Below are 142,355 nucleotides of genomic sequence, written 5' to 3'. Positions count from 1 at the left end.
GCTGTTATCCTGATCTGGGGACTTCACACAGATGCACTGGAGACTCTACAGAGAAGAATAAGTTCTAAACTGTGCAAAACGGGGCCACGTGTGGCCCAGGCATACGTTTTTCTGGATCTGATGTCCTACAATAAGAATGCTAAATAACATATCCTGTCAACACAATGACCCACGTTGGACCATGACCCTGGAATCAGGCCAAGATGATATTCTGGCTCCACCATCAATGATCCGATTGGCCTTGAGCAAGACAGTGACCTCTCTGAGCAGTGACAGTGACCTTTCAGTTTCCTCATCTGCAAATGACAGATGGCAATAGACCTTCCTGTGGTTGGGAAGACGCAGGGAGGCGGCAGTCATGCAGCGTGGTCAGTGCCCGGCACAGAGCGGGCCCCCCGTCGATGCCCACGTCCAGACGCCCAGGGAGGACTCTCCCAGAGCCTCCTGCCAGGTGCCCTTCCCGAGGAAAAGTCGCTCTGCCTTGGGAATTCGTGAGGAAAGGAGCCCTTCCTAGACAGTCCCCAAATTCCTCACTCCTCAAACGGGAGAGGATAAAAGGGCTCCTTAATTGGTACCACAAAGACTTTTCCACAGAGAAAGAAATAGAACTTCTAAATTAAAGGCAGATTTCTCTGCAGGAGGGGCAGCTGGCCCGGAGCCGGAGCCATTCTCCGGGAGGGAGGCCAGGGTGGCGGGAGGAGCGTCTGGGGAGTACACGCACCCCACCCAGACTTGCCCGAGTGTCCTCATATTCGTTATCTGATGGGCACCTCACAGGCGGGTGGCCGTGCCAGTGCTGCCCGGCCGAATCCGCAGCTGCAGGCTGGCCCAGCTGGTTCCCTGCGATGGGGCCCCGGGGAACAAGATAGGCTCTAGGGGAGTCTGATCCAGCGGGCGGACAGAGAGCTGCCACAGGAAGCTACAACCCCTGCAGAGCCCGGGCTGGCTGGGACCCTGGGCAGAAGAGGGGCGTCAGCATATCAAGGTAGGCTCCCCATGGGAGCAGGTACCAGTCGGAAAGCCACTGAGAGGTCCCTCGAAGCGTCTCTGGGCCTCCTGGATGGCCTCTGGTCAAGAAACAACTGGAGAACCGAAAGCCAGGTGCAGATTTCAGGAAGCTTGGGAGCCCCGTGTTCGGGCCAGATGAACATTCAAGAATGCACTTACCGTGCAATCATACGTTCATTTGTCGAGAAACCCTTGGGAGCTCCACAACACAGCCCAGGGCCTGGAGACTCAGCAGTGACACGGCCTGGCCCTCCTGGAGGCTTCAGTGAAGTGATGCACGGAGCCTGACTTGCATGCAGGCTGACATGGGACTCAGTCTCCCGACCCCTCCCACCTCAGGACACCTCTGCCCCTAGGCCTGGCAAGAGTCTACTCCAGATGGTCCCCGCCGAGGGGAGGTCAGGCCTCCAGGGGCCAAAGCCGGGTAGATTTCAGAACCAAACTGTAGCTTTGCAGAGCGGAAATGCTGGGTCAAAAGTCCACCTTCAGCCTCTAATGCAATCACTGATCCAGGCGAGAATTATCAACGAATGTGTTAAAACTACGCGGTGAATCGTCAGTGAACCACTGGACATTCACACTGCACAAAATAGACCCTACAGATTTCCTTGTGGCCCAAGAGGAAGAAATGGAACTGGAGAATTCAGGCTCTCCCTACCCCCTCCCAGAGTCAGTCTTTCACTAGTCACAGTGGGACAACCAGAAATCTTGTGTCTGCCCAGTGATACCGCTTGAAGCTGTCAACTATCTCATAGTATGCACCAGCCAGAAGATGTTTACTGGGTCCATCAAACTGCAGATTTGACTTCCAGTTCACAGGATGTAAAAAGGGATAAAGGAACAAGATAAATAGTAACAAAAGAGGGACACCTGGCTGGCTCAGTCAGTTGAGCGCCCGACTTCAGCTCAGGTCATAATCTTGGGTTTCGTGAGTTCGAGCCCCGCATCAGGCTCTGTACTAACAGCTCGGAGCCTGGAGCCTGCTTCAGATTCTGGGTCTGCCTCTCTCTCTGGCCCTCCCCGGCTTGTACTCTGTCTCTCTCGCTCTCAAAAATAAATAAACATTTAAAAATCGTAATAAAAAAAGAAAAAAATCCCACTGATCATCTGCCAGATGATGGACCCACTCTCTTCAACCAACCACAACAGAGAGCATTGTGCTAGACGGAAAGCAATCCGAGGCACAAGTGCCCACACGCACTGCAAGGTCCTGGACAATCTTCTGCTTCACGAACTGGCTGCGACACATTGCTAAGACAACTGATTCCCTCACTAAATACGGACCAGGTATAAGATGATATTCAGATGTGATTTACTTCGTCAAGTAGGATAACGTTATTTTAGCTCAATAGAAAATGCCCTCATCTTTTAAAGATGCACACTTGCGTAACATAAAAACTCTAGAATGTTCATAGTTCCTTGTGGTAGACACAGTTCCAAGATGGCCCCCAAGAGTCTCATCCCCTGGTGTACATGCCCTGAGTGTGAATATGATGGGATATCACTCCTGTGATTCGGTTACATTAGGTGAAAAAGGGGAAGGAATTTTTCAGATGTCCCTAATCAGCTGACTTTAATCAAAAGGGAGATTATCCTGGGTGGGCCTGACCTAATCAGTTGAGCCCTTTGAAAGAGAGCCTAGAGATCAGAGATAGAAGACGTCAGAGAGATCCGAAGCAACAGCAGATATGACACTGTTGGCCTTGAACAAGCAAACTGCCATGTTGTGGAGAAGGCCACACGTAGGGAACACAAGGTGGCCTCTGGTAGCTGAGGACTTCAGTCCTACAAACACAAGAAACTGAATTCCACCGACAATTCTCTAAACTCTGTAGAGGTCCCCAGGGTTCATAGGAGACCCAGCGCTGGCAGACACCTGGCTTTTAGCCTAGTGAGACCCTGAACAGAGGGCCCCCAGCCCATGCCTGGACACCTGACCCACAGAAACTGTACAATAATAGATGTGCATTGTTTTTAGCCATTCAATGCATAGTCATTTATGATGCTTCTTTACTCATAGTAGCCAAAAGCCAGAAATTACCCAAATACCCCTCAACCAGAGAATAAATAAACAAATTGCAATTCACCCCCACAGTTGGAATACTCAGCAATAAAAAGGAATGAACCTCTGGTACATGTCACGGCTTGGGTGAATCTCAAAAACATTACGTTGAGCAAAAGAAGCCAAACACAAAAAGACTGTAAGCCTATGTTTATATTCCATGATTCCATTTACATGATATTTAAGAGCAGGAAAAAAAAAAAACTGATCTGTTGTGTTAGAAATCAGGACTGTGGTTGCCTGTGCACGGGACAGAGGAGAATTCACTGGAAAGGAGCTTGAAGAACTTTCTGGGGTGATGAAAATGTTTTAGGTCTTCATCTTCGTTCGGGCATGGATTACACGAATTTTGCTCATTTGTGAAAGTTCATCAAACTGTGTACTTAAGATCCATACCTTTCATCGGATGTAAATTACTCCGCAACTTAAACATCACACTAATTCTACCCCCAGGTGTTTAGAGCTTGGCAGACGGCTCTTCCTGGACCTGGAGGCAAGAGAACAAGCAGTGGGTGGAGGGGATGATTCTTCAAGATGCTCATACTCACATGTTTGCACACGTGCCTGCGCACACACGTGAGTGTATGTGTGTGTGTGTGTGTGCGCACGCGCGCACACACACACACACACACACACACACACACACACACAGATGGCAGCATTCCAGGCCGACTCAGGCTCCCCTTTGGCCTTTGCCTCGTTTAATGTGGAAAAGGCAACTGCCTCCCAGCTCCCAGGTCACTGCCCTGTGTGTCCGCCTGTCAAGATAAGAAGTCGAAGGCAGATGCTGCTAATTACCTGGTCTGTCAAGGGCTCCCCTGGCCTCACATCTGGCGCCATCTCCAACATCCAGCTTGAGCCAATAAAAGCCAAATGAAATCACAAAGGGCTAATTTGGTGGTCAGAGCTCTGACAGGCTGCGCATGAGGAGGTGTGAGGGCAGGACGGGGACATGGCTGGGAGCGCAGGGCAGGAGAGACGTCTCGCTGACCGTGCCAGCAGGACGGAGAAGTGAGAAGGACACCCTTTCCCCATAGCAAACTGCTTCTGCTCCAGCCGGGCCCAGGGCAGGTCCTGGGAGAATATCGGCTGCTCGGACTCATTTTACTGAGCACCCAGGGAGGGAGGCCCTGCCTTCCAAGCCAGCCGGCGGCCGGACCCACCTTGGGAGTTTCGTGCTAGATCCGCAGGTGTGGAAACGCCAAACGGGAGCCCCGGCATTCCAGCGGTCCAGCCCCTCGTGGGCACCCCGCTTGTGCCTCCAGCGGGTGTGTCGGAGAGCAGGCATCTATGCCCAATATCGCCGGGGGGAGACCGGCCCCAGGAACCACCTGGGACAAGGCCAAATGGAAAATCACCCGGCAGCTGGGAGACTTTTGGAAAGCCCTCACCCCACTGCCCTGTCACTTTGTCTGAAATGCCACCATCGAAGAGAGGCATTTCTTTGAATTTAAAGGCTCTGCAAGTCCGGGGGAGATGTCACCGCCTCAAGACTCATATCTCGGGAACTAACATTCTTAAGTCTTGGAGGAGAGAGGCTGCAAGTAGAGGAAAAGATCAGTGCCATCTGTGTGATGGACCTCAGTTTCCTCATCTGTGGAACGAGGCCGTGGAGTTGGATGACCTCCCAGGTTAAAGCGAAAAGGGGAGGCTGCCCTCCCCGTTCCTTATCTCCGCCGCGTTCATCGAGAATCGCCAACGGGCGGCCCCTCGAGGCAGAGTCAGCCAGCAGACATGTTTGGTTTGGCCTGCAGAGTCTTTGAAGAGAATGTGGGCCAACAATTTAAAACCGGACAGATTTCACATTTTAAAAATGCCAAATGTCTTGCTTCTTTTGGAAAATGGGAAGCTCTGAGGGCACTGGGCCCACATTCCACAGGACAACAATTGTTCCGTGCTAGGGCCAGCCGCCCGGTGCAGAGAGGGCATGCAGCCTTCAGTTTGCTCCAGTCCCCACCATGCCTCAGTGTCCCCCACCCCCACTCCCACCCAGCTCACCTGGCCCTCTCCTTTATCTGCCGGACCCTTGCAGGCACCCGAGCTGGCGAGCGCGTTCTCGATGGTCCCGGCCAGCAGCCCCTCACAGCACGGCGGACGGGTGACCCCGGGCCCCACATCCTCACGGGCTCTGCGCACGGTTCGCCTCCCTCTTTGGGAAGCCAAAATAGAGCTGGAGAGAGCGGGACGCTGAGAACCCTTTGAAGGCCATGCCGTGGGATTATTTTGCTAAACATAAAAACCCAAAAGCAGCAGGGCCGCTAATGTGTTTTCGCAAATTCCGGCAAATTAAAAAAATGTGCGTGCAGCCTTCAATTGGGGGCCAGAGCCTGGCTTTCATGAAAGAATAAGTTGTTGGCCAAGACAAAGCAGCAGATTAGCTTTTATGGAATATGTTTCTCTCCAGGATGCGGCTCCCACAAGCAGGCTCCTCGTGTCTGTGACGAGAGATGCCGCTTCAACCTTTATCTGCGGCCAGTTGAGCCGCCGAGGCCAGCGGCAAGCCTGTAGTAGGACTTAAAATGGCTCGGCAGCAAATGTCAAAACTGTTTGATCTGCTTTTAGAAAATCACCTTTCAAGGCGCTGGAAGATACTTGACACTTTGCAAAGAGATTAGGAACTTTTCAGCTGACTTGGAAAAAGACACCAAGCAGGTTTGATTCCCGTGCAAGCAGGAGGGGGACCACAGCAGTGCCCAGGGCCAGTAAGTCTGAAGCCAGTGGCCTCGCTTTAAAGGAAAGAGCCAGCTCCCAGCAGGCCCCGGGCTGCCAGCTCCTGCCCTTGGCATGTGGGACGGTCCCAGGGAGTTTTCCTTCCTGGGCTCTCAGGGACAGGCGGTGGGTCCAGGCAGGGTTCGCGCGCAAAGTAGCAACCGGTAAGTTGTGGGCATCAGCACGCAGCCAGCTGAAAGCATCTGCCCCGCCATCGCAGCCCGCCAGCGGGTCCGGAGGCCCCGGAGAGATGTGCAGAACTCGGGGCAGGACCTGGGCTGGCTGGACCACAAGAGCACAGTCAGATCAGTCTGTACAGGTGACTTGAGGCCGAGAGCAGTGACAGCAACTATCATGGCTCCCCAGCTCCCCCTTCCCCAACTGCAGCCCAGAGCCTGGAGCCTGCTTCAGATTCCATGTCTCCCTCTCTCTCTGCCCCTCCCATGCTCATGCTCTGTCTCTCTCTGTGTCAAAAATAAATAAACATTAAAAAAAAATTTTTTAACTTTCTGTCTTTTCCCTGGTAATAGTGACCATTTTCTGCAGCTTATCACTCAGTTTCAGTCACGTGTTTCATATGGTTTAACTAGTTTCACACAACCTCTTTGTTATTGGCCTCGTCTGATATCTGAGAAAATTGAGGCTTGAAGAGATTGATTGGCTTTCCTCGGGTCACAGAGAGTGAGGGGGACTCGAACTTGGATCTCCTACCTCCAACCACGCACAGAACCTTCGGACCACACCCATGCTCCCTGTTCTCATGCAGCCTTGCCAGAAAAACCACATCGTCTAAAACCATGGCAAAGATCAGTGAGACCTCAAAAACAGGCCACACTCACTCCCACACCACCAACAGCCCATCTCCATTGTGGAAATGATGCTTTAAAAATGTAGGCTCATAGGATTTCAGGCACAGCAACCACGGAAGGAGAGATACTCTGAGAAAAAGGATCGCGCTGGCATCCCATGAGGACCCCACATCAAGTCGGCCCCTTTCAGAAAGCTACACATGCTGCTAAAAACCAGGAGGTAAGAATCCAGACAAGGGATTAGGGATGTGGGTCCCGTCCCTGTTCCTAAAAGTAAATTGGTTTTTGACGTCGGGCAAGCTGCCGGGGCTTAGTTTCCTTACGTAGAAAACAGGGATGATAGCACTGCCTGCCTTTACCAGTCAGGATAGGCTAGGTAATGCTTCACTGATAGACAAGCCCCCAGAGCTTGGCAGCCTGCCGCAGCAAAGGTGTATTGCTTGGGTACATGACATATACAGTGAAGGTTGACAAAGAACTGTGCTCTCTCATCATAGTTATTCCTCAAGGACCCAGGGTGACAGAGGCCCCTCAATCTGGAACCTGGAACCAGCATCTCAGAGCAAGCCTTCACAGTTCCCTGCAACAAGGGAAGAGAAGGCTGGAGGGCAAAACAGCAACAATTAAATGCGTCAGCCCAATAACGAATGACGCATGTCACTTCTGCCTACACTTCATTGAGCAGAACTTGCCACGGGACCCTGCCTAACTTCACAAAGCCTTAGAGTCACAGTCCCGCCTGCCACAAAGCAGGTTAAGCAGTGGATAGGAATGAACATCAGCCGTGTCCATCACACCTGCTCCTCAGGTTGCCGTGGGCACCCAACGGGCTTCCGAGGAAAAGCGATAGGGGAATCAGCTGAAGCCGTGATTCTGATCCCAGGTCAAGTCCTGCTTCAGGAAGTGATCTTGGGCAAATGCAGCCCCCCAGTTCCAATCTCATCTGTGATGTGGAGATATTAGCAACTACCTCATAGAGCTATTGTGGAAACAAGATAATGCATGCTGGACCCTGAGCGCGGTGCTAAGTCCTTGACCGATGGTTGGTGGCATGGATGAGACAAGATGGGCCATGAGTTGATAATTTTTAAAACGTTGATGAATTCATGGGAATTTATTAAAATACCCTCCCCACTATTGTGTATGCTTAAATTTCTCCATAATAAAAAAAATTTTTTTTTAACCTGGGAGAGGTTGAGTGATGGCACACAAAGGGAGGAGTAAGGAGTAAGGAGCTCCAAGAACTGATTCCTCCACAGAAGCAATAATTAAACTAGCAAAAACTAACAAAATCTATTCTTTTGGAACACTAGAATGTAAGAAGAAGAAGAAGAAGAAGAAGAAGAAGAAGAAGAAGAAGAAGAAGAAAGAAGAAGAAGAAAGAAGAGGAGGAGGAGGGGGAGGAGGGGAGGAGGAGGTGGAAAGGGGTCTCCTGCGTGGCTCAGTCAGGTGTCCGACTTCTGCTCAGGTCATGATCTCGCAGTCCATGAGTTCAAGCCCCGCATCAGGCTCCATGCTGACAGCTCAGAGCCTGGGGCCTGCTTCAGACTCTGTGTCTCCCTCTCTCTCTGCCCCTCCCCTGCTCGAACTCTCTCTCTCTCTTTCAAAAATAAACATTTAAAAAATGAGAGAAAAATAAAGAGAAAAAGAAAAAAATTACAGCAACCAGGGTGTAGCAGTTTTGCTTACCTGCCTATCATCCCCCATCCTCCAGCTCAGTGGCAACCACAGGGATGGCAGCCTGCATTCCTCGTGTGATTTGCTGAAGTTGAAGGGCAATGCAGGTCTTGCTCTCAAAAATTTGTGGTCGTGCATTTTGATTTGCCTGGCAGTTCCCTGAGAGACCAGCATGAGGCTGACCTTTGCTTTGTGCCCCTACGGCTGGAATGTCTTTCTAGGGTGAATCTGCAGAAAGCACGATCTGTAGCCGCTTGCCTGCCACTACCTGGGTAGGACAGACAAGGCAAGCATAAGTCTGGGAAGGAAGAGACTAGAGAGTAAGATCCTTGGGGCACTGAGGCCTTCAAAGAACTCCTATGTATAACAGGAAAACTGGAGTACAATGTGCATTCCCAGGGCTGGACGTCTGCCCAGGAAAGATCTGATAGGACCGTATGCCTCTCCCTTAGGCTGATCTTTGGGGCCTGCACAAGAAGGAGGTAAAAGCCCAGGCAGATGTGTATGGCCTGGTTCAGCACGGAAGGAGTGACCCGGCTTAGAGCCATTCTGCAAAGAGTAGGAAAGTATTTTTCTTCTTTTTGATTGCAGGCATTTAAGAGAATCTCTCAGGTCACTGGTTAACCTCTGAGGTAAAGGAAAAGCGACTTCAGTGACCATATACAACAAGGAATACAGTCTTGGCAAAGAAAAAAACCGTTGGGAAGAGTCATTAACAAACAAATGGCTGCGATGCTCAAAAATCAACAACAGCACACGGGGGGGGGGGGGCGCGGGGGGGATTTGACTTGGACAGTTCCCACATTACAACATTCAAAATGCCCACTTGTAACAACAAAAAAATTACAAGCCATCCAAAGAAACAGGAATGTATGGCCCACTCACAGGATAAAACAATATTGCCGGAAACTGTCCCCAAGGAAGCCCAGATATTAGACTTACTTCATAAAGACTTTAAATCAACTATCTTAAATATGCTCAAGGAGCTGAAGGAAACCACAGATGAAGAACTAAAGGAAACCAGAAGAACAAAGTATAAACAAAGAGAGAATATCAATAAAGAGAAAACATAAAAAAAAAAGGAGTCTAGATTAGGCAAATTCATTGAAACAAAAAGGAGGATGGAGATTACCAGGGACTGGGACAGGGGGAAGGGGAAGGAGGAAATGGAGAGTTATTGTTTAATAGGTACAGAGTTTCTATCTGGGATAATGAAAAAGTTCTGGAGTAGATAGTGGTGATGGTTACACAACACTGTGAATACAGTTAATGCCACTGACTTGTACACTTAAAATGGTTAGCATTGTAAATTTTTTTAAATTTCTTTTAAAGTTTATTCATTTTTTGAGAGACAGAAAGAGATAGAGTGTGAGCAGGATAGAGGCAGAGAGAGAGGGAGACACAGAAGCTGAAACAGGCTCCAGGCTCTGAGCTGTCAGCACAGAACCCGGCACAGGGCTCGAACCCACAAACCATGAGATCATGACCTGAGCCGAAGTCAGACGCTTAACCAACTGAGCGACCCAGGCACCCCTCATAAGTGTTATGTTATGTATATTTTACCATAATAAAAATAGTCAATCAAACCAAACAGAGAAAGAAAAATTAAGAGATTCCCAACCAAAAAAAAGCTGAGGGACAGTTCGTCACTAGGAGACCAGCCCCACAAGAAATGCTTAAAAGGAGTCCTTCAGGCTAAACAATAGGACAGTAGACAATAACTTGAATCTGTATGAAGAAATAAGGAATTTCAGTAAATATAACTACAAAAGTAAAATAAAAGCCAGCGTTATTATGGGGTTTTTTTTCTAACTCCTCTTTTCGTTTCCTACCTGATTTCAAAGACAAATGCATAAAACAATAATTAAAATTCTATGTTAATAGGCCCACATATATAAAGATGTAATTTGTGACAATAACAGCATAAGAGGGAGGGGACAGAGATGTATACGAACAGGGATTTTGCATGATATTGAAGCTAAGTTGGAATCAACTCAAACTAGATGGTTACAAATTTAGGATTTAATTATAATCCCCATGGTAAAAACAGGGGTAACCTTATATTTGGCAGTGGAGTCTTAGATATACCACAAAAAACCCAGGCAACAACAACAACGACAACAAAAACCCATAAATTGGATTTCACCAACTTTTAAAACTTTTGTGCAACAAAGGACATTATCAAGAGAGTGAAAAGACAACACACAAAATGGGACAAAATATTTGCAAATCCTATATCTGAGAAGGGATTAGTATCAACAATATATGAAGAACTCCAACAACTCAACAGTAAGAAAACATGTAACCCAATTCAAAAAGGTGCAAAGGGCTTGAGTTGACATTTCTCCAAAGAAGATCTACAAATAGTCAATAAGCCGATGAAAAGGTGTTCAATATCAGTGATCATTAGGAAAAGGCAAATCAAAATCACATTGAGATAACCGCTTCACACCCACTAGGTGGCTACATTTAAAAATAATAATAATTGGGGCACCTGGGTGGCTCAGTCGGTTAAGCGTCCGACTTCGGCTCAGGTCATGATCTTGCGGTGCGTGAGTTCGAGCCCCGCGTCGGGCTCTGTGCTGACAGCTCAGAGCCTGGAGCCTGCTTCAGATTCTGTGTCTCCCTCTCTCTCTGCCCCTCTCCTGTTCATGCTCTGTCTCTCTCTGTCTCAAATAAATAAATAAATAAATAAATAAATAAATAAATAAATAAAATGTTAAAAAATAATAATAATAAAAATTAAAATAAAAAATAAAATAATAATAATAATAATGTGTTAGCAAGGATGCAGAGAATTTGGAACCCTCAGATTTTGCTGGTAGGGATGTAAAATGGTTCAGCTGTTGTGGAAAACATTTTAGCAGCTCTTCAAAAAGTTAAACATAGGAGCACCAAATGACCCAGAAATTTCACTTCTAGCTAGATACTTAAAAGAATTGAAAACAAGAACTCAAATACTTATACATGCATGTTCACAGCAGCACTATTTTTTGATAGCCAAAGGGTGGAAACAACTCAAATGTCCATCAGTGGAGGAATGAATAAACAAATTGTGGTATATACATACAATAGCATTCAGCCATACAAAGTAAAGTACTGATACATGCTATGACATTATGAATTAAATATTATGTTAGATGCTAGAAGGTAGTCACAAAAGGTCACATATTATATGATTCCATTTATTTGAAATATCCACAATAGGTAAAGTCATAGAGGCAGAAAGGTGATTAGTGGTTTCCAAGGGTTGGGGGGAAGCGGGAATAGGGAGCTCTTGTTTAAGGGGTATAGCGTTTCCACTGGGAAGATGAAAAATTCTGCATTTGGATGGTGGTGACAGTTGTACAACATTACAGATGTACTCAGTGCTACTGAATTCTTCATTTTCAAACACAGTAAAACCTTGGTTTGCGAGCATAATTCGTTCCAGAAACATGCTTGACATCCAAAGCACTTGTATATCAAAGTGAATTTCAAGAACCATTGGCTCAGTTGTGATCATGTGACATTCGGCATCAGGTACTACTTGTATTGCGAGACATCTCTCGTTTATCAAGTTAAAATTTATTAGAAATGTTTATTTCATTTATTAGAAATGCTCCTCTTGTGGAACATTCGCAGAACAAGTTACTCACAATCCAAGGTTTTACTGTAATTTATGTGCTGTGAAGTTCACCTGAAGAAAAACAAGCCAAAAACAAAAAAAAAAAACCAAAAAACCTAGAAGACAGATTTCAGTATTCTTTATTTACTGATGAGAAATCTAATGTCCCAGGGGCCAAGTAACTTGTTCAAGGTCACCCACACCTTTGTTAGCAGCCAAGGTCAGGAATCACAGCTTCCGAATCTAAAGGCAAGCCGTGGTCTGCCTCAGCTGTGTAGGAGGTGACAGGAAAATCAAGAAGATGGGGGAGAGGTAAGACACAATTTGTAGACTCCATGTGGATTTTAATTTTTTTTTTCAACATTTATTTATTTTTTTTTTGGGACAGAGAGAGACAGAGCATGAACGGGGGAGGGGCAGAGAGAGAGGGAGACACAGAATCGGAAACAGGCTCCAGGCTCCGAGCCATCAGCCCAGAGCCTGACGCGGGGCTCGAACTCACGGACCGCGAGATCGTAACCTGGCTGAAGTCGGACGCTTAACCGACTGCGCCACCCAGGCGCCCCTGACTCCATGTGGATTTTATAGGTCTAGTGGGCTGTTTAGTTTTTCGTTTTTTTCTACAATTTTTCAAGGGCATACTCACCTTTCCAAGGGCGCACATATATTTCTTGCACAGGTGCCAGAGTGTTGAATGAACTACGTAAACCCAATCATAAACGCTGGCAATGACTTCCAGAGAAGCTGGCGAGCCACCATCGTGGGATATCTCATGCACTGTGGCAAAGTCACCACCTACCACATCCAGACTCTACCACCCACGTCTCCCTCAAGTTACTGTTGCTGAGGGAGCCACAAAGCCAGTATTTTATGGATTAGGCTTTTCTTTTTTTCCTGAATCAGTCACCGCCCCTCTATTTTCACTGTTTGCGACCATACTATTAAGAGTTTTAAAGGTTTTCACATGCACTGGAGGGGCACCTGGGTGGCTCAGTCAGCTAAGCCGAAGTGCAACTTCAGCTCAGGTCGCGATCTCATGGTTGGTAAGTTTGAGCCCCACATCCGGCTCTGCACTGACAGTTCAAAGCCTGGAGCCTGCTTCAGATTCCATGTCTCCCTCTCTCTCTGCCCCTCCCCTGCTGTGCTCTCTCTCTCTCTCTCTCTCTCTCTCAATAAATAAATAAATAAGAAAAAGAAAAAGAAACATAAATAAATAAATAAATAAATAAATAAATAAATCATCAATAAATCAATAAATGGTTTTCATATGCACTGGAATATTGTTGTTTTCCAGTTTTTTGAAGATATGTTTGAATAAACTGGAAAGTGTAGAAGAATGGACATCCATAAACCTCCTTCTGACTTTAACACATTTGTTTCTCTGTATTTTTTATTAAATTGCAGACATTATGACAGTAGTACTTCAGCATGTGTTGTTGAAAAGTAAGGATACTAATCAACAAAACTAAAAGGCAACTGACGGAATAAGAAAAGATATTTGCAAATGGCATATAGGATAAAGGGTCAGTATCCAAAATCTATAAATAACTTACCAAACTCAACACCCAAAAAGCAAATAAACCAGTGAAGAAATGGGCAGAAGACATGAATAGACACTTTTCCAGAGAACACATCCAGATGGCTAACAGACAGATTAAAAGATGCTCAACATCACTCGTCATCAGGGAAACGCAAATCAAAACAATGAGATACCACCTCACACCTGTCCAAATGGCTAACATTAACAACTCAGGAAACAACAGATGTTGTCAAGGATGCAGAGAAAGGGGAATACTTTTGCACTGTTGGTGGGAATGCAAATGGTGCAACCATTCTGGAAAACAGTATGGAGCTTCCTCAAAAAGTTAAAAATAGAACTACCCTACGACCCACCAATTGCACTACTAGGTATTTATCCAAAGGATACAAAAATGCTAATTCGAAGGGATGCATGCACCCCAATGTTTATAGCAGCACTATCAACTATAGATAAATTATGGGAAGAGCCCAAATGTCCATCGACTGATGAATGACAAAGAAGATGTGGCATATATATACACCTATATACAGATACATGTACATATCTATATGTACACACACACACACACACACACACACACACACACCACAATGGAATACTACTCAGTGATCAAAAAGATCAAAAAGAATGAAATCTTGCAACATTTGCAACAATGTGGTTGGAACTAGAGTGTATTATGCTAAGCAAAATAAGGCAGAGAAAGACAAATATATGATTTCACTCATATGTGGAATTTAAGAAACAAAACAAATGAACACAGGGGAAGGAAAAGGAAACTAAAATAAGAAAAAAAACAGAGAGGGAAGCAAACCATAAGAAACTCTTGAAGTACAGAGAACAAACTGAGGATTGATTGGTGGCGGGTAGGGGTAGGGGAGAGAGGAAAATGGGTGATGGCCATTGAGGAGGGCACTTGTTGGATTGAGCACTGAGTGTTATATGTAAGTGATGAATCACTAAATTCTACTCCTGAAACCAATACTACATTATATGTTAACTAACCTGAATTTAAATTAAAAAAAGAAAAAGTAAGGCTACTTTCCCATTATATCATTATCTCGTCTAACAAAAACAACATTAATTCCCTAGTAGCATCTAATAATCGATCCATATTCAAATCCTCATTTGTTCCAAAAATATCTTTTCTGGTTGTTTAAACCAGAACCCAGTCAAAGACCCCCTCTTGCATTTGTTGCGTCTTGTAGGTCTTTTTGGTCTAGAACAATCTCCCCTCAGTCTTATTTTTCACCTCCCACGACATTGACTTTGTTAAAGATACTAGACCTTTTATCTTAAGGAATACTGCACAATCTATATTTGTCTTTCTTATTGTTTCCTTGTGACATCATTTACTTGGTCCCTTTGTCCTTTATATTTTCTATAATCCAGAATTGGGGCTAAAGGCTTGGTTAGGAGCAGGTTCAACATCTTTAGCAAGGATCTCTCAAAAGTGAAGCTATGGCTTCGTCATGATATCCCATCAGGAAGCCCAGAACAACCCCACATTAGTGACACTAGATAAATTTGATGCCTGGGTAGAGGGGCAGCAGCCAGACCTTGCCAATAGGCAATTACATATTTCCTTTTGCAGGTAGACTGTGAGGTCAGCAGCTCGACACTGTGCAAAAATCCAGTGCTTGGTCAACTTTCCAACTAATGCTTGCAACATCATTGATGACCCTTGCCTGAATCAATAAATTTTATTAATGGCTGCAAAATGGCCATGTCCTAACTGCCTCACTCCTTTACTTAGTAGCTAGTACTGTTGCATAAAGAGGTACTTTCCCTCCACAACTGGGGCTACTTGGCCACACGGAAACACGGCTCCTAAAGGAAAAAGCAGCATAAGCGTTCAAACATAGTAAGTCATCTTGACAGGAAATGCAGAACCAGAAATTGGACAGCAGTAGTGGCTCAGCAGGGAGAGCAAAGCCCAACACTGTGAGGGATGGGCGGTGTGAAGGCGCTGGGTGTCCCCAAGACCCACCAGCCTCTTCCCTCTGTTTGACAGATGACTACAACCCCAGGTGAGCTGGCAGATGGAACAACGGTCAAAGCAACAAATTGTCAGAATTGGTCCCTGGGTTTCCTTTCTTTTTTGTTTAATATCTCATGGATCCTTTTTTCCGCTCCTGGGTAATTTGGCCACACTTTAAACTATTTCTGCCAGTTTTTAGGATTTGGGGAAGCTCCTGATTTCTCTGGTTTCTGCTCTCATGCAACAACAACATTTTTTAAATGGACTTGTCACTCTTTTTTGTTCATATTGAAGTTTTTTTCATCCCAAAATCATTTTCAGGCGATCTTGGCTGCCACAGTGGCTTTCCAATGTTGTCATTATTGTAGATGCCCAAATGCTCAAAATGAGTTTGGCCAAAATGAACATTTTCATTGATCATTTCAGCAGCGCCCAATGGTGATTCTTTTTTTTTTTTTTTTACAATTTTCTAAAACGAATCTCGAATCTATTTTTGTGTATTTATTCGTTTATTTATTTATTTATTTATTTATTTGTAGAAAGCAGGGGAGGGGCAGAGAGAGAATCTCAACCAGGCTCTATGCCCAGCACAGAGCCTGATGCAGGGCTCGATTCCACGATTGCAAAATCATGACCTGAGCCGAAATCAAGAGTCAGATGCTTAGTCAACCAAACCACCCCTACTTTTGCATTTTTAGATTGTAAATACATTTAAGCCCAATACTGCTTGCTTTATATATTTGGCAATGCTCCTCCCTTTCTCTAACATGTTGAGTTTGTGTTTAAGTCGTTTTCCTAAAGAGAAACAAAACAGCCAACAGTGACAACGGCACGAACAATCTTTTCTTGGCTATTCCTGAAAACAACATTTAAAATTGTAAATGTTATCTTAAGACTGGAATGTGAACTAAAGAGGTGAGAAATTGTTGCATAAATTATTTCCAACTTCAGCATTCTGTTCATCGGAGTCGCGGCTATCACTCTCTCTCCCTGTGTGTGCTCCTCACTGTTAGATGGCACTATGACTTCGGTTGGACAGATCATTGTCAGAAAAGCACTGAGCCCTTCATTTGGCAGCAAAGTCACTACGATGAAAAAATAACTCAGGGCACCTGGGTGGCTCGGTCGGTTGAGCGTCTGACTTCGGCTCGGGTCATAATCTCACGGTTTGTGGATGAGAGCCCCGCGTCGGGCTCTGTGCTGACAGCTCAGAGCCTGGAGCCCGCTTCGGATTCTGTGTCTCCCTCTCTCTCTGCTCCTCCCCTGCTCATGCTCTGGCTCTCTCTCTCTCAAAAATAAATAAACATTAGAAAAAAATTTTAATAATAATTCAAGACGCAGACTTACTAAGGGCATCCTGCAGTGAGTTGGGGACGCCTGCACCAGGCTTCCTGGTCACCCTATTGGTGCCCACTAACTTACATGGGGTCAGGGTGGGGGCTGAAGGGCTTCCCAGGTGAGGGCCAGGATCCGGAAGATCCTCTCTCTCCTCTCTCTCTCTCTTTCTTTCTCTGTCTTGCCCTCCTCCCCAGGATCCAAACACCCTTTCTATTTTGGAGAAACGTCCCCCATGGAGTCTTGGGAGAGTCTGGGCTCCACTTCAAAGGACTCCAATCTTCTCTTGATTCTATGAGCTACCCAATACTCTTCTGTGCCATTCCTTTCATGCTTGTGTTTGCCAACGCCCGCTTCTACTGCATAAAACCAGAACCCAGACTGAACTGGGACCCCTAAAACATAAATCATCTTGAAGGAAAGAAAAGTCTGATGTTATGAGCCAGACTGCAAGTGGGGGAGGAAAAATAGTTCTTGCCCTGCTGGCTCTTATTCAAGCCCCTTGCAAACCAGGGATTGTGGCAGCAAGAGCTGAGACCCCCAGGGCCCAGGTAAGTCTGCCGTGGGATCCCGCTGACACAGTGTGGGGCCCATTCCCCTTACCCATTTCCCGTGGGACATGAGCAGTAGCTCCCAGATGACAGTCTAGGGAAGGCCAGGGGAGGGTGGCCCAGGCCAGCACCAGATGGTGGCCTGGACACCAGTGACACACTGCTGGCAGCTGCCTGAGCAGAACAATGAGACTGGGCCTTTCGTGGAGGACCCACGGGAGGAGGAAATGGTGGCCCAGAGACTAAGGTGCAGGAAGACTGAGCTACGAGGCACTGTGAGATCAAGCTTAAAGAGAGAGGCTCTGAAGCCAGATTTCATGGAGTTTAATAGTGGCACTGCCACTTACTGGTTGTGTGTCCTTGAACAAGTAACTTCCCCACTCTGTGTGTCAGCTTTCTCATCTGCAAAGTGGGCTGATTATTAAGTGTACCCATCTCAAAGTGTTGCTGTGGTCATTAAACAAATTCTTTTCTTTATTTTTTTAATGTTTATTTTTGAGAGAGAGAGAGACAGAGACAGAGTACAAGAGGGGGAGGGACAAAGAGAGAGGGAGACACAGAATCTGAAGCAGGCTCCAGGCTCTGAGCTCTCAGCACAGAGCCGGACACGGGGCTCAGACTCATAAAGCACAAGATCATGACCTGAGTCAAAGTCGGACGCTTAGGGACTGAACCACCGAGGCGCCCCTAAATCAACAGATTCTTGAACAGCACTTGTGCCACATACCTAGTAAGATCTCCATAAATGCCATCACTGTTAGTGATGGACAAGTACACTGTTTTAATACCTATAGCTCTGTGGAGGAAGGCAGGAAGAGGAGGGAGCTGTCTGATCAGGAAGCACCCACTGGATGTGTTAAGGGCCCTCATTTGAACCCACACTTCGGTGAAGCTTGAACACCTTCCGAATACCTATGAACTCAATAGCTGTTTGCAAGCCCTGATGTAATCATGGGTCTAGAGAAAACAAAACCCTCATGCACTGGGGTGAGACTATAACTTGTTCGGCAGTATCTAACCTGAGCTAAAGATTTGCTCCTCTAGGACCAAACTATTCTACTCCTACATATATACCCATTCGATAATCGTGCAAATGGCCACTAAAAGATACATATAAGAATGTCAACAGCAGAATTATGTGGAATAGTCAAAAAAGGGAAACTACCCAGATGCCCAACAACAGTAGAATGGATAAATCAATTGTGAGATAGATAGATAGATAGATAATAGATGATAGATAGATAGATAGATAGACTATATAGTCTCACGTATATAGTGAGAACTATATATATACAATGTATGCATCATGAAATACTTCTGCAGGAATGAGAACAAACGAAAATGACATTCAAACAATATGGATGAATCTCAAACATAATGTTGAGCAAAAGATGGCAAACAAAATAAGATAACCCATCGCTGATTCCATTTATATAAAGTTCAAGTTCACAACCGGGCAAAACTGCTTTATGCTGTCAGAAGCCAGAGGAGTGGTTGCCCGTGGGAGGTGAGATATCTGGCGGGGGTGTGAGAAAAGCTTCCGTGGTACTGGTGAAGCTCTGTTTCTTGATCTGCGGTCTGAGGGGTACGTTCACTTTGGAAAAATGCATCGTACTCAGGACTTGCATACTTTTCCATATGTGTGCTATATGTCAATGAAGACTGGCTGGAAAATATCACTTTTAATTCATTCATGTTCAAGCAGTATTTGCTTGGCCAAGTAAATGCCAGGCATAGCACTGACGACAGAGGGGCTCCAAGGTGGTCCAGACACGGCCCTCTCTCCCGCAGAGTTCAGGTCAAGCCTCACACTGGGCACATGTGACCGAGCCTGTGCCCTTTCTAGTCCTTCCCCGAGCCCAGACCTGGGTCCCAAGCTGCTGGCTCCACAGAGGAGTTTTCCACCGTGAACATGACCATCCAAACCGCCAGAGCAGGATCCTGAGCCAGAGCCGCCCCTACCCTCACCAGGCGTGTAAGAGTCAAGTTTGCCATCAGCTCCCTCCCTTTCTTTCCCTACGTGCCCCACCCCCACTTGAGCTTTCCAGACCTCTGCTGCCGGGCCCCGCCCTCTTCACAGATCCCCCATGAGAGAGGGACTGGGATGGAATTGGACTTGACATTAAACAGATGTGTTTTCATGTACTGGTTCCACCTCGTTCTTGTCGTGTGACCTCAGGTGAGTCATTCCACCTACCTGAGACTTAGTTTCCAAAATCTGGAAAAGGAAATTCTCCTCGTACCTACTTCACAGGGTTGTTGGGAGGAGGAAAGGGGCTGACACACGTGAAGGGCTTAGCACAGCACCTGGCACACAATAAATGGTAGTGACAACGGTCTGAACGTCCCAGGAACACATGAACTTAAATTTCATAGGGAAATGTCTCCTCCAAAAGATGCAGATGTCCCAACCTCGCAGTGAAAGGAAGTCGTGACCAGAGAGCGAGGGCAAGAAAGACAGTCAGAGGATGAGGGCGGGGGGACGGGCCCTCTTTCTTCTCTCTGCCCTCCAAATCCGTGACTTGGAGGATCACGTCATGGACTTATGTGAAGAATAGTCTGGGAGTAGCTAGCGGTATTCAGCAACAAGTGTACTTATGACCTAGTGTGGGGGTCTGCAAACTTGCAAGCCCAATCTGGCCCACCCCGGTTTTTGTAAATAAAGTTTTATGAGAACACAGCCACCCACACCCATTAACATACAGCCTATGGCTGCTTTAGTGCTACGACGGCAAAGCTGAGTAATTGCAACAGAAATCGTATGGCCCACGAAGCCAAAAGTATTTACTGTCTCACCGTTTATGAAAAATTTGTGACCTCCGATCGGGGACCCAGTGACCCCTCTCGTGCGGGCAGAAATCTCCCTACTGGTCTGCAAGGGATAGAGCTCATGGCCGCATTGCCAGTTAGGGGTCCACCTCTGAGGAATCAAAAAATAAAATGTGGGCAATGCTCCCTGTGGACTACAGCCTAAAGCAAAGAACCAGAAGCACAAGTAGCAGCATGGGTGATTCTCACAAACACTGGGCTAAGTGAGAGAAAAGAAAAAGTGAAAAACAGAATAATAAAAAAGAGCTGACATTTTTCGAGCATTTCGCATATGCCAGGCAGCGCTCTGAGTGTTTCACAAGTGTGAGCTCACTTAATCCTCTGGACAGCTCCGCAAAGCAGGAACGAGTATACCGTCGCATTTCGCAGATGGAGACACCGAGGCGCCCAGTGGCTAAGGAGCCACTAGCAAGTGGCAGAGCTGGGATTTTGAACTCGGGCAGATTGAGCCCAGAGCCTAGACTCTTGGCCGCTAAGCTACACCGTAAGGAACGCAGTATCTCTCTGTTCACTAATATCACGTAGAGTACAAAGGTAAGTTTTGTGTTAGGCGTTTTTACCGTAATAAAAAAAAGAAACGCATATCCACATACAAAGCAACAATATGTATTCAAGGGTATTTACCCAACACGTGGGGAGGCTGCCTCCATGCTGGCGGAATGGGGGCAGGGATGAGGGCAGGGAGGTGTAAGATACATACAAATGGCCTCGGCCCCCTGTGAACTGGGCAGGGTGATAAAGTCCATTCCGTGCACCTATGATCCAGAATGTTTCCAGCTTTCAAGTTTTTAGAATTCTTGCACTCCCAGTCCAGCACGGGGGTCCGGTTGGAGGCTGTGGCCGGCACTGCTCATCCCCCACCCTCCTCGGCCTGCTCCTGCGGCCCAGCGGCTCAGCGGGCTGTCCCGGCAGCCGCTGGCGGTGCGGGAACCGGGGTTGGCACAGTGGGCATGACAGGGTGCCGCAGGCTGGCTGCCTTATCGCGCCGGACAGAACAAACAGCGTGAGGCCTGACACGGGCCCTCCCCGTGGCCGCAGCGGGCAGCCGGCTTTTTCTCCTGACCATCTTTGAGCTCGAGATCAGACACAGGGAAAGATTAAAACAAATATGAATTTAATCAAGGGATTCTGCTATCCTGGGGTGGAAACAGGAGCCTGCTGACATATAGAGGCTGGAGCGCTGGGGAGCCAGAGTCGAATCAAAGCCGCTTGCTTACCACTAACCGCTCAGATGATCCATATCATAACAACAAAAAAGAAAAACAATTATTTATTCTTTTTGATGTTGCAGCTCAGCAGCAACTTGCTTTTTGAAGAGAGCAAGGTCAAAACCAAGTTATTGTTTTTGCCTGAAACTTTGACAGGGACTCCGAGTTCTTCCGTGTGACCTACTTAGATGAGAGATGTAGCAAGGTTGGAAATGTTCATTCCTTCTGGGCCACGGATTAGGGCTTCCTTTCTTCTCCTGCCCTGCCTCCTTCTCTCCACCTCTCTCCCCTCTCTTCCCATTAAGGACCTGAAGAAGACGTCGTGGGGAACACAGAGGCCACCAAGCAAAAGTTCTGTCTCCTCCCGGAGAGCTGGGAGTCAAGGTCTCCGGCTGCACTCTTCCGGGGCAGGCCGGAGAAAAGTCACTCTTTGACTCCCTGCTCCACTGGCCAGGCGTTCGCAGGGCAGCTTCAGCCTGAAGTGCCAAAGATACGCCCGGGAACAAATCAGACGGGGCCTGTTAGGGGAGAGTCCGCCTTTCCCAGGAGAGAGGGGATTAAGTAACTGAATATAATTCAGGGGATCCACGTGACCACCGGGGTTCATGAAAATAATGGGCTCTCGTCCCCCAGGCCCAGGATTCAGAGGTTTCCACGGAGTGGAAGTGGCATTTAGGCTGAATCTAAAAGGATGAGTCTGGGCTGGCCAGAGGGAGAGGGAGGAAGAAAGTTGCAGCAGAGAGAATAGCTTTCGCTCAGGCCTGCAGGTGAGAGCATGCGGATTCCAGGAATGGAAGGCAGTTCTGCTCCAAGGGCAGAGCCCAGACACCACAGACTGGGCAGGGAGCAGCTCCCGTGGGGCCTTGTGATGCCCCGGCCAGGAGTTTGGGTTTCCTCTTTATGGGGATGGGGAGCCACGGCAAAGGACTCTTCAGTAGGGAGCAATGTGGCCAAGGTTGCTTCAGAAGGACGGGCGGCAGGGAGGCAAGACCGGGGTGAGGGATGACAGGAGAGGAGGCAGACTGGGTACGGAGGGTTGGGAAGGACTCATAAGTTACATTTTGAGCTTGAGGGGTCCAGCCGGAGCCATCCAGTCAGATGCACGGTCTAGGGCTCAGGAGACAGGGGGCCGGACACAGAGACTTGGGAGGACACAGCACATATAGATTTGAATTTTCACATTCTTTGACTCTTTGACCAGATGTTGGAACCCTGCTGGGCCCCTTTGGGAAACCAAAAAGCACCATGAGACACCACTTCAACCCTATCAGGCAGCCTCGTTCAGAAGCCAAGAGGGGTGCCCCAGTCTGAGTTCCCCCAAAGCAGAGCGTGAGACACGGATGTTAAGTACAAGCAGCTTAGCAGGGAAATGGCCCCAGGAAGCATCTGTAGGGGTGTGGGGAGCTGAGGGAGGGTGGGGAAGGTGGCCAGTATAGGATGGGTTACTGAGCAGGTTAACTGCTGTGGGCAAAAGGCATTCAGTCCCAACCAGACCACGGGGACGTGCCTGAGTGTCCCGCACAAGGGATAATAAAGCCGAAGGATTCGTCCACCATTTCCCAGTGGTCGTCCACTAAGGGCTGCTCCTGGGATATGTGCGGCCTGCCCCACGTGGTGCTGGTCACCCTTGTGCATCCAGAGAATGAGTCCAGGTAGGTGTAGTTCTTTGCCGGGAGAAGTCAGAGGTGGGAACTGTGAGCGGCAAAGGCATCGGCATGGAGCACCCACCGTGCCTGCTCCGTGAGGCAAATCATCAAAACGAGTAGTTTCCAACGAATGAATGGATTTTAGCTATTAACAACAACAACAACACAACAGAGAGAACTTTCTCCAGGCTTCCCAACCCCAAGAAAGAGACACCAGAGGGTCTAAGAAAAAGCAAGAAATAGACATAAGGTGACCCCATTCCTACCCCCAACGAAGACAGATCTGAAAACATTTCAGAGAAACACCTCCACATCCAGAGAACATCAAAATGGTATATCACTGGAAATGTTAAAGGATGTTTACTCCATTTCCCGTAGGGAAGCAGGTAATGTTTCTTTCCTTTTGTTTTTTTAATTTGTTTTCATGTTTATTTTTGAGACAGAGCATGAGTGGGGGAAGGGCAGAGAGAGAGGAAGAGAGAGTATCTGAAGCGGGCTGGATGCTGTCAGCACAAAGCCCGACGATGATGCGGAGGCTGGATCTCACGAGCGGAGCCGTGAACTCCTGACCTGAGCTGAAGCCAGATGTTCAACCACCACCCAGGTGGCCCGGTAAATGTTTCTTTCCACGAGGGGGTAGTACGCTAAGGGAGAATGGCCCTGAAGCTGGTGAGGGACGCTGAAGACTGGCCTGTTGGAGGCCGCTGTAAGGGATTCAGTGGGATGACCTCATTCTCTGCTGGGAACTCTCCCCGGGCTCCCGCGGTGGACCTTACCGCCTCTGCACACACTGGCCCGGCTTGCAACATCCAGCCCCACGGGTCTTGTACAGAAGTACCAGTAATTTACCATCCCCTGAGGGATAACTGGAACTGATGGCAGATGGAGAGCCGGTGAAGGAGCACCCCAGCCCCTTGCCCTTGAAGGGGTAACGTGAGGGCATATGGCACTCACCACTGCCAGCACCCAGTGGCACTGAGCGCTAGGGGCTTACGGTGACGACCGGCTTGGTTATGCTCCCTTTGCCAGCCCACCCCCCATCTCGGTCTCGCTCGCCATGGCCACCGTATGCCACAGCCCATTCTACCCACCTCTCCCCCGCTCCTCATTCACATGTGTCATGTCAGCCCCTGGAAATCAACCACGGTGGGAATTTACACTGTGAAATTGGCAGACGCTACAGATCGGGGTGTTGCTTTTTGGGTTTGGGTGGGGTGTTTTGTTTTTTTTTTGTTTTTCCCTAGAGAACCAGTTTACCCGCATGCTATGGGCTCATTTTCCCACTTTCTTATTGTTGATTCTTGGCACCACCTCCCAAATAAACTTATACTCAAACCCTTTCTCAGGGTCTGCTCCTGGGGAAACAAAAATGAAGACAGCTCTGAGCCTGCAGACCAAGGCAGTTAGTTATCTGTCTCACACAAGTGCTGTCACAGAGGCAGTCATGTCCTTACCTTATACTCTAGCCTCTTCTCCCCCCTGCCCTCCCTCTCACCCTCTCCCTTCCCCCTACACACACAGCACAGCCCAAGCCATCCCCACCCTCCCCAACACCCTCAGTGCACATTCATTGTTTATACCCACCCGGCATCCATTCCCTTTTTGCTATCGACAGCACCCTGGTTTCCTCCAGGGACGGTGCTAAGTTGCTTCAATGGTGCCAGTCCTTCTCCCCTCTCCACATCTAAACCTTCCACCGTCAGACTTTATGGTTTATCTCACTAAAGAAGCCAAGTTTACATCCCCGCCCCTTGGGTCTGGGCCCAGTCCCATGGCTTGGGGAAAAGAATGAGGCAGAAGTGATGGTGTGCCCAGTCTGGGCCTCAGCCTTGCAAGAGCATCACTGTTTCTTGTCTTGTGGCTTTGCCATCAACCCAAGGAGGACATTCGGGGATGATCAACTGGTCCCAGGAGGAGAAGATGAGAGGAGTGGCGGGGAAAGCGGTCCCAGCTAACTGCCTCAGACAAGCTCAGCCTGGCCAGACACTCCAGCCAAACCACAGATGTGCACGCAATAAACACTTCCTGTTCCAGGCAGCCAGGTTCTGTGGTTGTTTGTTACAATAAAGGGAACCATCCTCACCCACTCAATCCATACGGTTCAGGTGGAGCTGACCCCCATCTCCCAGCTCCAGAGAAGACATGTGCCAGTCAGTATAATCTGCACCCTGGTACCCTGGCCACAGTCACTATTTCATAAATGGGACTGTGGTCCAAGCCAGGCCAACGAGACCCAACCCTGGGACATTTCCTGGAATTCCTAGGGAAGAAGTACTCGCTTCCCATTTGGGTTGCATAGATGGTGGGAGGTCAGCCAGCTGCTGCAAGCAGCCATCTTGCTACTGCAACGGTAAATGCCTTCTGGAGAATGGGGCCGTCACGTGCCAGCGAACTGGCTCTCCTCCCACAGAAAATAAAAATTTAAAAGGCCCTGGGGAGCCTGGGTGGTTCAGTCAGTTGAGCATCCGACTTCGGCTTGGGTCATGATCTGGCCGCTTGTGGGTTCGAGCCCCGCGTCGGGCTTTGTGCTGACAGCTTGGAGCCTGTGGCCTGCCTCAGATTCTGTGTCTCCCTATCACTCTGCCCCTAACCCGCTCGCATTTTGTCTCTGTCTCTCTCAAAAATAAACATTTTTTTAAAAATTTTTAATTAAAAAAAAAGAAAGGCCCTGATTTGTAGTGTTTGCCAATTTCCATGATATAAATACTCCTACCACAGACAATTTCATGCTACCAATGACTTAACTGTTCAAGATTCCAGAAAGTCTTACCATTGGCTCCGGCACACCCCTGAAGTGGAACGTATACCGTGGAAAACAGAAGCAAAAGATGAAGAGATAGACAGTGTTCTGGTGATGTTATGTGAGCCCCTACACCTAGCCATGCCTGAAATCCATTAGTCCCTTGGACTGTGCTCATATATGAGCCAACAATTTCTTTCTGTTTTTTCTTAAGGCGGTCTGATTTGGGTTTCTTTTACTTGCAACTGAAAGATGACTAATACACACGCACACACACACACACATACACACACACACCCCATGAACCTCCCATGCCTTGAAAAGTAATAATACATCATTAAAAAAATAACAGTAGTGGGGCACCTGGATGGCTCTCAGTCGGTTAAGGGTCCAACTCTTGATTTCAGCTTGGTTCATGATCTCAGGGTCGTGACATTGAGCCCCACGTCAGCCTCTGCACTGGGCATGGAGCCTGCTTAAGATTCTCCCTCTCCCTCTCCCTCTGCCCCTCCCCCTCCTCATAGGCTCTCTCTCTCTCCCCCTCTCTAATAAATAAACTAATTAATTAATAATAAATAAATAACAGCAGCAAGGCAAGTATTTAAGCACCAACTATGTGCCAGGCACCTTGGAGACACATCCTGCTAATAATTTCCATACCGCCCTTACAAGGTAGACGTCACTGGGTTTACTTTTCAGATGAGCAAACTCGCAGAGAAATTAAAGGACTTGCCAGTTGACATCAGAGCCTGTGACTCCACCCACCTCCCTCTGGGGCCCCTCTTACTTTAGCCGCCAGCCAGTTCTTCTGCCAAGAATGTTTCCCGACTCTTCTCTACCTGTTGCTCCCTGACTCATCTTTTAAACAACTAAGTAACTTGGGTCAGGGCTTGGTCTCACTTTCTCCATACGTCACTCTGCTTTCTTCCATGTGACTCCATTCTGCCTCCTGGAAGCCTCTAAAGCTCCAGACCCATTGCCTCTCTGTCACAAGTCCACTAGAAAAATAGAATTCCTTTTCCCAAACTCATCCTCTGAAAATAGTGGGCCTGGGGGCTCCTGGGTGGCTCAGTCGGTTGAGCATACAACTTTGGCTCAGGTCATGATCTCACAGTTCGTGGGTTTGAGCCCCGCATCAGGCTCTGTGCTGAGTGCTCAGAGCCTGAAGCCTGCTTTGGATTCTGCGTCCCCCCTCTCTCTACCCCTCCCCCTCCCCCACTCATGCTCTGTCTCTCTCTGTCTCTCAAAAGTGAATAAACATTAAAAAAAAATTTTTTTTTTAATAGTGGGCCTGACTCTCATTGAGACCCATCCTTGAGCCATTTAGTGTGGTGGAGGGATGGATATATGAGTTGGCTTAGGCCAAGTTCACATGCCATGCCCTAGTTTGTCACATGCGTGCCCAGACCACACAGACTGAGGCCAAGGTCAGATGCCATGCCTTAGGACTAGGTGGTGTGGGCTGAGTCTCACCCAGACCATATAGACTGAGTTTGAGGGAGTAGTGGTTTCTCCAAGGAAAATGAAGAAGTTCTTAGCAGAAGTGAGAGTGGATGCAGAACATAAAAACAACAAATTCCCAACATACACATCTCCATTCTAGACCACCACCCAAAGCCAGGCGACCATTATTTCTCATCTGGTTTCTAACTAATGCCCTGACTTCAGCCTCCATATCTTAACCATCCTCTGCACAGCTCTGAATCTTTCAACTTCCACTCAAAAACAAAACAAAAAACTTCAATGACTCCCTACTGTCCAGTCCATAAAATCCAAGCTCCTAGACCTGAAACTCAACACATGCCCTGCTCTGACTCTGATGGAACTTTCCAGTCTCCTTGCCTCCAGTTTCCCTTTTCCCACTTACCTGACATTTCAGCCAAACCTATCTCATGTTTTCTCTCCTCTGAGCCTTTAGCTCACCTGGAATGCTTACTGCTCCCCTCTCCCTTTCTCCAAGACCCCAAAATCAAGCCCAGCTCCATGGCCATCACCACCAGGAAGGCACGTATTCTGCTGAATCCACACTGACTCCAATTCTCCAACCCAGCCACCCCCTGCCTCTGCCCCTCAACTCATCAGCGGGTCCTCCTCAGCACCCTTCTCATGGTGTGGCTTCTGTTGGGGAGAGTTTGAGCTCCTGCCAGCGGGCCTCCCAGGTAGTCAAGCCAGCCCCACCATTGATCAGGACTCTTTCAATTGTGAGAAACCCACGTTGAATCTCTTTAAGTGCAAAAGGTCACTGCTCAGCAGTAAACACACACAGAACAGGGGAGCCAGCAGGCTGGGTTCAAGGCACTTTTCTTTCTCTCTCTCTTTCTCTCTCTCTCCACTCCTCCCTTTCTTTTCTTATTTCTACTTTTCTCGACGTGATGGTCTCATTTCCTACTGTAGCTGGAGAAGGGGGCTTCTGGTGATTCTAGCTTACATCAGCTTAGAACTTGGGATCTCAGAGAATGGAAGACCACCTTCCCTGACAGTTCTGGCGGCAAAATTCTGGGTACGACACTGGCCTGGCTTAGGTCATATGACCTTCCCAGAGCCAATCAGTCCGTGGCCTGAGGAATAGGGTTCTCTGATTGGCCAGGCCTGTGTCACGTGACCGTGGCAGGCTTTGCCCCACCTTTAGAGGTTCTACTCGGAATACGCCCCCCAGGAAAGAACGTCGGTTGCCAGAAGACAAGGCGGAAGAGAGACAGAGAGAGAGAGAGAGAGTCGCTAACCTCAGAACCCCCGCAACACCCAAGCGAGAGAGAGAGAGAGAGAGAGAGAGAGAGTCGCTAACCTCAGAACCCCCGCAACACCCAAGCGCGCGCGCGAGAGAGAGAGAGAGAGAGAGAGAGTCGCTAACCTCAGAACCCCCGCAACACCCAAGCGTGAAGACTGGTTCACATCGTGGATTCTCCACCTAGCTGTTACCCACAACGAGTGATGGCCGAAGAGCCGTGGATGGGGAGAACACCAGCTCACGTTTGGCCAGTACCAGTGTGCCGGGCACTATTCTAAGCACTTCCACGTGTTAACTCACTCATTTCTCATGACAACCCTAAGAGCTGAGGACAATTATTAGGTGAGAAAAGTGAGGCCCCAAAAGGTAAGCCACTTGCCTAAGGCCCTCCAGCTAAGAAGTGGGGGCCCAGGGGTGTGGTCCCAGAACCTATGCCCTCCCCACTGAAGGATACTTTGGACAAGGGGACCTTGGTGGTGGCCAGTGCGCCCACACACAGGAGAGCTAGAGAGTACACACATGTACAGGAGTACATTCCGGAGAGCCAGAGAAACCTGCCCCCACACGGTCATAACCTCCAACCTGCCCAGATTTTTCTTCATCAGAATAGCCCAGGAGCCTGGCTGGCGGTATCTGTCTGGCTCTGCTCCAAGAGAGGAGGCGTGATACGACACCCCAGCCCTCACCAGCTTGCCAGCCCCTCCCGCTCCAGCTAGTCTGGACTCCTCAGTCAGCTGGGGTTCTCCACCCCTGGACGCCCTGAGCTCCTCCCTCAGCGACAGGTGCGGCAGGGGGCAGGAGACAGGAGGCCGTGGAGGCCCCAGTGACAAGAACAGAAATCAGAGCCCCAGGCCAGGACAGCACTGGACAGGAATGGGGAGGAGACAGACAGAAGGAGACAGACAGAGGAGAAGACACACAGGAAGAGAGCAAAGGCAGAATGTAGGAGACAGAGATGGGGCTGCGTCCTCCCTCGCCCTTCCCACAGGCAACACATCTCTCTCTTGTCTCGGGGCTGAAAGCAAGAAGGGGAGAGGGAAGACCTTGTAAATGAAGCAGGTGAGAGTTCTGCAGCTACACGTCTCAGTTTCAATTCTCCTCGAGTCCCTGATGCAGAACGAGCACCTCCGGAGGGGAAGTGAGTGAAGACAGGTGCCCATGGGAGATACCCCTCACTCAACCGCACTTTGGGCAACAGGCCCGATGCTTAGAGGGCCCCAGAAACACCTTCCTGACAGGGCTCCAGAGACCAAAGCCCATGGCCACTGAGCCCTGCAAAGTGGCAAAAGGAGAAGGCAGAGGGACACATGCCAGACCCTGCCCATGTCTCCCCAGGGATCTGAATTCTCTTCCCACCCCACATCACACAAAACCCCCATTCTCTCAGAATATCTGATACCTCCCGTGGAACAGGAACTTGAGGTCTGGCTTTGTCCCCAACCAGCTGTGTGACCTTGGATAACCTCTTCCCTTCCGAAGACCTCAGTCTGCCATCTCCATAGTGAGCGGCCCTTTGGGGGCCGGTGCTCTGCGGTCCTGGGACTCTGTTGGCCCTCACCAGCCTTCAAAGCCACTGCTGTTCTCAGAAGGATGCTGGTCAGCCTCCCCCAGCTGTCCACCCTACCCGTCTCCCAGAAAGCCCCCTATCCTGTCCAAAGTCCCACCTCCTAGCAAACCGTAGCTGGCCCATGCCCTCCGGGCCTTGCAAGGAGCTGACCACCATCCACAGAAATAAGAGGACCCGACGTGAGACGGAAAGTGAGAGCGGCTGATTCCCCCCTACCGGAGAACACAGCGGCACCAGGCCGGCCTGGCCTTTCGCCTGACGGCCCGCGTTTAAGACAGTGCGTAATGCGGCCACAGCATAGGCTTCCGCACCCCTGACCCCCTAGAATAGGGCTGATTTGCAAAAGAGAGTAAGTGGAGGCCTAGAATGGCAGGTCAGAAACCCCTGCCCAGATGCCAAGAGACAGCCATGAAGGCAGGGGGCCGGGTGGGGAGGGAGGATGACCCGTGGGCACACTGGCCTCCTTCTCACGGATGCCCCGAGGAGGGCGCTGGGAGCAAGGCGCGTCCCGTAACCGCAGCCTGCGCCTGGTGTCAGCCGCGTGGCGCTGCGCAACCCCCCCCCCCCACCCGCCCGTCCCCGAAAACCAAAGGCGCCCCTTCCAGAGAAGAAAAAGGAGGGAGCCTCATCATTAATAGCGCTGGCGGCAAGGTAAAGCCACCCGCCCGCTCCGGCGCACCCTCGCCCATAATTATGCCAGCGAGGCTTTCATCCCCACGCGCGCACGCCGAAAGTTTATTGTTGTATTTCGGCCTTTTGTTCAGTCTCCTGTGCCTTTTATGCAAGGGGAAGGGTGCTGAGGGGTCAAAGCATCCTCCCCCGGCTCCTCTCTCTGTCAGTCCTTTTAGAAAAACACCCAAAGCCATAATTTGTCTTAGAATTTCTTTTGAAACAGCTACAAGAAAGACTCGCGACTGCTCTTTTCCCTCTGTTTCTGATTCCAGCCATCCCTTTATCTGGCTTTCATTAGAGCCTCGGCCGCGCCTCTTTTGTGGGAGAGACTTATGGGAACCCAGGCAGTTTCCCAGCCGCTGTGATGTTGCTAAAGATTAAAAAGGAGCTTTGAAGCTGTACCAGTTCTCTCTGCGCCCCCTCGGTACAGGGCCTCAGAAAGACCCAAGCCATCTGGCAAACCTGACATAAAGACAAAATAAAGTGATTGAGACTGGCTCTTCAAAGCCACAATGGCAGATTTGTTGATTTGGGCGTTATCTTTCATGCAAGGCCCTCAGAAGTCACCAGAACACCTAGGTAATCTCGGGCAGGCCTCACTGGACTGGACAGGCCGAGGCTCAGAGAGGGACCCGGCAGCTCCTGGTGGGGCTGAGGGATGGACCGAAGGCTGCTGGAGGTGGGCCCCGGGAAACTCAACAGTTGGAGCCGGAGCCGGGCCCTGGCCGTGGTTTACAGTGAGGACTGCCAACCTGGCCCCCGCCTCGTGTCCCATCTCAGGAGGGGTGCCTGACACCGGCCAGACGGAGTCAGAGCGAGAAGCTGATGTGAGGCTGTCCTGAGCAGGAGGGGAGCGGCAGGGAGATGAAAGGCCGCTGCCCTAATTGCAACCGACAGCCCGTTAGTAACGCCCTGGCAGCTTCCATATCGGAACCTGCTTCTCACGGCTTCCGGCTGGGCAAGGCCTGGGGCAGATGGCTGTCTGCCGGGGCCCGCGGGAGGATCTCCCTTCTGACTGATGCTGGGACGAGCCAAGATCCTGGAGGGAAAGAACCAAAAAGCAGCCCTGAGCCAGTCCTCCATTAACACCCCGCCTGACCCCCAAGTAACCTGGAGCCCGGCCCTTGCTGGACCTCAGTTTGCCCTCCTGCAAAAGAGACCTAGTGGACACTCATGGACAGAGTCTCTCCCATCCTGTTGGGGAGCAGTGTCCAGAGCCAAAGCCTTGGGTCATGGACACTCCTCTGGCCTGGATGGGAGCCTGGAGGAGATGATGCCAGAGCCAGCACTACACATGAACAGACGCCCCCCCACAGACTGAGCTTCCGTGCAGGAATCTGGGGGACACCCACACACACACCTACTACTGATGTGACCTCACGCAACCCGCTCCCCTCTCAGTGCCTCGGTTGTCCTCGTGTTCAGGAGTTGGAAGTTCAGGAGTTGGAATACACTAGAGATATTCAGGTGCTGGGGAGAACTGGGGTTCCATGAACATTCCTGAGAGGGCCAAGGGGAGGTCAAGAGGGAGCTGAGCAGGTGCTACTCTGGGGTCCTCCAAATAGAGCGTTCATCTGTTATGCACACTGAGCTTCAATAAAATCTCCAGGATTTTTTTTTAAGGTTCCGCTGATTAAAACACACATACAACTTAAAAGCCACAAGTTGAGAGGGTCTGCTCCTTCTTTCTGACCGCCCTGAATCTGTGATTCACATCGGACCGCAGTGAGCTCAACCAAGAGCTAAACTTCATTCTATCCAGTTTTAACCAAATGATGAGCTCCCAAAGTCTGACCATGGATCAGCAACCAAGTATCTATTGAAAATCTACTCTGCACTCACACCGGGGAGAACGTAACACCTGCGTGTCCTCAAACACCAGACCCAGAAAAGATATCTAAGGGATGTTCACATTCACAGGGCACGGGATAGATCAGCATCTGCTTGCTAAACCAGAGAGAGGTGGCCACTGATCACAGGCCTGGGGGACAATTCATCTATCCCCATATTCTTGTGCCCCCTCCCTCTAGCCAGATGCAGGACTGGGGCCCCAGCTCTTTCTCCGCTGCCCTGCCCCTTTCAGAGAGTCCAAAGAGGAAACGTCTCAGTTTCCTTTCCATCACAGCTGGCCCCAACCACCCTTCCTTCCTGTGAAGAGCACAGCTGGTGCCAGGGTGGGAGGTCCACAGCAGAGACTTCCTGGCACCTTGGCAGTGACGTGCCAACATGAGATTAGGCTTCATCTGTATGTCCTTCCAAAGAGAGAGAGGAAGCCCAGCTCCTGGAGAGGTAGGGCCACAAATGAGCACATGTGGGAGGGGGCATCCTGCCCACCAAACCCTAAAGGGAGTCTTCCAGAGTAGTCCCTCCTTTTCTAATCATGCCTCCCCAGCAGCTGGTGAACTCCTACTCATGCTTCAAAACCCATCCTCAATGTCACTCCTGCCTTGAAGCCCTTCTGAGCTTCCCTCTCCCTCGGCTCATATGCTGCTTCATCCACATCTGTCTTGGGTAACTCTGAAATTAAATGGCAATAGTTTTTTCAGGAAGCAGGCACACATCTGGAAATCAAAGGATCTCGGTTCAAATCCCAGCTGTCTTATTCACCAGCTGTGGGACCTTGAAGAGGTCCATTTTCCCCTCTGAGCCCCAGTTTCTGCATTCATAAAGTGGAGAACACAGAACTTATCCTCTAGGGTTGTGTTGAGGGTTAAAGAAAGCAATATATGTGAAAGAGTTGAAAATCCTGTCCAACACAGAGAGGCACTCAAAACCAGTGAGCTCCATTCCTTCCTTTGTAGAAAGTGACCTTCTCAAGGGCAGGAACCAGGTCTTCATTCACCTTCTCATTCACTCATTCATTCATTCACCCACTCATTCACTCGTTCATTCAGCCATCATCACCGAGCTCCTGTAGAGGAGCAAGCCCTGAGCCAGAAGCTGGGTTCTACAGCAAGTCACAAGACAGACACTTTCCAGGTGTCCATAAATCTCCCAGTTGGTCGTCCTTACCCGTGTGTCATAGAACCCGCTTTGGCTGACACTGACTCCACCCTTCCCAGGCGGCTGGACCAAGGGCAGGTCTGCCGGGTCCAGGCTGGAAGTTGCCGGCCCCACCCCAGGATCATCAGCAGACCTCTCTCCTGCAGTAGGTGTCTTCTGGAGGCAGAGCCTTGTCTAACACTCGGGGAGTAGAGAAATGAAGACACGCCATGCTTCCACTCTCAGGGAGCTCCTGGTCTGGTGGGGAAGACACCCGTTTCATCCCTGGGGAGTTGTCAGCCTGATGGAAGAGACTGACATCGTTCTCAACCTTGGAAACTCCCAATCTGATGGGAGAGTCCTAATTTCCTGATTTGGAGAACTTCCAGTCTGAGGACAGAGAGCAGAGTCACATTTTCCCTGATACTGGTGGCTCTTAGTTTGATGGGGGAGACACATTTATCTCTGATTGTAGAATTCCCAGTCTGATGGAGGAGACACATGGCTCTTGATCTTGGACCAGTCTATCACCGATGGAGGAGTGTGGAAGGGAGGGGTTGTTCCCGTCCCAGGAGGGCACCTCCTCTGATGGGAGAGGCAGTCTGTGCCCATAGATAGCTTGAGAGGCAGATAAAACAACATATATGGAAAAAAGAGATCAATCTAGAGTCCCTTTGAAAAGCTAGCTGTGCAGTATCTCTATCTGTTTGTAGACTCAGAAGTGATATTCCTGGCTCTGCTGACACACCATCCTAATCCACAGGGCAGGACACAAATGACAGAATCATTGCCTCACAAGCATCCAGCCAAGCCCCCTCACCAGAGAATCCAAGCCAGAGCTGGCCTGAGGCCCCAGTCGCTGGCATCTTGTGCCAGTCTTTGCCAGGGGAGGGCTTTCTCACGATCAGGGACATCTGGGCTGGCCCAGCTCCCAGAGGCCACCGACATAAAAAGCGAGGGGCTCAGCGGAAACACCATCTGCACATCATAAAGCCGCGTGGTGGTTCCCAGAGGCTGCCTCCAGCTGCGTCCGTGCTGCCCGGGAAAAGCAGAGGAAGGCACCAAGTGACCAGGAGGGGCAGGGGGAAGGATGGCCAAGAGGAGAGAGCCAGGCTGTAACTCCTCTCCCTAGCACCCTGAGCCCTTTGGAAGTTAACGTCACCTGGTTGGTCTCCCTGTCGCTGCCCGGGATCACAGGTTCTAACCATCCCTGAAGGTGACCTGTGACGCGAGCAGTATGCAGTGGCGGTGATGCCCTCAGATCTGAGGGTTGAACTGCCTGGATTTGAACCCTAGGTTTACTCATTAGGGCAGGAGATAGACTTTCCTGAGCCTCTTTTCGGGCCGGTGCCTTGGAGAGGACAGTAACCACACCCGTGTCCGGAGGTTGCTGCGAGAACTACAAGAAGTAATAATACACGTATTGAGCTGTACCCTTAAGATGTGTGCACTCGTTACACTTTAATAAAATTTTATTACAACAGAGGTAATAGGTGTCCCGTGTCTGCTTTGCCCGATTTCAAGAAATCTCTGTCACTGTTGGCTCTTACTATTATCATTGTTACCTTCCCTCCCACACACTAGCCTCAGGCTTCTGCAGGAGCAGGCACCTGTAAGGGGCAGAGGCGTTGAGGATATTTCATTGGCCACTGTCTCCAAGGCCCCGCCCCCAGCACCACGGCCACAGCTGATTGGACAAGGGGTAGGACCTGGCGTAAGGGAAGTTTACCTATTGGCAGTTGCGCAGAGCCTGTCAGGTTCTCTGGGGAATTTGAACTCGGGATCAGGCTGTCAGGTGTAGCGGATGGAGGATCACATTGGGCCGCGAAGAGCTGAGGAAGGAGAAAGAGACGAGTGACTGAGAACAGCAGAGATGAGAGAGACACAAGGTTCCCGAAAGACAGAAAGAGATGACAGGCGGGGGGGGGGGGGGGGGGGAGGGCTCCAGTGCCCGGGTTTGGGTGCGCACGTGATTTCCCAGGAGACAAGGCTGTACTGCGTCTCCTGACTTTGGAGCCTAGGAGATGAGTTTGGCCAAGAAGCACAAACACACCTACACACACACACACACACACACACAGGCCAGACATGCACACCACATCCCACCCTACCAACATGCACGCACCGCTTTCGACATTTTCTTTACAATTCCCTGCCCATGCCTGAACGACTTCCAGAATGGTGACTCCCAAAGGAGATTAATTCTGTCGTGTGGCTCTAGGAGAAAAAATACTGTTGCACGGAGAGACCTAATGGGGCGTTTCATAAAGTGTCTAAACTGTGGTGTAGGAGCCTTTGCGTAAAACTTCATTAAAATCACATTACCTGCCGTCTCTCGGTCCTGCTCTCCTCCATGCCAGCTCGGAGGGTTTGACCCTCGTGGCTAGCGAGACGGCTGCTGGCAGCTCCTAGAGCTGAGCCCTCCCTTAAACACAGCCAGCGGGAGGGGTCCTTGGGTCTTGGTTTGGGCTCCCCTGAAGGGAACACTGAGATAAAGATTTGAGGACGAGTGGTTTACTGGGACGCGATCACAGGAAACACTGGTAGGGAATGGGGAAGCGAGCCAGGGAAGGGAATGAAGCCAATAAAGGATGTGTTCTGAAGCCAGTTATCTCTGTGGGCGGCCGGAGCCTGATCTCACCGGGGAGCTGTGAGAGACAGGGTCAAGCATGCACTCGGAGGGGGATCGGGTCGTTCATCCACCAGCCTCCATCAGCCCCTGGTTGAGGGCTGCATCAGGATGGGGTCTAGAACTCCTCACATCCCGCACACTAGGCACCTCACTCGCCTCGCCGTGGTCCCAGCCCTGGCTGCTCCTTGGTGGCACTGATTCCCTGACACCCTGGCCCGCCGCCTGCATGAACACGGAGGGCTCAAGCAGCCTGAGAGAGCCCTCCGGAAGAGTCCCAAGGACTGGCAGTTGGAATCTCAGCCAGTGTTCATGGAAAGAGCAAATGCCAAGAGCACTAAGGTCGGGGCACAGACAGAGGCTGTCACATCGGCAAAAATCTCATTGTATCTCCAAGGTTCTGACTGGATTGTGTTTGTCCCTGGACCTATCACTGACACCAGAGGGATGTCCTGTGCCAACTGAATCGGTCTGGAGTGGTGAGATGGTGGGGCAGGGGCATGAGGGGGTGGTGAGGAGGCGTTCCCTTGTACTACATCCAAATGAATGGGAGTGGACCACAGCAGCTCTCGGAAATCAGGGAAATGGGTGCTGGGCTGCAACACGAACATGACACACAAGTGACCACCCCTCATGCCCAAGCCGCCAAATTAAGTGGAAGGTGACAAGGTCAAAGGTTCTTCCAGCCAAACCTTAAGCTGGCCACCTGCGCTTATTAGAGTACGAAGCGTTAATGGATCAGTGACTTGTGCCAGACATCGTCCAGGCTCCGGGGAGGCACCCGCGAAAAGGTGGCGCTTCTGTTCCCTGAGCGTTCACGGGCAAGGGTAGCCGCAGGGGAGGAAAGGACAGCAATTACGATTTCAACTACGATTGCATCAAATCCACTCACGAGATGCCGCTGGTTGCAACACACAATTATTTGGTGGACCACCAAGAAAAACGAAAAGCCACCAATTAAATGATGTTATCCCGTGGATGGCAATTCATCCCAATTTCAGAAATATGAAATGTAAAAAAAAAAAAAAATGCCCATCTTAGAATTGATGGTCTTGTGGTTATATTTTTATCAGTTTCGTTTGCAAAGGGTGTTTTCACAGACACTGTCTCGCTCTCTGCTCACCACAAACCTACTGAGGGTAATATCACTACTATTTTCCACTCCATGAAACTGTACTCAGAGAGGGCAAGTGACTTGCCCGAGGTCACTGAGCTACTGACTGGTCAAAGTGGAAGTCAACCGCAGGTCTTTCTGGTTGCAGAGCCAGGACACCACCAAACCTCCTGACGAGCTTCTTGGACTCTTGATTCTTCTTTTTACAAAATGTGGGCCCCTATCTCCCCTTCCCTCCTCCTCGGGACTGACAGGGAGCCCCACAAGCACCTCTTCTCTCTGCTCCCAGCAACACACAGGCCCACACTTGAGATATTTGCAGTCCCAGGAACTCTCTTCCTTCCAGGCAAAGGACCACGGGCACACAGTACTATCTTCCACTCACCACCAGCTCCCTTCAAGGGTCTTGCCATGGTGAGCACTCTTCAAACCTGGGTCCCTGCTGGAGATTCTATTTCTTTTTTTTTTTTTAATTTTTTTTAATGTTTATTTCTGAGACAGAGAGAGACAGAGCATGAGTGGGGGGGGGGGGGGTTGCAGAAAGAGAGGGAGACACAGAATCTGAAGCAGGCTCCAGGCTCTGAGCTGTCAGCACAGAGCCCGACGCGGGGCTCGAACTCACAAACCGTGAGATCATGACCTGAGCCGAAGTCGGTGGCTCAACCAATTCTATTTCTATTTCTATTCTATTTCTAAGGAGCCAGGCCCTTGCCCCTTGGAACAGCTTACACTACAATGATTTCCTAGTGGCTTCCGTGGAAGTTTCGTCATATAAAGGCCTAAATGGCTACAGGCTGAGAACCAGGGCTGGCTTTATAGAGCAAGCCACCTAGGCAGTTACATGGGAGTTCACACTTAGCTTAATGCTCTGGACCCCACAGATTACATAGCAGATCCTGCTCCTGCTTAAAAGCATCTGAGCAAGGAGCCTACCTTGTTACTCCCCATCCCTGAGACTCCTGAGGGGAGTCCAGGTCACCTCTGTGTGCTCTGGGAACAGGCAGTGCTCTGTTCCCAGAGCAGAGGGAGTGCTCCATTAGTACTGAATACTGAAAGAAGTGTGTGTGTGTGCGTGTGTGTGTGTGTGTGTGTGTGTGTGTGTGTTGTGCACTCTGAGGTGCAAGTAACAGAAATCCAGTTCAAAGTAGACAAACTCAAAGAGGGAGTTTATTTTCCCACTGGATTGAAAAGCGTAAGAGGCTGATGATCCAGAAACTCCCGTACTGTCAGTCACCAGGATATTTGCTCTAGGCCCTGCTTTTTCCACGCTGCCTTTATTCTCAGGCCTCGACAGCTCTAGGCAGACATACTACAGCTTAGCAACCTCGGGAGAAACCTCACCAAAACTTCCCATCAAAATCAAGCCTCAGTCACCCGCCCACCCCTTGCCAGTCGTTAAACCAGGGGCTGTGATATTCTCATTGGCCAGGCCCCAGTCACATGCCTACCCCTGAGCCAATCACTGGCCCTAGAAGCTGTGATACTGCCATTGGCCGGTGTAGGTCACATGACCACTCCTGAACTAGTCACCGGCCCTGGCAGGTGAGATGCCCTCATTGGCAGGCTTGGGTCACGTCAGGGAGAGGAGGCTCTCCAGATGGAACTCAGGATACTGTTCTCAGGGAAAAAAAGGAACTTGGTGCCAGACGGTCTTGTACAACCACTGAACCCTGAGGCTTCTGTCTTTGTCCTCGCTTGTCTCAACTGTGGGCAACCTGAGACCCCTGTTGACTAGGAAGGGTGGCCTTGGGAGCCTGGCAAAAGAGGAAGGTCTGGGAAATATCACACACCAGACAAGCAAAAAGCCAAAACTGGGCAGAACAGGCAGGGGCTGAGGCCAGGTGGTCATTCTGCACAATTACCACCAGAGGGCAGGCTTGCCTAGAGATGATGGAAAACAGGACGTGGTCAGAGGGCAGCCGTTAGGTGAGTCCTGTCCCAACCCTCTGATCATAGCAGGTGCCTACTGCTATACTTACTGCCAAGCCTTATGAAGCCCAACCCTGTCCTAAGCACTTTCCATGCATCAACTCACTGAATTATCAGCAATGACGTTGGCACTTTTTTTTTTTTTACCCCATTTTATAGATGAGGAAACCAAAGCTTTGGAGAAGTTTGAAGCAATGGGTCCAAGGCCACACAGCCAGAAAGGGGAAAGTTATGCAACTGTTCTACTAAACCCTGAGCTTCCTGAGGGCAGGGGTTGTGTCTTGCTCTTGTCTGAGGCCCCCACAGACCCAAACACAATCACTATTTGTTGAATGAATATCTCTTAAAGTGAGAATGTGGGCTCAAGGGCTGTCCAGATGTGCTGCGTCTTGGAAGATGAGTCTCAGAGGCTGTCAGGGACCAGAGGGACCACAGCACACCAACAGAAGAGACAGTTGTAGATTGGCAGCGGCTTGGCAACTCTGAAGTCTCATTGTAGGTCACTATTTACGCCTCTTCCAGGGGTGGCTGGCTGTGCAGATAGGAGAGGAAGAGCACGGGGCCCCCCACTGTGGGCTAAACACTATGCTAAGTGCTTCGAGGGAGACAGAGGTAAGTGTGACACAAACCCCTACCTCTGCTCCCCTCTTGGGAGAAGAAATCAGTCTTGGCCGGAAAGAAGAACCCAGAAGTAAGGTCCCGACTCCCATAAGAGCGAACTTCAACCCTCTAATCAAAACTGTGTTATGTACATGCTAAGTGCCAGGTGCAGCAGATACAGCAGTGAACACAGCTGAAAGATAGACACAGCTCAGGGCACCCAGGTGGCTCAGTCGGTTAAGCATCTGATTTTTGATTTTGGCTCAGGTCATGATCTTAAGGTTCATGGGCTTGAGCCCCACATCAGGCTCTGCACTGATAGCACAGTGTCTGCTTGGGATTCTCTCTCTCTCTCTCTCTCTCTCTCTCTCTCTCTCTCTCTCTCTGCCCCTCTTGCGCTTGCACTCTATCTCTCTCTTAAAATAAATTTAAAAAAATAGACAGATCTTGCCTTCATGAAACTCAGTCTAAGGGGGAGACTGATAATAAACAGATATGTAATTGCAAATGTGACGTTTAAAGGAAACAGGAAGGGGTGCCTGGATGGTTCAGTCTGTTAAGCGTCTGACTTTGGCTCTGGTCATGATCTCACAGTTTGTGACTTTGAGCCCTGTGTCGAGCTCTGTGCTGACAGCTCAGAAACTGGAGCCTGCCTCAGATTCTGTCTCCCTCTCTCTCTGCCTCTCCCCCACTCGTGCTCTCTCTCTCTCTCTCACACACACACACACACAAACAAATAAATTTTTTAAAAAAGGTTAAAGGAAATGGGGAAAGTACAAAGCGCTATGAAAGAAACTAAAAGGAGACTCATTTAAGCAGGGTTTGGGGAGTTACCTTTCTGAGGTGACAAAAGATGAAAAGGAGCCAGCCATATGAAAAGTGTGGGAATGGCATATCTGGCAAAGGGAACAGCCTGTAGGGAGGTCCTGCATGGTAGGAAAATGTGGCATGTTCAAGGGACTAACATTAAGAAAATTATTTCTGGAGTGTAATGAATCAAAGTGGGTCACGGTGCAAGATGAATCAGAGAGGAGGGCCAGGACAGAACAAAAGCTCAGGTTTTATCTGAGTGTAAAGGGAGACCACCAAAGGGTTGTGAACAGGGCACTGGTTCAGTCTAAGCTGATCTATGTTTGTAAAGGTCACTCTGGCTTTCATGGGGAGAGTGGTTTGAGAGTGGGGCAGATTGGAAGCTGGAAGACATGGCAGCTCTTACTAAGTCAATGCCAAGGGCACACAGACGGGTGGCTATTTCCTCCTAAGGCGGGCATCTAGAAAGGCTTTGAGGAGGGGTCTTTACCCCAACTGAAAACTCAACAGGCGAGGATGAAGGAGAAGGCTGCATCCCCCACTCCAATCTTTTCCCTTCTGAATAAAGAAGAAACTTCTGTTTTTCCTTTCCTGCCGCAGAAACCAGAAAGAGATGGCCATTCAGCAATCAGCGCCTTCCAAATTACCTACACGTAGGGCTAAACAATAATTACAACAAACCATCAGCAGTTCCAAGTGTGAATGGCTCAATGACATTGTAAAATTTGGCATAAATAGATCTGGCTGAGCCTCACACATTTTCTCATGGGGTTAACGATGTCAGCAGTTCTGAGTCTGATCCCTACTGGCCTCTGAAAGACAAGATCACAGAAGAGAAAGAGGCAGAAAGAGCTTCCCTGGTGGCATTTCCCCAAGCAAATGGGCACATTTGCCTCTCGGATGAGCAGGGCAAGAGTCAACCAGGCCAACCAGAATGTGATTAGTCAGAAAGAGTCTCTCTGTCAGCTCTTTATCGGTGACCAGTCTCACAAGGGGCAAGAGTTCACGTTTTGTGAAGCCTGTTGTGTTTGTTAAATACCGTGTGTTTTTATTCAACCAGGTACTGCCTGCCAGCCAAGTTTATACGGCAATGTGCCTCCGGGCTCCGTCCATCTCAGACCAGTTACTGGTCCTCCCTGTTGTACACATCCTCCTCTTATCAGGTCCTCATAGCTGAAGTCCCCTCAAAGCAGATAGAGAACTGAGTTTAGAAACTGTTTTTACTTCTACTGAATTGCTTTGCCTATCCACCATTCATTCACCAATCCTGTGGTAACAGCATCTTAATTTTTCTTGGGGACCTCAACTTAGGCCACATGGTTTGGTGGCACAAGCCTCCCACCAAGGCTCCAGGACTAGACAAGATTTGGCTTGTCATTGAATTCTACCACCAGCATGACCACCAGCATGGCCCCACCCCCACCCTTTCATGCTAATTGGTTCAGAGTCGGCACAAGATCTAAATTGGCTCGGTCAGATAACTCATGAGTTTTTGCTGGACCACTAGGGAAAGAAACATTCTCTTTTCTCTGAACTGGGATTTATGAGGATGGCAGCCTGGAGCCATGATAGCCTGTCTGAAAATAGGACAAGTGCAGAGGAAGCAGAGCCCAAAGACAGAGGAAAGCATGAATCTTGTGGCATCATTTGAGCTCCTGGAGGTAGCATTACCTGAAGCTCTGCCTCATTAGGGGTGGGTTTTAGATACCACCAAAAAAAAGCATTCTGGTGATCACACGGACCCTGAACAATGCAAGGGCGAGAACCAGACATCCTGAATTCCCGTGCTGTGTTCTTACCCTGCATTGTATTCCAGACGACTGTATCCAACCACATGCCCAAACTTGACAAACCTGCATGACTTTATGGTTTGCTAAAAGATGGATATTTTTTTTAAACATCTGATTACAACAGTGTTTCATCTAACTGAATCACAGAGTCGTGGAAGGGCCCCTAGAGATCATATCATTGAGCGGTTTTCAAAGATTTTTAACAACTTCTCATTTCAAACAAAGTCATAAGCAGAGCTCCTGTATATAAGAAACAAAAGCAGTGTCTTGTTAGTGCAAATGTGTTTTATCTTTTCGGTTACAAGTTTTAACATTTACTTTTAGAATCAATGAAAACTCAAATTTTGATTTATTTGTTTCCAAGGTATAAAAATTGGTATATAGGAAATCAATAAAGAAAATCAATGAGGGGTGCCTGGGTGGCTCAATCAGTTGAGTGCCTGACTCTTCATCTTGGCTCAGGTCATGATCTTACAGTTTGTGAGTTCGAGACCCGCATTGGGTTCTGTGCTGATGGTGTGGAGCCTGCTTGGGATTCTGTCTCTCCTTCTCTCTGCCCCTCCTCCATTTGTTCTCCCTCTCTCTCAAAAAAAAAAAAAGAAAGAAAAAAGAAAATCAATGAAAACAAAATTGGTTCTTTGAAAAGATCAATAAAATCAATGAGCCTCCAGCCAGCCTAAGGAAAAAAGAGCAAGGACAGAAATTACTAATGTCAGAAATGAAAAAGAGGACATCACTACAGATCCTATGGACATTAAGATGATAACAAAGAAATACTGTGAACAACTCTATGCCCATAAATTTGATAATCTGGATGAAATGGACAAATTCCTTGAAAGACACAATTTGCCAAACTTACACAAGAAGAAATAGATGATATGAATAGGACTTTATCTATTAAAGAAATTAAACAAATAAACAAATAAAACCTTCCAAAAGAGAAAGCACCATTCCCAGGTGGGTTCACTGGTGAAATCCATACAACATTTAAGAAAGAAATTATATGGGGGCACCTGGGTGGCTCAGTCGGTTAGGCGTCCGACTTCGGCTCAGTTCGTGATATCGTAGTTTGTGAGTTTGAGCCCTGCGTCGGGCTCTGTGCTGACAGCTCAGAGCCTGGAGCCTGCTTCGGATTCTGTGTCTCCCTCTCTCTGCCCCTTCTCCGCTCATGCTCTGTCTCTCTCTGTCTCTCAAAAATGAATAAACATTAAAAAAATTTTTTTAATTAAAAAAAAATTTTTTTAAAGAAATTATATGAACTCTCTATAATCTCTTTCAGAGATAGAAGCAGAGGGACTACTTCCCAACTCATTCTATGAGGCCAGCGTTACCCTAGTACCAAAACTAGACCAAAGACATTACATGAAAACTAAACACCAATATTTCTCATGAACATAGATACAAGAATTCTCAACAAAATATTATCAAACCCATAATGTATAAAAGAATTATATCCTATAATTGGGTGAGATTTATCCAAGGTTACAAGGCTAGTTAACAATCAAAAATCACTTAATGTAATTCATTGTATCATCAGGCTAAAGAAGAAAAATAACATGATCATATCAGTAGAAGTAGAAAAAGCATTTGACAAAATCCAACACCGATTCATGATTTTAAAAAAAACTTTCAGGGGGGCGCCTGGGTGGCGCAGTCGGTTAAGCGTCCGATTTCAGCCAGGTCACGATCTCGCGGTCTGGGAGTTCGAGCCCCGCGTCAGGCTCTGGGCTGATGGCTCGGAGCCTGGAGCCTGTTTCCGATTCTGTGTCTCCCTCTCTCTCTGCCCCTCCCCCGTTCATGCTCTGTCTCTCTCTGTCCCAAAAATAAATAAACGTTGAAAAAAAAATTAAAAAAAAAAAAACTTTCAGGAAAGTAGGAATAGAAGGGAACTTCTTTAACTTGATAAAGAAACCTATAAACCCAAAATAGATGAAAGACATGGACATAAGACAGGAAGCCATCAAAATCCTAGAGGAGAAAGCAGGCAAAAACTTCTTTGACCTCAGCCGCAGCAACTTCTTACTCAACACGTCGCCAGAGGCAAGTGAAACAAAAGCAAAAATGAACTATTGGGACCTCATCAAAATAAAAACCTTCTGCACAGCGAAGGAAACAATCAGCAAAACTAAAAGGCAACCAACGGAATGGGAGAAAATATTTGCAAATGACATATCAGATAAAGGGTTAGTACCAAAATCTATAAAGAACTTATCAAAGTCAACACCCAAAAAACAAATAATCCAGTGAAGAAAAGGGCAAAAGACATGAATAGACATTTCTCCAAAGAAGACATCCAGATGGCCAACAGACACATGAAACAATACACAACATCACTCATCATCAGGGAAATACAAATTAAAACCACAATGAGATATCACCTCACCTCAGTCAGAATGGCTAACATTAACAACTCAGGCAACAACAGATGCTGGCAAGGATGCAGAGAATGAGGATCTCTTTTGCACTGCTGGTGGGAATGGAAACTGGTGCAGCCACTCTGGAAAGCAGTGTGGAGTTTCCTCAAAAAATTAAAAATAGAACTACCCTACAACCCAGTAATTGCACTACTAGGTATTTATCCAAGGGATACAGGTGTGCTGTTTCGCAGGGGCACATGCACCCCAATGTTTATAGCAGCACTATCAACAATAACCAAAGTATGGAAAGAGCCCAAATGTCCATCAATGGATGAATGGATAAAGAAGATGTGGTATATGCACATATATACAATGGAGTGTTACTCAGCAATCAAAAAGAGTGAAATCTTGCCATTTGCAGCTATGTGGATGAAACTAGAGGGTATTATGCTAAGTGAAATTAGTCAGAAAAAGACAAATATCATATGATTTCACTCATATGAGGAATTTAAGTTACAAAACAGATGAACATAAGGGAAAGGAAGCAAAAATAATATAAATACAGGGTGGGGGACAAAACATAAGAGACTCTGAAATATAGAGAACAAACAGAGGGTTTCTGGAGGGTTTGTGGGAGGGACGATGGGCTAAATGGGTATGGGCATCAAGGAAGACACTTGTTGGGATGAGCACTGGATATTCTACATAAAGGATGAATCGCTGGAATCTACTTCTGAAATTATTGTTGCACTATATGCTAACTAACTTGTATGTAAATTTAAAAATTAACTAATTAATTAATTAATTTAACAACAAAAAAAGAATACCTAACAAAAACCCTACAGCTAGTTAACAGCATTCTTAATAGTAAGAAAATCAAAGCATTCCTTCTGAGACCAGGTACAAGACAAGGATGTCCCTTCTCACCACTCCTTTTCAACATCATACTGGAAGTTCTAGCCAATGCAATAAGACAAGAAAAGAAGATACAGCTTGGGAAGGAAGAAATTGTCTTTGTTTGCAGATCATCTATGTAGAAAATCTGAAAGAATCAACAACTAAAAAAATGAATAATAAATGATTATAGCAAGGTTTCAGGATACAAGGTTAATATATAAAAGTCAATTATTTTCGTATAAGCCATCAATGAACAAGTGGAATTTGAAACTAAAAACATAATACCATTTATATTCTCACGCAAAAAAAATTAAATACTTATGTATAAGTCTAACAAATCTACATGAGGTAAGCTATAAAACTCTGATGAAAGGAATCAAAGAACTAAATAAACAGAGATATTCCATAGTCACTGGCAGGAAGATTCAATATTGTCATGATATCAGTTCTTCCCAACACAATCTACCTATTAAGTGCAATCCACATCAAAATTCCAGAAAGTTATTTTGTGGATATAGACAAATTGATTCTAAAGCTTACATAAGAGAGGCCAAAGACCCAGAATAGCCAACACAATACTGAAGGAGAACGAATTTGGAGGACTGACACTACTAAACTTCAAAACTTACTATAAAGCTAGGGTAATTAATACAGTGTGCTTAGGATGCCTGAGTGGCTCTGGGTGGTTCAGTCAGTTAAGCATTTGACTTAGGCTCAGGTCACAATCTCGCGATTTGTGCGTTCAGGCTCCGCGTTGAGCTCTGCACTGACAGCTAGAGCCTGGAGCCTGCTTTGGATTCTGTGTCTCCCTCTCTTTCTCTCTGCCCCTGCCTCGCTTTCACTCTGTCTCTCTCTCTCTCTCTCTTTCTCTCTCTCTCTCAAAAATAAACAAATAAACTGAAAAAAAAAGACAGTGTGGTATTGGCAAAAGAATAGACAAATAGATCAATGGAGCAGAACAGACAACCCAGAAATGGATCCACATAAATATAGTCAACTGATCTTTGACAAAGGAATAAAAGCAAGATAATGGAACAAAGATAGTCTTTTCAACAAATGGTGCTGGAACTGCTGAACATCTTCACATAAAAAAAAAATGAATCAGGACACAGGCTTTACACTCTTCCCAAAAATTAACTCACAGTGGATCACAGACCTAAATGTAAAAATGCAAAAGTATAAAACTGGAAGATGATATGGGAGAAAATCTAGGTAACCTTGGGTATGGCAATGACCTTTTTGATACAACACAAAAGCACACAAATTCATGAGAGAAATAATTGATAAGCTGGACTTCATTAAAATTAAAAACCTCTGATCTGTGAATCACAATAAAGTCAATGAAAAGACAAGCTACCAACTGGGAGAAAATATTGGCTGAAGGCTCATCTGATAAAGGACTGTTATTCAAAATATACGAAGAACCCATAAAACTTCACAATAAGAAAACAAACAACCGGATTTAAAAATGGAGGGCCTTAGCAGGCACTTCACCAAAGAAGACACACAGATGGCAGATAAACCTATGAAAAGATGCTCCGTATCATATGTCCTCAGGGAAATGCAAACAGTAGTCAGGTACCACTACACCTGCACCACTACACCACTACACCTACCACTGGCCACCTATTAAAGTGGCCAGAATCCGGAACACTGACAACATCAAATGCTGGTGAGGGCATGGAGCCACAGAAACTCTCATTCAGTGCAGGTGAACCTTCTTACAAAACTAAACATACCCTCACCATCCAATCCAGTGATCGTGTTCCTTGGTATTTATCCAAAGGAGTTGAAAACTTACGTTCACACGAGAACTTGCACATGGGTGTTCATACTAATTTTGTACATATCTACCTAACCTTGGAAGCAACAAAGATGTTGCTTCAGTTCAGTAGGGGAATGGGTAATCCAGACAATGTGGTGATCCAGAAAATGGAATATTATTCAGTGCTAAAAAGACATAAGCTACCAGGCCATGAAAAGATGTGAAAGAATCTTAAATGCGTGTTATTAACTGAAAGAAGCCAACCTGAAAAGGCTATATCCTACATGACTCCAACCAACCATATGACATTTTGGAAAAGGCAAAACTATGGAGACAGCAAAAAGATTACTGGATGCCAGGGGTTGGGGGGTAGGGGGGAGACACCTGACTAGATGGAGCTCAGAGAATTCTTAGGGCATACTCTGTACATCATACTCTGTATGATAATGCCATAATGGATATACATCATTATATTTATCTAAACCCATAGAATACACAACACCAAGAGTGAACTCTAATGGGAACTACGAACTTCAGGTAATTATGATGTGTCAATGCAGGTTCATCAATTGTAACAGATGTACACTTCCGTCGGGGATATCAATAATGGAGGAAGCTATATTTGTGTGGGAGCATGGGGTATATGGGAAGTCTATGTATCTTTCCCTCATTTTTCTGTGAACCTAATACTTCCCTAAAAATTTATCTTTTGGGGTGCCTGGGTGGCTCAGCCGGTTAAGCATCCAATTCCAACTCAGGTCATGATCTCATAGTTCGTGGGTTCCAGCCCCACGTTGGTCTCTATGCTGATAGCTCAGAACCTGCAGCCTGTTTCAGATTCTCTCTCTCTCTCTCTCTCTCTCTCTCTCTCTCTCTCTCTCTCTCAAATATAAATAAATAAACATTTAAAAAAAATACCAGGCCCTCAAGAAAATAGGATGAAGTGAGGCAGGGAGGCTGGGAAGGAGGGTTTGGGAGGGAGGCAAGGAGGGAGAAAGGGTGTGGGAGGGAGGGAGAAGGTGCTTGATCAGGGGCTCCAAGTTGCTCTCTGTCTGGTAGAATCTGAGTCCAAATGACTTTTGTGGCTGTCAGCAATGGACACCATGGCTTGGACTCACTGCCCTCCAGCAAACAGCTCTGAGGCCATGAGAGCAGGGGAGGCACAGGGATCACCACATGGACAGATGCCATCTGTTGCCTTTCTTTTGTTCACTCAGAGGCAGACAGCTGGGGCGGCACCACCTGTGATCGTGAGCAACCCTGGAAGCTGCACTGTCAACAGCCTGTCACAGGGAATCACCTCAGGCCACTGCCTCCCCAAAGAGCTGCCCAATGAACCAGCCTCTGCCCCTCGGGGTCTCTCTGCACAGCACTAACAGGCTGGGGCCCGGCCATCCTGCCCGCGCCGCCAGACTCGGGCACCCGCTGCAGCTGCTGGGGGCCTGGGCTCAGGGGATGCCTCCTCTCTCCCTTCCCCCTGGGACAGAGGGCAGGGCTCCCCCAGAGTATCCAGGAGAGCCAGCTCTTTCCCTCCCCCTTTCTGACCTTTCACACTTGGGGAGGCCTTCACTGTGCAAGAAGCCCTTGTCCCCCTCCCTTTCCCCGACCCTCATGCCAACCACACCGGTGCCCACAGCTGGTTCTGCCCACTCCTCAGAGAAGGCAGAGGGGTTCACACAAAAGAAGACGAGAGAAGCAAGTAGCCCACAGACAACCGGCCTTGGGAGTTCCTGGCCCCACCTCACAGCGGCATGAGGGGGCTTTGAGGAACACCACGGGGCAGCGGTGGGGGTCTCCAAAGTCCCTGAGGTTCAGGGCTTTCAGCATGACGGGAGCATGGGGTCAGTTCCCAGTAAGCCCCTTTCATCTGTCAGACCTGTGAAGAGTCTCCACTGGGTCTCCCAGAACTGCCCAACCAAGGGAAGCCACGCTTTACTCCAGGATCAGGTGCCCAGGCCATCAGCTGTGTCCCAGAGCTCTCTCTCTCCATAGGCGCACCAAGTTCCGAAGGCCCAGCTGTGGTAGGTGCCTGGCATGCTTTCGGGTCCTGGAGCTGCTGAGGGCCCAGCTTGCCACAGCCTCACACCCCCCTGGGCAACAAGTCCTCTGCAGACGGGCCTGACCCTGAGAGAGCTGAGCAGAGGCCATTTCCTGGGAAAGCCACCCCCCCCAGTGGCCAGCCTTCCTCACTGCCTCTCTCCTCCTCCTCCTCCTCAGGCTCTAGGAGGCCACCAGTTACCTCCTGTCCTCAACCAAAAGACCCTCAGGGGAAGAAAGTGGGAGGGCATCATCATCATCATCATAAAACAGTATAAGTATTCATTCACTCACTCATTCATTCATTCATTCATTCATCCAAAAATTATTTTTTGAGGGCCTGTGCCAAGCCTGGCTCCGTGCTAGGCACAGGGGACACAACTGTGAGTGATACAGGCCCCAATCATGTCCTTGGGGAGCCGGGAGTCCCATGGGGGGAGACAGTTGGCAAACACGCACACAGACATGTAACAGATACGTAACATTATGTCGGTGGCCACATGTGCTATTAAGAGAAGCAAAGTCGCTCGAGGATGTGCTACTGTAGATCTCTGGTCTGGAAGCTTCTCTGAAGCAGTCACCCAGGAGACCAGAAGCTGGGACCCAGGAGCTGGGCCAGGAGCTGAGGGGACAGTGCTCTAGGCAGGGGAAAGAGCACAGGCAAAGGTCCTGGGGCACAGGCAGGCTTGTGGATCAGAAGCAAGTGAGGAGGACAGTGTGGCCAGCCTCAGTGACAGGGGTAGGAAGTGGGTCTGGAGAGATGACGGGGCCAGATCAGGTCTGGAAGCCAAGGTAAGGATTCGGCTTTGATTCTGAGACAGTTTTTACCAGGGAAACAACATTACCTCAAGTGTGTTTTCAAAGAATCACAAAATACAAAAATTTTTTTCTGATGTTTTATTTAGTTTTAAGAGAGAGAGAGAGAGAGAGAGTAAAAGCTGGAGAGAGGCAGAGAGAGAGGGAGACACAGAATCCGAAGCAGGCTCCAGGCTCTGAGCTGTCAGCACAGAGCCCGAAGCGGGGCTCGAACTCGTGAACCGCGAGATCATGACCTGTCCTGTGCCGAAGTCATGCACTTAACAGACTGAGTCACCCAGGCGTCCCAAGAATCACAAAGTTTTTAAAAACTAATATCAGTATCTGGCATTTATCGAGCCCTTACTCTCCATGTGGTCTTACGCTTGGCATTTTGACCACATTGTCTTCTTTCGTCCTTACAACCACCTTATGAAGTGGTCGGCCTGATTCCCTTGCCTTGTTTCAAGAGAGGTGACTGAGGTGCAGAGGGGTGAAGTGATACGCCCAAGGTCACACAGCTAGAAAGCATGAGCTCAAGACGAGCCAGGCCGGCCCCCTCCAGAGCCGTTGGGTTACTCTGGTCCTGGTGTTAGGCCGCCTGGCTTCCAATTTTGACTCCCAGCCACCAGCTGCGTAACATAGCCGGCTCCTGTCTGGTCCTGACATTGCCACAGCTCCAGCCTCTGTAAGACGGACACACTGCATCCTCCTCTGGGGGCTGCAGAGAGGACACTGAGCAAGGGTGCGGGCTGGCGGTGGGTGGGAGGCAGATGGTCAACAGGTGTGATGGCAGTTACTCACCCCCAAAGCTTTGGGGGCTGTGGTTCTAGGGACCTGGTGAAACATATGAGGTCAATCCACCTTGGAAAGAGGAGACAGCCGTTCGGCCTCCACTACAGCTACAGCAAAACAGACTGTGAGGGACGTGACGGAGGCCTGCAGACAGAGGAAGGTACTGGGTGGGACTAAGCAAGGCACAGAGTCAGCCTTGTCCTCTCCGAAGACTGTCCTCTTCCTCTACAGCCAATCGGGATGCACGAGAGAGAAGTCTCCATCGCCTTATGGGGGACAGCTAGCTTCTGCCACGAAGCCTCCCCACACTGCCCAGGTCAGAGGCAGCGGTGCCCAGGTATCACAAAACCAGAAGTTTCTCCATTAAAGCACTGCTCCATTCGGCACAGCAGTCACCTTTCATTGTTTGGGCTCCCTTTGTTCATTTAGCCTCATGGGATCCCAGAAATCCATAAACAGCAAACAACAACGATCTCCACTCTTTAACTTCTCTTCCGATCCTTTCGATGCACAAACATCCCTTCCTACGTGTTCGTGTGAGCGTGTGAATCCTCTTGTGGAATTTATCTCTATCTGACACTATTCTAAACATGCAGGAAGAAACCTGGAAGGTTTCTGGCCCTCTTTTAGAAGAGCAGTGTGGCCTCATGGTTAGAATGTAGGGTTTGGAGGTAGACCGGCATGGATTCAGATTCCGGAGAGGCATGCTGTGTGACCTTGGATAAGCCACTTCGGGCCCCAGTTTCCTCACTGGGACAGGGATAAGAGTGTTCCTCTCACCGGGCTAGGAAAAGGAGAAAAGGGAAGAGAGAGTGTGTGCAACACTCTAGCCAAGTACCCTGCACAGGCAAGTTGTTCCTTTACTCTCACTTTAGTCCTTCTTATCGAGATATGCAGCAGGCTCAGAAAGTTCCCTCTTTGGGATAATATTTGTATATGCTATCAATTGCTGTGTAACAAATCCCCCTAAAACTTAGTGGTTTAAGTAAGCACACATTTATTATCTCACAGTTGTTTCTGTGGGCCAGCAGTCTGCCCATCACTTACCTGGGTCTCCTGCTTCAGGGTCTCTTGAATGCTGCAGTCAAGGTATGAGGCAGGGCTGAGGTCTCATCTGAGTGCCCCATGGAGGAAGGATTCAATCTGAAGTTCAGGTGGTTGTTGGCAAGGTCAATGGCTCAAGAGCTGCTGGGCTGGAGGTCGCCCTCAATTCCTTGCACATGAGCCTCTCCAACATGGCAGCCTCCTTCCTCGAAACATGCAGGCCAAGATGGCAGTGCAGTTGGCTAGCAAGACAGAAATCACAATCTTAAGTAACTGAATCCCAGAAGAGACATCTCATCACCTTTGCCATATCCTAATGGCTAGATATAAGTCTCTAGGCCTGTCCACACACAATTGGAGAACATAAATACCAGGAGGCAGGAGTCTTCAGGGGTCACCTTGGAGTTTGCACTACACAGCAAGGTTCAGTTCAGCTAGCATTTTCTGGGGCCTTTTATGTACCAGGCACTGTCCTGGAGCTGGGAACTTACAAAGTGGGGAAGCCAGGGTGTCCATCTCCCAGGAACTTCTGTGAGATGTTTTCTGCTTCAGGCTCCTGTTTTTCACTGCTGTGAACACTTTGGGAACCTGCGTACAATCTCTGTTGAGGGGAGGAGGACAATTACTCACTCCATAGTGTGAATGAGTTAACTAGGCCCTTTTCCCTCCATCCCAGGCTGGTCAGGGAAAAGAAACACACACACACACACACACACACACACACACACACACACACACAGTGAGCTAGCTCTTAGGGGTATTTGCAAAGTAGTGGTCACTGTGCTGGCTGCTATGGAAACAAAGAGAATGAGACCAGACCCTTCCCTGGGGAAGCACACTGGGAGATGGGGAGCAAAGAGGGAAACTCACAGGTTCGGCCTGGAGTGAGGCATGCCACACTGGAAGCCAGATCCGCATGGGAGTTAAAGCAAAAAGATTATAGCCAACAGCTGAAAAGTTGAACCAAGCTTTGCCCTATACTTAGTGGACAATGGTGGCTTGATCTCAGAGCAACCAAGTTCCCTTCCCCAGCACAACCCCCTTCCCCCACTCTGACTCCACCTCGCAGATGCCAGGGGGGCTTGCTACAGGGAGGCAACAGACACAAACTTCCTTTGTTCGAGGAACCTCATCTTCCCTGGCTAACCATGGTGGTCTGGTGGGGCCTGATGGTCACAGACTAACTCCTCTTGGCCATGGGGGTGGACTGGATACCCAAGCTGGATCAATCTTCCATTCCCTGGCCCATAAGACACATAACCCAACCTAAGCCAATCAGAGCCTTTCTCTGGCATTTCTTCCTGGGTGAAGCTGTCAGAGAAGAGACTATCTTCCTAGTTATGCAGGAAGCAGCTGCTAGTAACCATATTTTTAGCCATATAGAGAGGGAAAAAGGTGGAGCCCTACATACACAGAAACAAGACAGAGAGAGAGAGAGAGAGAGAGAGAGAGAGAGAGAGAGAGAGATACACCAGACAGTATCAAATTCCTGGTGCCTGTCTTCAAGCTTTACTTGAAAATCTTTTTACTTGAAAATCTTTTTACTTGAAATCTTTTTATTTACTTAAAATAATTCAGACTGGGTATCTGTCACACTCCAACCATAGGGTCCTGAACTAGAAGTATAACATTTTACGGTTGGGAGTTCAAGCTAAAGCTACAAATCTTCCTGGGAGATGTGATCCAGAGGTCCAAATTCTTACTAAAGTATAAATGACTAAGATCCTTTCTTGAGAGAAGGCTGTGATGTGGGTTTATCTGAAAATACACAGGGCATCATAAGGTTAAAAGTAGAGGCTGTCAAGACATCCTTCACCTTATTCATGTGTAAAAAGAGCTTGTGATTCAAATCAGAAAAACTTGAATTTGAGTGCAGGCTTTGCCACTAACTGGCAAACCTACTTCACTTCTCTGGGCGCCCATTTCCCCATCTTTAAAATGGGAATAATAATGTTTCTGCACTTCCTGTCTTACAATGCTGTCATATAGAAAAATATCAACATTATTTCGTTTCCCTGCAGCCAATGTCCCTAGATGTGCTATATTAAATACATCTTAATACTATATTTGGGTAAATGCCAATGAACAGAAAGAAATGTGAACAACATCTCTCCAGTAGGACTCAGCACCTGAGGATAAGAGTGAGTGAGAAAGTCTTAAAACAGCCTCAAGGGGTAGACGTCCATCTACAGAGCAATGGTGTTAGTCTGGGCCCCGACTTGGTAAAGTCTGACATACTTTCATCGGTGTGTGTGTGTGTGTGTGTGTGTGTGTGTGTGTGTGTGCAAATTTATACTTTTCTAAATCGTCTCTTTCTTTTCATTTTTTAAAAATTTCACAGGCATGTGATGGGGCGCTTGGGTGGCTCAGTCGGTTAAGGGTCATGATCTCACGGTTTGTGAGTTCGAGCCCTGCGTTGGGCTCTGTGCTGACAGCTCAGAGCCTGGAGCCTGCTTCTGATTCTGTGTCTCCCTCTCTCTCTGTCCCTCCCCCACTTGGGTTCTGTCTCTCTCTGTCTCTCAAAAATAAGTAAATGTGAAAAAAAAATTTAACATGCACGCGAGAAAAAATGTCAAACAAAGAGAGAAGCATAAAACTAAAACAATCCACTTCAGCACCACTGGAGCCTTTTCATCCAGATCTTAACTTTTATTTCTATATATGGATCTTACCAAACACACTCGGCTTCATACTTCGTTGGTGGTGTTTTTGTTACAGTTTGGGAGGCCTTTACATATCAGCACATAAGTTTGGTGGGTTTTGGGGAATTTTGTCTGTTTTGTTTTGTTTTGTTTTGTTTTGTTTTGTTTTGTTTTGTTTTAAAGATTAGAATCCTTCAGTTACCAGCATCCTGGGTTTGCTAGATCTGGCATCCAGTACACGGTTCAATACATATTGTTAAAAGGAAGACATAAACAAGGGGAAGAGGGAAAGAAGAGAGAAGTCAGGGGAGTGGGAAGGGTGATAAAAAGAAAAGAAAAGGAAGGGGAAAAAAGGAAAAGAGGTAGGCGGATGGAGGGAAGGGAGAAAGAGGGGGAGAAGAGGGAAAGAGAGGAGGGAGGAAGGGAAGGAAGAAAGGGAAGGGACACAAAGAGAGGAAAGGAGGGAGAGAGCGAAAACAAAGGCAGATAGAAGCAGAGGAAGAGAGGGAGAGAGAGACAGAGACAGTGAGACAGAAAACAGCGAGAGAGCAAGGGAAAGAGGGACAGAGAGGGAGGGAGGGAGAGGCGACAATCAGACAGAGTCTCCATCTCAGAGAGACAGAGAGAGAAAGGAGAGAAGGGAGGAAGGGAAGAGACACAGAGGGAAGGGAGGAAGAGAGGCGAGAAGAGGGAAAGAGAGAGGAAGCGAGAGAGAAGAAGAGAGAGAGAAGTGGAGAGAGAAACAGAGATAAAGGAGGGAGGGAAGAAAGACAGAGATGGAAGGAAGAGGGGAAAAGAGGGAAAAAGAGAAAGGACAGGAAGGGAGGGAGACCAGAGAGCAGAGGGCAGGGGGACTCTGAGCCGTGGACGCCGCCCCGCCCCCAGCCCCGCCCCCAGCCCCGCCCCCGGGGCGCGGGCTGCGGCGCCACCTCCAGCCGCCAGGAGCCGCCACGGGCAGCCAGCAGCACCCTGCGCGCTCCGCGGACCCTCTCTCCTGCCTCAACGCCGGCCGCTCGCCGCCTCGCCGCCGCTCTCGGGCTCCGGCCGGGTCTCGCGCGCAGTCTTCTCGTGAGGGGCCTCGCGCCGCCCGGCGCACGCCGCCCCCCTGCCTCGGGGCGCGGGGTCTCGCGGGCCCCGCTCCCGCCCTCCGCTCGCCTGGCCCGGACCGGAAGCGGCGCCGCACGGCCTGGGCCTGGCGCGGGGGGCGGGCACCGGGGCCCGGTCCGACATGGGCAAGAAGCACAAGAAGCACAAGTCGGACAAACACCTCTACGAGGGTGAGGAGCTGGCCGCGGTGGGGGGCGGCGGCTCTGGGGAGTGTGTATGTGGCGGGGGGGGGGGGTGGGAGGGTTCTCGCTCCTTCGAGACCACCCTCGAGCTCCCGAGGCGGGCCGGGGGCCGCACCTCCCACGGGCAGGCCGGGGACCCGCGAAGGGGGCGCGGCCCGCGGGAGGCCGCGCAGACCCCTCCCAGGCGGGGGCGGCATTCGAACCCGGGACCCCTGACCCCACCCCCCCGGCGGGGCTCTTGTTGGGAGGTGTGAGACGGCCCCCAGAGGCCCGCAGCGTTCGGGGCACACATTCGGTGAGTGTCCGTCAGTCAACAGGTGCTTCGCGGGGCGCCCACTGCGCGCCCAAAGCCGCCCCGGCAGTGGCTCCCCCTTCTCCCCCTGCCCGTCCCCCTGCCCGCGGTGCCTCTGCATCGTGGATGCTGGCCGGCGCGACCCGCCCGTAATCGAGGCTCTGTCCTTTTGTTTAAGAGTATGTAGAGAAGCCCTTGAAGCTGGTCCTCAAAGTGGGAGGGAACGAAGTCACCGAGCTCTCCACGGGCAGCTCGGGGCACGACTCAAGCCTCTTCGAGGACAAAAACGATCATGACAAACACAAGGACAGAAAGCGGAAAAAGAGGAAGAAAGGAGAGAAGCAGGTTCCAGGAGAAGAAAAGGGGAGAAAACGGAGACGAGTAAAGGTAAACGTGGCTGTGGTGCTTCGGCTCTGCTGGTGGTGCCACTTTTTAAGAGTTCCCGCCTCCCGCTGCCAACCTAACTTGATTCTCTCTGTGTCTGGCGAGACGCTGAAACGCCTTTACGGCTGTCTTGTTTTGAGGAAGAGCAGGGCAGCCTAGAAACATGAATCAGTTGGGAGTTTCAGCAACTCTTGATTTATTTATACTTAGTTACACTCACAGCTGAGTCCTGATTTTCAAGAGCCGCGTCAAAGAGCGTTTGCCCATCTAGGAAAAGTGGAAGTCGTGCTCGAATCAGCCTCAGGTTTGTCAACAACAATAGTCGTTTCAAAAGTGAACGGGATTTTGCTCCGAAGTAAATACTGTAATGCCAGATATATAATGAGCAGCTTTCATCTTAAAACGTGAATCCGTTGAAGAGGAAATCTGATCAGAGACCTTTAAAGGACATGACACCAGTGGTAAAAATTGGCATTTTCCTAACCATCTGCAGTTCACAGAAAAGCGGGGGGAAAGTAGCCGCTGTCTTGCTTCACGGGCTCGGCAAACATGCCCGGAATTAGCCTAGACTTCTGCACTTCCCAGATTTAACTGGTCACTGAGTGGTTTATTAAATCAGTTACTGTACCTTGAAGATAGATTTCCATAAATTAGTTTTATAACTTTTATGTGTATATACATAACAGAAGTGTTCTATTCCACGTGATTAAATACCTTGATAAGTCACTAAATTTTAGAGACGCTCTGTTTAGAATTTCCTAAATCCATTATTTTCTGCCTCAGTTTTTAATTGCCTTTGGCTGGATTGTGACAGTATATAGAACTATATAATGTTTTCTCTTCTTTTTTTTTTTTTTTTTAATTTTTTTTTCAACGTTTATTTATTTTTGGGACAGAGAGAGACAGAGCATGAACGGGGGAGGGGCAGAGAGAGAGGGAGACACAGAATTGGAAACAGGCTCCAGGCTCTGAGCCATCAGCCCAGAGCCCGATGCGGGGCTCGAACTCCCGGACTGCGAGATCGTGACCTGGCTGAAGTCAGACGCTTAACCGACTGCGCCACCCAGGCGCCCCTATATAATGTTTTCTTTTGCTAAGTTATAAAAACTATTATGTGCATGTGATTTTTTTTTTTTTTTAAGAAATTCAAACAATACAGAGTGAACAAAAAGGAGGAAATTTTGGGGCCCCTGGGTGGCTCAGTCGGTTAAGCGTCTGACTTCGGCTCAGGTCACGATCTCGCAGTCCGCGAGTTCGAGCCCCGCGTCGGGTTCTGGGCTGATGGCTCAGAGCCTGGAGCCTGCTTCCAATTCTGTGTCTCCCTCTCTCTCTGCCCCTCCACCGTTCATGCTGTGTCTCTCTCTGTCTCAAAAATAAATAAATGTTAAAAAAAAAATAAAATAGGGGCGCCTGGGTGGCGCAGTCGGTTAAGCGTCCGACTTCAGCCAGGTCACGATCTCGCGGTCCGTGAGTTCGAGCCCCGCGTCGGGCTCTGGGCTGATGGCTCAGAGCCTGGAGCCTGTTTCCGATTCTGTGTCTCCCTCTCTCTCTGCCCCTCCCCCGTTCATGCTCTGTCTCTCTCTGTCCCAAAAATAAATAAACGTTGAAAAAAAAAAAAATTAAAAAAAAAAATAAATAAAAAAAATAAAATAAAATAAAAAGGAGGAAATTTTTCCTCACCCTGGTCCCTCATACAGTCCCTCCCACTAGAGATAACCAGTTGGAGGGCACCTGGGTGTCTCAGTCAGGCGTCTGACTCAGGCAGCAGCTCGTGAGTTCGAGCCCCACGTCGGGCTCAGAGCCTGGAGCCTGCTTCCAATTCTGTGTCTCCCTTGCTCTCTGCCCCTCCCCCGCTTGCACTCTGTCTCTGTCTCTCTCTCAAAAATAAACACTCAAAAAAATTACTTAAAAAAAAGGTAACAAGCTGGGTTTTTTTTCTTATTTGTAAAGTAGTTTATGAACATAGTTTTTAATTTTTCTTTTAATGTTCATTTATTTTTGAGAGAGAGAGGGAGACACAGAATCTGAAGCACGCTCCAGGCCCTGAGCTGTCAACACAGAGCCCGACGCCAGGCCTGAACCCACAGACCGTGAGATCGTGACCTGAGCCGAAGTCGACGCTTAATTGACTGAGCCCCCCAGGCGCCCCAGTGAACGTAGTTTTTAAAAGTCAAGAGTACTTCAGAGCTTTTACACAAAAGCAGTCTCCTGCTCCAGTGGAGAGTTTTACTTCCAAAATGTTTTAGTTTTTTTCCTTTGGGTATTTGTGTCCTTTTTTTTTTTTTTTTTTTTTTTTTAATTAAATTTTTTTTTTTTCAACGTTTATTTATTTTTGGGACAGAGAGAGACAGAGCACGAACGGGGGAGGGGCAGAGAGAGAGAGAGACACAGAATTGGAAACAGGCTCCAGGCTCCGAACCGTCAGCCCAGAGCCTGATGCGGGGCTCGAACTCATGGACCGCGAGATCGTGACCTGGCTGAAGTCGGACGTTTAACCGACTGCGCCACCCAGGCGCCCCTTGTGTCCTTTTTTAAATGTAGTTTATGTTATTTCCTGACTTATCAGTACATCTTTTACTGATAAGTTACAGAAGGTGAGAACTTAAGTCAGCAGTCCAATACCGCTTCACACCCCCGATTTCCCTTCCTCCATTCTTCCAGTGTGGATGTATCACAGTTGTTGGTTAAATCAGTATTCAGTGTTTAATTGTTTTTCACTGGTGACAAGTATAGCAAATATAGAGCCGAACTTGGTCTCTTGTTAATTGCTTCCATTTGTTTGGTTATTGTGTACCAAACCTTCCCAAACTGACAGATTTATGAAACCCGTCTGATTTCTGTTTTTCACGTGGTCAAACAGTTCTCCTTTTCTTGAGACATCTATCTTGGAGCCCTCTGTGCCCTCCTGCCCTGTCTAGTCTGGTTGAGTCCTCTAGGCCTTCTGGGATCCTCCTTTGCTTCTTTCCTGGATCCCATGTCTTCTTGGTTTGCTCCCTTATTCTGGTGGATTCTTAACTCTAGGAAGTTCCTAAGAAACCATTCATAGGAGGTAGGTTTTGGAAGTCCTTATGTGTTTGAATATCTTTATTCTGCCATCCTATAGTCTCACATAGATGGATGGTTTGACTCCGCATGGAATGCCAGATTGAGAATTATTGTGTCCTAGAATTTTAAAAGCATCTTGTTCTCTAATTGTCCTTTTTAAAAAAATAATACATGTTTATTCATTTTTGAGAGAGCAAGTGTGAGCGGAGGGAGGGGCAGAGAGAGAGGGGAACAGAGGATCTGAGGCGGGCTCTGCGCAGACAGCAGCAAGCCCCGTGTGGGGCTCGAACTCATGAACCGTGACATTATGACCTGAACTGAAGTCCCAACACTTAACCAACTGAGCCACGCCGGCACCCCTAGTTGTCCTTGTTTTTATAGCACCCTGTTCTTATTTTTCTATGCAGTATCTTCTTTTTTTTCTCTGAGGATATTTTTTTTTCCTTTTAAGTTTTCTTTTGCTCCTTGCTTTGTGTCTCCAGTTCTTCAGTTTATTTTCTTGGTCTCCTCCTTTTATGTTAACGGCATCCCTTAGATACCTGTTGCGCCTTCCTAGTCTGTATTTTAGTGTGAAGCACAAAAGGGCTGATTAATAAATACTTTAATTAAAGTACTTAATTAAAGTATGAATAAATACTTTGTATTTAGTTTTCTAGCTGTAGAGTCACTAAACAAAGACCTGATCATTTCATTGGGGAACCCCCAAATGTCTCTGTCTCCAGAGAAAAGTCCCTTCTTGGACAAGGATTTTACCTGGCTGCTGGTGTTTTGGGGGCCAGCCAGGGAAGGGGACTGAAGGTCCTACCACCCAGTGCTCTGCATTCAGTCCAGCATCTCCCCACTTCTGGCTGGTATGCTGTCTGGAGACTCTGGTTCCTTATGTCTCCAAGCGTGAGCTTTTCCAGGTTTCTCAGGTTTGAACTTTTCTCTAGCTGTCCACTTCTGCATGCAGGAGGTCTCTTGCTTTCTGTGATCTGCACGCTCCTACACTTGCCTTTCATCTCCCAAATGTGTGGGTATCTTTCATCCCCTGTCATCTCGTCTGTACTTTGTTCATCTCATTTAACTGGAAGTTGAGGTCACCCCTTTTAACCACTTCTGATTTTAGTTCTGGCACCATAATGCCAGCTGATACACTCGTGTTCTTCATTTCTTCTTTTATCAATTGTCTCATTCCTTTTATTAACTGCGTAGTATTTTGTTATATTGATGTACCATATTTTATTTGATACTGCATTTAAATGTTACAAATAAAGCTTCATTGAGCCTCGTGTACACAAATCTTTGTATACTTTTGTAAGGATATCTTCAGGATAAGTTCCTGGAATTCTCCCCCTGTGTTCCAGCCACTCTGCCCTTTCTTGACTGTGGCTCGAAATGTCATTAGCCTTCATTATATTTCGATTACCTTGTAAATTAAGATGCTTTTGCATCCATAGTCTTACTTGGATTAACACCCTGCAGAATAGGACAAGTAGGTTGGTTTCCGTTTTATGAAAGGTAATGTGGAAACTCAGAAGTGAAGTGAATTTGCCCAAGGTCCCGTTTCCCCAGGACTCAGAGACCATGGGACATTCCAGATTCTCTGGGGTGTCATTGGTTCTGTAGAGGCTGTTTGGGCCATCCCTTCTTTGCAGGTCAGACCAGGGATGGGGGAGGGGGTTCTTTTACTAGTGTTGTCTAGGAAGGGAGACTTCCGGACGCTCCTCTCTGAGCTACGTTCTGGATCTCTAGGGAATTTTAGGAACAGCAGTTGCCTCTGGTCTCGGGGAGAAGCAGCTGTGTAACAGACATGGGCCTGGAAGGGGCTGGGGTATGTGTGGTTCTAAGGGACTGGTGATTCTTCTGGCCATTCTATGTGGCAGGAAGAAGGAAGGATGCAGGGAAAGGATAAAACTTGCCATTTTAAAGCGTTTTTCTGAAAGGCATACATAACTTCTGCTTGTGTTTCATCAGCTACAACTTAACCACATGGCCACCCTAGCTGCTAGGGAGGCTGGGAAATGTCTTTTAGTTGGAGAAGGAGGTGGGGCTTTGTACCCTAATGAAGATCAGGAATCTGTTACTTAGGGAAGAAAAGGGAAAGGTAAAGTTTGGGGGAAGCACACACACTTACAACATAAAACCCTATAATTTTTCAAAAGTGTTGGAGTTAAATGAGTTTCTTCTCTTGAGTAGGAAAGGCCCTGGTTATATTAGTTTAAAATGGCCAAGCAGTTACGATCGATAGTATTTCTCTGTGTAGCACAGTGGCATTTAATACCAGCCAGAACGTTACGAGTACAACATCCCTTTGTTTTAATCAGGCCATGATCTAGATACCACCCCTCTGAAAGTGTGTTGGCTAGTTTTTCCCCCCTGAGCATTCGAATGCTGAGTGATTGGCAAAGAATTTGTGTGCTGGCATAACTCTTAATGTATTTCCTAAAGATTCAGCTTTACATCTGCAAGTCCTTTATTTCCAATTTCCACATCATATAAAAAATATATAAGGCACCTGGCTCAGTCAGTTAAGCATCTAACTCTTAATTTCAGCTCAGGTCATGATCTCCCAGTTTGTGAGTTCGAGCCCCTCACTGACAGTGTGGAATCTGCTTGGGATTCTCTTTCCTCCCTCTCTCTCTGCCTTTCCCCCTCTCATGCATACACACACTGTCTCTCCCTCTCTCAAGATAAATAAACTTTAAATAAATAAAATAACAGCTGATGAATAAATGCTCCTATCATTTGGTCTAGGAATATAAGCATGAGAGGACAATGAAGTAAAACTGAGGGGCAATAAGTAAAATTCTGTGGGATGCCTGGGTGGCTCAGTTGGTGGAGCATCTGACCCTTGATTTCAGCTCAGGTCTTGATCCCAGGGTCGTGGGGCTGAGCCCTGCGTGGGGCTCTGCACTGAGTGTGGAGCCTGCTTAAGATTCTCTTTCTCTCTCTCTCTCTCTCTCTCTCTCTCCCTCCCTCCCTCCCTCCCTCCCTCCCTCTCCCTCCCTCTCCCTCTCCCTCTCCTTCTCCCTCCCTCCCTCTCCCTCTCCCTCCCCTTCCCTCCCCTCCCTCTCCCTTCCCCCCCTCTCCCTTCCCCCCTCTCCCTTCTCCCTCTCCCTTCTCCCTCCCCCCTCTTCCCTCCCCCCTCCCTCTCCCTGTCTCCCCACCACCCCCGCTTGCGTGCTCTCTCTCTCTCAAATTAAAAATTTTTAAATGTCAGTGGATTTTTGGTTTGCTTCTATTTCTTGGCTATTATAAATAATGCTGTTGTTAACCCGAGTATGTAAGTATCTCTTTGAGAACTTGCTTTCAGTTCTTTTGGATATATATCCAAAAGTAGAAGTGCCAGATCATCCTGTCTTCTCTTTTACAGATGAGAAAACTTAAGGCTCAGAGAGCTTAGTCACTTGCTCAAAGTTGCATAATCAGTGCCAGAACAGGAACTCAAACCCTGCCCCTTAAATAGGTCTGTAGTGTGAAAGAGTTGTTAAAATGGACACTGACCTCCACACCCTTCACAGTACATGGAAAATTAAAATCAGTGCCCTTAACAGAGGGGGCGTTCTAGTTCTGAGTCTCTTGAGAGTCCCTGGGGCTGGGTGGGGGGAATCACAGAAGATTTTGCTTAGGCGGTTGCATTTGAGCTGGTCTTGAAAAATCAGAATATAATGATGTTACACTACATGTTCAAGCAATGGGATAAACTATGTACTCTGAGCTATTATTGTAATATAGGGATATTCTTTTCATCTTGTACGATTACAGGTAAGGAATCATGGGGCACATGGGGCACCTGTGTGGCTCAGTTGGTTAAGCATCCAGCCTCGGCTCAGGTCATGGTTTCACAGTCCATGAGTTCAAGCCCCACATTGGGCTCTGTGCTGACAGTGCAGAGTCCACTTGGGATTCTCAATCTCTTTCTCTCTTTCTTTCTCTCTCTCTGCCCTTCCCCTGCTTGCATGTGCACATGCCCTCTCTCTCTCTCTCTGTCTCAAAGTAAAAAAACAACCAAAAAAAAAAAATTAACATTCGAGCGTTTACTGTAATGCCAGGCACAGTTCTGAGTTCTTTACATTTACTATTTTAATTCTTACAAATAGCTCTGTGGAGTAGGTGCTGTTAGTATCTCATTTTATTGCTGAGTTAACTAAGGCATAGAGGATGAGGTAGCTCATAACTAGAGAGAAAAAATGGATGACTGTAATCATTAAGCAAAATGGAAATTCTGTCAAAACACAACTCATTGATTTGTTTGGTATGACATCTGCCAAAGCCAGGATCTCCCAGCAGAAAATCCACCCACTCTGGTTTCCTCTGGAGGTTGTCCTCTTTAAAAAAAAAAAAAAAAAAAAAAGTTTATTATTATTTATTTTATTTTATTTTTTTTTTAATTTTTTTTTTCAACGTTTATTTATTTTTGGGACAGAGAGAGACAGAGCATGAATGGGGGAGGGGCAGAGAGAGAGGGAGACACAGAATCAGAAACAGGCTCCAGGCTCTGAGCCATCAGCCCAGAGCCTGATGCGGGGCTCGAACTCACGCACCGCAAGATCGTGACCTGGCTGAAGTCGGACGCTTAACCGACTGCGCCACCCAGGCGCCCCTATTATTATTTATTTTTAGTAATTTCTGTACCCATTGTGGGGCTCAAACTTACAACTCCTATAACAAGAGTCACATGCTCTTCCAACTGAGCCAGCCTGGTGCCCCTAAAGTTTGTTTGTTTGTTTGTTTGTTTTTTTAAGTAGGCTCCACACCCAGCGTGGGGCTTGAACTCATGATCCTGAGATCCAGTCAAATGTGCTTCCAAATGAGCCACCTACATGCCCCTACTTATTTATAGTAATCCTGCACCCAAAATGGGGCACAAACCCACAACCCCAAGATCACGAGTCACACGCTCTTCCAGATGAGTCAGCCAGGCACCTCTAGAGAAAGAAAGACTGTTATGAGTGTAAGAGTAGTGTTGCTCCTCTGATGGAAAGGCTGTTTATTCATTTATTTACTCAACAGACATTTACCAGGCACCTCTTACATGCCAGACTCTGTTATTAGACTCAAATGATGAAGGTAAATAAAATACAGTTCCTGCCCTCCAGGAGGAGCTCAGAGTTGAGCTGGGGAATCAGATGTGAAAGGAGAGCTAAACTTCATGGCCTGGTAAATTCTAGTAGAGGTATGAATAAAGGTATGTTCTGGGAGTCCAGGGGAAATTGTTTCTTGTTTTCCCTTGGGGAGCCGGGGGAAGGCATCAGAGGTACAGACTAAATAGGCAGCACATGCTGTCTTCAATCTAAGGCCAAAACTGAGGTGTCACTTTGAGGTAGTAAGACTGATTTTTCAATTAAATTCAAAATCACCTGTTAAATTCTAAAATTGTTTTGCAGATTGGAAGCATTATTTGAGTATAGCTAGAAATCTCTGTATCTGTATCTGTATCCCTTCCAAAAGTAGCTGAAAGACAGTACTTACCACTGAGGACTTCAGCTGTTCATTTGTGTGCTTTCACATTCCCATTCCATGCTGCCTCCTGTAATTAATTAATTCTGCAAGTATTATGCATAAGGCATTGTTGAGCTTGGAGGTACAGCACTAAAAATGACATGGGACCCTGCCCACAAGGAACTCTAGTGAAGAGGCAGATGTGTTTATAGTGCAATGAGTGTTATAATATTAATAATATGAGCAAAGATTTGCTTCAGAAGTGTCATTCACAAATTAATAACTTGCCATTGAGTTGTGAATAAATTAGAGTCTGAAATTAAGTACAGTGTGTTTGTAGTTACAGAAATAGCCGCTGTTCCTCTCTCCTGCCTGGACCTTCTTGCGCACAGGATATTTCCTCTGCCTGGAATGCTGTTTCCACCCACCCACCTCCACCCCCAGCCTGGCTAAATTCTGTCCTTCAGATCTCAGCTCAGATGTTACTTCCTCGTAGAAGTCTTCCCACACTTGTCCAGTCTAAATTAGATTCACCCAACAGTTATTCTCTCCATGGATTCTGTTTGGGTCTTTTTAATGAGTTGTTTAATGTGTGTCTCTGCTGTTACACTGTCAGCTTCCTAAGGGCAGGGCTGTGTGTGTGTGTGTTATCCACCAGTGTTTATCTATACAGTAGAACCTTATTTTTTTATTGAATGCATGAATGAATGAGTGTACAATATGGGCAAGTGCTTCGCTGAAATTTCACATATACTGTCTTATTTCATCCTCAGAACAATCTTCTGAGGTATGTGTTGTATTGCAAAGATAAGAAAATTAGTCCCCTCCCCCAAATTATATAGTTTATCCATAATTTCATGGCAAATAAGTGGCAAAGCCAGAATCTGAGCCTATTTATAAACTATAACTGTAAACCCTTCTTCCTTGGCCACCTAAAGTTAAATGGCTCCAGTATCTTTGTGTCGTTTTCTATATGTAATTGGCAAAATGCGTTAACTATTAAGCATAACTGTATTAACTTTTGGTTTTACATATCTGTGTGACTTTAGTAAGGGACGTTCTCAGTGAGATTCTTTAACTATGTTCTGAATCATGAAGAAAATTAGAAGGTTGGAATCAGAATTTTAAGTGGAGAGAGAAGTGTAGAGGTCAAAGCCTCTTGTTTTGTGGGTGAAGCTGAGTGAGTGAGTGGGATAACTTGTTCAGGGTCACATTCTGGTAAACTAGAAGGCAGGTCTCCTAATTCCTAGTCTGGCAGTAACATGTTACTGAATATCCATGCAGTTTAGGGTGCTTTCCAAGTATAGGTTTTTGTATTCTTTTTCTCTTTGGGACTGTAGCCCAGAAGGTTATATTCTCTTGCCATTCTGAATATTAAGGTGGTTAACGTAGACCAGGCTGACAGGATAAAGTGACCAGGTAGTACCATCCTTTGGTACTTTTTCAACTTTTCTATTTCTTGACCTCATTTCACCATTCCATTGATTCTAAGATAGATAAAATCAACAGTTAAATCTCTATCTTGTGGGTGATGAGAGGCCTGATGAGAATAAGTGAATTGCTTAAGAAGGTCACTGTGTGTTAAGGATGAGGCTGGGGCTAGAACTTGAGCCCATAGACCATGGGTCAGCAAACCATGGCCAGTGCACCTGGGTTTATAAATAAAGTTTTGTTGGAATACGGCCACACCCATTCATTTATGTATTGGGTAGGGCTGCTTTCACGCCACAACAGCAAAGGTTAGTAGTTGGGACCTTAGGACCACAAAGCTAAATTATATGCTGTCTGGCCATCTACCAAAAAAAGTTTGCCAACTCCTGCTCTAGATTCCTGGCACTATAGCCCTGGTTCTTTCCACCTAGGAGAGTGCTTATTGCCTTGCAGCTGTCCTCACTTCACAATTTACATTTCATAGGAAGGAATCTGTGTCTCTAGGGGGTCTTTTTCCATTGAACAGAAGGAAATTTTCCAGCCTACAAAAGATTGATGCCAGTTGTTCTGATTGATGGCAAAAAACCCACAAAACTTTCCAGAATCAAAATTTGCTGCTCTAGAGTATGGCATGAAGTCATAAAAATAGACACCAATCAACTTGATGATAACTGAGATCAGGAGCACTGTGAGTACAGTTTATATAGCATTTTTCTCTGGAGCCTTGAAACCAGTCATATATTCTATATTAGATGCTTTGGACCCTGAGAATAGAAGCTCTGTATCAGTGATCCTGAAAGTGTGATTCCTATAGCAGCAACACCCACAAGGCCTGGAAACTTGTTATTAATGCAGACTCATAGGCTCTACCTTAGACCTACCGGATGGGTAATCCCGGAAATAGGGCCAAGACGTTAGTGTTTTAACAAGACCTTCAGATGATTCTGCTGTACACTGAAGCTTGAGATCCATAATGGGCACTCAGAATTTGCACTTCTAGCAACTTCCCAGATAATGCTGATGGTGCTGGTCAGGGAGCACACTTTGAGAACCACTGCTCTGGATACTAGGACAATAAATTAGGACATAAGCCAAAAAAATAGTTTTGGAGTCGATAAGATCCTATTAAGCTTGATTCTCAAAGGCATAAGTAGACATTTTTAGACAATTTTAGTAAAAATTTAATTTAAAAAAAAAGAAAACACAATAATAAAACTAGCACCTGGATACCAGCCATCCAGCTTTAGCTTTTTTTTACCTTTTACTTGATTTTTTGGTTTTTGGCTTTGGCTTTTTGTTTGTTTTTGTAAAGAAATAGGGGCACCTGGGTGGCACAGTCGGTTGAGCATCTGACTCTTGATTTTGGCTCAGGTCATGATCCCAGGGCCATGGGATGGAGCCCTGCTGACAGCACAGGGCCTGCTTGGGATTCTCCCTCCCCCTCTCTCTGCCTTCCCCTGTTCGCCTGCTCTTTCTCTCCAAATAAATATTGAAAGAAAGAAAAGGAGAAAGAAAGAAAAGGAGAGAGAAAGAAAGAAAGAAAGAAAGAAAGAAAGAAAGAAAGAAAGAAAGAAAGAGAAAGAAAGAAGAAAGAAAGAGAGAAAGAAGTGGAGAGAGAGGGAAAGAGAGAGAGAGAGGGAAAGAGAGAGGGAAAGAGAAAGAAAAGAAAGAAAAAGGGAGAGAGAAAGAAAGGGAAAGAGAGGAAGAGAGAGAAAGAAAAGAAGGAAAAGAGAAAGAAAGAAAGAAAGAAAGAAAGAAAGAAAGAAAGAAAGAAAGAAAGAAAAAGAAAGAAAGAGAAAGAAAAAGAAAAATTAGAATATAGATACAGATGAAGCTTTCTGTGTATTCTTCCAGAATCCCATTCCTCTCCCTCTGTCTCCTCTCTCTCTGCCCTGGAGACCACCATTATTGTGAGTGTCCTGTGTATCAGTTGCATACTTGTTTTTGTAATTTTACCACTTCCACATACATCTGTAAATAATATACACTTACACATTTTCAAACTACAAAACCAGTATTGTAACAGTATTCTCAACTTTTATCTCTAGAAATTATAGTTCTGAACACTCTATATCTTGATACAGTGTAACTTTAGCTTATAAATTTTACCTGCTGTGTAAATGTCATAATTTATCAATCCATTTTCCTTTTAGTAGGCATTGGATTGTTCATAATTTTTTACTGTTTCAGAATGTGGCAGTAAATATTCTTATACCTGCCTTCCATGTAGAGAAGTTTCTCTAGGGTATATGCCCAGGAGTAGAAAAGCTGAGAAGTAGGGTAAAGGCATCTTCAGCCTTAAAATATTGTTAATTGTTCTCCTAATGGTTGTACTTATTTACCTACCCATCTGCAAGGTGTGAGAGCCCTATTTCTCGGTTTTCATCAAAACTTGACATTTTCAGGCATTTTATTTTTTGTCACATGGAGAGCTAGGAAATGCCTTGTAGTTTCAAACATTTATAATCCCCAGAGTTCTAGGCAGCTTGAGTTAGTTGGCATGTTTTTTTATATTTCAGGTTTCTGGGAATTACCTGTGATATCCTTTACTCATTTTCTATTGGGTTATCTGCCTTTTTACTTGAATAAATGCTCTTTGCACAGTTTTTGTTAATACTTCTGAGTTTTCTGTGTTTCAAGTACTTTATGTCAGTCGATAGCTAATCTTCTCTACTCTTGGGTCATAAAGATCCTTTACTTTTATCTGAAATTTTAAAGCTTTGCTTTGTACATTTAAGTCTTTAATCTGTGTGGAATTTCCTTTTGTGTACAATATGAGGTAGAGATCTAATTTTATTTTCTTTTTCATGTAGATAACCAGTTGTGCCAGCACTGCCCTTTTGTCCTTGATTTATAATGCCACCCCTGATATACCAAGACTTGTCTATGTGCACGAGTCTGTTTCTGTACTCTGCAATCTGCTCTATTGGTCTGTTTGCCCCAGTTAGTATTACAAATACTATCTGGTAAAACACATCTTATTGTGACTTTTTTCAAAACTGTGTGGATTATTCTTGATGATTCACTCTTCAAGATAAATTATATGATTGGCTTGTCAAATTTCATGAAATTCTGTCTTACAATTTTGATTGACATAACATTTTATTTATTTATTTTTAAATGTTGAGAGAGAGAGCGAGTGCACAGGCAGGGGAGGGGCAGAGAGAGAGAGGGAGAGGGAGAATCCCAGGCAGGCTTTGCACTGTCAGTGCAGAGCCCATTGCAGAACCTGATCCCATGAACTCTGAGATCATGACCTGAGCCGAAATTAAGAGTCAGTCGCTTAACTGACTGAGCCACCCAGGCGCCCCATCATAACATTGTATTTGTAGATTACTTGGGAGAGAATTGACTATCAATTCATGAACATGGTATATCTCCTTTATTCAGGTCTTCCACAGTGACCTCTCAGTAATGTTTCATAATTTTTCCCAAAAGGTATTGGACATCTTTTATTAAATTTATTCCTAGGTATGTTTTCTTTTGTGAATAGTATTATTTTTCTAATTGATTATTTCTGGGATATAGAAGCACTACCCGCCCCCCCCCAGGAGCTGTTATTCTCTCCTTTTCCAGTAGATGGCAATAAAATACATTAAGATTTCATTATTAGAAATCTATTTTCTTTTAAGTAGTGTCTTGTTTTTGTTTTCACTGAAATTATTTGTTTTAAAGGTATTAATTCTGAAGTATTTCTAAATTGTTTCCCTTTGTTCCATTTAGGAGGATAAAAAGAAGCGAGATCGGGACCGTGTGGAGAATGACACAGAGAAAGATCTCCAGTGCCAGGCCCCTGTAAGATTAGACTTGCCTCCTGAGAAGCCTCTCACAAGCTCTTTAGCCAAACAAGAAGGTTGGAATAAGTCTGAATTAACTTACTTGAATGAGGAAGCTGAAATTATTTTAAGGGTTGTAGCCCGGGAAGGTGACTGGGTTTTAGCTTTTAAGATTAAAAGCTGTATAATTGAATTTTTTTTTTAAGTTTTCTATTTTCTGTCACTGCATAAGAGCGTTAAAGTAGCTTCCATTTTGAATTGATACTCTAGTACTTCAATATATTTGTAAGATAAATGAAATTTCTGTATGAGACATTTAATGATGAGTATGAGGTAAGTCATATGGAAAGAAATCAGCTAAACAATACTCTTTAGAATCTTCCTTTTGAAAACACTCTTTTCCTTTCTCCTTTACTTTAGAAGTAGAACAGACACCCCTTCAAGAAGCTTTGAATCAACTGATGAGACAATTACAGAGGTAAATGTTCTTTCCAACATTTTTTAACTTGGAAATTAAAATGAGAAATATAGGATCCAAACCACTTCTCTATTTTTGATTATTTAAAGCCACATTTTTGTGGCCTAAATCCAAATGTACTTGATTTTAAAGTGGATGATAAATATTTTGCCTGGCAATAGAAAGTACTTTAAGAAGCTGACTTTTAAATGTTCTCCTTTGGTTTGTTTTAACTGGCAACCTAAAGAGTGTTACATAATATTCTTAATGGCAAATTTCTCTTTAAACTAACTTCTGATGTTGAAGCTTTAAACCAGGAATAAATAATACAGATATTTTCACTTTGCTAATAAATGAAAATACCTTCTGTATATTTGTTCAATGCTTATCATGCTGTGAATATTCAGCAATTATTAAGTCTGGGAGAAGAAACTAAGTAGGATTTGTGGCCCTCTCTTAAATGCAAAATTTTGTTCTAAAAAATTCAGTATCTAGATTAAACCAATGTTAAGTTCTTAAAGAGGAAAAGAATAACTCAGTCTTCATTAAAATACTTATTTTTGCTACTTTTCTTTACTCAGAATTTGAGTTTTCAACCCAAAGACATTTATATTATTTGCAGAGGATTCGTGGGTATAGGCCATGCATTCTAATACTGAATTTTCTTCTCACTCTGTTATACTTCTGTGTCAACCCCAGAACATAATATAAATCATTTTGTAAGTGAAAGCCTCTAGTGCTATCTGTATTCAACACCTGTTCAGCTTTGCAGTTAAGATCAGAAGTTAGTGGCCTCACTCCCTTTTTGGTGTTACAGAGTAATTGAGAAATACACTTGAATAAGTCATTCACTGTTTGTCCCAAAAATATGAACAGGTAAGCATTAGGTATTCCAACTCTATTGGAATGCTCGACTATGAAGTGTTGGGGCTGCCTTTTAAATTTTTCTTCTTATGACATGATCAGGATGTAGGCTAATGAAATCTTTTAAGTAGATTTCTTAAAAGAAATCTACTTAACAAGGTCTCTCTTCGTCCAAGGATATTCACATTTCTCAGAACACTTTGGGAATTAGAACCCAGAGCCGCATTTTTTGAATAGTCTGTAGAGATCCGTTATCCTTAAGACTCAGCGCAAATGCTGGTAAATAATGTAATTGATTAGGACCATATTAAAATGACTGATTTTAGGGGGTGTAGGTAATTTGCTCTGAAGAGGTCCTCCAGAGATGATTAGTGTTGTTATTCATAGTAACTACTGTGGACAGCACACAGTTGTATGTAGCAGTTGCAGACTGAGTATTTTTGCTTATTCTTTATTTTTTAATCTCCTTGCTTAGGCATCCTGCTAGAGAAGAACAAATATCTAAGGTTATATTCCAACTCTTATCTTTTATCATATTTATGATCTAGAACAAATGATTTGCCCTCTGAGCCTTAGTTTTCTCATTTCTAACTGAGGATACCACCACCTGTGTGGCTTTTATAAAGATTACATATAAAATAAATCAAGTACTTATCAATGGGTCTGCATGTGGTAAATACATATTAAAAGTTGCTGCTTTTATTATTTTTTAAACCATTTTTATTAATATAAGTATTTGCAGTATGAAAACTTTGGTATGCCAAATAGCCAGAGGAAAAAAAAATCAGTCTAATGACCTAATTGTAGAGCAATGGTTCTCAACCCTGTCACTACTGGAGTTACCAATGCCAAATATTCCAACACTAATAGGAATAGTCAATCATACAAGTACCAATGCACCAGCCCTCCTTCCCAAAAGATTCTGTCGTGGGTCTAGGCTGAGCCTCCTCCTCCCCTCCCTACCCCCCAACTAGAATTTTTTTTTTTAAGGCTCCTCTATTGGTTCTGATGCACAAGCCAGAATTGAAAACCTGTGATAGAAAACACTGGTTCTTAAGTTTGGGGGTAATTTGAGGACCTTTTTAGTATCAGGTTTTTGAGTTCTCCCCTGTAGATGAAATAGAAGTTGGATCCATTGATTAAGAAAATACACATATTTTACATAGATGTATTAATCCTGTGGCCCCCCAAGAGTCCAAGCTTATAGTTATAAATCAGCATGGAAGGTTGCAGATGTGCATTTATAGTTACTATTTCTGCCTTTTCCCCTATGGTTGATAAAAGTACATAGGGTTTACGTCCCAGAGGCCAAGACACTGGTCAGTTAGTCTGGATTTTTTATTTTGTTTCATTTTTCCCTATGTGGGAGGTGCTACCAACTAATTAGATATGTATATCTTAAAAGATTCTCTGTCTTAAAGGTACAACTAGTATGTAAAACATCTTCATCTTGTTATTAGTTGTTAGTCTTTGAAATCATTCTTTCACTTTTCAGTGAAAAGTATGTTAGCATACTACACATTCTTTTTACATCTGAAAGTTTTCCTGTGACTTCTCCTAGACCAATAGATTTGTTTGTAGTAGAAATAAGATTGCTCTTTGCATATCTTCACAGAAAAGACCCAAGTGCTTTCTTTTCATTTCCTGTGACTGATTTTATTGCTCCCGGCTACTCCATGATCATTAAGCATCCAATGGATTTTAGCACCATGAAAGAAAAGATTAAGAACAATGATTACCAGTCCATAGAAGAACTGAAGGTAACTGTAGTTATTTATGTCGTGATTGGAAAATAGACGAACTTAGGATACAAAGTAACATGTCTGTTCAATTGAGAGTCTTGGATACTGTATGTACAAAATCTTCGTAGAAATCTACATGTTTGGTATTAGGAAACTTTCTAATTGACCTTTTATTTTGCAGAGAATTAAGTTTACTTTAATATCCAAAATCTTTGTATTTTTTTGTCTCAGAGCTTGTTGATAGGCAACCAGGCAAACTAAGCCATCTGCTATCTTTTATTATTTTGGGACATTTTTAGAAAAATTTTGAATTTCATATGTTCTACAATATATATTCTCAACCTTTAAAATGAAAAAGTATCTGATTTTTAAATTCAGACTAGTGCAGATAAAATTGATACTTAAATTTGTGGCAGAGTAGTTTCCTTTTCTGTTTCTAGTCATGTCTCTCAAATAGAGGATAAGTTGGCCTGTCCAGAAAATAGTCAACAAAAGTTTAATTACATGTTCTAATTTGATGAAAGTCAGTTGCTTTCTGAGTTCAGTTTGGCTAGACTTATTGAGCATATTTTCTTCAAAAGAGAAGAAGGAGATTAAAAACTTTAAAAGTGAAGGGGCGCCTGGATGATTCAGTTGGTAAGCTTCCGACTCTTGATTTTGTCTCGGGTCATGATCTCATGGTTCGTGGGTTCAAGCCCCACATCAGTCTTTGTGCTGACAGCAAGGAGCCTGCTTGGGATTCTCTCTCTCTCTTCTTCTTTCCCTCTCTGCTCTTCACTTGCTCACTCTCGAAATATGTAAATAAACTTAAAAAAATAAAAATAAAGAAGCTATAAGCCACCAGGATGATGTGTGTGTCTCATGTTACAATGGGAGTGTTTTCCATCTTTAAATAGCCTTGGCATATGTTGATTTCAATGGTAAATTTTTCATTTTGATGCTCAAAAGGAACCACGTGGTTTTTGAAATTTTCTGTGTCAGACCACCACAAACTGAACTGGTTTAGATAATATCTATTTTGCCTTTATTTTTTCTGCATGAACATTGTAGTATTCACCTGACCTAAATACTAGACTCTAGTCAGTTACAGATTATATTTACCTTTTCCTTTTTTCATCCACGTATCAGTTGAGATTTATGAATAAAACCAGCATTTAATTCTATCTTCGCTATCCATTTGACTACATAGATAACATTCCACTTACTCTGAAAAAACTGAATTACGTTCAGAGAAATGGAAGCTTTCCCAACTTTTCATCTGGTGAAAATTAAACTAGAACAGTTTATTTCAGCATATTTCTGACCTTCTTATTGCTTAATGGGAAAAAATTTCACAGGTTTTTTTTTTCTTTTTGTGAATAGTTTTCTTCTGATCTTTCTCTTATGATGACAGGAGACCATAGAAATGGGCCCCCTAAGTGTTTTTGCACAAATGATTAAGATTTGTCATAAGTGGAATGAACTAATATTTTCAACGTTTTAGAGTTTTCTACATGAGTATGTTTTCTTTTGGGGAAAAATCCAGTAGTCCAATGTAATATTAATTAGCTTATTCAGCTCATTAGTCTGTTCAAGTTGGGTTTTTGATTTTTTTTGTAATTATATGGAAAGTATGCAGAAAGGTCATTCAGCTTTTTGAATGACCAAGTGCCATTACCCCGAAGTCCAATAAAGCCTAGCACATGACACTGAAGATCATGGAATTTACAAATGCCTTATCAGATCCAGTACTCTCTTGCCAGTTATAGGCCCAGTGGTCGTTTAGTATAAGTAATAGCCATCTGATGTCCTCCCTCATTTGCCTTGTTTCCCAAAATATATATTTAGTAATTCTTTGTTTTTTTAATGTTTATTTATTTTTGAGAAAGAGACAGAGCACAAGCAGGGGAGGAGCAGAGAGAGAGGGAGACACAGAATCCAAAGCAGGCCTCAGGCTCTGAGCTGTCAGCACAGAGCCCAATGTGGGGCTTGAATCCATGAGCTGTGAGATCATGACCAGAGCCAAAGTCGGGTGCTTACCACCCAGGCACTTCCTATATTTAATGATTCTTAATGGAATAGAAGTTTTTCCTACTATCTGTAACAAGGGTCCTTAACCTGGCGTCCCCCGGATAGAAGCCACAGATAAGCCTTTAAGGGGAACCTACTAAAATGACATGAACAATTTAGTGTTCAACTTGGTGTGCATATATATGCTTGAGGAATGGATTCATGGCTTTCATCACATTCTTAAAGATCTGGGATGTAGCAAAATTCTGAACTGATAAGAGACTTGGCCAGACACTGAGGATCCAATTTAAATCCAGTTTAAATTTAACACCAAATTTCTTGGGACCCTTGAGTCTATCTTCTCACATGCTTTCAAATAATACTAAATCTACCTGTTTTTATCCCCTGTAAGTATTCTAAGCTGTCATCACTAGTTATTAAATAGTGAGATTTGAATATTTGGTTTGAATTTAGAGGAAGAGAGTTTGTTTAGAGGGATTCTTTTTTGTTGGGTTTTTACCATTTTAACTCAGTAAGGCCTTGGTATAATCACTGTCACATTTATACAAAGTAAAAAATTACTTGACCATGAAAACATGCAGTGGAATTGAGCTCTCCAGCACATGTAGGTACTTTGAAATTTAACCCAAAAGTACAGTTTTGATAATTTGGCTATTCTAGTTACATGTTTCAACTCCTCGAGATTGTATGGTTTGTGGCACATCGGCATGGTTTTGCAGCATTCTGCAAGTTATGTTTAGCTTACGATAGTACCCAAATATTAACATTAGTGTAAATGTGTTAGTGTTTTTGATCAGTTAATTTGAATTTCTAAGAAATATTGTGATAATTTAGCCCTGTCCCAGTTTTCATCAGGATTTGAAATTATTTAATTCATAAACGGAAACTTACGATGTTTGTTTTAAAACTAAGAGTAGTATTTTTTAATTACATGAACTCAGTTAAGATTATTCTATTAAATGGAAGTATTTTCTTCTAATTCTTTTTCTGTGTAGTTAGATTATAGTGAAGAAACCCATTTAAAAATTTCATCTTGGGGGCCACCTGGGTGGTTCAGTCGGTTGAGCATCCAACTCTTGATTTGGGCTCAGGTCGTGATCCTCGCTGCACAGAGCGTGAGGCCTGCTTAAGATTCTCTTTCTGCCCCACTCCTTGGCCCTCATGTTCACTCACTTGCTCCCTTTTTCTAAAATAAATAAATAAATAAAAATTTCATCTTGGGATCTAAAGGTTCATGTGATTAATTACAAAATGTCTAAGAATTTAGAAAGAAATGTATAATATTTAAATTAATTTAGCAGTATTTGTTAGTGAATCTTAAAACTTAGTAAATTGTTACTAATGTAAAGAGTGAAAGGAAGGTTTTTTGTTGGTTTTATCTTTTTTAATTTTTCAAAGGCCTATATGATTTCAAACAGGAGGATGCTTTGTTTTGTTTTAAATGCATTTTTCTTCTTAATATTCTCTCTCCAGGATAACTTCAAACTAATGTGTACTAATGCTATGATTTACAACAAACCCGAGACCATTTATTATAAAGCTGCAAAGAAGCTATTGCACTCAGGGATGAAAATTCTCAGCCAGGTAAAGGAAGTTCTTTGTCATAAATAATAACATAAAATCTGTATACCTTTGTTTTTTGGTTAGAGTTGATAGAGATCCAGTCCAGTACAGTACTAGTTTTACAGGCAGATTTTATTAAAGTAGGAAATACTAAAGGGAAAAAGTTTGCACATAAAGAAGAAAATTAAAGCAGGGAAGTTCTCATTTGGAATTGATGCAAATAAATACTGGCATTCACTACTAATTATTTATTTTAGAGGCTATTGAATTGGTAGTCACCAGATAGATTTATATTTGCTATGAAAGAAACATCACCCTGAATTCCAGGGTAAGATTGATTAGATGAATTATGAGAGCTTTTAGGAGAAAAGCTGTCTACTTCCCTTTGTACAGATGGACCCTGATGCTTTGGTGAGGCACAGGAACTCCTGGCAGTAGAAAGAAACAAAATTTCAACGAGCAGTAACTTGCTGGTTGCCACCTCCCCACAGGAGCACTGTCCCTTGAAAGACCACAACTGCTACATAATAAGGTGGTCAAGGTGGGAGGAACATGTGCACATGCACAGACACTTACTTCATCATCAAGCTTCATGAGAGCACATAAACATGACCGTGTGTTCAAAACAGGTTAGTGGCAGAAAATGACACGGGATGCCTCAGAGCTACGGTTTGAGGAAAGGCCTTGGGGTAAATTGAGGTGATTGCTGTGCACCTGCTGGGAGAAAAGAAGAGCTCACAAGATAAGTCGTGTTCTTTGAGGTTTTACTCAGCTCTGAATAGGGTGGGAAACTAACAGAAATGATCCTGGCACCTTACCATGGCAGGAAGTTGGAGTTCTTTGAACTTGTGGACCTCAGGCAAGGCATTAACCACGCTGGGCCTCCAGTGTTCTCGTGTGTGGAGAAGAAGGTTTCAAGAGTGATCTCCCAAGATGATTGCTAGCATTAGGGTGCCAACTCCATAAGAGCTAGAATTGGGAGGAGACTACGAGAAAGGAGAGCAAGACAGGAGAGGGATTTTGCGAAGAAGGAAACGAGTGGGTATAAGACAGGAAGAATGAGAAGGAAATCAGAATTAAGAGCTTGGGCCCAGACTCAGGAGAGTTATAGGATAGTAGGAATGAGTCATATGTAGCCGCACATGGCTTTCCAGTTGTTGTAGTGATCATCTGTATCACACTTTTACGTTGAAAGAATTGTCGTGGTGTGCAGATATCTGAGTGTCTGTGTGCTTGGCTCTAAAAGATTTCTTGGATCCGTTTAACTGGGGAAAGAAAAACATTTGGATTGACAATTCTTGCGCAGACAGCATCAGTTCCTACCCTTTCCTAAAGACTTAAGACCCTGTACTGTAAGCCAGTTACACATCTTTGGCAAAATCTGTTTACCCCTCTTTGCAGGAAGGTTCAGAATCCAGAATGAAGCCATATTCCAGATTTAAAAATCTGCAAATGCTCGTTACTACACTTGAAGTAAAAGTGCATCCTGCAAGTGCAGTCGTTAGTCACTCCAAAACTGGATATTGAAGTTTTAGGAGAAAGTTGAATTTGCAGTATTCCAAGTAAATTTATCAACTTTCATTTGCCATTATTTTCTTTTCTTCAGATAATGTAGTTAATATAACATGCAAAAGAGTCCACTACCTCTTGAATTTTCCTGGGGATGGGATGGCTGGAAGCACAGAAAATAAACATTCTTCTCCACTTTCCCTTTTCTCTCTCTGTTGTCTTCCTTTTTTCAGATCTCTTCCTGTTGAGGAGCCCTACCCATCCTGTGTTATAGTTTCCTGTTGACTGTCCTCTCCACCCTAAGTGGGAGGGATCCTTACAACAGTGATTTTTAAACGTTTAAATTTAGACCTGAGTTAACTCTTGTAACAGCAGTGCTCCCAAGAGAGCCCAGTACACCCTTCTATGATTGATGTCTTTTAAAAGATCATTGGTTTTGAATGTTCAGTGTAAAGATTGTACATTTATCATTTTTTTTCATTTACACACAAATAGTGACTATTAGTAGACCTTTTTACTTATTTATTTTTTAGTAGTAGACATTTTTATAAAGGACACGTGTAGAATAATTTGTTTGCTCTCCTAGATAAATACTAGCATGCTGCGTGCTAGTACAAACAAAGTAATAGAATCAAGGTTCAGGGCCTGGCTGTGCCTTCGAGATGCTGAGTGACCTCAGGAGGCAGTGTTACCTTTCTCAGCCTAGTACTTCACTCCTAGAATCATGCCTGACATGTGGGAAAGCACCAAGGATTAGCTGTCATTAATGGCAAAGAATCAAGCCCTTTTAGTCATTTAATATTGTTAAAGTGATAAGTAGTATGCTGATTGGGAGACATCTTAATTATTTTTAAAAAAGACTACTTTCAAAGGAAAATTATATTCAACTTTTTCCAGTGATTTGTGTTGAAATTTAGAAAATTTCTCTAATTCTTTTAATTCTGTGCATGTTCTGGGTTTTTTTAATTGTTTTTAATGTTTATTTATTTTTGACAGAGAGTGAGAGACAGAGCATGAGCGGGGGAGGGGCAGAGGGAAAGGGAGACACAGAATCCGAAGCAGGCTCCAGGCTCTGAGCTGTCAGCACAGAGCCCGATGCAGGGCTCGAACTCACAGACCGCGAGATCATGACCTGAGCCGAAGTCAGATTCTCAACTGACTGAGCCACCCAGGTGCCCCTGTGCATGTTATGTTTTTTAGAATTCCAAAATGTTTTTGAGGTAGGTTCTCCTCTTTATAAAATCCAAGAATGGAAATAAAAAGATAAGTGAGAGCTTCATGATCTGAACACTTAACAGTGCGCCAGACTCTGATTTAGATACTAGAGAGAGATGGGTGAGAAATTACCTAAATGATATACACAAGGGAAAACACAAACGGCCAATAAAAAGTTACAGAGACAATCATACTAATATTTTTTTAAGTATGTATTAAAATAGACATATTTTTAAAACTCAGACTGGCAAATTACTTTAAATACTGTTAAATTTGGTAAGGATTCAGAGAAATTGTCAATCACTGACGTGTATATATAATGTATACACTAATATGTAATATAATGTATATTAATAAAACTATTCTGGAAAGCAGTTTGGCAGTAAATATCAAAAGCCTTAAAAATACTCATTCTTGTTGACCTAGTGTTTTCACTTCTAGGAATTTTTTTTTTTAAGTATAGTTACATACAGTATCACATCTAGGCATTTATCCTAAAGAGATCTTCTTGGAGAGATTTATTTACAGTGATGTTCATGAGACTTCTATTTGTAATAGTGGAAACTTGGAGATAATCTAAATATCTGATAGCGGGATATTAGTAAGACCATGGTACCTAAGATAAAGTAATATATATATATATATATATATATATATATATATATATATAGTTACTGAAAACACTTTAAAGAATACTTAATGATATGGAGGTCACATGCTTGTAATTTCTTAATGAAGAAAATGCATGTTACCAAATATTCAGTGTAATGCCAATCTGCTGATATGTGTAATGCTTAGAGAAATACTGGAATAATGATAAATTAACAAGGTTTTTTTTTTTTTCTCCTCTACCTAAATCTTTGTCTACAATGAAATATATTACTTTAATAGTTTTAAGGTTACTTTAAGATAAAAGTTCAGTAAAGATAGCTAGTCCAGGGACACCTGGGTGGCTCAGTTGGTTAAGCGTCCGACTTCAGCTTAGGTCACAATCTCACGGTTCGTGAGTTCAAGCCCCGCGTCGGACTCTGTGCTGATGGCTCAGAGCCTAGACCCTGCTTCAGATTCTGTGTCTCCCTCTCTCTCTGTCCCTCCCCCGCTCACACTCTGTGTCTTTCTCTCTCTCAAAAATAAACAAACATTTAAAAAAAATTTTAAATAGTCCATGTTCTTGAGGCACTCATATTCTGCACTACTAATATAGCAGAGTGTGATGAGCCAAAGCCCCTTAGGAGACACTAGAGGCCTGGACTTCATCACTGGTTCTTGACCTTAGGTGAGTCATGTAGCATTTCTGGGCTACATTGTTCTTATTCAAATGACCTCTGGTCTTCTCCAGTTCTTAGTTTCTATTATTCTGCAAAAATCTTCCCTGCCGTTGCCATGCAGCCCTAAGGAGACTGCACTCCATATTTTATCCAGGGACAGTGCTCAGTTGGAAGGCAAGAGTAGTCGCTAGAAACAAACGTGCCTCCAGAAACCTCAAGCCCTTAACCACAAAGAAAATTTCACAGCATATCAATGCAGTGGAAAATTAAGTACATGTTTCACAAAATATAAACAAGGCTTCTTTGGTTAGAAGAACATTATGCTTTCTGGGAAAGAAACTACACTAGCAACCTTTCATTCTCCTTGAAGCGTGTTGTTTTCACACGGAGTAAAATGCCAGAGTCATCAGTGATTATCCTAGGATACCAGAGTATAAGGGTTCTTAACATGTTCACATCATCTAGCTTTTGAAATACCTGATAATTCTTAAGTTTCACAAGATAAGCCATTCTGTGAAATCTAAAATTTTAACGTGCCATTAAATTAAATTCTGCTTTTTAAATTTAGTACTGCAAAGAATACTTACTAGTATTTATTCATACTTTCTCTGAATGTTTTGATGATGTAGTCAGGTTGCAAAGCACTCTCTTATGTTGGAAATTAAATGATCTGAATTGAAGGAATAGACTGTATTCTGGTCACCAAACATTTCTCTTGTTATAATTATATTTAATTGCTTTTCTTCCCTTTTAAGTGCGAACTCACATTGTGAGAAAGAAATGCATTACTTTAAAAATCAATGGCAAACATACAATGAGAATGTTCTTGAATATTTTTAGGAGAGAATTCAGAGCCTGAAGCAAAGCATAGAATTCATGGCAGACTTGCAAAAAAGTCGAAAGCAGAAGGATAGAACCGACCAGTCTCAGAGTGGGGAGGACAGCGGCTCCTGGCCGAGAGAAAGGGAAGACTCCGGAGACCCTGAAACCCGAGCCTTCAAGGGTCCCAGCAAGGAAAACAAAAAGTAAAGAATCTTCGGGATATTGAAGCTAAGCTGTCTTTTTCAGCCTAGGAAGGGGGAAGAATACTAATTCGGTGCCTGCCTTGGGAAATCCAAGTCCTGGTCCGCCCGTGGTTGGTTGGTTGTGGCATGAAAGTCCATTTTGGTGATGTGATACCCTCCTCTTCACATAAAGGCACTATATGGAATCGTTTAAACACAGTTCAGAACAATGGTTCTGAATGTATATTCTTATGAAAGTAGTTTTAAAATCAAGAAATTATCTTTAGGGACTCATTGTCAGTGAACTTATTTAAATAGAACTCTAAGAAAAAATTTGTATTCGTTACCTCATTCCATAGACAGTGATTCAGCTTACCTGTAGTTAAAGCCATTCCTAAGCAGATGGGCTGTTGCTGAGGTGCGTGCTGTCCACCAGACATCACCTGGTGGGACCAGTACCTCCCAGCAGTAGCCGGCGTGGCCGGACGCACGTGCGTGCACCCGCTCTCACCTCTCGCCAGCGGCCCTCATGCCTCGCACCTCACCATCCTCTCTGGAAGAGGGTTCTAGGGAGCGGCTTGGGATTTCTGCGGTTGCAGTGCAGAGAAAGTAAACTTGTGACATATTTTTGTTCTGTTTTTAAGATTTGTACAATTTAAATGTATTTCATTTTAAGTTTTAAAAATCAGGCTTTGAAAAGAAAATTCCATGTCTCTCCGCTTTCAAAATACGTTTGAGGTAGAATCCATTTGTGTCATGACTGTATTGAGAAAAATGTTTAAGACAAATAGCACCAGATACCGAAAGGAGGGAAGTAACCAGGGTGTCGGGTTTGCTTTACTTCGAGTGTGGCACAGGCCCTCGGCAGGCCCCTAAGGAACAAAGCCATAGTTGGTGATTGTAGTGCCATTGTCACCCTTTGAGTTGTACCCCTATTTGGAACTCATTTCAATGTTTTCACCTTATTATTTTTTTTTACTTAGTATTAATGTGTGTTTTCAGGAAAGACAAAGATATGCTTGAAGATAAATCTAAGAGCAGTAACTTAGAAAGAGAGCAGGAGCAGATTGACCGCATTGTTAAGGAATCTGGAGGAAAGCTAACCAGGCGGCTTGTTAACAGTCAGGTGATTGGACTTTTCCTTTCTTTTCACTACCTTCTGACTGGTCGTCTGAGACATGCAGTTTTCACATTGCTTGTGCACTTGTAGCCCGTGTCTGCCATAGAGTTGTTCAGTACAACACTCCGAGGAGGCAGATTTAATAACGTATTTATAAAGGACATGATTAACCTTTTTCTCTATTATTGGCTTTTAGTGAAGTTAATGTGTTCTAAACTTGGCAAATGAGCATTTATACTCTGGTCTCTTGAATTCATTGTTTAGCACATTGCTCTTAAAACCGAATAGATTAATACATAACTTCCAGCAGGTCACTTCCCTTCCCTGGTCTCCAGTATCCTCCTTTTTTTAACAGAGGGGACAAAACAGGGTGGCCTGAAGGCCCCACATAGCTCTTTAAAATTCTCATGTTACCTTAACCTTCATTTCTGCAGCCCATTAGCACCTATGTATATGGAGCCAGGTGGGAAAGTTAATATCTAAGTGTAATGGTAGCAACTTACTATATTGGTTTGATTAAGTTTAGGGCATTGTAGTGTGATATATATACATATATATGTATGTGTACATGCATATGAATGTGGTACATATAAAACTGTTGAGGACATTTGGATACTTTGGGTCATTGCAGTGTGAATTTGAAAGGAGAAAACCAGATGGAACAACAACATTGGGGCTTCTGCATCCCGTGGATCCCATTGTAGGAGGTGAGTTCACAGGTCACACTGTGCATGAACTTGCTGTTTCGCAGGCAGTAACCTGGGTGACGTTTTAAACCAGCAGGCCTAGTGCTGTGAAATCCAACCATATTGTCAGCCACAAAGAACTTGGCTAGGCATCATGTATTTCATGCTAATAGCATGAATAGCTTTACTTCGTCTTTAAGTAGATTCTATATAGATCAAGTTTTCTTTAAACTACAAAGTCCAGGGGCGCCTGGGTGGCTTAGTCGGTTAGGCGGCTGACTTCGGCTCAGGTCATGATCTCGCGGTCCGTGAGTTCGAGCCCCGCGTCGGGCTCTGTGCTCACAGCTCAGAGCCTGGAGCTTGTTTTGGATTCTGTGTCTCACTCTCTCTGACCCTCCCCTGTTCATGCTCTGTCTCCCTGTCTCAAAAATAAATAAAACGCTAAAAAAAATTTTTAAAAAATATGTTCAAAAATAAACTACAAAGTCCCAGGGCACCTGGGTGGCTCAGTTGGTTAAGAATCCAACTTCGGGGGGCGCCTGGGTGGCGCAGTCGGTTAAGCGTCCGACTTCAGCCAGGTCACGATCTCGCGGTCCGCCAGTTCGAGCCCCGCGTCAGGCTCTGGGCTGATGGCTCAGAGCCTGGAGCCTGTTTCCGATTCTGTGTCTCCCTCTGTCTCTGCCCCTCCCCCGTTCATGCTCTGTCTCTCTCTGTCCCAAAAATAAATAAACGTTGAAAAAAAAAAATTTAAAAAAAAAAGAATCCAACTTCGGCTCAGGTCATGATCTCACAGTTCAGGAGTTCGAGCCCCATATCGGGCTCTGTGCTGACAGCTCAGAGCCTGGAGCCTGCTTCAGGTTCTGTGACTCCCCCTCTCTCTGCCCTTCCCCCAGCTCGTACTCTGTCTCAGGGGGAAAAAAAAAGTCTGGAATTTAAATGTATTTAATACAGAATATCAGACCCACAATTAAAGCCAAAATTTTACAGTTTCTAACTCTGGCTCAAAGAGATTATGGTATGTATGCTCAGTTATTTCTGGAGGTATCTCAAAACCTTCTTATAAAACATCTGACTGACTTCTTAAATTTCAGTGACTAGAACGAATATGTATGCCATACAGTACCATATAGGAATAATAAAAACCTGCTGACGTGATGGCTTTCACTGTAGTTGGTAGAAAGTTTGTAAAGGTTGGGAAGCATTGCTTTAGAACCTCTGTCATGTTTTTTATTTCCCTCAGGTATTTTAATGGTAGTAGTATAGGGAATAATTTTAAAATTTGATATAAGAATTTTTTGTCATTCACCTGAGAGGAAAAATCATATATTGTGATACGCAAATGTGAGCATGCTATTTTATAAATACCCATGTTCCCCACCGCCATTATGAGAGAGATCACTGGGGATACAAAAATGAATGACGCTTCAGTTAACAGTCTCCAGTATTTGCCTCCTGCTGCAGGCAAGGCCTGTCTTGGGTGCCAGAGGTGGAGCTGGGTGTACAGCAGGGAACAGAACAGAGATGAGTCCCTCCCCTTTTGTCTGTGGGGTGTGGAATGGAGGAGCCAATGAGAATAATCGCGTGAAGAAGAGCAGCTGTGACGGGACACAGGTGGGGGTCAGAGAAGGCTTCCTTATTCCTTAGCAAGGTGACGTTTAGGTTGGTCCCAAAAAGTGAGTAAGGAGTGCGGGGATAGGAGGTAAGAGACTTTGAAGCAGTGGGAAGAGCTGGATGCATTTGAGGACTAAAGAGGGGAGCCTATTCGTGTCTTTCAGCGTTTCCCTCCACTCTTGAGGTGCTGACGGAATCCCTTCACGTAGAAGAAAAGTGCTGTCTGCAAAGCAAAACTCACTTTGCTTTTATGTGAACTTTCATTTTATGTGAAATTTATATGGTATTGAGTCAAAGTGCCACGAGATCGGGAATGTTGTTCTTTCTAGTGTAGCTGTGGTGAAAATTTGGTAATTAAGAGGATAAGGATGCAATTAATGATTAGGCGACACCTTAAGATCTGCCCCTTTCTTCATGTCCAGGGTCTGTCTCTGCCCTTGCTCTGCTTCCTTGCATTTGCAGCTCCTGGAGTCGGTGTGGCCCAGGCTGCCCTGGCTCCTCACGTTTCAGCAGCTCCCTGAGAGGCCTGAGCATTGGTCTAAGGTGGAAGCTCTGCCCCTGCTCACTTCCAAGTTCTTCTCCCAAATTCCAGACTGCTCTGCCAAGAGGGAGAGAAGATCCAATTTAGGTGTTCAGAGTTTCTCGCAAGTGCTTTCATTCCCTCACGCTGATCACCTGTGGCATAGCCTCTGTTCAAGGGTGGTCGTGGTGCAAAAACCAGAACTCTTCACTAGAGATCGTGTTTTCTCCTCATACCAACCGTCCTTCCCAGTTCTGCTTATATCAGAGTCCATCCAGTTACAGGGGTCTGCTCCTGGTTTACAGAGCACATCTTTAAGGACCGTTCCTCACTGCATTGAAAGTATGCCTCAGAGATCCTAATTCTTCTCCTGAATGTACCATGAGTTCTTGTCTTTAGTTGGGTGTTGTCCCCTAGTCTTTTACTAAGCTTTTCTACTCGTTTACTTTCATCACAGGTTTCAACTTTTAAATCCTTAATTTTTGTTTTTAAGTGAACTGCAACATGATTATAAAGTATTCCAGGAAGCAGGAGAGGGTAATGAAAAGGACCAGGTCTGGGGCCTGGCCACATTCCTACCTTGCTAAGCTGCGATTTTCTTACGTGAATAAAGCCTCCTGGACAGAGTCCCATGGATGGCACGAAGCAGCGTGCGTGCAGACACCCTGCAGGTCACCCATCGGCTCCTTACCACGTGCACCTCCCACACCGAGCCCGGTCTTCTGTTTCAGAACCAGGCTACTGCCCTGTGAGACTGGGAATGACAACCGGAAGGCTTCAGTCTGGAGTGAATACTTTGCAGGGGTTCAAGGAGGACAAAAGGAACAAAGTCACTCCGGGTAAGGTTTTTTCCTCAAGCAGTTAGCGGGGGGAAAGTGTAATTACCACTTACTGCTTTATTACTAACTCTTTTAGTGGCATTTTTGCAGTATGAATCAACTCTTTTATTCGGAAGAAACTGAAAAATCAGTTACTAGTATTCAAAATGGCTTTTGTTCTTTCTTTCCTCGGGGGAGGAGTCACTTGAGTTGTGACTTCATGAGGATCCAGGAGGGGGAAATACCTACCTTCTATTTGTTATACCAGTCATTGAAGTAGTAAAATTAGAAGGGAATAATCTTTAATAAAATAAAAATCAGTTTGACACAGAAGTTAAAGAACAGTATTGCAGTACTTAATTTCTGTCAACAGTGTTATACTTGAATTACGGACCCTACAGTTCTTATGCTCCACATTACGACTCCACGTTTGCAAATATCAGCAAGGACGACTCTGATCTAATCTATTCAGCCTATGGGGAAGAGCCTGATCTTCCAAGTGATTTCAGGTGAGTCACCAGTTCATCAGTCTGCTGAGTGCCATGTTGTTCTAAAATCCTAATAAACGTGTGTATATACAAGGGGTGTGGTCCAAACTGGAGGTATAATTTTTGAGACCCCGTGTATGTGTTAGTCCTGAGGTGAGTAAGGTCACCTTAGGGAGGAAGTGAAGGGCAGGAACAAGTCCAGGACTGAACGCTGACGCCTCTGTCATTGAGAAAGTCTTCTTTTTCTTTGACGGTTTCCCCAGGAGCATTTCATTTCACTGTGTTCTTGATCTTGTTTGCTTCTCTCATGACGGTAAAGTTAGCACTGGTAAGGCTGTAAGTATGCTATTGTACCTAGACAGAAATTTTTACATGGTGGCGTATAAATTTAAGTCGTGTCTGGTGGAAACCGTTGGCTGGTATGGGAAGATGAAGCCGACAGGTGATTCATATGGAAGTGACTTTCCCAACATTCTCTCTTTCAGCATCCATGAGTTTTTGGCCACATGCCAGGATTATCCATACGTGATGGCAGATAGTTTACTGGATGTTTTAACAAAAGGAGGCCATTCTAGAACCCTTCAAGAGTTGGAGACGGTAAGAAGGCTGCTAAAGAACCGGGTAATTTATTATTGGCTCTCAGCATTAGTCACTGAGTGTTATGAAACCATGGGAGTCACCAGGGTGACAGCTGGGCTGCCTTCCCCTGAAAGACAGCCCGGCCTGGGTGTGGACCGCGGGTGGAGGACAATGAACGGAAACGAGTAAGCCAGCTACCAGGGTCTGTGAGGGCCAGAAGACTGTCGTTATCTCCCGATCTTGGGAACATAAGAATCAGGATGGGGCTGACTGCTCACAAGTCAGCTGGTGCCATGTACCCTAACAGAACAGGCGGTTTCGCTCACTGGATTGAAACCGAGTTGACTTACAATGCTAGCGAATGTCCTTTTCTTTCTTATGTGGTAAGAACACAGTGGTGGGGCCCCAAGGAACAAAATAAGAAACTTCCTCTTTGCTGTCACTAACATTTGTAGACTGTCTCTAGTTCACTTGGACGTAGTTGATAATCTGGCAGACCCACAGCTCAGAGACTAGAACCAGACAGTGTTCCTCCTGGTGCAGAGGAGAGTCAAGCTCCACACCGTCCTTGTCACCATACTTAGAAGAACCTTACGTCTCTCAGGGTCCTAGCTATTTCCAGTGGCTGTGGCTACTGTCGCCTTGTCCTCTGCCCTCACTGCACATGTGGCCGCTGGTCCCTGGGTGACGGTCAGCAGCGCTGAGTCGGCACCTCTGGCTCACTGAGAACAGCTGTACAGTCTTAGTGCTCGATCTGCTTTCTTCGCATGACCTAAAACCACGCACCTTCGCATCAACTCAAAAATATTTTTCCTCTAGCCTCCCATCAGTTAACCTGAATTAATTAGTAGTATTCAACTACAATTGAGTATCTTTCATTTGGTTGATAGGGCAAAAGATTTCAAATGTGAAATTTCTCTGTCCACTGATCCAGCAGATCTTCTCAGAATAGATCTTAGAAAAATTTAAAAAGTTATATATAAGGATGTGTTGTTTATAATTTTTAAAAATTGGGAATTGGTTTTAAAAAATCATAATAAACCTTTTTCCTTTTTAATTTTTTTTAATGTTTGTTTATTTTTGAGAGAGAGAATGAGCAGGGGAGGGGCAGAGAGCGAGAGGGAGACACAGAATCTGAAGCAGGCTCCAGGCTCTGAGCTGTCAGCACAGAGCCAGACACACGGCTCGAACCCACGAATAGTGAGATATGACCTGAGCCGAAGTTGGACACTCAACTGAGTCACCCAGACAACTTTTTAAAAAATAACATCATTATTTTTAACTTTTTAAAACTTTTTAAACTTTTAAAACTTTTTAAAAGATAACATCATTCCTAATGTTTGTGCATGATACCTTTGTCTGTTGTTAATATGTGCGTGATCTCTGAAGGCTGGTATTATGGGAAGCTTTCACATTCTCCATAGCATTTGAATATTTTACAGTAATCTTCTGCTACCCGAGACTATTGCTCTGTTAATGCAAAATAGTCCCTAGAGTGCCTCCTGTTTTCTCCTTGTCATAGACTTACCGGTTGTTGAAAACCGACTCCATTTACTAGGTACTTTTGTGCTATTTACCAAATACTTTCATACCTTCTTGCTCAGGCACAGAAAGATTAGTCTTGAAGTTACCAGTAATAGGTACTCTTGACTCACAAATACTCTCAAAATGCTACTTATTGTATCTATTTCATTTTTGGTTTAAAATAAATTCCAGGGGCGCCCGTGTGGCTCAGTCAGTTAAGTATGTGACTCGTGATAACGTCTCAGGCCATGATCTCACAGTCAAGAGATCGAGCCCTGCATCAGGCTCCTCACTGAATATGGAGCCTGCTTGGGATTCTATCTCTCTGTCCCTCCCCAGCTCCCTCTCATGCGCGCTCTTTCTCTCACTCTCAAAATAAATAAAAAATTAAATTCCAGTAATCCAGGGGCACCTGGGTAGCTCAGTCTGTTAAGCGTCCGACTTCATCTCAGGTCACGATCTCATGTTTCATGAGTTTGAGCGCCAGGTCGGGCTCTGTGCTGACAGCTCAGAACCTGGAGCTGCTTCAGACTCTGCCCTTCCCCACTCACACTCCATCTCTCTCTCAAAAATAAACATTAAAAAAAATTTTTTTTCAATGAATAATTTCCAGTAATCCATATTCTTATTTCTTGCCTCGAAACTCTTAATATTTTTTTATTTTCCTTGATATTTACCTTTTTAATGTATCTTTTAATGAAAATTGTTTTTCTTTGTCCTTACAGCCATCACCTGAAGATGAAGGCCAGACCAGGACCCTTGACACAGCAAAAGAAATGGAGGTGATTATATTCGTCATTAAAAATATTTAAATGGAGGACAAACTCAAAGGCCTAAATGATAATGCTTTATTTTAAAAGAAAATTATTTATTATCTCCTTAGATAAAAGAACTCTTTTTGCCTGTGGGGAGCTTAGTAGTAGCCAGTGCGGTGCACAAGCATGTACACAAGGGAGCCCAAACTAGTTACCGCACCGTGGAAATGTACACGTTGTAGGAACACAGATCAGAAACCAGCTGCTCTGGATGGCCAGGGAGATCCTCACAGAGGGGATGCCAGGTGGACGGGGTCTAGAAGGATGGCCAGGCAGTCTCCCAGCAAGCAGCGCCTGGCATCTGAAGTGGGCAGAGATGCTGAAGTGGGACAAACGGATCTGAGAGGACAGGGCACGTGTGCAGAAAGCGTGGAAAGTGTGTGACCCTGGGGTGCCGGGCAGAGGAGGAAAGGTGGGGAGGCTGCATGAATGAGGGTCTAGTGACAGAGGGCCATACGTGCAGTCCGAGAAGCTGAGAGTCCACCCTTGAAGACAGGAAGCTCTAAGAACATGGGGAGGGGAGAGAGGCTGGAGGAGAGGACCAGTGAGAAGCTGTGGGGCTTGACAGCCATATGCTGATGAGTGTGGCAACATGGAAGAGAATAAAGATCTACAGTAAAGAGAAACACAGTAGAACTAAAGTCGACAGGACCTGGTGCATGAGGTACATCATAGCATCGTGAGCGCCCATCCAGGGTGGGAACAGGAGCTCCCCTCAGTGGGAGAGCAACTGCCTTCAGTTCCCCACGCGGCAGTGATTCGAGACGTGGCTGCAGGGGAGGCCTAGGACTCCCGGATCTGGCGGCAGGCGTGTGGATCTGGAAGTTGTTGGCATAAAGGGAGAGTGTTACTGTAGTCATTCAAGTGAATGCGATTGTCCCGAGAGAACACGTGCCCTGGCTAAAGTTTGAAGGACAGATCCGGGTGCATCCATGTTACAGTGATAGCATTTCCTACTTGTTAAAGACTGAGCGACATTCCACTGTGCGTGTGTACGTGTGTTGATTTCATCCGTATACCTAGACATGGGATGATTGCTGGATCGTGTAGTAGTTCTTTTTTTGGTGGTTTGAAAAACCTCCGTACTGTACCAGTTCGTATTCCACCAGTAGTGTGTGAGGGCGCTCTTTTCTCCACGTTCTCACCAGCACTTGCCATCTCTTGTTTTGTCATCATTGTTGATGGCCATCCTGGCTGATGCGAGGTGATACCTCATTGCCATTTTCATCTGTTTCCCTGATGATTTGTGGTGTTGGGCACCATTTCATGTACATGTTGACCATTTGTATATCTTCTTTTCAGAAATGTCTATATCAGTCCTTTCCCCGTTTAAAAATTGTTTTTATTTGTCTGTGTTTATACTATTGTGTTGTTTGAGTTCCTTATATATTTTGTACATTAACTGATTATCAGATACATGGTTTGTAAATATTTCCTTTTATTCCATAGGTTGTGTCTTCATTCTGTTGATTGTTTCCTTTGGTGTGCAGAAGATTTTTAGTTTCATGGAATCCCACTTTATTTTTGCCTCTGTTGCTGTGCTTTAGTGTTCATATCCAAGAAATCATCACTCAGACCAAAGTCAAGAAATTGTTCCTATACATTTATTAAAGACACTATTCTTTTCAAAACAAAGGGAACAAAAAAAGGTTGAAGGACAGAACTTTGGAGAAGACCCGTAGTTGAGGTAGAAAAATCACGGAAGAGGGACATACAGGAAGGAGTCCAGCAGTGTCAGCCGCTGCCAATGAGCCCAGTAAGAGTGGCAGGTGTGGCATTTGTAACCGGCAGAGCAGTGCTGGTAAAATGGTGGGGTTGGAGGTAGACGTCAGAGGGCTAAAGGAGCGGAGGGAGGCTGGGACACAAGAGCGGACAGATGTGTGCCCGGTAACTGACACGGAAGAAAACCTGAAGAGATCAAAGACAGATGCGGATGTGGTACCTGCCAAACCATGTTTTCAAGGAATGAGGAGCAGGCAAGGTCATGTGCTTAGTGAGGGGGCAAGAATGCGAGAAATCTTGAGAATGGGAAAGGCAGCTGGGTAAAAAGGGAACAGCTACGGAATAGGGTCGTGAGGGCCCAGCCCCGATGTCAAGCCGCAAGCATATACTGATGGTTTTCCTCCACACACCTGCCCACGTGTAGCTAGAGAAATCGGGGGTTCAGATACACATCTGGAGTGCCGTGCCAAAATCTAAAGGGAACCCTTGACTTCTGATAACTTGTTATCTGGGGCAATCTCTTCCTAAAAAGCAGTGTTGAGGTTATGGAAACTCTGAGTCTTGTAATTCCAAAACCAAAACCCCACCCTTTTTAGGATTTTGTTTCTCCCATGCCATACTGACAGCCTGGCTCTGTGGCAGGGAAGAGACCCAGGAAGTACCTCATGCACATCTGCTGTGGGTTTGCAGGTGCATGGACCGGGGGCCAAGACACTGCCTGTGAGCCTCGGAAGCGCGAGGCATTGTCACAGTCCCCGAAAGTTCTTCATGGTGCAGACATCGCCAAGGCCCTCATTCCTGTAGTCTTTTTAGGTGGCTGCCACATGGAACAGGTGATGTGTGATGACACATCATTTCGCTATAGAGAAGTGTGCGTATTCTGGAGAGACATTTTTTATAGGTAGCAGAACTCTAACTGCCAAGTAAATAGGTGGGACAGCTTGGCCTGCACACACAAGCCATCTTACTGACGTTTCATTGCAGCACTGACGGGACTTAACAAGCTGAAATAATTCCTTTCTTCCTTTCCTTCTTTTTTTTTTTTTTTTAAGCAGATTACAGAAATAGAGCCAGAGGGGCGTTTAGACTCCAGTAATCAGGACAGGCTCACAGCGCTGAAAGCAGTAACAAATTTTGGTGCTCCTGTTGAAGTGTTTGACTCTGAAGGTGAGTGTCATTTCATGACCCAGGCAGTCCAGGTTTAATGTCACATTAGTACAGGTTAACATAGCCATTCACCACAGGAAATCTTGGCTGGCCATGCTTCAGTGAGTAGTAAAGCATGTCTGTGGTGGTGATCTCATTTGGAGGGGATCACTCCTTTGAGGAGAGAAGACTAGGCAATAAACAGCAAACCCCAGAGCACAGGACTCCCTTTACTACACAAGGTGGAACCCAAGTAAGTCCCTGTTTTCCTTAGCATGTTATTCTTCGTACCTTACAGAAGCTGAAATGTTCCAGAAGAAACTTGATGAGACCACCAGATTGCTCCGAGAGCTCCAGGAAGCCCAGAACGAGCGTCTGAGCACCAGACCCCCTCCCAACATGATCTGTCTCTTGGGCCCCTCTTACAGGGAAATGCATCTCGGTAGGTCGCACCTCCGGGAAAAGGAGACTTGGGGGATATTTAAAGGGAAAAACTTCTGAGAAGGGACACCGCTGTGAAGCAGTGCTAAAGTGAACTGTAGGTGATTTATTTTTTGCATTTACACAGTTGACCCTTGAACACGTGGGGGTTAGGGATGCTGACCCCAACCACCCACCCTGCACAGTTGAAAATCCATGTGTGATTTTTGACTCCCCCCAAACTTAACTACTGTAATAGCCTTTTGTTGCCTGGAAGCCTTACCTGTAAACAGCTGACATTTCGTATGTTCTATACTAATTCATACAACAAAGCTAGAGAAAAGAAAGTATTAAAATCAGAAGAGAAAATACATTTACAGCCCTGTGTTATCGGAAAAAAAGGCAATGTAAGTGGATCTGCACAGTGCGAACCCCCATTGTCCCAGGGTCAAGTTTGTGGTGTTCCTATGACTTTTTTTTTTTTTTAATCTAAAGGAACCACGTTTCAATACCTAGAGCTGTTTCTTTTTCTTTTTGTCTTCCTTCCCAGCTGAACAAGTGACCAATAATCTGAAAGAACTCGCACAGCAAGTCGCTCCAGGTGATATTGTGAGCACGTATGGGGTTCGGAAGGCGATGGGGATTTCCATCCCCTCCCCCATCGTGGAAAACAACTTCGTAGATTTAACAGAAGGTACGTGCCTTGTGTCTCCGGGAAAATGGAAGGCTGTCGTGAGCAAAAGGGACATCTCCTTTCAAATAACACTGGAGAGGTTTTTGTCTCTGCATGTTGATAGTGTAAAAACTGCTTTTGTTCTTTAGACAAGATATAAAGGAAATAAAGGGTTCACACATTTGCAGACAAAGCTACAGTGATGCCCTAGTAGCACATCTAGTCTTTAACCTTGAACATGGTAAAGAAGGGCTGTCAGCACTTATTCTGGATGACACCTTTACTTTTTACTTAAAAGGGGGAAAGTGCTGAATGAAGCCGTAACTTTTTCTTTCAGATTTTGAAGAACCTAAAAAGACTGATGTTGCCGAGTGTGGACTGGATGGGGTTTGAAGCTAACTGGTACTTCATTATATATTATGTACATAGTTTTTCATTCTTCACTTGGAAATCCTTTTCAGAAGATAGTAAATATTTGTAAATTGTGTTTTTAATTAAACTTTGGAACAATTAATGTTCCAGAGATTGGACTTCTATTAGGTAATAAAGCTGAGCCGGGGACTGCGAGCTGTGTCGCGTGTTATCAGCTGAGCTGTCCTTGACCTTTCCCCGGGGCTGGGTCTGAGGATAAAGTGATAGAGAAACACTTAGGAAGTAAAACAGCCTTTTCAGGACCATTCGTTAAAAGCAGCAAGTCCCCCAAATAATTGAAGTCCCTCATTTTTCCACGTTTGCCACCCTCCTCAGAAATTACAACCAGCTAGTTCCTGACTTACAAAACATTTCATCTGGATGGTTTCTTCAAAGAATGGCCTTGTGAGGAAGGAATAGGATGGACTCTGACCTGTTGCCCTCCAGAGCAGAAAGGAAGAGTGGACCTGGGCACGTTTGGGTCAGATGGTGATAAGGCTGCTTCCTTGGGGGGCACAGATGGGACCAGAGCAAAGACATTTCTTTCAAATCCCCATCCAGTGAGATTTCCTATTGTTACATTGTGGAAACAAATACACTTAACATAGTTTTAGAATCTGCTAGTACGTCCCCTGCATACCTGCTGGGAATGACACTGTGTGTGCAAGGACGAGGTGCTTCCCCTTTGCCACCCTCCCCTTCCCCCAGAAATCACAGCACTGACTTGTCTGGCGGTCCTGTTTGCTTTGCCGTTTTCCATTTTTGAGACAGTCACTTAGAACTGCTGTAAAAGGATAAGCTAAATAAGGGAATCATGGAGCTTCAAGTTCACCTTTCTTTTACCGTTTCTCACGGGTCACCCGTGCCTCAGCGTGTCCCTTGCCCTAATAGTCATCTAATTTTATCTGAAATGCAAAGGTCGGCTGCTCAAGCAGGCAGCTGAGCAGGAGACCGTGAGACGTGTGGCCCCCTCCTGTAACAGGCGCCACACTGCAGCCTTGCTCAGTGAACGAGGCGCATTTAAGACCCTGCGCGGACTGTACATAGCCCTTCTGTAAAACCCCCCAGCTGGAAGTCGTGTTAGTTTTATTGTCCTGACCTTGAAACTAACATTTAGCAAGAACAAGTAGGGTGAAAGAGAAGGGATTCTCTCAAGAGAGTTAGAGATGACCCAGTCTTTTAAAAACCTACTACAGGGGCACCTCGGTTTCGGCTCAGTTAACGTCGGACTCGGTTTCGGCTCAGGTCATGATCTCGGCTTTGTGGGTGAAAGCCCCACATAGGGCTCTGTGCTGGCAGCACAGAGTCTGCTTGGGATTCTCTCTCTACCCCTCTCACTCTCCCTCCCCCACTTGCACTCTCTCTCTCTCTCAAACTTTGAAAAAATAAAAGCCTACTTAAAACTGTATGCTAGAAGACCTTTAAAATTGTTCAAATACACATTTTATCAAGTGTTTTTAGAGTTTAATTTTAACCTTTCAGTTAGAAACCAAGAAAACATTAAATTCAAAACACTAGGACATTCACGTTTTCCAGATTGCTAATTTAATGAATGAAATGCTAAACAAAGTAGAAACACTGGTACTTTATGAAAAGAAAATACATTTTGAAACAAATGTTACAGATATATAAATATTCAGGATACACAGTAATTCCTAGTTGTTTGCACCTTCTCAAAACCTGTTTCTGTATGTTGACCTGTTATATACACAGTGTAGAAGCTGGTTAATGATCTTCTTCTCTATTAGGAAATTTTCTTAATGAGTAAACCAGAGAACTTCAGGTGCGATTGTCACTAGAGTCAGGGAGGCCACCTTTAAGCAAGCCCTTGACCCTTAGAAAAGGTCAGTGTTAGCAAAGACGCTTGTCCTAAGACAGAATGGCGCCTGTGAAGAAAGGGCTCAGGGATCAGAAAACAGGCAAATCAAAACTATGTGCTTTTTATGGTCAGTTATGCACTAGGGTCTGCACATGAAAAACTAAAAACTTACAAAATATTTTTATCTGAGCGCAGTGCTTGAACTGGAAATAAAAATCTATGGTAACTACTTTTTAAACTCCTAATTGGGATTTCTGGTGCCGGAAGAGAAAAGTAATTCAAATATTGCAAGAGTAGAAATATGTCCACCTCAGAGAGGCCCAACACAGCTGTGTGTGTCTATATCGCATCAGTGACAGAACCTCCCTGACACTCCAGGAGAGCCCTGTTGAGCAGCCCTGGTCACTGCTGAGTTAAGTGGATGCATTTCAGTGTAGTGCCCCCTGAAACCAGCCCTTTATATGGAAAGTCGGTGCATAAAACAGTTTAAGGTTATTCCCCTTAACAGAATTTTCGCCACAAAATTCCTTTATCCAGCAAGTTCTTATACTTCGCCTCTATGCTGGTTACATGCGGGCCTCAGAGCTGCACTGCGCCCCAGCACCTCTGTGAACCAGAGAAGCCCCTTCTGAGCCTCATAAGCCCGTGGACACGTCCCAGGCAGACAGCGGACAGTGGCTTCAGGTCCAGTCCTCCCTGCCCTTGGCTGCAACCCCGGGGAAGCCTTTGAAGTCTCCCATGGGCCAGGTTTCCTGTACTTGCGGGGGGGTTCCTGGAGGACTCCAGCTGGGAATCCCTGCTCTGTAGTGAACTTCAGCCATGTTAGAGCCCCAGGTGTGCTCTGGGGATGCAGCGGTGAAACTGATTCAGAAACAGGAACGAGCAGTTTGGCTCCTCCTCAACCTTGAAACGCAGTGAAGGCTGACTTTTGATTCTCTTAGACTTGCAGCACCATAAGACACCTCTCGCAAACCTGGCTTTTTGCACTTGATTTGATTCCTCCCGTTTGGAACAAGTCTGTCTCCGCAGCTCTGAGCAGGCTGGCTTCCCAGATCCGGGAACCTCTTCACACTTGCGGAGGACATGCTTTTCGTCTTGAAGCTCTACGAGTGAGCTGTGAGGACTAAAGAAGAGAAAGGGAGCACTACAGTGTCTGCCTTCTGTCTACACAGACCCCCTTCCTTTCCAGGACAGGAACTGAGATGTGAGGATAGCAGGAGGGCGCTCCAAGTACACACGGTGGTCAGGGAAGGGCTGAGAGGCCGTGCCTTTCTTTCCGGGCTGTGCCGCTCCTTGCCTTCTTGCTGTGTGACAGCCGTGTTCCTCAGCCCCAGCGGGGCTAAGCCGTCAGCGGACGTGGTTAAAAAGACAACACACTGGAGAGAAGAGATTTTTGTCTGGCATCTAAGAAGTCATTAGAAAGGGTAAAACTCCACTAGTCATATACCCATTTAAATCAAACACCTGCCAGGGAGGACAAGTAACAAGCCTCTGTTGTGCTGTTCTCTCCCTACTGTGTGAAATCATAGATGGAAAACCGCATTTTCAGCTCTGTTTACCGGGGTGCCTGTGTGAGAAACGTACAGCCCTGTTGCTGCTCCACTGGGAGAAAGGCGTGCCCAACCCATCCCGGACAGCTCGTCGTGGTTCTGTACCTAGAAAAGACCAGTCCCACCCGTGCGGCTGGCAGGCCATGGCCAGTTGTGTGTCTGGCTCCCCCTCTGAGATCTCCACAGTACCCAGGGGATCCGCATGTCCCAGCTGCCTGTGCGTGGCGAGGCTCGGTGGTAGCCTCGGGCTGGAGTCTGGTGCACGTTCCGAGAAATCCTCTAGCACAAGTCCAAGGAGGCCACACACAGCCACCTTGTCAGGGTAGTGATGGCCAAACCCCTGGAATGCCTCTGTGACTGGCGTAGGGCCGAGTGCTCCCTGTGGCTTGCTTCAGGGACGGAAAATCCGCTTCCAGCATGTTCACCTCCCAGAAGCCCTCAATTCAGTCCCAACCCTTGGAACTTTGCCGTGTCTGTGCAGACAAAGTAAGTCCTCAGCTCGCCTTTGCCTTTGACGTTAATCAGTCCCCGGCACTCGCAAGAATAACCCAGTCCCTGGAGGATGGTGCATGTCTCCTCAGTAACCTGAAAAGGAAAGGACAACAAACTCTTGGGATGCAGCAGAAACACCTGCTGTTGGAGGGATGGCCAGGAACCAGCCCCGAACACACACGTCTGGTGTCCCTCAAGCATGTCCGGGCTGGAATCACAAAGCTGACGGATGCCTGGGTCCCCCGCCCCCGCCGGGAAGTTCCTCCCCCGGGTCGTGGGTTTCCCCAGATGGGGTGTACCTGGATCTTGCCAAGTTCTCCGGTGCTCTCCATTCGGCTGGCGACGTTGACCGTGTTTCCCCAGATATCATACTGAGGCTTTCGTGCCCCGATCACTCCAGCGATCACAGGCCCGTGGTTTATGCCTGAAGATGACATTTGCAGTTGGCAGGTCGGGGAGGCAAAGCCTCAGGCTCTGCCCCTACCGGAGGCCACAGAGTCCAGCAGCAGCCCCAGGAAGCACCGACCAGCAGCTGAAATGCAGGTTGGAGGGGGCTTCCTGAGCCTGTGACAGGACCTCTCACTCGGGACGTGGGAGAGGCGCTCCCTGGGCGGCCCTCTTCCCAGCTGCTCACTCCCGACGTCAGGCTGAGGTCATCACTTTTCCAGTATCCGCTCATCTCCCAGCAAAGAATAAACGGGCTTTGAGCCCCAACCCCGTTAGCTAACACGGAGCAGTCAGGCTCGTAACTGCTTTGTCCTCAGTATATTTTAAGGATTCCAGCCCGATTTCTGGTTCTCCGTTTTCTGTAGTGATACGTTCTGATGTAAACTTTCAAAGGTAACTTTATTAACAGTATGCAAAGAAAGAGTAGTTACCCAGTTGCTGGGGTTGTGTGGCCAAGAGGGATTTCTCAGACCTTTCCTACCATCCAGTCAGGTGCACCGACAGACTCGAGCGTGGGCTTGCCGGGCTCGGGACCCACCGCAGCCTCCCACCCCGGCGTGGCCCGGCCCGCCCTACCCTTGGGCCCTCACCGACTCGCAGGCGGAAGGAGTTGAAGGAGTGCCGGTTGATGCCGTCCAGCTTGCTCATCAGGGCGATGCTGAACTCCACCATGATGCCGATGTGCGCGTGCTGCCGCTCCAGGTCCTGTGGGACAGGGCGCTGCACGGGGGCCGTGGGATCCCGTGCCCCGTCTTTCCTCCTCCACGAGGTGTTAGCCACCTGCACTCCCCACCAGATGCCTCCCCCGGGCTGAGTCGTGAGGTCCTCTGCCCCTCCCTCATAGGACAGGGCAGGAAGGGGTGTCCCCTTGAAGTCAGGTGATAGGTCTGGGAACTGTTGAGTCCCCCGAACGTGGGGCTGGGACCCGCGGCCACCAGCTCAGCTCGGTACCTGGTTCTCAGACCCTGAGGGGACGCTGAGCCCCACGGCTGCCATGTACGTGCTGCCAATGGTCTTGATCTTCTCCACACTGCTGAACTTGGGCTTTAGGAGCAGCTGCGGGACGAAGGGACACAGAGCCGTATGGCCCAGCCGCAGCCCCGGCCCACCCCAGGGTCTGAGAAGGGGTGGGGTCCCTCTCGCCACTGCTGCTAAGTTCTCACGCTCGGCCTCCCCATGTGGGCAGACAGCCGGTCCACGCAGGGACACGGCCTCTGGCTTGTCAGCCCTGCTCCTCCTGACTCGGGCTTCCTGGGGTTCGTCCGTTTGCTCCTCGGCCCCTCCTGGGGCACCTGGACTCTCCTTTTTAAGGACCAAGCACAAAGCAAAGCCCAACAGTATCTACCCAGGAATGTCGACTGCTTGCAGCTGAGAATCAAGTCCAAACCGACTGACTTCCTCTGAACCAGCTAACAGTGTAGACTTGCTGGAAATCAAACTACAGGAGCCCCTCCCCTTACCCACTCCAGGACCCCCAGGGGATGCCTAACACCTCAGACTCCCGAAGCCAGTACGGTGAGTGCTCCCGCCTGCACGTACGTCCCTACGATGTTCAGCGTACAAGTCAGGCACAGGGAAAGGTCAACAACAGAACAGAGCAACGTCCTGTAATAGAAGCTACGTGAATGGTCTCGCTCAGAAAGTCTTTATTCATTCATCCTCCTCCTCGTGAGGACACGAAGCGAGGTGAATGGCCTGGCCGTTGTGACATTGGCGTCAGGCTACAGCTGACCTTCTGACCACACGTCAGGCGGAGGGTCCGCTCCTTCCGGAACACGGCTGACCCGGGGAACTGAAACCACAGATAAGGGACTGCCGAGTTCTTCAAGGACCTAAATCTAATCTTCGCAGGCTGCCCGTCCCAGAGAAGATAACAACACTTACTGAAGAAGCGAGGAGAGGCAGATGTGCACCTTCGGCCATGCGTGTCGCTCCCCACACGCGGCTCGCCGCGCCCTGCCCACCCCCCCACCCCCCCGCGGCTCGGCCCGGAGGCCCTACCTCGTCGAAGTCGGAGATGATCTCGTTCAGCAGACGCAGGCACTCCAGCCCCTCCTTGTTGACGTCACACTCCGTGTAGAAGACTTTGAAGTCCGGCACCGACGCAAACATGACACACACGCAGTCGTAGGACTGATGGTACCAGTCCTGGGTGGGGGCGGGGAAGGAAGCAGGCCACCTTAGGCCCCCCGGCCCTGGAAGGGACCGGGAGCAGACAGGGACGCGGCTCCTCGGCCGCCCCACCAAACTCGGGAGGGGGCGCCAGGCAGGTGCCGCTCCGCCCGGCTTCCACGGAGACCCATCTGGGGGCTGTTACAGAAATAAGGCCGTGAGTCCGCTGCTTGGGGCAGGCCAGGCCCTGGTTGGCTTTGGCCCTTCGGTACCCTGGGTCTCCTGGCTGAGGCTGAGAGCCCCTGGGGTGGGAGGAGGTCCCAGATCACAGGAGACCTGGCTTCCGCACCCATTGGGCCTGCCTCCTTATCTGTGAAACGGCGACCCAGAACTGGCGGAGCGCACGCTTTCATCCACACGGATTGTCCAGATGACAAATGCCTGGACGTACATCCGGTCCTCACAGCCACCCCGACCCGTGGGCCCCCTCGTACAGGTCCCAGGGGCTGACGTTAGGTCCCAGGGGCTGCATCCGGACCCTCAGACGCCCTGCCCTAGTGACCCAGGCCCTGCTCGCACCGCACCTCATTTAACTTGTCACCAATGAAGTGTGCAGCCACGTGGGCTGGCAAGACGTTCTCCAGAAGGAGGCGGTTCACGTTCTCCATGGTTTCAAACTCCTCGTGTTCCTTTTTGAACTTCTTCTTCCACAAGCAATCCAAGCGGCAGTAGTAGTCAATCTGCAGACGATGGGGGAGCATCAGTGTCCTGGCCGCGGTGAGCGGGGGCAGAACGACACAGGCCGAGAAGCAGCAGGGCGCGCCCATCACCCTGGGGCTGCGGAGCCGTCCGTCCGCCCTTCCACCCTCTGTCCCCGGCAAATGGCTCCCACTCAACAGCCACCTCCCAGTGGCCTTAGAGTCCCAGTCAGCCGTGACTCAGTTCTCAAGTGACCCACGTGACCAGATGTCACTGGTGTCCTGATGGGAGGCGGTAACAGGGAGGTGAGGACGCAGGGACCCCTCCCCGAGGGACCAGAGCTTCCCTGCAGGGCTGTCTGCCCCAAATCTGCGGAAGTTCCCGCCCCATCCCAGTTCTCTGTCCGAGCTGAGCAAGGGACGCTGGGGGCTCCCCAGGCGGTACCTGTCTGGAGAGCATGATGAGGGTGACGTAAAACAAAACCAGGTAGAAATTGATCATTGCCTTCGGGTCCTTCCACAGACAGAACGGGGAGCTGCTGGACACGAAGGGAAAAAGCAGGAGTCATCTCCAGCCTCCTGCCCAGTCCTCAGATGCAGGGGGCGGCGGGGGGCGGGCCAGAGCCAGCCTGCGGGAAGGCGTGAACGGGACAGAGATCTCTGCCATCCGAGCTCATGTCCTCATGGCGGAGACGCTAAAGGCAGCATCAACTTGTACAGAAGAGGGTTTGACGGGGAGGTGGGAGAGGCCTCACCGCGGTGACACCACAGCTCACACCCGGATGCCCAAGGATAGCCACGGCAAAGTCTGCAGGAAAAGCACTGCAGGCAGGTGAGTCCTCAAAGTGAGTCAGGGACTTCCAGGTTGGCAGATGGGGTTTGCAGGTGCCGCAGACCCACAGGAGCAGGTTTTGTTCTGGGTCCCGAAACTCCAGCCTTCTAAGTTCAAGGGGAGCCAGGCCCCTCTCCTCAACCCACCGGGGCCGAGAGCCCCCAAAAGCACCCACACGCCAGCCCTTCGAGTGTCAGACAACAGTGCTTTCCAGAACTCTCTGGACCTCCAGGACACGGATGAAGGAGGGGGCCTGGACTAGAGCTGAGGCCTCCTCCCGACCCACCCCCCGAGCGGCATAGAGACCGGATGACCCAGGAGGCCTCCGTGCGACCAGGGGCGTCCCCCAGAGAACCTGCAAATGAGTCCCTCTCCAGCTCTGAGCATAGCGGCCCGAGACCATCGCTTGCCTGTCACATGGCAAGCATGCCACCTGCAGGTCCACCCCACAGGCGTCCAGTCCAGACAGGACCCAACGCAACCGTCCCGCAGCTCGAAACGACGGCGGAACCAAAGGGAGGTGCTGCCGTGGAGCACGGTCGGGATGGGCGCCGCGAGCCCCACCTGAGGGTGCCGTTGGTCTTGGTGAGGTTGGCCAGGCTGTGGCTGCAGCAGTCCCACTGCCAGCACGGGGAGATGTTGAAGAGCACCAGGTAGGCCACCAGGGCCACCGTCAGCAGCACCACCTTCAGCTCCAGGCTCATCCGCAGGAAGACGGAGCAGGCGACAAAGGCCAGGATGCAGCTGCAGGTGTAATACTGGGGAGGCGGGGGGACGTCGGTCACCGCGAGGCACCCCCCGGACCGGGGGTCACCAGAGAGGGCCGCCTCTAGCCGCGGCACACTGACCCGGAGCCCCGGCCCCACTTGGGGGGACCCGTGAGGAGCCGGCCTGTCTGCAGCGCTGCCCTCTTGCCTTGACGACCCTTCTTTTTTTTTTTTTTTTTTAATTTTTTTTTTCAATGTTTATTTTTGACAGAGAGAGACAGAGCATGAACGGGGGAGGGGCAGAGAGAGAGGGAGACACAGAATCGGAAACAGGCTCCAGGCTGTGAGCCATCAGCCCAGAGCCTGACGCGGGGCTCGAACTCACGGACCGCGAGATCGTGACCTGGCTGAAGTCGGACGCTTAACCGACTGCGCCACCCAGGCGCCCCTTGACGACCCTTCTTAACAAAGCAGACAACAGAGTCTAAAACTTCACGGTGTGTTTGCTTCTACTTGTGGCAAACGGGCTCCTCTAAAGGAAAGAAGGCGGTGGCATGTGGACGTGACCAAGGTGGTACGCACACACCCGAGCGGCCTCCCTGCCTCCGGCTCGGCCAGGAACCTGCCCTTCCCGAAGCGCATCTCTGCCCACGTTCCTCTCCTCAAAATCATGCTGTGGCTCCCCACTGCCCCCAGAAGAGAGACACTCATGGTCCCCCCGATCTAGATCAAAGCCACCCCTGGCCCCATCTCCCAACTGGCCCGCTCCACCCCCCTGTCCCATAACCTTCTTGCCCTTCAGAGACCAGCTCCCAATTCACCACCACTCGGGATGAGTGCCTTCAACGTCCCGAGCTGTGCGGGAGCGGTCCAGGTGGGGACACAGGGTGCCCAGAAGTCCGGCCGCACTCACCGGGAGGAGCTCGCACGGGGCCAGCTCCCTGCTGCTCACATCCCCATCCGCCAAGCTCTGGTTGCCTGCAGGCTGCCTCAGGGCCGGGAAAGGCATCAGCGGCTACAGAGGAGACAGGTCACCATGAGGGGTGGTCCGGGGACCTGGGACTCCAGGACCTGCCAGGACCAAGCAGGGCTGGGGGTGGGGAGGGGCCGGAGGGCTGGGCCCGAGGCCTCCGCGACATCTGCCAGGCCCAGCTCTGAGTGTGGCCAGAGTCACTGCCCCAATTCCCCAGCACGGTCCTCAGCTCCACAGTGGGGACGGATCTGGGGGAGAGAAGGGTGTAGAATGAAGCCATACGCACACTGTCCCCAGAGCATCAGAGGCTGGTGGTGGGAGGTGTGGGGGATGGGGGGAGAAGCTGGGATCAACATGGACAATGAGTCCCCTGCTCCCCGGGTGACACAGTGTAGTGGTCACAGAGTCTCCAGGACACGGAGACACCCTAGCTCTAGATGTCAGAGCTGGGAGGACCAGCAGGGACAGGTGCTGTCTGCAGCACAGAGCACGCGAGCAAGGCCTGAGAAGCAGGGGCTCAAGTGTCCCTCGGGCCTGTGCTCGGGCAACCACTCCTTAGTGAGGAAGTGGAGTCTCAGAGAGAGAAAGACAGGGCCTCCTCAGGGGACCACAAAGAAAGGCGAGAATGCCAAAACGCTGGTGATTCAAGACATCGCGGCCTCGTGGGGCTAGCCACGGAAGCTCTATGGGGTCCCCAAGTCTTCGTCTGCAAACCGGGCCTGCCTCGGGAACCTCCCAGAGCCTGCCCGCTGCGCTCTGCAGGGGCTACACCAGATGCAGCTCTCAGGCAACAGGATGATGGGATTCGAGAATCTGAAGCTTCCCAGGGTCAAACACTGGCCCCCTCCACCCGGGAAGCGTGCGCAGGCTCGAGGGGTCCTTGCCAGGGCCCGCCTCCCCCACCCCCGGAACCCACCAGGTTGACGATGGCGATGCTGAGCAGACTGCCAATGGTCAGGATGGCCAGGGACAGCCGCAGCAGGGGCTGGGTCTCCACCCTCTCGGAGATGGCCTGCAGTGTCGCTCGGGCGGGGCAGCACCTCTGTGGAGGCACGGGGTCAGATGGCCGGCGCCAGCACCCGGACAAGGAGCCCACAGTGCAGTGGCCCGGCGGATGCGCAAGCTCCCAAGAGCTCCGCTAGTGACCATCAGCAGGTGCGCTGTGCCCGTGCCCAGCCCAGAGCTCAGCACTCGCGGGGTGCACAGACAGAAGGGGCGTTCCCACCCTTCGGGCCGGGGACGGCCACAGCCACTTGGGGGCCACCAGCAGCCTGGGAGGGCAGATTACTGGGAGAAGCACCCAGCAAACTGTCATCCAGGCAGGAGGGGCGAAGTTGAGCACGGAGGGCTCCGGGGAAGGGTGGAGGCAGCGGGAGGGCCGGTGGGGCAGGGCCCGGCCAGGTGCCCGCTCGGGCTTTCCCACTCACCAGGAACTCGTGGGCAAAGCACAGGCCTAGCACCAGCCCCAGCACACAGGCCACCAGCCCGAAGGACACACCCAGGGCCGCCATCCTGGAGAGGAGAAAACCTTAGTCCTGGAGGACCGTCTGCCCAGGGCCAAGCCACAGGCAGGCCCCCCCACACCCCAGCACCCCAATTCTCCAGCTCCCGGCCACTTCCTGCCCCTCCCAGACTACTGCCTACACACAGCAAAGGGGATCTGTGAGAACTGTGGTCCAGCTGCCCACTCCCGGCACGCAGGGCCCGTGGTTACACGGACTTTAGACTCCTGTCCGGCACCAAAGTGCCATATAAAAGTGCTTCCTATTTGGTCTTTATTAGGCACATACTGAACCCCAATCCTCGCAGACCCTTTGGCCAGACCACCCTTCCCGAAACCGCCAAGTAGCTGACCTTACTCCTTCCCTGTGACCTCACCCCCAACCCTTCCCCCCACCCAGCAGGGCCTTTGAAGCAGAAGCACGAATCTCCGCGGCTCCTAATACCCTGGCCGTGTGCCCGGAGAGGGCCCTAAGCCCACAGGGGACTGGGGAGGGGAGGCGTGTGTGGGAGGGGGAGGCCTGCAGCCGGACAGTCAGTGACAACAAAAATCAGCTCTAGTGACCCCAGGTGTGCGGCCACAACCCCAGTCCAGCTTCTCCCGTCTCAAAAACCAGCCCCCTCCTGCCGGTCAAGAGCGCCGGCAGGTCCTCTGGTGAGCCCTGCGAGGTCACCGCCCCTCCTGGCCCGACCCCAGTGGGCTGGATGGTCCCGCCACGCCAACTGACCTGGGCAAGAGCAGGACGTGAACGAGCAGGATGCAGACGAAGACGAGGCTGGCGCAGGCGAAATAGTGGCGGACCCGGGGGATGGGCGCCAGGCGGTACTGGGGGCGGTGAGGACTATCAGGGGTGGCAGAGGCCCCACCCACAGGGCCACTTGCTCTGACCCCTTCATCGCCCACCCCGGCTCGAGCTAATCACCTTAAAAACACCCTCCTTGAGCTCCAGGTGGCGATGGGACATCATCACGACCAAATAACCCTCATGAGCTCCACTGGGCATGGCTCCTTGATGTTTAGAGCCGTCCCTGCCCCTCCCCCACCCCGCCCGGGGTCTCTGACTTGATTTCCCAGGTCCCTGAAGAGCCCATGGCCCCAAGCCTGTGGATGGGAACCAAGTCTGAGCTCTGGGCTGGTGGTGGGTCCGTCCCCAGCCCAAACCAAGGAGTAAGGCCGGGGCTGAGCCCCTAGCTAGTGCTGTCTGCCCCCCTACACCGGGCACAATCTCATGGTCTCCAGCCACAGGGCTCCTACCGCAGATGAGCAGACTGAGGCTGGGACGCTTGGACAGCTCAGTCGACTCGTGATGTCGGCTCAGGTCGTGACCTCGTGGTCGTGAGATCGAGCCACACATCAGTGGGAGCAAGCCCCGCACTTAGCGCAGAGCCTACTCAGGATTCTCTCTCCGCCCCTCCCCTACTCGTGCTCTCTTTCTCAAAATAAATAAATAAAACTTGAAAAAACAAACCAACCAACCCTGAGGCTCAGAGAGTCCAGCAGCCCACCCGGGTCACACAGCTAGTGGAAGGCTCGCCAGACAGGTTTCCCGATGACCACACCTCCCCCAGACCCCAAGCTCCTACGGAGCCACCAGCTCAGGGAGCCCCAGCTAGAGAAAGACCCCCCCAGTCCTGGACGCTGAGAGGGGAGAGAGGTCCCAGCACTGGCCACACAGACCAAGGGTCTGTGAAGTAGGCAGCAAGCAGCCATCTGTCCCACCACGTGAGGTTTCAGTGGCATAACGTGTGTACCTGGGACACTGCCAGAACCCAGTAGGCGCTCAAGAAATAAGTAAACACTTGGTACAAAAAGCATGTCGTCGTGCAGCAAGAGGGAGAAGCACTTTTTCCTAACTATAAGGCTGATATTGTCAGACTGAGGCGTGCACTGCCCCTTATGGGCAAAGCTCCTAGCATCTGAATGGAGCCTCTCCCAGACCCAAGAGGGAGAATCACTGATGGGGGCGGGGCGGGGGCTGGGGGGGGGGCATGTCAGGGGTGAGCCAGCAGGAAGAGTCCAAACAGAGCCAGACTGGGCCCCCCCACCCCCACGGCCAGCCGGGGTGACTCCCCACCACCCTCCCTGAACAGACGTGGGAATGTTGGCTGTCCCACAGCCTTCACCTCCGCAACCCCCCACCCCCAGGCCTTGGAGCCCTCGTTCCTGGGGCTGCTCAGGGGCCCTTACCTCTCGCTCAAAGCCCTTCTCCAGGAAGATGGACCCAAAGGTGTAGAAGTCATCAGACTTGGAGCAGCAGGGCCTGGGGGGTGGCAGACACAGGCCGTGAGACCTGGCCCGGGGGGACTAGGGGGCCCCACCCTTGGGAGGAGACGGGGGAGGAGACGGGGCCCACCGGCAGGAGGCGAAGGAGCCACCGTGGACACAACTGGAGCTGGGCCTCCAGACACCAGGGCTCAGGGTGGGCCTGGCCAAATGGGGAACCCCCATCCGAGGGGGACAGGACAAGGAGGGGCCTCAGAGTCTCACCTCGTGGAGCTAAGCCCCTCGATGGCCGAGAGGATCTCCTCATCGTAGGAGTCGTCCTCAGACCTGCCCTTGGGGGATGCACTCCTGGATAAGAAACCCGGAAACCCACAACTGCATCACCCCAGGACCACAACTTGCCCAAAGGCAGGAGTGTAGACGAGAGGGCTCACCCGGATGGGTCCCCAGATGCCTGCCAGAGGCCCCAGGGACACAGGAAGGTCCCACTGAGGCCCAGAGAGGGCAAGTGGAGACCCCACACCAAGCAGCATCAGCCAGCTGGCCAGCAGCTCAATAAGAAGCAAAGGACAGACCTGGGCCCCCAGGCTAAGGCCTCTTCCGCTAAGCACACACGGGTCCCTCACACCAGCCCCACTGACCTGACCGCGGGGTGGGTACACAACTCTATTATTGTAAAGTTCTGATTCCTAGAGACACTTTGAGCCAAGCCATGGCAAACTCCATGGTCAGGGTTGCCCTCCTGGACAGAGGATGGTCAAGGCAGCCTGCCTGGAGGAGGTGACGGGGGCAGGATTTGGCCAGGAAAAGAGGCCACAGGTTGACAGAGAGGAGGGCACAGTGCATGTACCTGTCAGGGGCCCGGTGGCGCCGCAGGGGAATGGCCTGGAAGAGAAGGGAGAGAGGAAGTTATTCTGCAAAGCAGGACCCGTAAGTCTGTCCCAAGACTGGGTCTATCATCTCCCGCACTCTCGGATCCTCGGGGCAGGTGCAGAGCAGTCTGGGAGGGAGGGTCCTACCTTGGGCCTCCGTCCGTTGGGGATAGGGGTCTCGTTGCTGCTCACGCTCTCGCGGTGGTTGAGGTGTGCAAAGGGCCGTGCGGCCCCCCAGGACTCGAGGTAGCGGGTCATGCGCACGGACGCCCTCATCTTCAGGGCCACATCCCCCTTGGGCTTGGGGAGGTGCTGGCTGGGCGGGGGCGGCTGCTGGCTCTGCGGGCAGACATAGACACAGCCTGTCTAGTCCCCTACCCTCAGCCCAGGAAGGGGCCACTGTCCGGATCCTGCCCAACCCCCCCCCCCCCCGCCCCGCCCGACACTGAATGCTGCCCAGAGCGCTGGCCAGGCTGGTGGAAAGAGAAAACGGCAGAAACACTACGGGTCTGCAATCTCCTTGGGGACTGGCTGCGGCCCAGGACCCTCTTTGGCTGGGCTGCAGGGCAGGTCCCGGCTCCAGCCCTGTCCTTCCAAGGCGGGCAGGACACTGGGGGTCACACACAACTGTGCACAGCCCCTCAGATCCTTCCCCGTGTCCCCAGGGAAAGATCGTGTTAAAGTCCTAAGCCCTAAGGCCCCACTGGGCCCGTGAAGCTCTGTGGAGCCACTGTCCTCGGGGCCTGAAAGCCCACTGGCCTCTCCCCGCAGAGACACCCTGGGGAGACAGTGCCCAGGAAAGCCATTGGCCGCCTACCCTGCCCACCCACATGTGGCCGGCACATGTCCTTCCTGAAGGAACAGCTGCAGGAAGAGGACTGTGGGCCAGGAACCTGAGAGACAGAGCGCCGGCCAACAAGGGGCCAGCCCCACCCCTTGGGGCAGCGTTCCAGGGCATTCCCCTCATGTGGCCCCCACGCCACAGCAGGGACCGTTACTTGCCATGTGCCTGCCATGGCCGTGGCAGGCCCGGGGTGTCTTAGCCAGGCCCTGCCTCTCCACGGCCCCCTTCCCCCACAAGGAACAACAGCTGGGGACCCCTCCCTGCTGGGGAGGGTGGGCAGGACTAGAGAAGAGAGAGAGCGCCAAGGCCACGAAAGACAAATTTGGGTCATCTGCAAGTCCCCTACCCTGTGAAGGTTCCTGCCTTCCAAGAGTCCCTGTCTCCTTGGGTCCCTGCAAACACCCACATGGACCAGTACCTACAGCCACAAACACTCGCTAAGCCACAGGCGGCAGCTTGCCTGGAAACTTCTAGCCTCCTTTCGGGATAGAAACATTTTTAAACCCTGAGAAATGTCCGTCTGCCCCACCGGAAGGAACAGCTGGAGTCCAGCCTCTGTGAAGAGTTTTGGGGTCCAGAGAATGTGCTGTGCCCTGCAGACAGCAGCCTGCCCTGGGGTCAGGGGAGGCCACATTCTCTGTCTCCCCTCCACTGGTGGGTAACTCTACCCACACAGCACCCGGATGCTCAAATTCAGGGTCGCTAGCACTTTCCAGACACCTGGGCTCCCCAAGAAATAAATGTCTATAAAGATCCATCAGCTCAGGGGCGCCTGGGTGGCTCAATGGCTTAAGCGTCCAACTTCGGCTCAGGTCATGATCTCGCAGTCCAAGTGTTCGAGCCCCACGTTGGGCTCTGTGCTGACCGCTTGCTCAGAGCCTGGAGCCTGCTTCCGATTCTGTGTCTCCCTCTCTCTCTGCCCCTCCCCCGCTCACATCTGTCTCTCTCAAAAATAAACATTAAAAAACTTTTGTTTAAATAAAAAAATAAAGACCCATCAGCTCAGAGTAAAAATGCACCTATTCAGAAGCAGGAACAGGGAGGTCACTTGTGACCTTCAGCAGCCCACAGGTGACCCCACCTGCCACCTCTGGACACTTGTCCCCCAGGGGTCCTCACACCTAAGAAACGGTGTCAGAGCCCACGGAGGCCCAAGATGGGAAAGGGCCTCCACGTCCACAACAGGAGACGACCCTGAGCTTGCGTGTGGTGGCCTCTGTGCACACACAAGGACACGTCTCCAAAATATGTCATCAGGTGAAGAAAGCAATAGGGTGGGGCACGCTACTCTGGGCTTGGCAAGGGCAGATGACCGTCTCTCAGTCTATTTACATGTGCACAGACCTGTCTGTGCAAGGAACTCAAGAATCTCGACCACGCCGGTCCCCTTTAGTGGGGACATGCCAGCTGCACACAGGATGTGAGGGCGACTGTCCACAACACCCCCTTCGTGCCCTCTGAATTTTCAACTCTGTGAATGAATAACATTCAACCAAGATGGGGGAAGGCAGGGCTGCTGGGGAAAATGTCGGACGCCCCGTGAGATCCTGCCCAAAACACGCTCATGCTAAAAACTTCTTCGCTGCTTATGTGAAACTCAAGCTCGCCTAGGAGCCCTGTGGTTGCCTGGCTGAGGCGGCGGCCCGGTGGGGCCGTGCCCACCGCTGGCCTGCAGGACCAGGGCTCTGCTTCATCGGCTCACAGGCTCTCCGAGCACCTGCTCCACTGTCGGGAAGCACTCAAGGTGCAGGGACTGCAGCCTGGAGAAGAGGGGCCCCCCTGCCCCAAGGTGGCCCACGTGCAGCTCACGCAGACAGTAAATAAGCAGAGACGACAAACAAATGGGAGCATCTGAGCCCTCAGAGCGAAGAGGGCTGTGGGCAGAGACAGCAGCAGTGGCAAGCGTCCTGGGGTACAAAAAGCCTGGCAGTGGAGGGACAGGGGCTGAAGGGCTCTCAGGAGGGAGGGACGGGGTGGGTGGAAAAGAGGGTGGGGCCCAGAGCTGTGGGGTACAGGGTGAGGGGCCACACCGTATTCCATGACAGCCCCAGGTACCCGGAAAGAGTTTCCCCAGAAGCTCACTCAGCACCCATGGCCCACATTAGGGGAGGGGACGCTGCTGAGCAGTTCCCATCCCTGAGGAGCAGGATGGCGCCCCTGGGGCCTGGGGAGGCTCACAGGCCGGCCCTCCGCTCCCCCACAGACTGTCGGGCCAGCTCTGAGGACGGCCAAGGCTAGAGAGAGAGGGAGCTGGAAAGAGCCTGTCGGGGCTGACATTCTTGAGCAAGTCCCAAGGATGATTCACCGAGGCCGCCAGACGAGCGGGCCTCCCGTGGCAGGAAAGAAGGCCTGTGTGGGCGCAGGGCAGGGCCAGGGCCTACCGGCCTTACGGCAGCCCAGCAGCTACCCCCTCCACGGGGTCCTGAGGAAAGTGGGGTCCCCCCACCCCCCAGCAAGTGACGGCACCAGCCAGTTAGGCGGCCACTGGGGGGCAGAACCCTAGGCTCCTGCCTAGTCCCACTTTCCTGACTCAGCCAAAGCACATTTTAAAAATGTGTCTTTTCAAAATCGAGGAAATTAGTGACAACCCCCCAGAAAACAAAGTAACAGCGACTACCATTTCTGGGACGTTTATGAGGTGCCCCTTTATGGTGAGGGCCTCACTCAGACTAGCTCCTCCTCCTCCTGAGGTAGGCACTGCTGTTATTCCAATGGCACAGACGAGAACACTGAGGCCCAGAGGCACTGGAGCCTAGAATGTACTCCGTGACGGGGAGCTCACTCCTACCCTGGGCAGGCTGCTACCCCACGTCTCCACAGCCTGGAAGAGAAAAGCACTCTCCCCTCCATGGGGATCTTCCCCCAGGGTGTGGACCCTGCTCCCCCACACAGCCCCGGCTCCCAGGGTCTCCTGAGCGAGGCCCTCCCGCCCGGCTGCTTCTTCTGAGCCCTTGTACCCGGGGGTCGATGACCAGGTAGGTGTGGATGTTCATCTCCTTCAGGTGGGGGTCCCGCTGCTGCCCGTGCCCGTCCTCCACCTCATACGCCTTGTCCAGGTGGTTCAGCGTGGCCTCTGTGATGTGCACCCGGCTGGGGGAGACACAAGTCAGAGCAGCAGGGCCCAGAGGAGGCTGGCATCCGCCGGGGGGGGGGGGGGCCAGGGGTGGGGGGGACACCATGGGCGGGGCCAAGTAGGCCAGAGCCCGGACTGGCTCCCCCAACGCGAGGTCACTGCTCCCATCTCTGACCCCACCCTAAGCCCCCAACCCAGAGTTGGCCCACGGCCTCTGACCCCGCCACCGTCCCGCTGCGCCTCACCCAGGGACTCCAGCCGCCTCCATCCTGTTGGCCAGAGACACGTCGTGGGACCACACGTCGTACTGCCACTTGCGCAGCCCAATGACACCACACAGCACATTCCCCGAGTGGATGCCCACACGCATGCTGATGTCCACACCTGTGGCCTCTCGCACCTGCCTGGGCAGAGCAGTCCAGTCACCCCATCCCAGCCAGGGCTGCTGAGGGACCCAGGCAAGCCACTTTCGCCCCGAGCCTCGGTTTCCTCAACTGCAAAGTGGTTCCAGTGCATCCCCTACCGCGCGTTGGGAAGCAGGACCCAGTGCCCCGGTTCCGCCCATGGTACCTACTTAATGGCCTCACACATGTCCAGCCCCATCTTCACACAGTTCCGGGCATGGGTGGGCAGGGATACGGGCAGGCCTGACACACAGTAATAGCAGTCGCCCAGGATCTTGATCCGCATACACTCATTGGCCTGCAGGGCAAGGCAAGCAGGGGCCTGGTCGGCAGATGGCTAAGAGCTGGGGTCCACACGTGCCAGGCGCCTCCCCACACTCTCCAGAGTGAGCCAGACTCCTTCGTGGCCAGACGCTTCCTCTGGGGTACCAGCCACCAGTAGCCGCTTCTGGGCCTGACGAAAGGACTGGGGATACGGAGGACTCTCCAGAGGGAACCCCTAAGCAAGAATCAGGGGCCAGAGCGGGTATTACCAGGGATGGCCACCCGAGTGCCTCTGGGAGAGGCACTGTCTTTGCTTCATCCGGTCATGCAATGCTGAAATGTCCGTGAGCTCCCTGCCCCACCCCAGGCACTGGAACACACAGGGAGCAAAACAGACAAAACTCCCCACAACGTGGGGCTCACACACTAGCGGCAGTTAGACACTAAACTAGACATCCTGCGGTGAAAGTGCTAAGGAGAAAATGGAGGGCTAAAGGCTGGCTAACCTCCTGGAACACAGGTGTCCTCGGCCTCCAGATCTGGTGCCCGTCCCCTCCCATGCCCAGCCTCAGTGACCAGGTAGGGCACCATCCCTCCCATTCAGTCCCTGTACCAGCCACGCCTTTATGAGCAGTCCCTTTACTAAACCTTCTTCCAATGACCTCATTTGAGTGAGTGCCAGTTGTTTCCCGTTGGGCCCTGGCTGCCAAGGGATGGGAAGACAGTGGCTTTTCTAGAAAGCAGCAGGAACCTTGGAGAGGGCCTGGAGGCCCAGCCTGGAGACTCAGGCTCAGGGCTCTGGCCACCCTCATCTCCGCCCCAGACAAGCACAGCGCTGCCCTCTGGAGCGGGGCTGTCCGTCAGGGACTTAGGGGAGCCCACGTCCCCCAGGCTGATGCCCCACCCTGACACTTAGAAACCAGGGAAGTTAGGGGCGCCTGGGTGGCTCAGTCGGTTGAGCGTCGACTTCAGCTCAGGTCATGATTCACGGTGCGTCAGCCCGCGTCCGGCTCTGTGCCGTCAGCTCGGAGCCTGGAGCCTGCCTTGGATTCTGTGTCTCCCTCTCTCTCTGCCCTTCCCCCGCTCGCACTCTGTCTCTCTGTCTCTCTCAAAAATAAATAAAACATCAAAAAAAAATTAGACAATAAAAAAGAAACCAGCGAAGTTGTGTATGTTGGGGGTGGTGGGGTCCTGAGTCCAGATGTGGTGCAGGTGCCTCTGGGAGGGTCGGCCCTGGCTCTCAGAAAGAGGGTACGGATCTGGAATCTGCTGATAGGACAGAAGTCTGGGACCAGCCCTGCCCAGGAACTAGACGCTCCAGCTGGAAGGCGTCCCTCTCCCCATCTGTACAAAGGACCTGCCTCCTGCACCTGCCACAGAAGGAAGGTGGTGTCCAAGAGGACAACAGCAGGTCCCCAGGCTTTGTGGCAAGGAAAGAGCCACCTGTGACTGGAAACCCAGGCCCCTGGCCCACATACGGCCCATCTACTGGGAACGCCCACCTGCTGGTTTAAGAGATGTCATGAAGGAAGGAGGCTCCTGAAGGAAGGCTCCAGACTAGGCAGGCTCTCTGAGTCACTCGGTCCACAATACCCCGAGGGACAGTGCTCCAGGGCACCCCTGGCCAGTAGTGCCCTCCGGTAGTTTAGCCACTCCCCGTGGTGGTCATTCTCTAAGACGGAGGCCACTCCTGGGGGGCCAGTCCCTCCTAGAACAGAGCAGCTCTGACCATGAAAGAGTCCTCCTGCTGCGGGGCCCGCACTCACCTCCCATCAGGGTCCACACCACTGGTTCTCCACACACGGAGTCACCCGGGAGGCTCTTAAAATCTCGCCCAAGTGTGGGCACGGGTGCTAGCATTTTATTTAAGCTTTCAACCCGATTCAGGTGTGCAGCCAGCATAGACAGCCTCGGCCTTCAGTGTTAACACTTGGGTCTCTCCTTAGTGGCCACCACTAAGCCTGTCTTCACCGGAAGCTGGCCCAGCTGCTCCCCAGGCCCCCCAGCTCCCTGCGCCCCTCTTCAAAGCACATAGCATATAGGCTGGGAGCAATCTGAGGGCAGGGCCAAGGCCCCCACTTGAGCTCAAGGCTGCCACTCGGCAGGTCTCAGGACCATTCGGTAAATTAACGAGTAACAGTATGCACACACACACACACACACACACACACACACACACACACACACGATCCCCCGACCCACAAATGTCTGTTCCCTGCCCCCTCCCCCAGTCCCAGTGCTGCTCGTGAAGATGAACAGTGATAGCCTAGCCCAGCCCTGCTTAGTCTCCAGACCTCTCCCTGCTCAGCTGTACCTGGGAGACCCTCCTCACCCAATGCCCACCCCCACTCTGGCATCTGCCACATTCCCCAGGGTCCCCGGATCAAGTTCTCCTCATCTCAGCCCCAGGTCCTTGCATGTCTGACCCTGGGGCTACGTCTCCCTCATCTTCTGTCTACTCACACTGAGCCACGCTCACTTCAAGGGCCTCCAGAGGCTTCCTTTTATTCCAACCTTTTGCACACGCTGTTCCCTCTGCCCAGAACCATTGCTTTTCCTCTTCAGGGTCTCTTTTTAGGTTCCTCAAACTCTAACATGCACACGGTTCACCAGGGATCTTGTCAGAAGGCACCCTGTGGGTGAGGCCCAGCATTTTGCAAAGGCCTCCCAAGCTCCCTGGGGAGGCCTGCTTCTGATGCCCTCGTGCGGTGAGATAGAGCCATCTCTTCCTCCAGGCAGCCCTCCTGAGCCCCTGTGCATCCCCCAACGTGTACTGGCAGTCTCCTCCCTGACCTCACAGTCTGGGGACAGGATTCTGGCTGCCACTGCAGAGCCCTTGGAAGTGTTTGCTGACTGAATGGTACGATTCAGGCCTCCGCACACCCATGTCAGCACAGCACTGGGCACATGCCACCCGTGGGGACAAGGGGGGCAGCACAAAGGCCCGCGGGCTCACCTTGGCGATCTGGTCGAACTTGCCGAAGAGCTCGTTCAGCATCACCACCAACTCTTTGGGGGAGCAGTCGCTGGCCAGCCGCGTGAAGCCCACAATGTCCGCATAGAGGATGCTGGGGGCAGGGGTGCAGCCGGAGGGTCAGAGCCAGGTCCCTGGAAGCCCCTGAGCACCCGCCAGCCCTGAGCCCAATCACCCCGGCCACTCCTCAGCCTCCTTAGGGACAGGAGAGAAGCTTGGGGCCATAAAGAGGAATTAACGTTCCAGAGGCTTAGTATTAAGGCAAAACACAGCAAGCCCCAGAGTCACAGGGCCATCGAGAACTGTCATCCCCAGGCCCCCATCACTGCAGACCACAGGATGGTGCTCTCACAGGCGCCTCGGAATGCCCTCCTCCCTCCCCACCTTTGCACAGACTTCAGAACCAAGCCTGCTGGTGAGACGAGACTCCGTGCTCCCTCAAGCCGAGCTCCACACCCGACACTCGACATACACACGCTACCCTTGTAGGGCTCCCATTCCACAGATGAGCAAACTGAGGCTCTGGTTAAGGCCCACTTCGAAGCCAGAGCTTCAGTTTGCACCAGATCTCCCAGCTCTTAGTCCATGAGTTCCAGACCAGCTCACAGACAACCTCACTGAGGTTGGTGCATTCAAATAAGATTCTGAAGCCGCTGTGAATCTGCCAAAGACGGCTGTCAGGACCAGGGGACTTTGCCTCTTTTTAGGGGGGCCTGTGCCCCCTTGCGGATCACCTGAAAGGACCCCTCTCTTCCTAAAGGCCCCACTTATGTGCAGAGCTTTACAATTTTAGGGGGCTACTGGATCTCTCCCGACACCAATCTGGTCTGATCCGACCCCCTGGGGAGACAAATGGGGAGACTGAGCTCAGATTCACCTCCCCCAAACCCCCTGTGGGACCCACCTGACGTTCTGGTGCCGCTTGACGTACAGGCTGTGGAAGTTGTTGTCGGGCATGTAGCGGCGGTCCCCGCGCTCCTTGAGCCGCTCGATGATGGCCAGCTTCATGCCCATGGAGATGTGGGCGGGCAGCACCGACAGCAGCAGGTTCTCCTGAGCACCGGTGGAGGACAGGCAGGGGGGCTTGAGGCCCCAGCCTAGGTGACTGGCCTCTGTTTTCTCTACGTTCCTTCCTGCTTTGCCTGGCGCACCCTCCATCTCCGCTGGCCTGTGTCCTACCACCAGCCTCCCATGTCCCCAGCAACCCCCAGGGGCGAAGCTTGCATGGTTGTCCAGTCATGCGGCCCATGCTCACACTGTTCAGTGAGTGTCTGACATCCACCGAGAAAGGACACAGGGCGTGGGGCCTGGGAGACAGCCAGGCAGGGCCGGGGAGGACCGGGCTGTGGCTCTAGGGGGAGGCGGGGTCCACACCTGCTGACGCTTCTTGACGCGCAGTTTACGACGGATCTGGATGCACTTGACAGTGTAGGTGAAGAGGTCTCGGGAGGCGTCCTGCATCTGGTGCTTGTGGAAGGCGCCCGTGAGATTCCCACACAGGAAGATGACAGCGTTGGCCAGCAGCTGAGGGCGGGCGGAGGGCAGGCTCAGCATATGGCTTGGCCTGTGCCCTCGGGCTACCAGCCCCCTCGGCAGGCTGGTGATGGCACCCCAACCCCATTCTCTGACCTTCGACCCACTCAGGCTGGCACCCTTCCCAGACAGGCAGGGAAACTGAGGCCCAGACAGGTGCTGGTCCTCTAGAGTCACTGTGACGATTAGACCAGGTCTCAGGCTGGGGACCCTGAGACCAGGGAAGCAGAAAGGCATCATCTCAGTTCGGCCCAGAGGACAGTCACAGAAGGCATGGCATCCCGATAGGTGCCCAGAGCTCCGGCTTCTGTCTCCCAGAGCTGACACCAGGCCTGGTCAGAGGAAAATACCTCTCCTGGCCACCACTAACTGTGAATGTTTCACTCAGTGCAAAGACACAAGACAGGGTGCCCAGGGATATGCTCCCAGCCCTATCAGCACGGGACTCTGCAGGTGACGCTGAGCTACACAGCAGGACTGGAGAAGGAGGGCCAGATCGTCAGGGGCACCACAGGCCAGCAAAAAAAGGCCACAGGGCATGGCCCTGCCCAGGGGGCCGGCTTCCCCAGCCGACTGAGGGAAAGCCTAGCCTGGAGGCCATCTGTCTGCAAAACAGGGTGCTGAGGCCTCAGGACCGACTCACCCACACAGGTCTCCGCCGCCCTCGGGACCAAACCACAGCCCCTGCCTCCACCTGCCCCCCTCCTGGGCCCCTGTGCACACCTCACCTGCAGCCCTGCATGGACACTGGGCGTCGTGAAGGCCTCCATCAGAGTCCCGATAACGAGGAGGTGGGAGATGCTGGAGACTGCCCCCGCCACGACGGCCCCCTGCATGCTGAAGGGCAGCAGCGTGTACACCACGAACACAATGAAGAGGAAGAAGGGCACCTGGGGGCAGGGAATCGTGAGGCTCAGGGACTGGCCCCGCCGCCCCTGCCCCAGGACACAGCCCCAGACCGAGCTGACATCAGGGCCCCTGCAGTCTCTATTCTTCTGGGGATGGCCCCCAAAACCCGAATCCTGAGCCCTCTGCCCCCAGGGCGGCCCCTTCCCCTCCCAGTGGTGAGGGACAGAGACAGACTTGCAATAGAACGAGAAAAAGCCGAATTCTGCTTCTGGGTCAGACCCAGACAACAGTATCCATCACTTCCTATGAGCTGATTTATGATCTGGGGCCGAGGCCAGGCCTCCCCAGGAGTCAGACTCAGGCCCTCGTGGTCGAGGGAATTCCCGCCTGGCACCCACTGCCGGGGCTCTCCCTCCACAGGAATGGTGATTGGCAAAAGGCTGGGGCAGGGTCGGCTCACTGGCTGCCCCCCGCAGATCAGCCCAACCTGGGGATGGCCCGCCTGGGAATGAAATGGCACAGGGGAAAACAGAACAGAGGGCAATTGGGACCCGGCCATCCCGCTGGAGCCCCGGGACTGGCACCCCCAGCCTTTCCTGGCACACGGGCCCGTTTGTGCCTTTCTGCCTCTCTGAGCTGGAGTTGTGTCATTTCCAACCAAATGAGGGTCTGCCTGCAATGCTCCAGCCGGACATTCACAGGGACACTCTTCCCAGTCCAGCCATCTCTCCAGCTCAGAGAGCTGACAGGGGCCCAAGATCACCCCGGGGCCCACCCTATGTCACAGACCCATGGCCCGTGGCAGGAGGAAGGCCCAAGGCCAGCACACTGAATGCAGGCACGAGTTTCTGGGTGCACAGCTAGGTGGTGGCATCCAGCCCCTGGGGACACCAGGGTCCCCCCACCCTGTTACCTGTGCCCCCATGTGGGTTGTCTTTATCCATGAGTCGAACACCAGCACATAGCCCAGCATCATAAGGCAGACCCAGATGAGCAGCGCCGAGGCCCTGAGCCACCGCCGGACGAGGCACTCAACATAAACCAGCACGTAGAGAACCACAAACACAGCAAGTGTGAAGAAGGTCGTCCCCAGGACAGTCTGGTGTCCAGAGGGGTCCTGGGCAGGGCAAACATACACAGAAATGCCTCAGCTTTCCCCAGTGAGGCACTGCCTCCTCCAGGAAGCCTGCCAGGCTAGCCTGTCCAGACTGCCCTGAGCAATGTCACCTGTGTTCTCCACACGGATGACATCTATGCTCCATCTAAACACCAAGCTCTTCCTTACCTTCGGGCTTTGTGCTGTCTTGGCTAAGGTTGCCTTCACCACCATCCTTCACCAGTTGCTTCCTGTGCAGCCCTGAGATCCTGCACAGCCCAGCCCTGTGATGCTACCACTCCCCAACCCCTCCCTGTCAGGCCTCCTCTGCTTCCAGGGTGCTCTGTGAGGACCTGCGGGGGACAGATAGCACCAGAGTGCAGGAGCAAAGCCGTGGAAAGCCTCCTGGAGGAGGCCACTGCTCCTGTCTGTTACAGAATGAATGGAGGTTAGGAGCAAAGGCTGACCAAAGGCGTCCCAGACGGGGGAAGAGCTGGAGCAAAGAGACAGAAGTGTGACGCTGGGAGGTAGTTGACAGGAAAGGAGAGTCACAGCTGGGACAGCACCTGGTTTCCCCCAGGAGCCCCTAAGCTCCACGGGCACAGAGGCTGATCTGGGGGCCAGCATACAGTAGGTACTCAGTAACCATTTGCTGAATGCAGAAACCAATGTCCTGCGGTTTCCAGCCACAGATACAGGCAGCACCAACAGTGCACCCACTGAGTGCTGGCTGCTGTACCCATATCACCCTGATAACACCCTGTAGTCTCTGAAGTTTTCTTCTAGAACTCTGCTGCTGCATACAATGGCTACTAGCCACGTGTGGCTATTCAAGATTAATTTTACACCAGGGGCGCCTGGGTGGCTCGGTCAGTTAAGCGTCCAACTTCAGCTCTGGTCATGATCTCAAGGTTTGTGGGTTCGAGCCCTGTGTCTGGCTCCATGCTGACAGTGTGGAGCCTGCTTGGGATGCTTTCTCTCTCCTTCTCTGCTCCTCCCCGACTCATGCTTTCCCTCTCAAAATAGATGAATAAACTTAAAAAAAAAAAAAAAAAAAAACTCAGTTCCTCAGGGGTACCTGGGTGGCTCAGTTAGTTAAGCATCCAACTCTTAGTTTTGGCTCAGGTCATGATCTCTCGGTTCATGGAATCGAGCCCTGCTTCAGGCTCTGCAGTGCTTGGGATTCTCTCTCTCCCTCCCTCTCTGCCCCAAGGGTGCTGATGCTCTCGGAAGGAAGGAAGGAAGGAAGGAAGGAAGGAAGGAAGGAAGGAAGGAAGGAAGGAAGGAAGGAAGGAGCGAGGGAGGGAGGGAGGGAGGAGGGAAGGAGGAAGGGAGAAATTAATTTACTTTTTTAAAGCTTCTGTTCCTCAGCCACACTAGCCACGTCTCAAGAGCAGTGGTGGGGCAAGGCCTAGGTCAGAGATGACAGCAGGGGCGTCTGCCTCAAGACCGGGGTTGAGAAGGACTCTGAGGCCAGAGAAGGAGTGCTGGGAAGAGGGAGTCATGACACGCGAGCTGTCCCAGACCTAGGTCTTCCGTAGAAGTTTACTTTGCAGAAAAGGAGTGTAGCTTACTTGGCCAAATGAACGTAAGCTCGCAAAGCACCCCAGACTTCAAAATTAAATTAAAATTAAAAGCCTAACTATGCTCCCGAGCACGTCACAGATGCAGAGCTTCAGGCTGAGAGGAGTCCACGACCTGCCGGGAGGCCTCGCAAGCCCAGAGCGGCACAGCTGGGCCCCGAACCCGCCACGGGCTGGCCGCCTCACTCACCCCGCAGACGAAGGCAATGACGATGAGGGCGACGCAGGCAGTGACAGCCACCAACAGGAGCGTGAGCAGGAGCGGCCCGTGCTGACTGGTGAGACGGTACTTCTCGTAGAGCACGTCCTGGTTCGGGCCCTCCTCGCCCTCGTTAAGGAAGTAGCGCCCCTTGGCCGGCATCTTCCCCCCGAGGCCCACCCGCCCGGCAGTGCCCTCAGGAGACCCCACGGCCTGGGGAGCATCTGTCTGAAGACACCCTCCCTGGTGGGCCTAGGCCTCCGGCCTCTCGGAGCCTGGCAGGCGGGGCTGGGCAGGGGCCCCCTCAGCAGGCAGCCGCGTGGGCCACACGGGGCCCGCACCGCTCCGCGGCCAGCCCGGCTCACAGCACCACTGGCCTCTTCCTCTGCATCCGGGCCAGGCTGACCAGACACACAGGGTCCTCAGCTCTGCGGAGACACAAAGCAGACCCGGGTCTGAGTCATCAACCTAAACCCACACCTAACTCCTAGGTCCCGTTTCAGGCTCTGCGCACAGGACCGGTTCCCTGTGTTTCCCAGGACTGCAGCAGCCACTAGCCACACGTGACTATTTAGAGTTAACTGGGTTAAAAATGAAATTAAGGGGCGCCTGGGTGTCTCAGTAGCATAAGCTGGTTTCAGCTCAGGTCATGATCTCACAGTTCATGAGGTCGAGCCCAGCATCAGGCTCTGTGCTGACAGTGCGGAGCCTGCCTCGGATTCTCTCTCTCCCTCTCTCTGTGCCACTCCCTCCTGGTCTTTCTCTCAATTTCTTTAAAATGAAATTCAATGTTCAGTCCAGCCGTCACACCAGTCACATTTCAAGTGCTCAAAAGCCACACACGGCTAGTGGCTATTATATCCCGCAGCACAGATAAAGAGCATTTCTATCATCTAGAAACTTCTACTGGACAGCACTGCCCTAACAGTTTGACTGTTTGACTTGCACAGGGAGGTGGAGGTCTCTGATCCATCCCAGCGAATTCTGTGTATGGCGTGAGGCAGGGATCAGCCTTCATCCCTTTCTTCTACATGGGCATCTGATGACCCCAGCAGCTTCTGGAGAAGCCACCATTCTCTCCTCAAGAAGTTCAGTGCAGCCACCTTTGTGATAAGTCAGGTGACCGTGCATGTGGGGTCTGTTTGCAGGTCCTTGCCCAAAGACCACACCCACCCAACTACGGGGGCTTTGTAGTGAGTTCTGTGTCTCAGACCCCCACGCCCGCTACGCCCAGACCCTCCCCCTTGCGTTCATGTTACATTAAGCTTCCACGAAAGACTGCCTTTTTTAAATACATTTTTTAAGTTTCCACCGACAAGAAGTTGAGAAGTTTGCAAGCTCCACTTCGTAGAAAAGGAGCCCAAACCTCAGAGAGGGAGCACAGTGGACCCTTTATGGCAAAATTGGGAGCAGATGTCAGGCTTGCAATGCCCAGCCCAGATGGACTCCCTCTTTCCCAGCACCATTCATTCATTTGCTTATTCATTTATTCCAAAAAGGCAGTTAATTGTGCCTGTGGCCCCCTAGGCCCACTACATACCTCCCGTGTGCCAGGCAAGCTCTCTCTCCCCCTGGAACTCCCAGTCCCCAAAGAGAGAAAGTTACCCAAAAAGGTGCCATCCCTACACATAGGGGCTGAGGCCTGCGGGCAGCTGCCATTTTCCCAGCGGGAACCCTGTGTCACAGGAGCAACCCTGGACCAGGAGTCCAGGCTCCCAGCATCCTCCAGGCCTGCCTGCGAGACTGGAACCAGGACAGGGCTGGTGGCAGAGGGCAGGGAGGAGGTAAGAGGTGGGAAGGCTCAGGGCAGTCACAAAGGGCACGAATGGCCACTGGCAAAAGCTGTGAAAGAAAGAGTCCAGAGCCCCTACAGGTAGAAGAGTAGGGTACCCAGAGTCCCTGCGTCTGAGCAAAGCCCCCTAGTGAGTGCCCACCTGAGATCCGGGAGCCACCTCAGACCCTGGTTGGGCCCACAGCTACCAAAGAGCCCAAAGCGCTTAGGCAAGTTACAAAGCTGATTTCTACACGAAATTCTGATTTATGAATGAGGGTGGCTAATTTAAACACTGGAGCCGTGCCACCCACTGGTTGACAACCTCTAAATCTAAACCAACCAGTCTTTATTCCACACGGAGTGTTTGTGGAGTATTAACCACGTATGCCTCGCCCTATGTGGTAGGGTTTACAAAGCAAGATCAGGTCCCTGCCCTGAGAAGCCCCCACTGCAAAGCTCCCCTAAACCAGCTCTTTGCGGTCACAACAGCAGAAACACTGTCAGGCCAGGTGCCCACACCCACATATTCGCTCTTAAGTTCATGACCTGCAAAGGCCAAGGTGGTACAGCCGTTTTACAGATGCAGAACGGAGCCCAGAGGTCGAGTGGCTTGCCTAAGATCACACAGCTGGAACTGCTTGCCAGAAGGGCTGGGATTCAAAGCCGGGTCTACCCGCTCCCGAATGAGGGCTCCTGGCCCGACCTTTCTGTCTCGCTGAACTGAGCCCTGTGAGCAAGGGCAGCTCCCGGGAACTGAACCACAAGTGCACACACTGCCCATCTCTCTGGCCTGGCACCAAACTCCAGTGCCTCGGGACTGGACTGACAGGCTGAGAAACCCCAAACACCACGGGGCCAGGGCAACGACTCCCTGCAGCTGCTCTAAACCCCAGGCAAAGCCCTCAGACCAGAGCTGTGGGCGGGGCGGCCAGGACATGCATGCACACACACACACACACACACACACACAGCACCTTTCACCCCACTACTGATCTGCCTATCCAGGCACACGAAGCCCAGCTGAGGCAGGGGTGAAGAGAGAGGAGCAGTTGGAGGGTTCCTCAGGGGAAGGGGGGAACCCTCACCTGGTAAACACCGCTCTTGGGGATCTCATTAGGCCACTTCCTGGGCAATGGCAGGCGGACAAGGGCATGGACAATAGCCCTGGACACAGGGACTTCAGCCCATCCAGGGACCGGGTCCCACTCCTGGAAGAGCAAAGCAGGGCAGGGCTGGGAGGAATGACCGTGTTTATCGCTCCTGGTGAGAGGCCTGGGAGCCCATGGCGGCATCTCCAAAGGCCAGCGGCTCCCTAGAAGCAACCCCCCCAAAGCTGGACACAGAGGCCCCCCTACCAGGGAAGGCTTCAAGGCCTTTCTGCCCATTCACCAGTTCTTCTGCTGGTCACTGACAGCTGGCAACTAGGAGGGCCCCACAGAGGCCCTGAATGAAGGAACTCCTTTGCCAAGCCTCCAACAAATGACCCTTGGCTCACCCACCTCAGTGACGGGGAGCTCATCGCCTCTCGGGCGGTCTCCTCCAGAAGTGAGCACTCCTTCTGGCTGTAAGGCCCACCTGAGGCCAAGTGAAGCCGACCCCCGTCGCTCCCTCACCCCCACCCCAGTGGTTCTGTCCCAAGTCCAAAGACACCAACAGCAGAGACACACATATGGGACAGTCGAGGCCCCTTTACCTGGAGGAAGCAGAGCCCAGGGGTCAGACCTCACGATCACCCTGGTAGGGGGAATAGGGCAAGCAGCCCATTTTACAGTGGACGGGACCCCCAAGGTCCAGTTGGGAGGGGACATTATTTCTTCTGCTGCTGGGATTGTCTCTCCCACTTCAGTCCCTTGGCTCAGGGGCCACGTCAGCCGGGCTGGCTCATCATCATCGCGTCTCTCAAGCCCCAGTGACTGGTTTAGGGACAGTCATGTGACCACAAGCTTCTGAGAACCTTCTTTGGGACTTCTGCTGACCCACCGAAAAGAGATGCTCTCTTTTGCTGGTGGCCTACAGCTGCTCGTGGCCACTGGAAGTCACCACAGGAGACGGCCCAGTGAGAATGAAGCCAACACAGAAAACTGGAGAGAGACAGAGACTTGAAAATACCCCCGAGCCCCTGGACCCAGCTGTGCCTGAAGTTCAAACAGCCTCCAGATATTTCAATCACACGGGACAATCATGCCTTTTTCAGATAAAGCCAGTTTGTGCTTCTGTCACTTGCAACCCAGAGGCCTTCTGCCCCAGTTTACTGTATCTGGGAAACCCTCATGGCCTCCTGATGGGTCCAGGGTCAGGGGGCAGAGTCCCATGTAGCTCAGGGGCAAGAGCAGGTGCCCGCAGATACGACTGGCCCCAGCTAGGCCTCCTGGAAGGGGGCTGGGCCAAGGAGGGGAACTTCCCTTGCCCATACCTCTGTCACCACATCCCGGACTCCACAGCCCAGAGCCAGCCAGGCTGCACGGGACCCGGTCCAGCAGGAAGCTGGGGCAATGGGCCTCCCCACATCTTCTCCAGTGGCCTCCAGAGACTCCCTTCTGTGGGGTGAATTAGGGAGCCCCGGGGCATACTTGCATAGAAATGGATACGAAAGGAATCAACCTCACTCCCCCAGAGCACTCCTGTTGGGCCCTGCGCTTGCCACAGCCCTGTGCCCCATGATAGAGGGGGGCGGGCAATGCCATCAACAAAATCCACCATGTACTTACTGCGTGCCCAGCGCTGTGGGCTCGAACTCCGCACACCCGCCCCACAGGGCAGTATGACTACCGCTTCTATTTTATGAACGTGGGAGCACAGAGAGGTTCAGTCATTCTCCTGAGGTCACACAGCTAGTAAAAGAGAGCTGGGACTTGAATACAGGCCACCTAGGCTCACCTCTCATCCTGCCCGACACTCACGGTGCTGACATCCCCGGAGCCCATAACCTCTCAAAATGCTAACCCCTTCCTGCCCTCCCCTCTCAAAGCCTAGGACCGAGGGTGGGAGGAGGCAAAGTGTACTCCATCAAGGTTCCTCTGTCCGCCTTGAAGAAGTAAAGTCAGAAAGCCACATCAGGAGGCCTCCTCTAAGCCAGCAAGATCCAGGAGCACCTCTTCCTACAGGAAGCCCTCCAAGCTACCCACACACACCTTCTCCTCTTTTTCCCACAACTGAGGCAGGGCTGTGGTCTCCTCGCCAAATACTGACTGGGGGCTCCATGTTCCTCAGCCAGAAGAACCACCGGAAATAGGGAGGCTGGGACCTCAAATTATGAGTACAGGACCGGGCCCTTTGGGGTGCTCAGGATATCCTTCCCCAGCAGAACTGACTGATCCCGCAGCACCCTCAGTGCTACCACACCCCTTGGGGAGTTCTAGCCCACCCCCAGCTTTCACAGACACAGACAGGGCACCCACTTCCTCACCCAAGCCGCACTGGCAGGAATCCCGGCCTGGCTTCCTCTGGCCCAGCCCAGCAGGCCTCAGAGCTGCACAGGGCCTGGGGCCCCAGTGGCCTCAAAAGGAGGAAGTGGGGGCTTTGGGGTGTGCGGGAGGGGCAGGCAGGCGTGAGGAGAGGCCCCACCTCAGCCCCTTGGGCTCAGTCCCTGCACCCAATCCAGCCTGGGGTCCATGACGCTGCAGCCCAGAACCCACAGACACAGCCTTAGCCTCCTTGGCTAGCCCAGCACTCAGCTTGCTCCACGGGCTGTGTCACAAGCAGATTTTTATTTGCTGGGGGCGGGGGGGGGGGTCTCATGTTAGGGCATCTCCCTCAGGAGACCCAGAGTTTTGTGAAGGGGACCCAGAGGGTGCTCTGCCTGGCAAAGTCCTGGCATAAAGGGGCACCACCCAAGAAACCTCATGGGACTGAGGGATTTCAGCCTGACTGCCATGCACGCCCTCCCCTCCACCAACACCAGAGCCGAGCAGCCCTCAGGCCTCTCCCCCTCCACACCTTTGCTCACGCAGGGCCTGACCTCCCTCCCCACGCAGGTCTCTCCCAAGCCTTCCCAGAGTCCTGCCAAACGGTCCCAACTGTCAGACATCCCAGCACCTGCCTCACCAAGGTGAGGCAGGGTCTGTCGTGGTAGGATCTGTGTCCATGTCCTGCAGCTGGGCCCTGGTCATTGCATGTAGACCAGACGGAAGGACAGACAGATGGATCGATGGACCCACGGATGAACCAACCAGCTGGAATCTTGAACCAGGCAGCAAAGGCAGGGGAAAGCAAACAGGGCAGCTTTGGAAGAAGGAGGGAGAGCCCATCAGGGCAGAAGGAGGTGAGGGGCACCTGGGTGGCTCCGTCGGTTCAGTGTCCGCCTTCAGCTCAGGGCATGATCTCAAGGTTGACGAGTTTAAGCCCCTCATCGGGCTCTGTACTGACAGCTCGGAGCCTGGAGCCTGGAGCCTGCTTCGGATTCTGTCTTTGGATTCTGTGTCTCCCTCTCTCTCTGCCCCTCTCCCACTTGCACTTGGTGTCTCTCTCTCTCTCTCTCTCTCTCTCCCTCCCTCTCATTAAAAAAATAAAAATAAAGTAGAAGGAGGTGAGAACATGAAGGAAGTGTGTCCCTGAGAATGGGAAGCGCTGGTGGAGGAAGCACAGGTTCAAACCCCAGCTCTGCTCCCATGGCCATACGTTCCAGTCGCTCACACTCTGAGCCTCAGTCCTCCTCATCGGTAAACTCAGGTGCTGATACCCAAGTCGTGGGGAAAAGTGAGGTGCAGGTCATGATGGCCAACAGGCTGTTTGCGAGGACAAAATAGCCAATGAGCCCAGAAAGAAGGCTGTTTCCAGAGCTGAGGAAGCCCATGGAGTCCAAATAGAAGAGACAGAGGCATGAAGCAGGCAGGGTCCCCCCATGAACCTTCTAGTTCATCTTGCCACCTCCTGGTGACAGCCTACAAGGCCATGAAGCAGGGGCAAAAGCCAAAGTGCCCAGTGATGTGAGCCCTCCAGCCAGCCCTGCTCCCCATCACGCTTCCCCAGGACCCCCAGGCTGACTTTACACTAGCTCCCAGGGTCCACGGGCTACCCATCAGTCTCGGATCCAGAAAGTCCAGCTTTGCCACCAACCTGCTCTGTAACCCTGGGCAAGTCCCTTGCCCCATCTGGGCCTCGGTTTTCCTTCTTGCAAAGGAATGGTTCTGTCAGACCTCTGAGACCCGGAGCTGGGCTGGGCTGGGCGTGGAGTCTGAATCATAAAACGACAACAAGCCTAAGGGGACAGCCTGGGTGTTGTCACCTGGCCCCAGAGGGCTTATTCTAGGGGTGGGGTAGGGATTATTCTTTGTACCTGAAATCCTCCCTGCCACTTCTCCTGTGGATTGTCTCAGCATAGTCAGTGTCTCCTTTAAAATACAAATGTCTCATTCACCCCTTACCTCCCAGGCTCCAGCTGGCAGGGGTAAGAAATGAATATTGCTATCTCCTATGCCGATTCGAATGATGGTTAGTAACTGCCTGGGGAAAAATCGTCCATTCATTCATTCATTCATTCATTCGTTTATTCATTCACCTTGAGAGAGATCCATGCATTCATTCATTTAATGGACGTATACCAGCACCTTCTATGTGCCTGGCACCAGGCCAGATGCCAAGAGGAAACTATGCTCCAGGCACAAGTTCCCCGAAGGCAGAGACCTCAATGCCGGCCTCTCCCAGGTGTCCGTACAGAGTGGGGGTCCATGCAACAGTGCTTATTAACTAACTAATGGATCAACCAAGGATTGCCGGAAAGAACATTTTCCCTGGCTCTTGCCTGAAATCCCACCGTCAGTGATTCATTCCTAAAGTTAAGCACTGCCCTCACGAAGCTCCCTCCTTAAAATGAACACACTTTGGGGGCACCTGGGTGGCTCAGTTGTTCAACTCTTGGTTTTGGCTCAGGTCATCATCTTAGGGTTCATGAGTTCGAGCCCCACATCGGGCTCTGCAATGACCGTGCAGAGCCTACTTGGAATTCATTCTCTCTCTCTCTCTCTCTTTCCCTTTCTCTCAGAATAAACTTAAAACATTTTTTAATAAATAAAATAAAATAAAATAAAATGAACACACTTTCATGCCCCCATTCAACACATTTCTGACCTCTTTCCCCTTGATAAGGAAGGACAGAAAGGGCTAGTCTACAGGCACCTTACCAGGTGCCAGTCCTGCCCAGGCTGGCAGGACAGAGGTCTAGCCACTGACTTCACACTTTGCCCAGGGCCCCACCCAGACAGCCAGTGGTGAGGAGGCATGAACGGGGTTGGGAGATAGGGGACGGGATCCATTTCACAAAGCCATAGATATACCCCAGAGTAACCACTGAACTGGAGTGAGCAAGAAGGATGTAACTACCCTGCCAGTATCCTGTTTAAAGAGACACCAGAGCCCAGAGGAGAGAGAACAAGCTGGAGTCATAATTTATACCAAGATGATTTCCAAAGAGAGCAAGAAACCATGAAAGAATGTTCATACAATGCTGTAGTGGGTCAGTCCTTTCTGACCTGACACAGAAAAGACTAATCAACTCCCATTACATTTAAAAAAAACTACTCCAGGGGTGCCTGGCTGGCTCAGTCAGACCAGCATGCCACTCTTGATCTCAGGGTTGCAGGTTTGAGCCCACTCTGGGCATAGAGCTTACTTAAAAACAAATAAGTAAATAAACTTATTAAAAATCTACTACATTAGGGGTGCCTGGGTGGCTCGGTCTGTCAAGCATCTGGCTTCAGCTCAGCTCATGATCTCACTGTTCCCAAATTCAAGCCCTGCATCAGGCTCTGTGCTCACAGCTCAGAGCCTGGAGCCTGTTTCAGATTCTGTGTCTCCCTCTCTCTCTTTCCCTCCCCTGCTCACACTCTATCTCTCTCTCTTAAGCTATTAATAGCAAAATCAAAAGATAAATGAGAAATTAGGGAAATATTTACAACTCTTATCATAAGGAGCTAACCTCTCTCATATGTAAAAAGTTCCCACAGATCAAAAAGAAAAAGACCAATCATCCAATTAAAAAAAAAAAAATGGGAGAAGGGTATGGATAGAAAGTGCACAGAAAGGCAATACAAATGGCTGTTAAACATTTAGGAAGAAGCTAACCTCACCCGTAATAAAAAAAAAAAATAAAAAAATAAAAAAAAAAAAGAACACAAACTAAAACTACTACGGAAAATCATTTTTACCTATCCAATTGGCAAAGATCAAAGCATTTATACGCAACACAACAGGCAGTCACACAGCCTTGGCAGGAGTGATTCGGCATAACCCCCGGGGTGGGGCTGGCGATTTAGTTGTATGTAACAAAATCACTCCTGCACACACAAACCTTTGATGTAGCAAAAATCCTTCAAGTAATTTACCTTACAAACACTTTCACAGATGTAAAATGACACATGTACAAGATTATTGTTGCAGCATTACAATAACAAAAGAAGATGGTGTGTCTGCCAGTTAGGAGATAGTGAAACAAATCACAACGCACCCTTCCTGTGGAATACTACGCGGCCGTCAAAAGGGTGCAGCGGTGTGAACTGAGCTGTCCCAGGGTGTTCTGTGAAAAATCCACATGGCAACAGCAGTGTCTGGAACGGGTAATGCCTGAACCAGGATATAGGATAACCAAAACTGATGCTTTGGTGGAATGAGTGAACCTTCAGTTTGTTTCTATTGTCGTAATGCAGCTTGTGCAATTAAAAGGAAGTTCTTGGGGAGCGCGTGGGTCAGTCAGGCGTCCGACTTTGGCTCAGGTCATGACCTCATGGTTCGTGAGTTCGAGCCCCACATCAGGTTCTCTGCTGTCAATGTAGAGCCCACTTTGGATCCTCTGTGTCCCTCTCTCTGGCCCTCCCCTCACTCTCTTTCTCTCTGTCTCTCAAAAATAAATATTAAAAACAAACAAACAAACAAAAACAGAAGTTCTTGGGGTGCCTGGGTGGCTCAGTTGGTTAAGCATCTGACTCTTGGTTTCAGCTCAGGTCACGATCTCACAGATCGTGGGTTCAAGCCCCACGTTGGGGTCTCCACAGACAGTGCAGAGCCTGCCTGGGATTCTTTCTGTCTTCCTCTCTCTCTGCCCTTTCCCTGCCCACACGCTCGCTCACTCTCTCTAAAATAAACAAACATTTTTTAAAAGTTCTTAATACAAGATGCAAGATCTACTGTATACATAGTGCCTATAGCCAACAATACTATATTGTACGCTTCAAATTTTTCCACGAGGGCAGAACTTACGTTGAGGGTTCTTATCACACTACTATGACTATTACTACTAGGAGTAATAATAACAATAATAATAATAAAGGGGGCAAAAAGAAACTTTCGGGAGTGAGGAATACGTTTATGACATAGATTGTCATGATGGTTTCAGAGGGGAATACTTATCTTCAGCTTATCGGCTGCATATATTAAATATGCACAGCTTTTTCTATGTCAATCATACCTCAATAAAGTGGTTTTAAAAATAAACTAAACACGTGAGGCACCTGGCTGGCTCAGTTGGAAGAGTGTGCAACTCTTGATCTTGGGGTTGTGAGTTCAAGCCCCACATTGGGTGTAGAGACTACTAAAAACACAAATAAATAAACTTAAAAAAATAAACTAAAAAATAAAGACCCTATTAGAAAAATTCAAGGGCAACAGAAGGTGACTGATAATTAAAGGGACGCATATACAAACATGGAAAGACACGTTCCTGGCATCTTTATTGGCGTGGGGGTGTGTGGATCTACATATATAAGTATGTATGCAAATACATAAAAAAAATAGAACCTGTTTACCGGGCGCCTGGGTGGCTCAGTCGATTTCGGCTCAGGTCACAATCTCACTGTTCAACACAGAGCCTACCTGGGATTCTCTCTCTCCCTCTCCCTGTCTGCCCCTCCTCTGCTCATGCTCGCTCTGTCTCTCAAAATAAATAAACTTAAATAGAACTTGTTTTAAAAAAAATAAAGGAAGGAAGGAAGGCAGACAGACAGACAGACATCCGTCTCAGGCCCATCAAGTGTCAGTTGCACACCCCGGAGAGTTACTTCTCATCTCTGTGCCTCAGTTTTCTCATTTGAAAAAAGGGAGACTAAGTTCTGACCCTGCAGGGCTTTGAGAGGATTCAATGGGGGTAAGGCACGCAGGGTGTCGAGGCTCCACCCGACACAAAGTACCCAAGTCGAGATAACAAGTATTACCAAGTTGGCAGAAAGGGCTGTGGGGTCTGGGAGGCAGGCAGCGGGGCACCTGCCCCTTCCCCTCCCCGATGACCCAGTCGTGAGCTCCGGCCCCCTACTCTGCCCTGGGAGTGGCCTAGCCTAAAAGTGGTCAGCACCTGAAAATTGCTATCTGGGGCCCTGAGCAGCGACAGGGGCTGACGCCCCCGTGGGGTGCCTGGCGGGGCCTGGACAGAGAGGCCGTCCAGCCACCCAACCTGGGCCCTAGGGGAGGTGGACAGTGTCAGAGAGAACTGCCATCTGGCATCCCAGGCAGCATGGGGACCCCACCCCAAGCCTTGCAGGCCTGCTTCAAGGAGAGAAAGCAGAACACCTGCCCTCAGGACAGGCTCTGCAACCTCTGAACCCAACTAGAGAGACTCCCAGCAGCCTCTGGCCTCCCTCGTCTGAGAACCTCCACCTCAGTGAGCGCCTGTCAGGAACAGGCAGGGGCAAGGCCCACGCAGCCCATCCCCCCGCAGCCCATCCCCCACCCCCTGGGGTGGGGGTGGGGGTGTGGGTGGAGCTGCTGTCACTCTATTTCCAGCTGGGGGCGGACTCTGGAATCCTAACCTACTTGTTCAAAGCCCCCTGGCTGAAAAGCAGAAGAGCTGGAATTCAAACCCAGACCTGCCCTACTCCAAGGCTCCAGCTCTTTCTTAACCCTCCGTCTACATTTCCTGAGGCGTGCTGCCCACCAGCAGAGCCACGAAGAGCTACACACACATGGCCAGCCCCACCCACACTGGACTCTGGTCACAGGCAGTGCAGGGCTTGACATTCTCCTCCTCCTCCTTTAAAGAGTCCCTGTATACATTAGCAATTAAAGGCTCTGAGAAGTCCTGCAGAAAAGAAACCTGTTGAGTTAAACACAGCTAAATATTCCCCGGTCTGTTTGGTTCAAGGGACCCTTTTTTGCATTAATTTCCAATGAACTCCTTTTGGGAAATGCTGACTGTGGAGTCTCGAAGATAGCTCAGAGCTCCTCACTGGGCAGCTGTGGCCCAGAGAGCCAACTATCTTCCCCTCTCCTGACAGCCTGGGGAGCTCCCTCTGGCTGGGGGCCCCACTCTCCCACCTCTACCCGACCCTGGGTTGGGCTGGATGGACACACAAGGGAAGGACAAGCCAGTGCAACTGCTTGTGGGCCAGGGGACCAGCCCTAAGCTTGGCCTCTGGGGTAGGGGTGAAGGGAAGATGGGAAGAAGGCCTGGATGCACAGCGCCCTCCCTCGGGCAGTTTTAAGTTGGGGAGCAATCTGCCCTGCAGAATTGAGAAAGCAAGAAAGTGCTCTAAATACCAACCAGGAAAAGACCCTCCTGCGTCTCTTGGCTACACTTCCTGCCTCTCTCAGGCAATGCAGGGAAGTAGCCCACCTGCCAGAGGCAGAGCAGTGCAGGGGACGGAGCCCTGGGCCGAATGTCAGGAGGCCCAAGCTAGAGTGGGAGCCTTTACCCACTCTGGTCCGGTCCCACTCAGACTAGCAAGCTGGCCACAGAGAGGTCAGTGGGAAAACCAGACAGTAAGACATCCTTGCCCAGAACTCAGCAGGCCATGCTAGAGGGGCCATGGCCTCCCCCAGCCATCCATGGAGCCCAACAAGACATCACTGTCTAGTTTGGGCCCCCGAAGCCACTGCCTCATCCACAGACCCCCCCCCCCCCCATGTGGCTCCCACAGCACCAGACAGCAGAGTGCCCGGCTCTAACCCAAAGTGCTGAGATCCCACTTCCTCAAGGCTTCCTGAGTACCTGAGCGAGGCCAAGGGGGCACGTGATGGGCAGGGGGGGTTGCCTGATGAAAGCCCAGCTCAGAGCCCGGAGGAGCCCTTCTGCACGGGAAGCAGGCCTAGCCGACCTCCCTTACCCCCAAACCACAGCCTGGCCTCTGTAACTACACCCACACGGGGGGCTCAGGAGACCCTCCCTACAGCTCAGTTGTCCCTAGAGCTAGGCCCCCCATTCCTGGTTACTTACTCCTTCCTGCCACAAACTCCTGCCTTCCAGAGCCAGGCTCTGGCTGGGTACAGGAAGCCGCTGTGATGGATCCCCAGTCCACAGCAGCCCCATGCACCCCTAAACACAAGCTTCTCCTTGGGATAGCCTGCCAGAGCTTCTTGCACCTGTCTGGGTCCCCAAGAACACCAAGCCCAGCTGTGCTCACCCCCTGGCCAAACACCTCCTCCGGGGCTTCCAGAGGCCTTCTTCGTGACTGCACAGTTTGACTTATTTCAGTTCCCCAAACAAGCCCCACCCTCTTGTCTCCAGGCTCTGGCCGCTTAAAAGCACAGCCTACCTCCCCACCCCGAAAACTCCCTCTGCCTGGCAAACTCCTGCCCAACCCTTCAGAGCCAGGCCCAGCCACCACCTTCCACAGGAGGGCTGCCCAATTCCCTCCTAAAATGGATTCAGTGCCTGGCTCTCCCTTCCCAGTGCCTGTGTCGAAACACAGGACACCTGGCCTGTCACTGTCCGGCTACCTGATGCCTCCCCCAAGGCCGATGTCTGGCTACTCATTGCTCAACTTCCAAAATCTGACACCTGCCTGGTACACAGGGGACACTTAAACCCAAGCCCCACAGACTGAGACAAATACAGCCCATGCTGAGCAGGCACTGGGGGCTGGTCCCAACCCCGGTGTCCCTGTCCCCATCTGCATGAGCTAGGTAAGGTCACCTGCCTCTCAGCCTGAGTTTCTCACCTGAGCAGTGGGGAGCTTGCCAGTTTATTCTGGCCGTGAAATGACCTCATGACTATAAAAACTCCTCCTAAATCCAGAAACTTCACACACTTAAGGGGGCCAAACTTGTGTTACTTCAATGACAGGAAAGCAACCCCCCCTGCCCCACCCCCCACCGCCATGGTGCCCGTGCTCCTCCATCCAACAAGTGCTCACTGAGCCCCTGCCCACTCCAGGTACCAGGTGACAGGCTAAGGCCATGATAAGAAAGGTCCCTTGGAGAGCGTGTGTTGTCGGGGAAGAGGAGACACATGTAATAAATGAGCCACATGAGGAAGAGAAATGCTAGGATGGGCAAGGAGCAGCCTAGGGCTGAGGAGTCAAGAAGGCAGGAAAGCCTCAGGGACCAAACATCAGAGGCGCTGTGTGACCATGGGCACATTCATTAACCTCTCTGGGCCTGTTTCCTCACTCAGAGAATGGGCTGGTAATGGTACCTAATGCTCAGGGACTTCACAGAGAGGCTAGTACACAGGGTCTGCCATCAGGTGGGGTCACCCAGTGGCTCCAAACACAAGTTGGGGCGGGGGGGAGGGGCGGGCAGCCTAAGAAACCTTGATTGATATCAACAGGCACTGGGAGACACCCTATAAATCCCGGGGGTCCTGACACCCCCCCCCAAAGGTAGCCCTTCCCTTGCTCCCCTGCCCAGAAAGCAGGGCCAGACAAAGGATGCAGAAGTGCTGGTCCCTGCCCTGGGCACTACCTGGTGCTAAGGCACCCCCTCCCCGGGGGGCCTCAATGGTGGCTCCAGGGAGTCTGGGTGTTTCAAAAGAGGATGCCTCCCCATTAGTCTGGGTCCCCCATTAAAGCAGCGCCTCCAGCTGACTTCAAAGGGCTCCTCCTCCCCGAGCCAGATGGGGCCCGAGGGAGACAGGTGTGGGAGGCCGGGAGCAGAGACTGGCAGAGCCAGGAAGACCCTGGCACACACTGGCAGGGGATGTGCAGGAGGGGGGGGCAGCCTGCCTACTGCAAAGATGGGGAGGCTGAGGCTAGGAGGGGGAGACAGGTGGCCCCTCGTCCACATCCCCACCACTTAAGGAGGCCTGAGGAAACCGTGCCTCCAACAGAGCTCTGATCAGGAAAATGCACACCAGCCCCAAAGCTGTGAAATCCGTTGGGGCTGTTTTCCCATCTGTGCAGGGAGGGGCTGTGCCCCATGCTCCTGGGCCTCTCCCTGCTCAGCCAGCCAATGACACCAGGAGCCATCCACCCAAGTCAGCTGGTCCCAGAAGCAGTGAGACTGAGCCACTAACCAGGGGCAGGAAAGGTCCCTGCAGGGGACGGCAAGGGCCGAATCCTAGAAGACAAAGAGGTCCCCACCAGCATATTCTGGGTCCTAAGAGGTGGTTGGTGGCACTGCCTACTACATGCATCCCCTGGGGGCCTCCTGTTCCCTAGAAGCCAGGCCTGCTGTGCTGCAACCCCAGGAGGACACAAACTCCTCCCTGGGCCATGAGTACTTCCGTCCAGGAAGAAGCGGGAGGAGGTAAGCCTGGGGGGCCAGGTACATGTCTGAGAACTGGGGTACCCGCGGCAAAGACCTCAATTTGTTTCTTTTCCTTTGGGCACAGTCACGGGTAAATGCTTCCAGTGGTTGCTGTAGGGAGGGGTACACACAGGGGAATAACAGGGAGAACGGACAGAGGAGGGTGCCCCTGGTGTCCCCTGACCCCGGCACCGACAGGGGGGATTTTCACAGAGCTCGGGCAGAGGGAAAGCTGCCAGACGACTGACTCCAGAGCAGACCACTCGAGCCTCCTCAGCCCCCGAGCTTGAAGACCCCGAGGAGGGGGACTCCACATGGGTGACACGGGCCAGGATGGGGTATGAGGTAGGGAAGCCCTGAGCAGAGGGGCTGCGTGGACAAAGGGCAAGAGAGAGGCAAGCAGCGTGCTGACCCCGGAGTACACGAGAGGCCACGAGAGGTGGGACTGGACCAGCATGGTGGGCTGGGACCGGAGGACCCCAGAAGCCAGGAGAAGGGGTTCAGATGTGACACCAGACGGGAGAAACTGGCCAAGTGTGTGCATCGGAGGAACCCAGGAACCCCACAAACCCCTTCTCCAGGGCTCAGGGTCGGCCATCCTACCCCATCTGGACTGTCGGTTTCCCCTCCCATACAGCACTTGGCTGGTGCTCAGGCAATGCCCATGGCACAGACCTGTCTGTTAACGTGATCAGCAGATGGTGGGAGAAAGGATGACCCAGTATCATGGGGAGAAGGGTCACCAAAGAGGAACTGAGCCCACCTCCGACCCAAGTCTCGCCCTACCTCACCCCAGCACCTAGAGGGCTTCCAGGGAACATCAGGGAGTGGAAGGTGCTTCAGCCCAGGTCTGCACCCAGGATCTGGCAACACCCCAGGCATGATGTGGCCGGCTGTGAACTCCGTGGGCAGCGGCAGGTCGAGCCAGATGCCGACGGTTGCTGGGTGGGCGCCCTGCCACCCTCCCTGGGGGGTGGGGGCTGGAAGAGCCCTGTGGGTGAGTGGAGACTGCAAGCCAGGGCAGGGGCAGAGCTGGAGGGCCACCGGGCGGGGGAGCAGGCTGGCAGCACTCAACACACACAGGCCGCCAGGGAAACCCCAGACATGGGTGTGCTGGTCTCAGACGGCTGGGCAGAGTTTTTCATGCATATTCCAGTCCCCCAGCAACCTGCCTGGGCACTGCCACCTCATAGAGGAGGGGACTGAGGAACTGTGAGACAGCAGTTAGCCCAAGGGCTGCAGGCTACCAGGGAGGCCTCTCCCACCTGAAACAGGACAGGCGGAGGAGAGCCCCCAACACAGCTACATGACAGCGATCACACCTCCCCCGGAGCCGGGGCTCTCCTGCACCAGGTGCAACATGTCCCCCCTTGTTTAAGCCTATAACCGCCTGAGCGGGAACCACGAGAGACACAACTTACAGATGCAGGAAACTGGCTCAAATAACCTGGCTCACCTCACATGCTGCTGGAAACAGGCAGAGTGGGGCCCGGAGGCAGGGGGCTGGACCCAAGGACCTCCAGAAGACCCCTGGCTTCTCTGGCTGTTCAGATGTGATGGTCTCATTCACTGAACCAAACTAACTCCCAGCTCGTAGCTACGCAGGTCTCTTCAAGCACACGAAATGCCTAACAGGCCCACCACCCACGCTTCCCTCCCATCCCTGAGACCCGACCCCACGCAAGGCTGGAATCAGCCACTCCCACTCGAGCGTCCAGCGTGACCCGCTCTGCCTGCTCCCTCAGCAGCCCCAGAACGGTCCCAACTGGGTGAAGCACTGCCCTCTGCCCAGGCCCTGGAAGATGGAAAGTTGCCACCAGCTGAGTGTCAATGCGCCCCACACCCCCTTCCTCCAGGACAGGAGAAAGGTCAAGGACACTGAGGGATGGGCCACCCATCACCTCTTGATGAACTCCAGTATGGGAGGATGGCAAGTCATGGAAAATCCAAAGGGTCAGATCATCTACCGCCAGCTGAAGCAGGACCCCCAGCACATGACCCAGGAGGCACGGCCCAGCTGCGGGGGAGCCCTGACCCAGCCCCCGCCACCTTGCAGTGGGTGCAGACAAGGGTCAGGCCAGGCCTGCAGGGTGGGGGACCCAACTTAGAGGAACCTGATTCCTCCTTCCCCACGGTGAGGATCATGTCCTACTAACTCTTCAAAGCCACCCAGAGCCCCTGCTCAGCTTTGCCCCACGCAGCCTCTCCAAAGAAGGGGCACTGTGCCCTGACCCCCTACAGGCCTCAGACATGGCGGCTCTCCGTGACAGGCAGTGTATACACCTGGACAGCCCTGGGGACTGACTCGCTGTGTGACCCGGGACAAGAAAGTGCCCCTCTGGGCCTCTGTCTTCTCCTCTGCAAACTGGGGGGCAAAAGGCACCTACCACAGGGTAGAGGTGAGGGGAGCAGGAAATGGGTTAAACCAAGAGTTATAAACTGCAAAGGGGGGTGCATGTCCTCACAACCACATCAAATCTGACCGGTATCTCCTCCTGAAAAGCACCTTTGGCTTATTTAGAAGCCCTGCTCCTGCCCCTTCCTTCCCACCGCTCACTGCCTAGGCCCTCCCTGCATCAGCCCCCATTGCTGTAGGACCCACAGGAAGACCTCCTCTCTTGAGACCCACTCCTGGCAAAGGGGCCCTTCGAGGCCACCCCTCCCCTCCCAGCCCCCAGAAAACGGCTGCCAGTAAACGGCCACTTCTTTTCACTAAAACATTACAGGAGGCTCTTCCCCCACACAGTTCACACCTTCCCTTCTGAGGGCCCAGAATCCGGAACAATCTGACAGCCTCCCCTCCTCTGCACCCACACCTCACATCAGAAGCCACAGGAAAGCCCCAGAAGGCCCCTAACCTGGAGGTGGGGAGACCCACAGCTTGGTTAGGAACAGACCCTCCCAGAAGAAACCCTCCCAGACTTTCGATTCCGCGGACACATGCACATCCGGCCGAGCCGGTCACTTCACACTTCCTCTTAAGTCTGCTCACTTCTCGTTTCCGTATCTTCTTTAGCTTTGTCCCAGGCAAAGGGACATCATGAAGTCACAGATCCAAGGTCCTATTTATAGGATTTTTTTTTTCCTTTTCCTAAAACACATTAAAATAGATACCTAACAAATTTTAAGCATGTTCATCCACATACGGCCTAAAACCACCATAGGGCCCCCGTCTGAGAAAAGCTGGTCTAGTCACTCTCTAGGCGGCCACCCTCAGGCCGTCCACCCGCATGTCTGTGGCAGACAGCCCACGGCCACACAGACATGGGAGCAGAGCCCGCCTGGACTCCGGCCAGGCCTCGGGGCCAGGGGCCCCGTGCATGGAGGCCCAGCCCAGCCCTCTGCTTTCCTCACCCCTCCGCTCCCCTCCCCCAAGCGCTGGCCAGAGAGGAAGCGCCCAGTGCCAGCTGCCCTGAACCCCAGGTAGTGACACAGAAGCGAAGCACCTGATCTGCCCTGTGTACATGTGTTTGGAGGAGCACACAGAATGATCCAGAGGGACCTAGTCCCAGTGGTGCACACTGGTCCCCGGGGGCCTTAGACTGGGAGGGGCTGGAGGCAAAGGGAGACCCTTCCACTTCCCGGGGCATCTTGCTTCTCTGTCTCTGGGGCATGTAGCACTTTCAGAGTTTGTCTGGGGGCTATTCATTTTTACTTCACAAAAGAAGTTCGATTGCCCTTCCCCCGACGATCCTTCCGTCACTGAGAACAGAGAAGCGGGCTTGTAAGTGTGAAATTACAACCCTGAAAGGCAGAGCGGGCATCTGCAAGTCCACGGTTCCCAGACGTCCAGGCCCACCCCCCCCCACCCCGCCCCGCGGTCATGACGGCACCTCCTCGTCAAGCTGGGCAAAGCCCACGACCAGCGGTCTCTGGTCCTGTGTCCGGGAGCCGCCCCACCTCCCGAGGCCCAGACCCTGTCCGGCCCCCGCCCAGCCCGGGCCGCTGGGACAGATGGCGCCCCGTCCCCACAGCCCGCTTTACCTGGCTCTCCTCCGGGGCCCCCGGACGGCCAGGCCAGGGTCTGAGGAGCCGGCGTGGAGTGGGCCGTCCCTCACCCGCCCCTTCTCGGCCCGCGTCCAGGCTCACACATGCGAGGCCGCCTTCGCCCGGCTACCTAACGAGAGCAAGTCGCATCTGGGACCCACAACTTCCTGCTCCGCAGTAGCCGCCTCACAAAAGCTACAGCCGAACCCTCAGCTCAGCGCCTCCGGGGCTGAGGGGGGGGGGCCGCTCCCAGCTGCAGCGGGGCCCTCAACACAAGTGGGGGGAGGCATCGGGCCAGGCTCCTGGCTCCAATGACTTCATGGAAATTGGAAGCTTTAAGCTGGAACAATTTTCAACAAGTGAAAATAAAACGAGCACCAAGCCTCCGTTAGAAGGCCCGAGATGACGGCTGGAGGCCAGGAGCAAATGCATCCTTGATGAGCATTAAAAGTGAGAGAGCAGCCTGGCACAGAGCCTCATGCTGGTTCTGCCACTCACAGACAGGCCATGAGCCTCAGTTTCCCCACCCACCTAGTGAGGGGGCTTCATCCGTCTCTGAGAGGCCAAAGGTCTCCAGCCTCATCTGCTGCCTTTCCATCTCCCAGCTGCCCCCATGCCTGGAGCCCCTATTCCAAGCAGCTCGAGCCCCCAAAGCATCCCAACAGCCCTGGGCCCCAGGATGCCAGGAATCAAGCCCCTTCTGCTTTGCCAGCCCTCAGTTTCCCCCACTGGGATCATGTGGTGCTCAGCTGTGAGGCGGCAGTTATGAAGGGCTGGGAAGCAGGGAGCGGAAGCCTCCCAAGACAGAGGAAGAAGGCACTGCTGGTCCTCAGTCACCCGCTGAGCATGTGACCTGGGGGCTTGGGATCACTTTCTACCTTTTATCCTGACAGCAGAACCTACTGTTTGGTAACAAAGTGGAGAACAGAGCCCGATTTTCCCAGCTCATACTCCCACCCTCCCCAGACCCCCCTTTCAGCTCCCTCCTCAGAGGAGGCAGTGGTCAGACCCTTCCCTCCCAACCTGCTACATCCCCAACCCTGGCCACTGGGCACCTGACACCCCAGCCCTCAGACAGACTTCAAGGTCCTGGCAGACAGGATCTGTGCACACAGGCTAATGTGCTTTACGACCAGCATTTAGACACTGACTGTGTGCTGGCATTGGGGACGGCCTCACACACCTGCCCGTCAGCTCCATGAGGAAGGTCCTGCTATTATGCCCCTTCTACAGAGCAGGAAACTGAGGCTCAGAGACGCCACTCACTTGCCCAAGCACACACAGCTAACAAAAGGCACAGCCAGGATTCAAACTCAGGTCTATCTGACTCTGTGGTCAAACACTCACCCGTGACCATCCTGGGGCCAAAGAAAGGCTTCCCTGAGGACAGGCTACTCCAAGCCCCACTACCCCCTCCTCAGTGGGTACCCTCACCAGAGACCTCTAAGCCCTGGTACTCAGCGCTCCTAAACTTGCCGAACAAACTCCCCCAAAGGGGGGGCAAG

General features: G+C 49.6%; 2 protein-coding genes across 8 annotated transcripts; one reads left to right on the top strand and one right to left on the bottom strand.

Moving 5' to 3' along the window:
- The first annotated feature begins 55,851 nt into the window (after positions 1-55,851).
- Positions 55,852-94,814, top strand: BRD7 (bromodomain containing 7). Of its 3 annotated transcripts, none has more exons than XM_047078381.1 (17): positions 55,988-56,129; positions 56,612-56,820; positions 70,441-70,570; positions 70,914-70,971; positions 73,430-73,574; positions 77,040-77,150; positions 81,962-82,146; positions 83,128-83,251; positions 83,877-83,952; positions 86,794-86,901; positions 87,254-87,389; positions 87,854-87,989; positions 90,197-90,253; positions 93,064-93,175; positions 93,453-93,596; positions 94,125-94,268; positions 94,585-94,814. In XM_047078381.1, exons 1-17 carry the CDS (start codon positions 56,081-56,083, stop codon positions 94,638-94,640), a joined length of 1,980 nt encoding a protein of 659 aa, XP_046934337.1. In that variant the 5' UTR covers positions 55,988-56,080; the 3' UTR covers positions 94,641-94,814. The 3 variants fall into 3 exon arrangements, with proteins under 3 accessions (XP_046934339.1, XP_046934337.1, XP_046934338.1); XM_047078382.1 differs by having other exon boundaries at positions 55,999-56,129; positions 87,854-87,965; XM_047078383.1 differs by lacking the exons at positions 81,962-82,146; positions 83,128-83,251 and having other exon boundaries at positions 55,852-56,129.
- Positions 94,815-96,186: 1,372 nt separating this feature from the next.
- ADCY7 (adenylate cyclase 7) lies at positions 96,187-141,015 on the bottom strand. Of its 5 annotated transcripts, XM_047078377.1 has the most exons (27): positions 140,848-141,011; positions 124,563-124,685; positions 121,695-122,131; positions 119,739-119,942; positions 118,705-118,866; positions 117,818-117,967; positions 117,348-117,496; positions 116,426-116,537; positions 113,376-113,503; positions 113,047-113,205; positions 112,686-112,818; positions 109,032-109,223; positions 108,863-108,897; positions 108,277-108,360; positions 107,977-108,049; positions 106,517-106,614; positions 105,716-105,800; positions 105,205-105,330; positions 104,229-104,330; positions 103,173-103,366; positions 102,222-102,315; positions 101,663-101,818; positions 100,968-101,114; positions 99,918-100,022; positions 99,557-99,671; positions 98,819-98,943; positions 96,187-98,612 (listed from the first exon to the last, which is right to left on the bottom strand). In XM_047078377.1, the coding sequence occupies exons 3-27, from the start codon at positions 121,863-121,865 to the stop codon at positions 98,466-98,468; spliced, it is 3,246 nt and encodes a 1,081-aa protein (XP_046934333.1). In that variant the 5' UTR covers positions 121,866-122,131; positions 124,563-124,685; positions 140,848-141,011; the 3' UTR covers positions 96,187-98,465. The 5 variants fall into 5 exon arrangements, with proteins under 5 accessions (XP_046934333.1, XP_046934332.1, XP_046934335.1 ...); XM_047078376.1 differs by lacking the exon at positions 124,563-124,685; XM_047078379.1 differs by lacking the exon at positions 124,563-124,685 and having other exon boundaries at positions 102,222-102,312.
- Between the last annotated feature and the right edge of the window lie 1,340 nt (positions 141,016-142,355).

The sequence above is a fragment of the Lynx rufus genome, unplaced genomic scaffold (genome assembly GCF_022079265.1).
Source record: "Lynx rufus isolate CCGP_SWC_20201006 ecotype Redwood Valley unplaced genomic scaffold, mLynRuf1.p SCAF_16, whole genome shotgun sequence".
NCBI lineage: Eukaryota > Metazoa > Chordata > Mammalia > Carnivora > Felidae > Lynx > Lynx rufus.
This window is presented reverse-complemented; position numbering and strand designations above follow the sequence as displayed.

Coding starts and splice junctions, on each gene's coding strand:
- BRD7 (XM_047078381.1), top strand. CDS start 56,081: ATGGGCAAGAAGCACAAGAAGCACAAGTCGGACAAACACCTCTACGAG. Junction 70,972..73,429: donor CTGATGAGACAATTACAGAG/GTAAATGTTCTT, acceptor ATATCTTCACAG/AAAAGACCCAAGTGCTTTCT. Junction 87,990..90,196: donor GAAGGCTGCTAAAGAACCGG/GTAATTTATTAT, acceptor TTGTCCTTACAG/CCATCACCTGAAGATGAAGG.
- ADCY7 (XM_047078377.1), bottom strand. CDS start 121,865: ATGCCGGCCAAGGGGCGCTACTTCCTTAACGAGGGCGAGGAGGGCCCG. Junction 117,497..117,817: donor GCGTCAAGAAGCGTCAGCAG/GTGTGGACCCCG, acceptor ACCGGTGCTCAG/GAGAACCTGCTGCTGTCGGT. Junction 98,944..99,556: donor CTCCTTCCGCCTGCGAGTCG/GTGAGGGCCCAA, acceptor TGTCATCTTCAG/GCATAAACCACGGGCCTGTG.